The following is a 133,312-nucleotide window of genomic DNA, read 5'->3' on the forward strand; positions in this document are numbered from 1 at the left end:
TATAAAATTTTTTATATAAAATTTTAATTTTTTAAATTTAAAAATTCCTACTGACAGAATTTCCTAAATATCAAGGAACATGTCCTGAAAATTTGAGGTAGTTATCTCAAAAAACGTAGGAGAAGATATATTTTTAGTGAAATAGTCTATTTTTGCAGTTTTAGTTGGCGCCTCCCATAAGGAACCTATTGTTGCCTCCGACTTTGACCAGCTATATCTAAAAAAATATTTTGAATTTTTTAAATCTAAAAAGCATTTTGTAGCTTAGTAAAAACTATATAAAATAAGATCAAAAACCACAAAAGGGTGTTTACCCCCCCCCCCTATGCCCTTAAAAACTCACGACTGAGTACAGTTTTTGGTCACTCAGAACAGTTTTTTGACTCAAAGAGTGTTAACCCTGTATACAATAAAAATGTAATTAGTTTTTATAAACAAACAATTTAGTCTAAAAAAGAGATTTATATCTTTTTCACTATAGGATATTTCTCTACAACTTATAGACTTGAAGTTTAAAAGTAGTCTAATAAGTTTTTCACTATATTTAGTATATATTTAAGACGAAATACTTAATTAAAAATCTTAATAGATTAGTTTAATTTGTTTGATATCCACATAATGTTCATTCTACTTTGAGTAGTCATTCTGTTATTTAGTAACTCTGTTTTACTTGCTTTTTCTTTTATGCTAATAAATGTTAAAGACAAGTTTAAGTTTTAGCATATGAATTGTTGTGTTATTCAGTTATGAAAGGAACATGTCCAATAAATCATGATAATGATGCATTATTTAAATGAAAAAAGTTTTCTTGCTCTAAAGAAGAGAGAGATTTTAAATGTTTTTTAACAATGAAATCTATATTAAAACTTATTTTATTACAGTAAATATTTATTTCATCTGAAAAGTTTACAAACATTTTAAGTTTACATGATTTTTTTTGTAATAAATAGATGTAAATCTGGTGTACACAACAATTCAAATTCTGACAATTAAAATTCGGACAATTTAAGTTCCAACAATTCAAATCCTAAAAAAAAAATATGGGCCACAAATTGAAGAGTAGTAAATATTAAAAAAATAAAGTATGTTGGTCTTACTAATATCTACAAGCCAATTTTTTATTTTTGTAAAATTTAAGTATTTTTTTGATATGGGTAAAATAAATTTAAAGTATACTTATTTTTATAATATTTTTAATATCTTAAGAAATATTAATATTTTACAAAAATAAAAAAATCACTTGTAGATATTAATAAGACCAACATACTTTATTTTTTATTAATTATTTTAAATTTTTAAATATATAATACTTTTTAACTTGTGGCCCTATTTTTTTTTGAATTGTTGGAATTTGAATTGTCTGATTTTGAATTGTTATGTAACCTCAAATCTGTATAATTTTGTCTTATATTCTAAAAGGATTTTAATTTATACTTCTTATACTTGAACTTTCAATAAGACAGTCTTTATATTTACAAAGTTGTCACTATTTTTTCAGATTAAAAGTTGATACAGCATGTTTTTTAGCAAAGCACTTTTACAAGGAGGTGAGTTATGTTAAAATCAAGCAAATAAATGTTTTCCTTTTATTTAAAAATTGTTCTGTTGAATATTTATATGTAAGTTGATATGACATTTGAAAATAATATTTTAAGGGCATATGGGAGTGGAGGAGGTCCATTTTTTTTACCAAAATTAACATTAACTCTTATATATAGTAATATCTATGTTTTTGAAATAAAATCTCTTTTAAAGCAATATTCAAGTTTATTGCAATGCAGCTTGTCAAACAATACTGTAGTTATATTTATGTATTTTGCTTAAATTTAAAACTTGTTTAGACATGGATTGTGTAAATTTTGAAAATAGATTTGTTCAGAAGTGTTTTATACAATTATATTTTATTTCTATATTTAGGCATATTAAAGCTGTATTAATTATATTTAAATATAAAAATTTAAATTATATATTTATGTTTTCGTTTTCAAGTATTTTATATTAAAACTTATGTAGTTTATAGTAATTAAAACTTATTAGTATGTTGCTCTATTATTTTATTAGTATGTTGCTCTAAAACAAATAAAACCTATATATGAACTACAGCCAGTAAAACTCAGTAAAATTTTTTATTTTTTTAAATTTTAGTTTTTTGAATAGTGATCAATATAGGCAGATATTTGTTGTCCCAATTTTAGATTTGAAATCTTTTACAACTAAAGTTTTTTATTTCTTGAAATTAAAGTAGCATTTAAGCTGACTGTTTTTCTAATCATTAAAAATGCTTTAGCAATTTTTATAAAACATAAAAAAAGTAAAAAAAGCAAAAAAAAAACTTCAGTTGTATACTTCAGTTGCCTTACTGGTTTAATCCATACAAAATTAAATATCAATACAAAAGAAGGGACAATAATAGTACATTGAAGATAAATAATAATAAAACATAATAACAAACAATAATAAATAAATATTGTATCTCTTTGTATCCATTTCATCCATTTTTGTTTTAGACTTACTCTTTTATATAAATAAATCAACTCAAAACTTTTGAATTAGTCAGTTAAATTTATGTTCTCCCTGTAGTTTTAATGGCAGAGAGTTATACTATTAGTAACAGTTTGTTTTTACCAAGTATTTTTATTAGTAGTTTTTCTTATGTCTTTATAAAAATAGATATATAAAAAAGTTTTTTTGCTAATTATAAATAAAATAAGTGTTATAATAAAAAATCTAATTTTTTTATTCACAGCGGAGGTAGTCAATTTTGATCCTAAAACTTTCAACAAATATCCTGTTAGAAAAATACAACCTTTAGGAGTTCCAGGTAGTAAAGTTTTGGCGTTTGGATCAGCAATTCTTGCTTTGACTGCAGTTATTGTTAGTTGAATATTAAAAATTTTTGTTTGTAATTTTTTTAACAACAAATATATATAGTTCAATAGGCCTGCTACCAAGCGAAATCAGTTATGTGTATTGTGCATAGAAGAATAAAAATAGATTTAATAATAAATTACAATCTCAGTGATGCCATAATTGAAAACAAATAAATAATAAATAAAAATAAACACATAAATTACTTTTCATTTCTTTATGTGCCTTGGTTTCTTAAAGTATTGTTTTTCCCTTTCTTTTAGTCTTTTGTGAACAGTAGATCGCCATTTGGCGCGGTCATTTGCAAGAAACTCCCTCTTATCAGTTCCGATATTCAAGCTTTTTAGGTCGCGCTTAAAAAAAACCCATAGGTTTAGTAATTTAATATAGTTAGTATTAAGGATTTTTCAAAGCTTCTATATACAATTTTTCTTAGTTTAAATTTTTTTATCAAAATAATTTACATTTTATATGGTTGCCTTGCACTCAATACATATTTTTTTGAATTTGAAAGGTTTTTAAATATACACAGTCAATTTTATTTTAATTTAAATTAACTTGAGTAAATTCATTTATTCTATACTCAACATGTGTTCTACTATTTAAATAATTCTATAATGTTGAGTTATGTTATTTGAAAAAAAATTCCTCGAACAGCTAGATCTACTTTTATTAAAAACCTGAAATTTTTATCTTAGTGTGAAATTAAGATATATGATGGTTTAATAATCAGTTGTGACCAAATATTAAACAAAGTGTTACAAAGTTGTTATAGTAGCATATTAAATTCTAGTTAATGTCTGAATTTAAAAATTGTTAGGTTGGCTTGTAAAAATGCAAAAAAAAAAAAGCAGTTTTGAAGTATTTAAAAGTCTCAGGCTTAACTTTTCGACTTTTTGAGGGTTTTTTCAAAACTTAAGCAAAATTAGGTTAGTTTGATTATTTTTTGAAAACAGTCCCACTAGTTTTTGTTTTATTTTAAATTATTTTTTTGTTGATCGATATTTAAATATTTTGATATTTTATGGTAACTTAAATCTACTATTTAATAAATCTTAATTTAACGGTTGGTTTTATTATAATGTAGAACTTACTGCGTTGCGATTAAATCTACTTAAAAAAAAGGTACTTTTCATAGCCTTTTGTATACATAAAATGCAGTCCTGCTTTTAATAATTAAAAAAGGTGTAGAAATAATATACAAACCAAAAGCAGTGATTTTAAACATCTAAAGTGTTTTGTGCGCAGTAGATAATTTAATTTGAATTTTTACTATAAAAGTACTTGAAGGTTTAATTTCATGGCATAATAAAATTTTGTTAATAATTATGAAAATGTAATTTTTTTGAAAAATTTGTGGCTAGAAAGCTAGGATTATAGAGCATTTAGAGCAGGGTTTCCCAAACTCATTTACTAAATCGCCCCCTTTTCAGTAATTTGAAAAAAAAATCGCCCCCCACAATTTAAAAAGTAGTTTTTCTTTTGAGTACAAACTTTTGAGCTAAAAAAAGTTGTGTTCGAAATGTAACTTAGCCTGGTACTTCTTATGCACGCACTTTTGTGTTCAAAGTAGTTTACAAGGCTTGAGAAAATAATTTACAGTTATTTTCTTAGAAGCCCAGTAAAGTGTATTAAAGTACTTAATTATTAAAAAGCCTTGTGTAATCTGTAATCAATCTTGTTTAAATATGAACTGTTGTGAAACTGGTGAAACTTTAAGGCCAGTGGTGGACAACTTTTGTAGTCAGCAATTCATATTTACTAAAATATCTTTTCTAGTTTCAACTCGTTAAAAAAAGGTAAATGCGGGCTGCATGATTTAAAAAAATAACAAATAAGAAAATTAAAAAACTCGAGCAAAATTGTAATAAAATGATTTAGTATTATTGTGATCTAGAAAATACTATTGTGAACTGAAAGCGAAATGAAAGCGTATTTCAAAATGTTAAGTATCAAAAAACTAAATTTTATTTATTTTGCACAAGTAGTTTTCAATTTACTTAGCGGGTCGAAATTCAACTGGATCTGCGACTCGATCTGAGCCGTACGCCCGTACGTTACCCATCTGAAATTTTAACTGAAACCTGACATTATAATAATATCACATATAACAAATTTCGGACATTTAGAAGTTAATACTAAGTAACTTATTTAAGCCGCACAAAATACTTAAATTATTTTATAAATAGGCATATTTTAAAATAACTATACCAGAGATTAAAAAACTATAAAATAATGAACAGAACAGTTTATTTTACACATAATAAAATAAAAATTAAAAAATAATTTCTGATCTAGTTTGAGGAAGTTTGACCGACTGGTTGATTATCTTACATGAAAAGTGGTTTCATCAACAGTTTCAATTAATGCAGTAAATTTATTAATTTCAATGCTAAGAAATATTGTAAGCAAGTTAGTTGTAAAATTAAAAATTTAATTTCAAACTTTTTAAACTATTTGTTTTGTAGTACAACACCATGTAATAGTATTTGACTTGGAATAATCTTTAGGGAACTAAACCTTAATTCTAACAATTTTTTTTCTTTATTAAAATTCAAAAATAAAAAATCCAATGTTTTACAATTAATTCTGAGAACAGAAAGTAACCAATTAAAAAAAACTTTTAACTAGGTTAAATTTTTTTTTTGTAACTGTAGCAGTCTTTCTGATGGCTTATTTAGTTCTGTTTAAATTTTTTTTTTCTAGCTATTAGCCTCTAATAATTTAACAGAGGAAAACAGTGAAAAACTAAAAGCTAGTGTTGAAGTATTAAAATAAACTAAGTATGTTCTAATTGCTAATATATGTTGAATTAAGATAATACAAAAAACAGTTGTATTAATAGTTTAAAACTCCTTATATAATAATAATTTTTTTAACAATAATAAATAAACTTAGAAAATAAAATTGAGTTTAAGAAACTTTTAAATGAAAACATAGAAGTCATTTGAAATAGAGACCTCAAATTTATACTCTTTTAAAACCGAAAAATTCTTTATAGACATAAAAACTTTAATGGTTACCAGAATTTTACAATCAGATAATAGTTATATAGTGATATAAGTTATATACAGATTAAACAAGTAATAACAAAAACCTGTCTTTCAAACAAATATTTTAATCACTATGCTATAAAAACTTTTAGTGTAATGTAAAACGACGAATATGAACTACAAAGTTAACAAGGTCAAAATAAAACTATTAACAACTTTAAAACATAAACCATTTAATAAATATAGTAGACTTCCGCTTGAGTTCGCACTTTGAAAAAAATCAAAAAGTGCAAACTCAGAAAATTATTACAATTTTTTTTTTACAAAATGACAAATTTCAATATGTTATATGCAATAATGTTAAGATTAAACATGAAATCCACTTCAATATAAAACAAACTTTCATTAAAAAAAAAAGATCTATACAAGCTATTAAATATTATATATATTTTGTTTTATAAATATTTAGTTAGTAATAGACTTTACTTAAGTTAAATTTAAGAAAATATAAATTTGCACTTTTTTTTGGGTTAAAAAGACGAACTCAAGAGGAAGTCTACCATAATTAATATTTATTAGGCATTATGCAAACCTGTTGTAGAATAAATAGCTTAATAAAGTTATTATTTTAAAAAGACTACTTAAATACAATACAAACCGGGCTAAATAAGAAATATTTCAAAAGATCAAATAAAATTAAAAAACTTTCAAAAAATAATGTCTGCTACTGAAGTCTAATATTATGTGACGGATAAGGTTCATGACTGCTTGCAAGTTTTTCTAATCTGATTCTTTATCAGTAAAATAGAGCCTTAAGTCACCTCTTTTATAAATATCTAGATTAGAGCTTTTGCTCAAGATGCTGATAACTGAACTGAAAGCTTTCTCAACAACATAGCTAGAAGGAAAAGCTATAAACAACAGTCTAAATTCCTCTCAAATGATTGGATACTTTTGCCTTTGTTTTTGTTGAGTCCAAAAGCTTTCATATCGTTCTTTGGAAGAACTTACTTTAAGTTCAAGGTCAGTTTGTAAGTCGTTTACTTCAAAAGTATCTGCCTCGAAGGGATCCATATTTTTATCTATAAGATAGTTTTTTTGTGTCAAATCTAAATTTTACTACTTAATATGTTAAAATTGTTAAAAATTCCAGATTTTTTCTAAGTTATTTTTTTGCCTAAATAGTCAAATTTCAGAATTTTCCAGGTTTCTAGGTAAATTGGCAACTCTGTATAGTTTTATTTCTTAGTCTAACTTAGTGACTTTTCAAAAAAAAAAAAAAACTAGAAATATCATGAGGTGATAGTTAATAATAAATAACATAGATTTTTACAAACCATTTATGATCCCAAATAACATATATGTCAGGTTATAAAATAGTGAGAGGGATTTAAATCGTCTATGATCTATGTAATTGTTAAATAAGGAAATATTTACTTGAAAGTAGGAGTCATAAGCACTTGATTTTTTTTATCTGTTACATAAATAAAATAAACTTTTTTGTTTAAGTTTCATCTCAGGGTCAAATAATTAATAGCAAGCTAAAATTAGTAAAATAGCAAGAAAAATAGTAAAAATCTTATGACAGCCCAAAATTTTAAAATCGCCCCCTTTTCGCCCCCTTACTAGTTATCGCCCACCCTTTCGCCCCCTTACTAATTATCGCCCCCAGGGGGGCGATATCGCCCACTTTGGGAAACCCTGATTTAGAGCTTTTAACCAAATAAAAAACCGTCTACAACAGAAATTATGTTAGTTGGCGCAAGGTAATGAAGGGTTTTTGCTTAGTTCAAATTTTGATGTCTACAAAAATAGAAAATTAACTGTCAGATAGAAAACCATAAAAAACTATTATAACTGTATTTTATTGCTTTTTTCATAGTTTTAAAATTTATGCTACAGCTTTGTTTAATAAATCAAGTTAGAGATTTCTCAAGCCTTTTTCTTTTTTTTGTATAAATATTTAAGTATCTTTTCAAATTTTATCAACACATAGTAATATATACTTTGAGCATGAGCGGGGCATGTTTGATTATAAATTTGAACTGGCTGAAGATTAGAGACAATCTTTTTTGTCTTATGAAACATATGTTCCAGCATTTTAAAAATCGCCATTTCAATAAAATATTTATATATATATATATATATAAAATAAGGTTAATATTCAAACTTGAACACCTTCTACTGAACCCACTTGAAGGGCTTTTAAATAGTTTCTATAATAAAACTATATATATATATCTAATATACTTATTGTTTTTGTTAATTTTAGTTGTTTGATTATTTAGATGGTAGATTGATTTTTGTACTGAATTTTTGTAATGCACAATATTACGTTATACTGTTTTTTGTTTTTTTGTTTAACTTTTGCATCTATGTTTAGTAAAGTGCTTTTTATTTTAAATCAAACTGGCTGATAATTAAGGCGTCTAGTCTTATGAAACATTTGTACCAGTATTTTAAAAATCATACTTTTCAAATAAATTATTTAAAAGCCCTTCAAGTGGGCTCAGTAGAAGGTGTTTAAGTTTGAATAATAACCTTATTTTATATATATATATATATATATATATATATGTGTAAGATGTAACGTTATTCTTAGAGCTTTTTGAGACTCCGTAGATCTGTTCTTAAATTTATTTGAGAGCAGTGAAACGCCGTTAGTTGAAATAAAGTTTTAGCACAAGAACATCTGTGGTATATATATATATGTATATATTTATTATTGTAAACAAACTTTAGCTTACTTATGAGTATATGGTGTAAGCCATATTTTTTACAAGTTGATCTTATTTTAAAGAGTTTATTCAAGCTTCAAGATGCTTTTTATCGTTTTAAAAAGTTCAAATTATTTTTTGAGATATGACCAGTCAAAGTCGAGCCGCATAATAGGTTTCCTATTGGAAGGGAAAACTAAAAGAGCGGAAAAAGACTATTTTATTTAAAATCTATCTCCTACATTTTTTAAGCATTCTTCTTCAAACTTTCACAGTCTAATCTTTTTACAATTACAAAAATAAGTTACTTTAAAAACTTAAAAAGTTTTAAGTAAAAATATATTTTTTTTGAGAAAAAGAGACTTTTTAACAATTTTTGTTATTTTTTAAAATTCTTAAGTAACGTTTTTTTCTTTTAATATTAGGAACATTTGCTGAAAATTTGAAGAAGATTGCTTGAAAAATGAAGGAGGAGATAGACTTTTAGTGATTTTAAAAATTTCCGAGAAAATTGACCCCAAAAAATTTGCGGTTTATACGTTTGTATCAGAAACGTTTTACAAAAAATAAAATAACTCAAAAATTTAATGATATTTTTGAGTTCTATAAAAACTAGCTTGTAGTTTGTACTTAACGCTTTCACATAAAAGCCAAAGTTAATTAAAAAAAAAAAAGTGTTTTACCCCTATTGCCTTAACCTGCTCTATATTAATTTCAAAATAAAGTTATTTTAGATTATAAAAAAGCGTAGAGCAAAAACATTTAAAAAATAAAAAAATATATATTCTTTAACTACAATGAAATTAGTACTTGAACAGATTTACAAATATAAATTTTTAAATAAAAATTTGAGACAAGAATTCATTTTTCAGTTTATTTTATTTTTCTGAACTTAAAATTTTACAATCTACGCTTTTCAAAAGCTCATGTAGATAACTAAATAGATTTTTGTAAAACAGTAAACTTAAAAAAATTGTAAGATTATGCGTCATAAAAGGTAAATAAAATTAGTAATAGTAGGGGTAGTAAGTACAGCACATTTTTTAGTAATATTGTAAAATTCAAATAAGTACATATGATTCGGATGTGTTTTTGTTTAGTTAAAAAGAATCTATTTAGTTATCTACATGAACTTTTGAAAAGCGTAGATTGTGAAATTTTAAGTTCAGAAAAATAAAATAAACTGCAAAATGAATTCTTGTCTAAAATTCTTATTTAAAGTTAGTACCGAAAAGAATTTCTTTAATAAATTTTTTACCAAATTTCATTCCTTTTTTTCCGGTTAAAATCGATAATCAATAAAAATTTAAATTGTTATAAATCCAGATTGACTTAGGTTAGTTTATAACAGAAAAGTAGCATGTTCATAAGTATTACAAAGCTGCAAATCTAAAAGAAAACAACCACTGTGAATTAGTTTAAAATCTACAGTTTTTGTACTAGGATGTTATGTACCATTTAAATAAGACTTTTAAGGATGCAAGTAAAAAGTTTCAAGGTTGTAAGTATAAAATAAGTACTGAAAATTCACAATTAAACGTTTAATGTCTTATAAATACTGTACTGCGTTGTATCAGAAACTTCATCACTGATCAAAAATGATCCAATGTCCAAAAGAAAGAGTGTATTAAATAAGACTTTGAATACTTTTTTTTAAAAAGTGTTGTGTTTTAGATAGATAAAAAAACTTATAATAGTATATTACAGAAATCCCGGATATCAAGTAACGAATTTCATAAAACTCATGCTAATGTGAGGGTATCCTAATTAAATTATAACTAACAGTTGTTAATTTTTTATAAATAAGAAAATCATGAGAAATGTATTAGGTTAATCAACTTTCAAAGTATACACTTCTTCTAATTTGGTTTTGCGGTAAAATGTATCTGATTTAAAGTTTATCAAGACAAGCTTTGAAATAAAGTAAGATCATTTCATAGCTTTAAGAATAATCCAGTTTAAAAAAATATGTTTCAATAAAAACTATCTATACAGCATTTATATATATGTCATATATATACAGCATTTTTTTGATAGAACTCCAATATTTAGTGATTTCACAATAAAAGTTTTAATCAGAGATTTTGTTAAAAAAATAAGTTGATATGATGTTTTTTGTTTATTAGTAAAATCCGCAACTTGCATGATTTTGAAATATATCCATATCTTTTTTATATATTTTCTTCTGTCTTATTAAGTTTGCCAACATTAGCTAATGATATCTTTTTTTATTTGATTACTTCCTAACCTCTTATTTTATAAAATCTTAAGACTTAGTTAAATAAACACTTGCAACTTAACATAAATATATTTTATATTTTCAATTTTTTTAGTTTTTAAGCTTTTCGAATCTTATATATGAAATTTCGTCCGGGATCTCCAAATGACTGCCTACCCTTAGTCTAAAATATGTTTCTTTGAGTACAGTGCTTATTCACTTATCCGGACATGTTGGGCAAGATTTTTCTGTAAACATGTCCGGATAACTAAACATCCGGATAAGTACAAAAAATTTTTTTTTTCATATAATAATAAAAGTGCTGCATATAATGCAATGCATAATAAAAGTTTTATGGTAAAAAAATGCATAGTAATTGTGAGTAATATATAATAAAATGATAAATAATAAAAGCTAAATTTTAGTTAAATTTTTTTTTTCTAAGGTAGAAAAACACCACACTTACTAACCCTCTGCAACGATTTACGTTTTATGAGGGTCAAGCAAGTAAAATTCGTCATTTGTAATTCCACCGGCCTTAAATTAAAAAAAAAAGATTAATTTTTGTTTAAGAGAAAATATAAATTTAATTTATCTTAAAAAAAAAAAAGTAAACCTATCTCTCTAAGTGAAAAAAAAAACTTGTAAACAAAAAAAAAACATACATAAAGAAAAACGAAAAGTTTGACTAAATTTAAAGTCAATTTAACGAAAACATATCACTTCTAACAAACTAGTATTTATTCTAAGTGTTTCTAAAATAAGAAAGAATAGACGTATAGTTAAAAATTTTCTTTTAGTTATTAAATAAAATATTTACTTAAATCATGAATTTTTTTTTGTAATATTTTTGAAAAGAAGTTTTTTTTTTGAACGTGCATCAAGATTGATCAATGTCAGATTAATCTATGTGATTGTATGGTTTTAATTTAACATCAATTGCTAGTTATAAAATTAATGATATTTTAATTTATTTTTAAGTTAAGCAAATTTTTTTATAGACTACTATAGAAATTTGTATAGTTTTTGATGATCTGTTAAGTAAAATGTAAAAATTAATATAATATTTACACAGACTATGACTATCAGTCCACTACCTAATACGAAGTATGTGTGGCATTCAGTGAAAAAATTAGAAGGCATTGATCTCAACAAACGTATTGATCGTCGTGATTTTGAATGAGTTTCAGAAGAACCTTTTTATTTTCTAAATATTCTAAAAATTGAAAATTATAATTAACTATTAAGGTAAAAGACATAATTGATTAATTTGAATATTTTGTTGTTTATTATAGATAAATAAACTATGGTTAAGTAACTAATGTAAGCCGTGTTTAAAAATTTTTTTTGCATTAACATATATTATATTTAAAAAGATTAAGTGCTTAATTTCTGTTACTTTGACTTCATATTAGTTTTCAAATTAATGTATTTTTATGGTTATAGTTGTTTGTCAAACATATAAACTTTAGCCAAGGAAAATACTTATGTTTTTAAACTTTATTTTGTAAACAATCTTTTGCTTAATAAGTTCGTTAATATAAATATTAAACTCAAGTTTAAATCATATGGAATATAGTATTAGTAGATATTAACTACTTGGTAAAACTTGAAAAAAAGTGAACCGAGAATTAAAAAACTAATAATTGTTAAATTGTATACTAATGATCTCAAACTCCAAGGAAAAATGCTTGTCCGGACATGTTTACAGAAAAATCTCACCGAACATGTCCGGATAAGTAAATAAGCTCTGTACTCCCAAGATTAAAAGAATTATTAATACCAAAACCATTAGCAGATGCTTTACTTATTTTTAGCGAACGTGAAACTAATAAATTAATTTAATCTGAAAGTAATATTGATACAAAACAAAACAACTTTATAGGAAAAATTAGAGAAATAACGCACAAAAATGTTCCTAGTACAAAATAACCCAAAGCTAAATTAAAGTTGAAATCAGAACCTTGGGTTACTAATTCCATACTAAATTCCATAAAAAAACTAAAATATACAAAAATATCTGCGAAAATATTTTTATTAAACTAATTAAAGGTCAAGAATACAGAAAATATAGAAACAAAAATTTAAACAATATTGAAAAAGGCATACTATGAAAAAATGCCTATAACTTCTAATAAAAATACACCTAAAATTTTGAGAATAATAAATAACAAAACTAATAAGAAAAATTTTAAAACCAGTTCCCACACCAGCTAGATATAAAGGATTTTTTTTACTAAACCAATGGATATAGTTAACAAACTAAATATTCATTTTGCTAATATAGGGTTACAGACCTGTACAAAAAAAAGTGATGCTTTTAACTTAGCTACTAAAATCAAAAATGTAAGTAGCAATTTTTTCTGGTTAGATGCAACAGAATTAGAAATATTTAAAATTATATACAACTTGGATTCAAACAATGGTTATGATAATTTCTCATTTAAAATTAACAGTCCTGTCTTCAAAGTTATACGTAAATTGATTAATCCATATTATGAAAGTAAGTATCCGACAAGTTAAAAGCTAGCATAGGTAATTCCATTATTTAACTACATATTCAAACATAATCAAAAAAAATTACCATGTAACCATATACCAATCTTAGTAGTATTTAACTAAATTGAAATAATTAAAGAAGTAATATACATCCGTTTATACAGTTTTTAACTATAAACAACATTTTTAACAATTTGGTTTTCGAGAGAACCATTTTTCCACTATGGCTTTGTCTGAGTTTTAGAAGAGGTTCTGAACTGGTTTGATAAGGGAGAAGCAGTGTAAGTGCAGTATTACTTGGTTTAGGTAAAGCATTTGACAGTTTTGATAGAATGATTTCGCTAATCAAATTAGAACATTATTGCGTAACATGGAAAATGCAATTGTTGATTAAATTTTATTTAGCTGAAAAGGAACAGTATGTTAATTTTTGTGGGTATGGATCAACATGTGAAAAAATTGACTCAGTAGTACCACAAGGTTCATTTTAAGGACCTCTTTTTATTTCTTATATGTTACATATTAATTAATTGATTAATACATATTAATGATCCACAAAACAATACTAGCTTAGAAGTTTTGAATTTTGCAGACGATACTGTAGGACACTCGTGCAAAATCTTACTTATTTTGCTTAAAGTGTCCAAAATTCAATAATTCAAATAAATCTGTAATAAAATTAATTTTATTAAAATAAACAAGACTTTAACATTAAAAACCAAGTTTTCACATATAAAATTATTTAAATTAGTTCTAATTATATTTACGACTTTTTGATTGAACTAGAAAAACTTGTTTGTGAGTATTAAACTAAAGTAGACTCTTGATAAACTCGATGAAAGAATATAACTTTCATGTATATTAGCTCAAAAAATTGTTAAATCACACGTCAATCAAATGCGCCAAAGATCGCCATATATGGTCTCAAAAGGGGTTAGATTACACAACGAATACGCGGAAGCAAGTATAAAAACGCTTAACCAGATGACGAGTTAAGTCAGTTTTCGTCATCAAGAATCACGAGCGTTACTCTATCGCTCTCAAACTTGAACGATCGGCGCCATTTTACAAAGCTGAAGCTACAGCATCAAAAACAATTACCCAGACAGACACTAAGCTTTGACTAATCAGCCCACGCACATATTGGCACCATTCTAGTGGAGTATCCAGCATCAACTTTCGAGCACCATTTTCCTGTCAAGTAAGCCCACACGTACGGTGGCATCAACTTTAGCTACATTGCAACAGACAAGTTTTTTTTAACTTTATATTTTGTTAGAACATTTTTCGTACTTTTATTACTATTTTTCGTACTAAAGACGAGCCACTCTGACGTAAAGTACGAGAATTGAGCAATCAGCCCGTAGTAGCACAACAAGGAAGGAACCCAGGAGATGTTTCTTTTCCTTGTTTAATTGTGTTTACTATTTTGTACATAATAAATATTTACCCTAAAATGATAAACTTTTTAAGTTTAAAGTGACTCATTTAAATATAACTATTGATAAAACATGTCGCTAAAGCCCTAAGAAAGGCTTTGGCGATCAAACCACCCCGCACTCGGTCTCGGACCAAAGTAAGTTGCTCTGAGTCTACTATCAATCTTGGTTCGGAGCTGCCGAGGCAGAGGCAGTTTCGAAGAAACTGGTGACATAAATGGCCTCAGTAGCAATAATACCTTACTATGTATGACATTAAATAAAAACACATATTTACAAGTCAGTGAAAACCTTAATTTAAAATTTCATAAGTCTTAAGTTGGCTTAAAGCATAAACTTCTAGATTTCTATATATTTAACTGAAGTTTATGCTTTAAGCCAACTTAAGATTTATGAAATTTTAAATTAAGGTTTTCACTGACTTGTAAATATGTGTTTTTATTGAATGTCATACATAGTAAGGTATTATTGCTACTGAGGCCATTTATGTAAGTAATAAAAACAAATTAAACAGTACTCTTTCTTTATTACACTAAAACATGTTTCTGTGTTAGTGTAATAAAGAAAGAATACTGTTAGATTTGTTAATATCATATATTCTAGTGAACTTGTTTCGCTCGGATCTTTGTTAGAAAACGCTTAAATTTATATATTTGAATAGTTAAAACTAGAAGTATAGTATTTCATCTAGTTAAACAATTTCTTAGAAAAAAAAAAATTTGAAGTCAAAATAGGTAAAACAGTTGTAAAAATAATAAAAGTTACAAGCACTTAAGAATAAAAATAGATAATAATTTAAGTTCGGCAGAGCACATTCAAATGTTAAAGTGTAAATTATTAAAGGCAATTGGTGTTAAAAAAAAGTACTTTTTTAGTTAAAAGTCTTTATACTTCACTTTAAATCTCTTTTTATAAGCTATATAAGGTATGGTCTGTTATGCTGGGGCAGAACTAATAAAACAAAAGTTAATGAAATAAATTTACTGATAAATAAAGCACTCAAGCTCATTTACTATAAATAGTAAAACGAGAGTGATGTAATTAAAAAATAACAAAAAATACTAAATGTTGTAAATTTATTCAAATACAAGTTTGGATTTTTTATGTTCAAATTTATAAATGATTTCTTACCAGTAAATTTCAATTATTACTTTAAAAGTATAACTAAAGTACGAGAACCGTTCAGTTCTAACCCGCGCACAATTCCACCCTATCATTTTCCACCCGATCAATTCCCATCCGAATAAAGTTCCACCCGAATCACTTTTGCACGAAGAGTTATTTTGCATAGGTATCACTTTTCCACAAAATATAACTTTTTAATGACTTAACTTTGCACAAAGTGTTCTGTCTGCATGGTATAATTTTTTTACTGATGCGATATATTGCGCTAGTCGTCACTTTTGCACGGCTGACTTTTTTCAAAAATTTGATAAAACTTAAGTTGACGAAACTTATCGAAAGATGTTCATAAAAAAAACTAAAACTGTATTAAATGTAAATTTTAACTGTTTCAACATTAACTACGTATTAATGTAAACCTAAACTTGAACATAAATTAAAATTACTTAAATGTAAAATTAGAATAAAACTAAATCTAACTAAAAGCTAATTAAAAAAGTTATAAGTAGACTAAAATAGTATATCAAAAATTAATCATTATTAAATTACGGATGAATCAGGAAAAAATTACTTTTTTAAAGTTTTGTTTTTTGGTCTAATTTGTTTTCATGTCTAGTTACTGTTTTTACTTATATATTCCTTGTTGTTTTTATTTTACCGGGTACGAACATCCGCACTAAATTATACACTTTTAAAGCAACAATTTTTTTCAAAAGAGAGTCCGATAACACTATAACTTTTCAAAACAAGTTATCAGCTAACAATAAAAACAATACAACTTATTTTCAAATTGTAATTTAACCTACAAAACTTATACCATATTATAAACTTAGTTTGAGTTTTTATGATTACTACTTGCTAAAACAGTTCAAAAAAAGAATATAAATAAGTTTGGATAGTTATAGCCTATCTTTATTTTTTGACTTGATAAGTATGAATAATTAAAATTACATCGACTTTCTTGTATATCGAAAGAAAAAAAACCAAAAGACACAATAGAACAAGTACATACATTCTACAACAAATAACTTCTGAGTTGTACGATAGATTAAAGTTTTAAGACATAAACTTAATGTAATAAAGATGTATAACAGTATTTACACACGAATCTTGATACAAATTATGTAACAAAGAGTAGTATATTTTATTTATTGATTAAAAACTGCACTTACACACGATACAGGGCAAACAGTTATAAACTAAAAAACTTTAAAACATTTTTTAGACTAAACTTTATTTTTATGTTAAAATACTAACACTCACTAAAAGACCTTAACATACAAGTTTAAGCAAATGATAATTTGAACATAAAAAAAATAAAGAGCACTAAAACTACTATAATGTTAAACTAGCTAAAAATAAGTAAAACTATCTAACTGCTGTTTTACTTTACTAAGAAAAATTCAATTAATTTTTTTTTAAAGACTCTTGATATTTGTGCAATTAAACTTAAAAGAATATATTTTAGCTTCATTGTCAAAAATCCTGGTTTGTGTGTGTTTTTTTTGTGTGCTATGCATTTTATGTTGTATTTTTGACTTCAAAGAAAGTTATAGTGTTCTTTGAACAGATTTCTATTAAAAAAATTGAAAAAAATTATACAAGCAAAGATTTATGACTTTTTTAATAATTTTCTAAATACTTTACTTATAAAAATATTTTAGTTACCATTAATTTTTTTTTAAACTTTAGTTTTGAAATAAGTTTATTTTGATTTTAATATACTTTATATCAAATAAAAAAGATTTGTATAACAGAAATTAAAATGTAGCTTCAGATTTACTTGATTTTTTTAAAGTTCATTAAATTTAAATTCAGTTTAGTTTAATTTATTTTAAGTATAGTTTTATATTGATAAAGTTTTAAACTTTGCAAAAATGTCATCTGTATAAAAATAACTACTTGTTCAAAAGTGACGTCATGCAAAGGTGGATACTCGTTCAAAAGTGACGCTTCGTGCAAAAATGTAGCCCGTATGAAAACAATACCGTACAAAAAGAAAAGATCCTTGCAAAAGTGATAAGCAACTCTGGTGGTAATTAATCGAGTGGGAATTGGTTCGGGTGGGAACTGATCGGGTGGGATTTGAACCGGATGGGAATTGATCAAGTTGGAGTCGTGCGGGTGGGAATTGTGCGCGGTCGGGAAATGTTAGTAAACTTAAAAGTACATAACCATTCAACAAGGTCTTCAAAAACAATTTTTTTTACCATAAAATAATCACAAATATGGTCATAAATCACTAGCTTATCAAGGTAGTAAAAGCTTTGGACAGACCTACCTATTAATTTTAAAGACCAAGGTTATCTTGGAAATCCAAGTTAAACTGAAAGATATTCTATTAAATGATCTACTAATCAAATAAAGTTTACATAAGATGAAAGGGATAATGTTTGTTAATTTATAAGTATAATATTAGTATTTATTTTTCATCTGATAAATATTAAGTATTTATACATTTTTGATGTATATTTAAGATGAGTATTAGTGCATTAGAAAAATATTTCATTAAAAATTCTACATTTTATCTGTGTAAATAAACTTATTAATCTCTATATATACTTTTTCAAAAAAATTTAAATATATTCTTTATTGAACGACAAAAATAGAGCGCTCAAAATATTTGGTCCTAGGACCTGGTGAATAAAAAAACTTTTCGCTTATCGAGTCGTATACCACGGATACCTTTTATCGTTATGTCCAGGATAATAATATTTTAAGTCCAGGACAATAGTGTTTAAACCATAATGTGATGATAAAAATTAAAATAGGTAATAGGTTGACTTATTTTATGATTGTTATTGCTTTTTATTTTGTTTTTACAAAGAAAAATAGTTTACAATCTGAACTATTTTTTTGCTTGTTTAAGTTATCATTTTGGTTTGGTTAAACTCTTAGATCTAGATATTTATTCAAGTTTGTAAAAACTAATAGTTTTAAATAAAAAACGATACTTATTCTCTTTTTATTTAGTTTAAGCATAGTTTTTTACACAGCTTTAATTTAATTTTTTTTTTTTAATATTAAAGTTTTGTTTTTTTATTTTCTTAAAGTTTATATCTTTATTTTCTAGTTACTTAATTTTTAATATGTTAAAATAGTAGAATCAAAGTTCTAAAACATACTTTTAAACTTTAAGTTTATTTATTTTCTAAAATCACACCAAAAAAAAAAGGTTAAATTATTTGTTAAAATTATTGATAAATATTATGTTTGAAAACATTTCAGGTTAAAAATTTACCTTTTAACGTAAAGTTCAATTGTACTTTATGTTTGTTTAATGTTAGATACTATTATATATAATACTTTTGTTTTTTGAATATTTTTGTTTAGGAAAATATTTAATGTTGTAAAGTTTAATAGTCTTATTTTTGATAGAGTTTTTCATTTTAGAGTTTAAATTTTTGGCTGTTAGCTCATTATAATTTTGATTAAAGTTAAGTATACGACTCGATGACCGAGAGGTCTTTTTGTGTACCAAGGTCCTCGGACCAAAATAATTTTCAGCATTTTTTTGTTCAATAAACATATATACACATGACTTATAAACCGCTCTATTGATTTTAGTCAGAAATGTTTAAAAACATTTTAACACGTTTAAGTTTCATTTTAGTCCTTGCCTTTGATTTAAATTTTTCGGGTTTAAACTACATTTCTGAGATTTTTTTTTTGTTTTTCTATTCGTTTTTTTGTTTGTTAAATAAACATATATATTAAACCCATTAATCGCTCTTTTTGAAGATTTTAATTAGAAATATTAAAAACTATTTTAACGCGTTTAATAAGTCAAAATTTAAAAGTTTAAGTTTTTTTTTAGTCCCTTTCCTTTGACTTTTCGGGTTTAAACTAGAGACAACAATAAGCTTTGTTATTTCTAATAGTTTTAAAGTTATACATTGTAAAAGTTAAATTTATATATTTACGTTATACTTGGCTTTTTTAAAAATTTTCTATATGCATAAACTTTTATGTTCCTCCTGTTACTATTCTATTTGCTTGCCGACGAAGTTTTGAAAGTACTTTGAGATATAATAATGAGTGTAAAATAAAAGTTATGTTATTTTTATGTTATTAAGCTATGTTAGTATAATATATTTTTATAGGGAACTGGTTAAAATTGCACGAGGTGACATAATTGCACGAAGATAAATAAATAAAAAATTAAAAAGAAAAAAAAAGTTACTAACCAAGGGTAAGGGGTAACAGTGATAGTAAAAATAAAAAAATACTAATAAAAATTATTATAAAAAAAAACAAGAAAAATTAATAAACAAAAATAAATTAATTAAAAAAAAAGCTACCGACCGAGGGTTAAGCTTAAGGGGTAACAGTGATAGAAAAAAAGTAAGTTACCGACCGAGGGTAAGGGTTAAGCTTAAGGACTAACAGTGTTAATAAAAAAAAAGAAAAATACTAAAATAAAATATTAATAATAAACTAGAAAAATAAAATAAATGAAAATTCAACCCGTGCAAAAATGTTTCCGTTTAAAATTGTCTGCTTGTGCAAAAGTGTCTTCGTGCAATTTTTTGCCCTCGTGCACTTATGTCCCTTCGTGCAAATTTGACAGCTATTCATTTTTATATATAGTAAATAGTTTATTTAATGTTGAAACTTGGGTTTAATTCTCATGTTTTTCTCCATTACAAAAAATACGTGGCTTAATAAAGTTATTTTTTATTTATTTTTTAGTTTTCCTCTTGGTATTAAAATGTTCATTTTTTTCGTTTTGATTCCAAACAGTAGTTTTCACTTTATATGACAGTTATATCTAAAGATTGAAACTCCTGAAGTAGAGCAAAAGAACACTTCATGGAAGCATTAAGTAAGGGAGGTCACAAGCACGAGTTAAAAAGCACAACGCTGGTAAAGAAAAATCATATTATAATTTACGATCCACCTTTTTTGTCGGTCGAGACAAAAATCGGCATGCGTACCCTAGAAATTGCTAGCTAAAACTTTTGCCCAACGTACTTCGATACATTTCACGGGAAATTCAAAACCTACACTAGATACTCTAGCGGTTGAAATTAAAAACAAAATTGATCTTGAGTACAGTGTACTAAGGATAATAAAAAGCTTAAAATAGTTATTTTAAGGGTTTGTAAAAAGTAGGGCGATAATTTTCTGAAAAGGAGCGATTATGAAAAGGAGAACTAAAAACCCTGGTTTTAATTTTACGAACTATGCTAGATAGTTTTGCATTTGACATTCACTCTTAAATTATACAGCCACAAATAAAAAGTTAAAAACTTGCAATGGTTAGGTGTAGTTTTAAAAGTATCAATTTTTCATAGAAATATAAAGTTTACAAGCATTTATGTAGATAAGTTATAATAAAACAAATGTTTATGCACTGCTTTGGTTTATTACCTGGTTTCGTTGAGCGTTAGCTGACCTTGTCAAATAAATTCAAAACAGTAAATAACATTTAGACATTGGCAGTAATGTGAATCTGAACTCATTGATGCGTAAAAAAATAAACATTAATTATTCAAATTTTAATGAAAAATGCATAATTGGGTGAACTTAATATTGGTATTAATTAATAAAAATGAAAAAGTTTAAAATAAACTAAATGCAATATAAACGAAAACACAACAAATTCTTAACAAAATTCTTAAAAAAACTAACAGATGTTTTTAATGCTATTTATATCTAAATTATTAGGTCTTAGATTCATTCCAATAAATGAATAAAAAATTGTTCCAGTGTCTGCAAGAACTCATAACTTCTGATCTTTATTAATACAATCTGTATCTGCTTGAAGGATTATTAATGCTTCTTTCAAGCACAGCCTGCATGTTTCTATTCTGGGTCTTGATTTGTATTCTTTTTCTAGTATTGTCCAAGATATTTCAAAATTTTTATTTTCGTTCTTCAATGTGTGGATGTATTTTGATAGTTCAGTTGCTTGTTTGTATTGCATATAATTTATATCTTCTGGGTTGCTATTTATTGTTGTTCTGTGGGTTGCCACTCTTTTTTAAACTGGTTGGCGCTTAGACCAATATATGATTTAGTTGCATTGTCATTTTTTACTGTGGCCTGGTATATGACATTTTTTGCTCTACAGTTACCGCCTTTCAAAGGACATTTCTCTTTGTTTCTACAGTTACATGCTTCATCTTCATTATTCTTGTTGCAATTTGTGAGCTTCTTGTTATGATTCTTTATGATTGTCTCAACGTTTGGTAAACAGTTGTAACTTAATTTGATGTTGTTCTTGTTCAAGTATTTTTTGAATTTACTGTCTACTCCAAAGTATTTGTTTATTATTTGGAGAAATTTCTCGCCAATGTTTGTTTTTATGGATTTGCAGTATGGTGGATTAAACCATATTATTTTTCTTTTTCTAGGCCGTTTATTTCCATCATCTTCGCCTTTGAACTTTATTTTGTAATTGTAGCCACTTAACTTTATTGCGTCATTGTAATCTTTACTTATTTCATTGAATAGGTTTTCATTGCTAGAGTTTTTGGAAAGTCTTTCTTCTATCATTATTGGAATTTGCTTCAGTATTGCTGGAGGGTGGTTGGACTTTGAATTAATATATATAATTTTGCTGTTCTCTTTTCTATATGGTTGGAATGTGTGGTTGTATAGATTGAAGCTTAGGTCTAGATAGTTAATTTTACGTGAAGGATTTTCGATATCTAATTTTATTCCCATGTCTTTTGATATGCTGTGCATACATTTTATAATCTTCTCTATATCAACATTACTTTTGTTTTATTCTATGACAATTAAACCATCATCGCGGTAAAGTCCTGTTGTTAGATTTGGGAGCGCATTCTTGAGTTTATGTAGTATATAAAGACCTACTAGCTCGCATATTTCCGCTCCATGCTTTCCTCCCATAGTGATGTCGAAAAGTTTATTCTCTTCTGTGTTACTTTTTCTTTTTACCTAAACTTCTTCTCTATTATACAATACTGATTTAGATGCGTTTAAGATAATCTTTATTTCTTGTTCGCTTAAGCTAAAGCTTTACTTAGTAATTTTTCTGATATAGATGGGTAAAATTCCACAATGTCAAACTTCATGAACTTGTATTCGTATTTTCTAAGCTTTTTGTATCAGTTTAGAACTTCTTGAGAACTTCGCCATTGGAGGTATTTGGTTGATTTTCTTAAGACAGTGTTGATTCTGTCAATTATACATTTGCTAATTTGACCATGTCTGAATAGCTAGGATTTATTTATCTTGTTTTGGGATTGCTGGCGAAATCCTTTTTGTTGTCTTTTAGCGTTTTATAGCATTGTTGTTTAGGTAAGTAGTTTACTAGTTTCTTTTCAAGTTTAAGATTTGTTACTATCTCTTTGGCTTCATTGTTTATCTCATTCGTAATTGTTTTGTCACTTTTTTTGTATGATTTTCTAATTTATTTTAGTAATAGACTGTCGTATTCTAATTTAGGAACCTTGTAGTAGTTGTTTGTTTTGTCTGCTGGTACTATTAGGCTTTTGGTCTTGCCTATTTTTCTCAAGTCTTTTTTTAGTTCTTGTTGGAATTTGTCTTTACATTTTCTAAATTTAGCTTGATTAATCAGATCGAACATTTCATTTTCAAAATTTTTGAGTTCTTCAGGTTGCTTTGGTGTAAATTTTGATTTGAAACCATATGTTTCTTTGTTTTCTATCATGTCTGTGCTATCTTCATCATTGGTGCAAAACTAGAGTTTAATTCTAATTCGTCTACAGAAACTTCTAATTTTTCCATTAACTTTAATTTGTATTCTGTCTTGTTGCATAAAGGAATGTTCTTAGTCGAATAATTAAAGTTCAGCTTCTCATATGCTGCCATTGTTACTTTGAGTCAATTGAAGGTGGCTCAACTATTATTAGGGGCCTTGCTGTACTATTGAAATTGACTGCAAAAAAGATGCTCAACTTACAGTGTAAAGAGCTAAATATAATAAAACAAATGTTTATGCACTGCTTTGGTTTATTACCTGGTTTCGGTGAGCGTTAGCTGACCTTGTCAAATAAATTCAAAACAGTAAATAACATTTAGATAAGTTAGTAAAGAAACAGGGGACACGTTTAAAATTCACCCAGTCAAATTCGAGAACCGCTAACCGATCGAGGGTAAGGGGTAACAGTGAAAAATAAATAATAAACTATTTAAAAAAACTCGGGTGGATTTTGATAGTATACCAGAAACAGATAGTAAAACATTTAATAAAATAGCGTCATTGAAATGACCAAAACTTGTTTTGACTGCTTAAGAAATAATAATTAGAAATCAAGTTTGTTATGATGGTCAATAAGTAATTTTTTTGATATATACACAATATTAGCAGTTCTGTAAAATTTTCATACGTAATTTTTATTTATTCCCATATTGTTTAATACAACACAATAGGCTTAAAAAAGGGGTCAAGCGGAAATATAATTTTCGAAAACTTCTTTTTATTAAATAGAAACAGATTTTCACAGTACTTATTCTAGCGAACTTTCTTCGCTAGGATCGTTACTAAAAAAAAATTAGCTTGGAGTTTTTAAATTTTATTTATAAATAGATCTTTTTGAAAACTAATTTTGTTTGTTTTCTGCATCGAGTTTTTAAACTTAAGTAGTTTTCGCGTTTTTTACTGCTTAATAACCTTAAAATTTTTCAAGTTTCATTATAAACATTCTTTTTGCCATTTTACACAAATTGATATAGTGTTAAGCGAAAAAAATAGTTTGAGATTTAAAAAACCCTTAAAAATATTGCTTGTAAAAACCTATAAAAAAGCTTTGTGCCTAAGAATAGAGCTTTATCTAAATTTGTTTGTTGTTAAGCATTTTGTATGTTTACTGCTTTCTTATTTGTTTTTATCGATTTTTTTCAACTTTTATTTACTTTAAAAGATTCAGAACCTTTACAGTAAAACAATTTTCAGTTCTTTATTATGATAGTCGACAAAGGTTAATGTGTTTGCTATAATAACAGTTTAATGTGGTTTGTCAATAACTGATTTTGGGTTCACTTTTAGTTAGTTAGTTCATGGTTAGACTTTTAGTTGTAGCGCCGGTAAACACTTGGTTGGGGATTTGAGCTTCATGATTTTTCCACACTTAGTGGTTTTTTATTTGTATTAAAGAAAGTTTTAATTTTATTTTCAGTTAACTAAAAGTTAAATAATGAGGCAGATAAATTTAAGCACTCACTTTTTCTCAGAAAATGATTATCATTACAAAGGGTAGAGTTTGAGACTAGTGTTATTTTACCATAAAGAACAAATAAATAAAAACATTTTTTTACTAACTTAGTAGCTGATGCTACCGACTTCAGACTTGCTCACTCAATTAAAATCATCAGATAAAGTATCAAAAACATAGACTTACAACTTTCAATGTCACTTTTAAGAGTTTATTCGCTAAAAATTCAGTTTGATACCAATTTTTTCTTTAAAAGATGGTTAAAAGAACAAATAAATAAGCTACAGTAATTTATCTCTCGGTAGTTAAGAGATGCTTTAAACTACTATACACTACAAGGACAAAATATGTTTTTTTTTAAATAATTTTCAACTTTTCAAAAAAAACTATTTTAACATATATTCTACTATGGAATCATATAAATATATAGCTTCAGTATAACATTGTGTCAATTTAAGTTTGAAACGTTAATAATTATAAATAATAAAAAAAAGCTCTAAATATAAAACAAAATATTCTAAAACATTTTAAACATAATATTGACCGTAATTTTATTTTTTAACTGTACTTAAAATACTCATCTCCGGGTAATTTTAGATAAATACTAACTTTTGTTTAAAATTTTTGTTAAAAAAAAAATTTAACAATTTTAATATATAATTTACTCTAATTTCAAGAAAGAAAAGTCTTAAATATATATAATTTTGTCAATTCATTAATTTTATTCGTTAACATTCTTTATAGCAAAAAGTAGTTATTCACAAAAATAAAATAGCAAGAAATATGTTCAAGTTCCGAATTTTCCTGAGTAAGCATCAACCCTGTTGTTCACAATATTTCTATTATTATTATTTTTAACAATTTTTTTCCTAAATTTATACTAAAAATTAATCGAAATTGTAAAATACTAAATATATTTTTTTTATAAAGGATTTTTTTCAATACGAATAAGGACTAAATTTGTTTTAAAATTCTTTATACTGTTTAGGTAGCTGAAGTCCAACGCGTGCAGCAGATTTTTTAATATTTTCTTCGTTTTGTGACACATGATATTTTTCAATTAGTTCATCATACAAGCGAGTGCTATTGAGAAGACTTAAATAATTTCTAGCATCTATAGAAGCAGCAATTTCACCTCTACAGTATTTATCTGAAGTAACCTGTAAAAATTTGTTAAAAAGAAACAAACAAAAAAGTTTTACTTTATATAAAATTTTGAGCTTAGTTTAATTCAAATGCTTTGAATGTACATTAAACAAATTAAAACGCTATAAGCTAAACTAAATGGACATTACAATACAAATTGATAGTTGTTTAAAAATTTGTACAATCAAAATATCTACTTAAAATTACAGTTTAAAACATTTTTCTAACAAAACCTTTCAAAATGTACAAATTCTTGAACCAGTAACAATACAAAAATCAGCTTTTTTTAAAAACTTAACTTGCTTTAGATAATAAACAAAAACCTTCATTATTATTACGTCATAATACTTTAAAACATTTAAATTCTAAACTTCTATTAACCTTTTTTAATAAACTATAGCTTTACTGAGGAGTATATGGGATGTTATATCTCATATACGAAACAGTCGTCTAAACATATTTGGTTATTATATAATCTAATAAATACTTAACTCCAATTTAACTTGTCGAGCGCTATCGACCAGAACTAAAAAAAAAAACACTTTTAATACTTAAAATTATATACGTTTTTCTGTGCTAAATTAGTTTTTATTGTTATGAAAAATATACAAGTACTTCAATGAGTATAAGATATATAGATAAGTTTAACTATAAATGTGTGTTATTTAAGTTTTGAAAAACACATTTATTTATAACTTCTTATTGTCTAATTATGTTTTTTAGACTAAGTAGAAATGTGTTATTAAACCACAGATAAATTTCGAGTAAATGAATACTTTTAAAACTATTGATATACTTACAATTACAGACCTGTTTTTTTCGGATTTTTATTAAAAACTTCGTTAATATTTACCTATGAAATCAACTGAGATACTAACTACTAAATTAAATCATTAAAAATTTAAGTACTCTTTCCAACTAGTATTTGTCAACTTTTATAAATATCAAATGTTACTAGCCTCATTATTCTTGTATTTCTGAACTAGAAAACTATAGGCGGGTGTTCCAATTTGATGTTTGAATTCAAATTCTTTTAAAATTGACTTGAAAACATTTTTGATAGGAGATAGCCTAGTAACCATTTTTTACCTAAATAACACTATTAATGTAAAAAAAATTATAGTTGGATAACTAAGGTTACTTAGTTTGAATTAAAAAATATGTATGTACCTTAAGTTTAATTCATTTAACATATCATGCTGTTAAAAAAGATACAATAACTATACTACTTTATAATAAATGCTTGGTAATTACAAACCAATGAACATCCCAAAAAATTATAACAACTGGGTTTCTTAAAACAGATTTACGTTTTTCTTGTATGTATAAAATTAACTGTATAGTTTTAGTAGGCTACAAATGTATATTATTGTTAAAAAAATAATTTTAAACACGATAAATACCTCAGATTTCATATTTAACATAAAAGTAAAAAAAAGTACAATTTTGCAAACATGAAATTATCGCTACAAATATTATTACTTAATTGACTGAAGATTAAACTTTAACAAAATAGAATAAAATAAAAACCTTATAAATTTCTTAGCAAAATGTACAAGTTTCTAAATACTTGAATTTAAAAAAAATTTAAGTAGTTGATTTACTATTATGAAACTAATTAATGTTTTTTTTAAGTTAAGTAAAATCATTGCAAGCTAGTCTTCATTTAAAGTAACAACAATGTTGCCAAACTTGGTATTGAAATTCAAGCTTCTAGGAATAAACTTAGTCAAGTCTAAAGAATCAAAAAGAAATTTATTTTGAGTACATGAAAAGCTATCAGTATTTGATAGCTTATTTACGTCGTGGTTTTGTTTGACTTCAGATTTGATTTTTAAAGGACTTGTAAGTGACCGAGCTAAATTGGTATTTTCTTGATAAAGTTGTTGTAATTTTTTAGGTGTAAAACAATTTCTTTTACTATTTTGTCCATTTGTAAGTTTTGTTTTACTGGTAGCACTCTTGTCAATTAAAGCAAGAATACTTTTACCTTTATTTTTACGAATTTTCTTTCTATTGTCAGAGTACCGTTTTATGTCATGTAAAAACGGGTAAACTAATTCAAATTTATAGTTGTTATTATTTTTATATATGTCAAACAATTCTTGAATGGACCACCATTTGTAACTGCGGACTTCCATGTTATAAGATGCAGAAAAGTCACAATGTGGCACATTAAATGCAAAAAACAGTTTGGATTTAATATAACTATTTCTGTGATTGACAAAAAACTTATTAGGATCCAGGTAAGGAGTAATATTAATTCCACATTCTTCTTTAACTTCCCTAATTGCACAATCTATATGTTCTTCTTTTTGATTAATTTTGCCTTTAGGAAAGCTCCATCTTCCACTTTTATGAGCCTCAACAAGCAACACATTATTTAAACTGCAGTCTAGCATAATCACCCCATATGTAGGAACTTTTCTCAATTCATTTTGGTACCTGTAAAAATCAAAGGATTATAAACATTTAGTTATCAAAGTTCAGCTATGAACACATTAGATAAAACGTTGAAAAAAACTCTGGTATTCTATATTTGGTGCTTCTAATACTATTATTTATAAAATTATTTTATTTTGAAAAATTTAGCACTAACTTAAGTTCGTTTTATTGTACAATAATATAAGCTGATCAAAACAGTTTAAATGAGAAAATGTTTATACTTGAAATAATGAAAAACCATTGAGAATTAGGCGTTCTAAAACTTTCGACAAAAGCTAAATAGAATCGATAAAAAAATTACATTACGATACTGCAATATATCTATTATAAAATGTAATCTTATTATAACTTTACATTTTTTGTAGGATATATATTCCTAATATGCCAAAAACAATTAAACGATTTCGTAAAAGTGTAAACATTACAAACTTTTGTAATTAAAATGTTTACACATATTAGAGCTACCTGTAAAATGCTATGAAATTAAAATTATGTATAGGAAAATACTAAACTATCTCAAGATAATATATACAGGGTTGCCTAATGTTTTTGGCAAATTTTCTCCACGTTTTGAAAATTACACATTTTTGTATCTATTTTTAGTTTAAATTTAAGTTCAAGGTAAGAAACTCAGTTAAATAGTATAAAAACATTGAAAAGATACTGTAAAGCTAATTTAAATGTGTTTTTTAATAAATTTTATTTTGATAATGACAAAATTTTCTTATCTATATGATAGATTTTTTATGTCAAATCGAAATTTTACTATTGAACATGTTAAAAATTTCAGTTTTTTTCAAAATTTCTCAAATTCCAGGTCTTTCCAGGATTTTTATCCTTAATTGTCAAATTCCAGGTTTTTTGGCAACCCTGATATATAGGGTTGTTAAAGGTTTTTTGAAACTTTTTTCTAACTTTTCTAAATTTCATCAATGTTTTTGAATGATAAGTTTGTTTGTCCACTTTTAGTAAAAAATTAAGTTTAAGGTAAAAAAGTGTCTTTAATAGTATAAGAATATTCAAAAAATACTGTAGTGCAACTTTAAATGTGCTTAATAATAATAAAAAAGTAATAATGAGACAAAAATAAACTATAGCTTTTGATATACCATTCAAATATAATCGAAATTTGATTATTTCACATGTTTAATGAAAATTAAAATTGTTTAAAATTCAAGATTTTTCCTAGTTTTTTGGGAACCTTGACTATAAGAGGTAAAAAATTAGAAACTAAATTATTTTCCTAAATATTTATATGTAAGAAGTTTTTTACTTTTTGTTAAAAAAAATTAGAAAAAACTATTGTGTGCAAAATGATTTAAAAACTTAACTTGCGAAATCTATAAAAATAATTAACTTTAATACACTATATATTAATATAATTAAACAAAAACGTAAAACTATACCTTAATACAAAAAAAGTAAATAATAGACTTAAGTACACAGGGCTGCTATAATTCTCAACATTTAAAAACTTATTCTAACTAAAAAAATCATATTTTGTACATATAGAGATGTTTTTAAATGTGTTAAAATTTACAAATCCTATATTTACAGGGCTGCCACTTGTTTTTTCAAAATTCTTTCCAGGTTTTTCAAATTTCTTCCAGGTTTTTAGAAGTACACATTTTTGGGCTTATTATTAGTTTAAAGTAAAATTTAAGTTAAGAAACAGTATTAAACAGTATAAAAAGATTGAAAAGATACTTTAAATCTACTTAAAATGTGTTTTTAATAAAAAAATTTTTGGTGATGACAAATTTTTTTAATCTATATGATAAATTTTTTGAGTCAAACCAAAATTTTACAACTGAACATGTTTAAATTCTTAAAATTTCCAGGTTTTTTGTTCAAAATTCCAGGTTTTTCCAGGTTATTTTTACCTAAATTGTCAAATTCCAGGTTTTTTCCAGGATTCCAGGTAAAGTGGCAACCCTGTATTTAACAGTAATAATATTTTTAATATTAAAGATTCTTAAATTTTCCTAATATGTCAACCGTTATTTATGATTTTTGTCTTTACCATTTACTAAAAGTATAAAAAACCATAAGTCAAAAAAATTTAAAAAGCTTTTATTTTGATTTTTTATTTTTGCCTCAAGTACTTTCAAAACCTTTCAACCTTTCTCAGCAAGTAAAATGATAATTGTAAGAACAAAAATTTTCACGCAGTAAACTTATAAATATAGTATAATGTAGCAATGAAAATAGGTCTTTTAAAATTATATTTAGAGATTTGCTAAATACTAATTTTAATTGTGTATACATTGGTTTTTTTGTTTTTAATAGTGATGTACCGGACTCACTATCCGGGTCCGGCCGGATATTGCCATTTTTGTCTGATATCCGGATCCGGCCGGACTCTAATTAAAAATAAAAGTCCGGATCCGGTTCCGGCCGGATTCTAATTTGAAAAAAAAGTCCGGGTCCGGTTCCGGCCGGATTCTAATTTGAAAAAAAAGTCCGGATCCGGTTCCGGCCGGATCCTAACAGAGATCCGGCCGGACCCGGATCTAGTTAGTAAAAAAGAGCATATTGAAAAATATTTTTTTAAAAACAAACCCTGTGTTAATTAATAAGAGTCATTTTCGTCACTTAAAATTAAACACCTACCCCGAGTGGCTCATTTTGTACACATGACTAATTTACACTTGTTTACATTTAAACTATGAAATAAACATTTTAGAAATGCAACTCTTTACAAATGTTGTAAAATTGAAAACTTTGGAATGAATACTTGCATTATTTGTTGTTTAAAGTTGAGCTCAGAGAATATTTAGAGTTAATACGGTTGAATGTACGAGCCAATGAGAATCATATGACGAAATGTCTCAAACTAAATACTGATGCAACAAAACATCAGAACATGACAGGCAGTTTATATGTAAGCAGTTAGTTAGTTTGGTGAGCAGCTTGAAGCAACAAAATATCTTGAACTTTTTGTGAATGCTTATTGTAAGTAGTGTTTTGTTTTAAAAGTGAATATTTCAACTGGTGTTTAATTGTTTAAATATTTAAGCCAGGTTTATAGTTTAATAGCTTATTAAAAATTTTACAGTTTCTTGATTACTAAAAGTTTTATTTAATTTTTAGTTTTTTGTTTTAAGTCTTTTGATATAGATTTAAATAGCTTCCACTTTTTAAAGTGTTACCAAAGTAATTAATAATTTTGTATATGCTAGTATTTCTTGTTGTGTTTCATATAAAAGATTCATCACTCAAAACTGTCGTGTCTGATTATAGAAAGTAGTCTCAGTTAGAATTTAGTATTTGTTAGATATTAATTAAATAAGGTAGGATTTAATTATGATGGGTAGTGCAAATAAGTTAAGTGTGCCACAATCAGTCCACAACTTTACTACCAAATTGTCAACCTTTGCTAGCTGTTCTACTGATTATTAGATTAAAGTAATTTTTTCAGTTTTTAAAAACCTCATTCTAACTCAGGCTTGTTTATACTCACTCTAGCTAGTTTTATTGACTTAAACAGTGGCAACCCTGCTAGTTTGAAAATTTTTGGGAATTTTATAAAATCTTGGACTGCCTCAGGCTAGTTTAGTTTTTTATAAAAACTCAGGCTAGTTTTCTTTTTGATTTTGAATGAGTTTGAGCTGATCCAGTTTTCAATATTTTGTAATTTTCTAGTGTATTTTGTTCATGAACTTGATTTCAGATTTTTAATTGTAAATAACACCTAAATTTGTAAACCTTGTGGCTAGCTGTTCTACTTATTATTAGATTAAAGTTATTTTTTTTAGTTTTTAAAAACCTCATTGTGACTTAGGCTAGTTTATACTAATGATGTACCGTACTCACTATCCGGGTCCGGCCGGATATTGCCATTTTTGTCTGATATCCGGATCCGGCCGGACTCTAATTTGAAAAAAAAGTCCGGATCCGGTTCCGGCCGGATTCTAATTTGAAAAAAAAGTCCGGATCCGGTTCCGGCCGGATTCTAATTTGAAAAAAAAGTCCGGATCCGGTTCCGGCCGGATTCTGATTTGAAAAAAAAGTCCGGATCCGGGTCCGGCCAGACCCGAAATTGTGGGTCCGGTACATCACTAGTTTTTAATGCCTTTGGAATAAAATATAACAACGGTATTTACTCAATACTTTAAGAAACATGAGCCAAAATTCTCATTGTATTGAACCTGCATAGGCTTACCAATTTTTTAAAACATATAAATTAAATAAATCAGAAATTCAATTATAAACATTTTTGAAATACCAACTCTACTGGTTCAATCTGCAGACATAATAAACATTTCAAGAGTTTTTTAGACATCTTATCTAAACCAAAAGTATTATATTTTTAAATATGATGTAAATGAGTATTCTAAAGATAGAAAAATATTATTTAAAAGAGTTATTTATATTAAAAACCTTAAAATAGTATTAGGCACCATAATATTTTTTTTGTCGCTGCAGACGTACACAGTTTGTACCCTAACATAAGTCGTGAGTTCGTAAAAATTAGTTTGTCAAATGCTATGGAAAGGTGCACGAACTATATATAACAGGGGAGTAAGACTTTGGTCGAGCTTACTATGTTTTTTAGAAAGTGTAGCATTGCAAAATGGATCAACATTTTGTTTGCAAACGAACGAGTAATTACAGGAGATAATAATTCTGCTACAATTGTCAATATTGCAGTATACCATGTAATATTACGAGTCACAATAACCTAAAAACATGTATAGTTTTTATACGTTATATTGATGATATTATTTTCTACAAAAACAAGAACAACCACAGATAACATCAAAGATAAATTTTGTCTTAAAGTAAAAACAAGGAACTAGAGTTTATAGACGTCAAACACATTATAGATGAAAATAGAAAAATGGTTTTATGTTTAAAATTGTATAACACCTACAGCTAACAATAGGGTTTATATCAATGAAATATTTTATCACCCTCGCTCGATTGTATTTAGGAAATCGATAACATTAAGATGGCTGTGTGAGCGTGATTGTGTAACAAAATAAATACATTTCGTTGTTTTTAAAATGAGCGCCAGTGGCGCTAGAGAACTACTTATCAAAAATTTCTTTATAAAAACCTAAATGATGTATGTTTATGTGCTCCGTTAATTTTCAGCTTGGGCACAAAGAACATCACATTTAAAATTCTGCTTCTGACAGTCAATAAGAACCTTTATAACTTGTAGACTTTATTTGTTGTAATTATTTTCGCAGTATTTTTTGTTCTACTGATAGATTAGATGCTTTATCAATAAAATCTTTTCATTAGATATATTTTTATATAAAGTTTATTGCTTACTAGTTTAACCTAATTAATCAGGGATATTCGGGTAATCTATTACCGAGTTTAGTAAATAAAATTTAACGCCATTTTATAAATAATAAAGTTCCTAGTCAAAAAGAGAGAAGTGGTAAGTCTAGCTCACTACCCACTAACAGTGACAAGCGAACCCCTTTAATAGATAACAACAGTATAGTATCCGAGGCCCCTTTTACCCCGATAGGTATACCATATGCTACAGTTGGAAGATCTAAAACTTTTGAAGGTTAAGTGCATAAGTTTACGCTTTTGTAAAGATTAAGTAATTAAGATGCTGAATACAACAGGTTAGTGGGTTCAGACCACCAATTAAAAGAAGAAAGGAAAGTAACGAAAGTATAAGCGTTTGGGCGACAATCTTTTTGAACTTATTGAGACTAACATAAAAAGAAAAACAACTAAATGCAAATATAATGGTAACATACAAACGATCACAAACAATTGCAACTTAACTAACAAAGGAAGTTCATATCATAGTTAAAAAATTATTTGCAAGCGAGGCGGAAAAGGTGGAATGGTAGAAAAAATTAAACACCGAAAAAAACAACAAAACTGAAAATTATTTGAATTGTAAAATCTATAGTTTATGCGAAAGTACAGTGAATGTGATGAGTTCTACGTCGGTCAGACTATCATGTTCTTTTTGCAAAGGTGGTGCTCCCAAAAACATAAAAGGAAAATTACGATCATCGATGATGTTAAGCTAATGATAGAGCAGCACTCAAACAATTTTACAACAAAAATACACAAGATCAAAATAATATTTTAGAGAAGTATTTCTATTACTTTTGCAACAACCACAAAAGTTAACTCTGAATTAGACTTAAAAAAAAGTTAATGGATAAATAAACTACGAGCTACCAGAAATATGAAAAAATAACATAACCGCTACAAAAATAACTAATTAAACTGAATAAAAACTTTCAAAATTTTTGGTTACACTTTTAAAAATATGTTCATGCTAAGTCAAAATAAGTTAAGTCTACAACTTCTAGTTTCTAGTATTTGTTTTATTTTCTAAGTTTTTTAGTAGACATAGCAAAATATCTCAATACGTTAAAATAAATCTTAATTTTGCTTTGTTAAGTTTGTTAGTACTTTTAAAGTTTTAGATATAAAAAATAGCATTTAAAATAATAGCCTAAAATTTAACTTAAACACAGTTAAATTCAGACTAAAGTTAAGTTAAGTTTACAAGAGCTAATTTATAATTTTACCTTTTACTATGTTTATAATTTTATTGAATTAAAATTTATGTTCTTGCAGTTATTAATTTACTTGCTGAGGAAGGTTTTTAAAGTAATTCATGAAAAATAATGATTCAAAATAAAAGTTTTGTAGATTACTCTAACGTAACTTTATTGTAAAATATAGCAACTTTTATAAATAAGTGTGTATATTAGGGAAATAAAATGATTATTTTTTTATATACAATGTCTTTGTGCTTATCTATTTAGAAAATAAAAGGTGTGACTACCCTGTGATAAAAGTAACTTCACTCAAAATTCTGCTTGGAAAAGAGCGAGAAAATGTTTTTTTAAATTTAAATTGGTCTTTTTCAGACATATTTATATATCAACTTTTACCATTTTATTCATATCAAGCTTTTTAATGTTCAAGAGTAATAGATAAATATAAGTTATTAACATAAATGTAAATACTTATTTAATTTATTAAGTAGTTTAAAGCTTTTAAGTAAACAAGTATTAAGAAATCTTATTTAAATTAGAAATGTATATTTCTTTGCAGAAATAAGAGCATTTAGTTTGTTTAATTCAAGTAAATCATTAGAAACTCAAAAATATTAAAAATAAAAAGTAAATATATTATCATTATTGCAGTTAAAGCAAAATATTAACCATTTATGAATTTTACTTGCATCAGGCTCATCAGGTCTGGGAAGACTTTTATTCGGAAACTTGTCATACATCAGTTTCATAAACTCTACAAGTTTATAGTGAGGTAGTTGTGGATTTTCTTCTCTACAAACATCTAAATAAAACCAATAAGCTTGTTCCAATTCGAAACATACTCGAAATGTAGTAGATTTATGTTGCTGAGGCGCATTCAATAAAAAACGAGTAAAAAGTTCATCTAATACTTTATTCAATTTTTTGGGCATTTTGCATTTAAAATTGTTTTACTTTGTAGACTAACATAAATACTTCAAAATATTTATCAATTTAAGTTGCTGTAAAATAACAAACATCAAAGTAAGGTTTAATTTTTCTGACAATCTAATGTTCAATACAAATTCTGTAAAATAAGACTTCGCTATGTAAAAAGTATGACCATATACTGTGACTGAACATAAGAAAGACGAAATGCGGTAGCTTTAAAGTAAAAATCGATTAATTGACAATTAATTTTAAAGTTGGTACAATTTGTAAACAAAACGTAACATTGGAATTCTATAATTTAATTCTTGGAATGCTAGACTAACACTTAGTTTTGAATTAATTACTATACACCTTTTTAAAAAAAGTAGCTTTCAAAATTTTACAATAAATAATTGAAAATTATTTACACTTAACTTTATTATACACAACCAAAAATACAAATTTACTAACCGAATTAAGCAATAAAATTATTGTGATAGTAATAACGAAACTAGTTTCCACTTAATGCTTATAAAGTAAAGTTAACTATTTTATAAACGAAAATTAAGCAAGCACCGAATAAAAATTTTTTAGTTAGGTAAAAATTATACTCAAGGTTTACATTTTTATCATTAAAATTTTAGTATTTGAATAATATACTTTATATTGTTTTAATTTTTGTTTAGACAACTTTTTTCTTAAAGAATATTTAGACTAAAGTGAAACAAAAAACTGTAAAAATATTTCTCAATCATTGTATATATAAAAAACCTTAGCTAATTAAGATTTATTTTACTCCAATTATAATAACAAGCTTATTCAAATTTATTTTATTACAAAACTTAGTGCAGATTAGAAAAATTTAACTTAAGTATATTATCAAATAAGCTATAAATATGTTTTAAGTACAAAAAAAATTCAAAAAGTTGTAATCAAATCAACGTTTAAAAAATATATAAACTTATTTTTAACTAGTACTTTATATAAAAAAATCTTTTTAAACTGTTATTCAGTAATAGTTATACATAAAGTTCAAGTTCAGCTTATAAAAAGATAATTTTTAATATAAAAATACAACAAGACTTATACTTAATATAAAACACTTTAACTTTTAAAAGTTTACGCTCTGACTAATTCTACAATCTCATACCTCATTTTTAACTATAACTAGCATGTTTGAAACACAAAAATAAGTATGAGAGTCAAATTATAAAATTGAAATTCACCAGTACAAATTTTTGTTAACAGCAGAAACAATACTACCAAACCAACCAAAGCCAGGAGCATTACCTTGTGTGTTTTGTCTTGCAACTGCATGTGCTTCTTTACTAGGTGAGTCAACAGAAACATCTTCATCTAAGTAATCTGGTAATAATTGTTCAGATGTACTTACATTACTAGCATCTGATATATTCAAATTTTGCAGCCTTTCCTGTCCATCATCATTTTTTATAACTTGGAAAGCTTCCATTACTTTTGTTGCATTTATTGCATTACCTAGTACATCAACAGGGAGTTCTGTTCTTGCTCTCACCATACACCTTTTAAGCTTCATGTTAAATGTTAGAGAAATAACTCCTTTAACTCGAATTAACTCATCTACGACAAGTTGACGCCTTTCTTGATCTACTAAGCCATCAATTTGAAGTGTAATAACTTTAGCTTTTGTATTACCACTCATAAACCTTACTGATTCTTTGCTTCGTTTTTGTGAATGAGGCACAGCTCTATTTAAAACAGACTCACCAGGAGAAAATGCTTGAGTGTTATCAGTATTAAGTAGGTGCTGAACATTTATTGCAGCTGCTTTGCAATCTGGAGGATAACCCTCTTTTTGCTCAATTTTTTTCATACACTCAAGCAAACCTACAGTATTCCGCATACTTCTTCTGGTAAAGCTATTTTTAGAAGCCTCTTCAGCTAATATCAAAAGTGTTTTAACTGCTTCAGTAACAACTTCACAGCTGTGATCTTCAGGATCTACAAATATCAAAATAGAGTTTACATCATTTCTTAAAATGTAGTCTCTATGGGAAGGATTTTCAGCAAGTCTTCTAAGCTCCCTTACAATTGACAAGGATGTATTCTTGTCCATAACAACCAATTATAAATTTAATTTTCAAACAAATTGACTGTACCTTAAAAAAATTATAAGCTGAAAAGTTAAATGTACTTTTCTAATTAGCATAAGCTTTTTCTTTAATTTAAATTGTATTAAAACATAATTAAGTTGAAAAATACAACCTTTAGTAAATGCTTATAACTTCTAGCCTCATTACCATTTATATAAATATTTAAAAATTACTAGCAAGAATTTGGCTAATAAAGATCCTTACAAAACAAGTTTGTTGGATATACAATATAATTACAAACTTGACTGTGCAAACTGTTATTATTATTACATATACAGTATACAAAAATCTTATACAGTAATCTTCCTCATGAGTACACACTTTGACAACAGCCAAAAGTGCTTTCTCAATAGGATATGCAAACCTAAGTACCAGTCTGAATAGAAAACTACTTATAGAAATTAAAAAATTTATAAGAAAAAAAATTGGCTCAAAAATGTGTTCTTTACAGGAGGCTTGCTGTACATAATTGAAAAAAGTTTGAAGAGTTAAGACAAAATATTTAACAATAATAAACTAAAAATAATAATTTTGACCAACATTTACAATCAAAATTTAACTTAATCAAATAAGATTTTTGCAGCATAGTTATTTTAAAAGAATTAATATTTGCCATTTATGGGGGCAAGGGTAAAGAAGTTTTTTTTTTTACAAAAATAAACATTAGCTTCTATATTAAGTCAATTAATTATGAAATAAAAGTCAGCTTTAATAGAGCGTAAAGATTTAATTTGAGTTTGACACATAACCATTATGTATAAACTGCACTTAAGCAGTCCGCAGCCTTTCAAAGTAAAAAAAAAAATTTTTTTAATTGTTTGCAGGCCACACTATATAGAAAAAAAAATCAACTACAGAGGGAAGTTATTTACAGGGTTGCCACAGATCAAGCTGAAAAAGAAAATCCTTACTTTTCTAATCAAAACCAATTCCAAAATAAATAACCAAATACTTAAAAATCTTAATTTATTCTAAAAAATCATTTAGACCCTTAAAAAAAGATGAGTTGCATAAGCAGAGCTATTTAGAAAACAACATTAACAAAATAAGTTTTTAGTGATGATTAACTTTCTTATTACAAGCATGTTTATATTAACTTTTGTGACTTTTTTCAAAAACCCTGACTTATGTTTTTTGTTTTGTTTTTTCTGGCTTTGTGGCAACCCTGTATTTAAGTTAAGGGCATGAGAGTACAACATTTTTTTATTACAAAAATTAACATTGGCTTTTATTTCAAAGCTTATTACTGTAAGGTACTTTTTACAAATCAAAAAAAAAATCAAATAACTTCTGAGATATAACAAGTTTTGTAAAAAAAATCTGATACAACTGTATAAAATCAAAAGTCTTCAAAGTGGATTTTCTAGTAGTTTTGAAAAATTTACTAAAAATCTACCTACTCTAAATTTTTAGCAAATTGTTCATTATTATGATTTAAATTTATGTTCAACAGAAACAGTTTACTGATTTAAAAGTTTAATTATGAATTAACAAACTTGAAAAACATTTTTTTGTAAGTTTAGTACAATTGTATTATTTTATACTTTTTTAATTTATAAATAAGGTTGTTTGCTATAACTTATAAATATTTGTTTTCAGTAAACAAAGGTAAAAAATGAGTATAGAGTGCTGTTGTCTTATTTCTACATAAAAGTCTTTTCTTTTTATAATTTAGCAGAAAATTGAACTGAAGGTAAAGTAGTTTGGGCCTGGGAAAAAAAATTAAAGGTTTCAAAAACTCAGGATGACTAAGAACAGTTTTTGGTCACATAGAATAGTGTTTTTGACTAAAAGAGTGCAAATCCTGGTTAATATTAAAAACATAAATTTGTAAACATAAATATTAAAAATCCAAAAAAACTAAAAACAGTATAATTGTATCTTGAACTTGGGTTGTAAGTTGTACTTAGATTAGCTATTAAAGCTTTCTTTTATATACATACGTATTATAATAATTAAAAAAACTGACATGAAAGGTTGTACTTCATAACAGATTTTCTTTATGAATTTTAAATTAAAAATCAGAAAATTTGAACTAAGCATTCTATAATTTAGTAGTTATTAATTATTTTGTACTTTTTAAAGGCAATCCAATAGATTAAATATAATTCTTTGTTTCTTAAGTAGATGATATTCTCGCTTTGTAAACTACATTTGTATCAAAAATTTATTATCCAAGGGGCATAGATTCTTAGAGAAGCAGTTACAGGATGATAAGTTATTAAACAATTGTAATGAAAATAGTTAAACTCTATTAAGTTCAGTTTGGATTTGATGAAATATCCATCACTATAAGTTTCATTATTATTGAAGTTTATTGTCAAATGAAGGACCTAGGAATTAAAACCTAAGCCACTTTAACTCAAAGACACTAACATAAAAAGAAAAAACAAATTACAGTGTTAAAATAAACATAAAACTTATACAAGGTACAAACTAAAAAAACTCAAACTTTTATAACTAAAACATTCTAACTATTCCTAAGTTATTAATTTCCAATTATGTATTCCAAAACCATAGTTTTTTGAAATAAGCACCTCTTGTCAAAATTTTTCAGAATCTGGCTCGAAATTCTAGGAACTACCTTGAAGATATAAGTCAACCACTCTTCATCAAACAACAAATTTCAAAATAGCACCTATTTTTAACTTAAGCTAGAAATTTTCATCTTGTAGAATATTGATCTTAACAATAATTTGTTATTCATCATGTTTACAAAGGTTTACCACACAAATTTAGTTAAAAGTACTTCAAACATGTGGTAGCAACAATTTATAAATCTAGCTTACAAATAAACTGAGCATCCAATAATTTTAGAATCTTAAGCCCCAAGCACATTAACAATAGACCGGCCAAAAAATCAAAATTAAAAAGTACCTAAGATCTATAAGGGGAAGGTGTTGCTTACAAATCAAACTACCACTAAACTAGATACCACAAACTAAATTAATGGTAAAAGAGATGAACAAAACTAATTATAAATTTTACTGGTAAATATTTTAGTTAAATATTTTTTTTTAAACTTTAATCAAAAATGTTCAAGATTTTTGCAAGATACTAATTCATTTAGAAGTTTGTTCCTTGACTTTTACCAAACAATAGAAAAAAAAATTTTGCCAACCAACATTGTTGAAATGATATATGCAGTTATATTTTCTATTATTACCTCTGAGTGAGTAATTTTTTTTTTATAAGGTTTAAAAAAGTTTGTGAATTAATAGTAGTTTCATTGAAAATTAGTTTAAAAAAAGTAATAAGATCAAATTCAAGTCTTCTGTGCTCCAAAGTTTTTATATCAAGCTTTCTTAGTCTGTCTATGAAAGACGTATATGAAAAGTTCAGTTTCGATTTGATCTTAACCTTGATCCATCACTATAAGTATAACTACATCATTTGAAGTATTCAACATATTTTGATTTGTCTCCTTATGTGCTGGTGCATTATTAAAAGTGGAAAAATTTTATAAAATAAAACTTATTAAGTTTGATACCACATACAAGTATTTTAATCAAAAAGTTCACAGCTTAAACTTAAATTATCAGTGAAATTATGAAAAACTATGTTTCTTTTATATGTATATTGGGGTGCTTAAAAAAAGGCAAACTTTGAATTTTTAGAGTTTTTATATTTGGCAAATATCACAAAAACTACCTGTGCAAAATCCTAAATGACTTGAATAAACTTTCATGCTAGCAGTTTTCAATTTTCTTAAAACCACCCTAATGTAAACCTGTATGGGACCCAGAAAATGTGGCTATGTATTAAATGTGACATGTATCATTAAAAATCCTGTGCAAAATTGATTTTAGGTTATTTTTAACATTTTCTGTAAGTTCTAATGAATTTACTTTTTAAATCAAATTGTGCCTCCATGAAATTTTCTTTAAATCTTCTTAAATTGTGCTCAATGTGTTTTTGTGATAATTTCCTTAGTTTTAACAAGTTTTGGTTAAAAACTTTAAAGTTGCATTTTTGGGGTATCATACAATTTGCATCAAATAATTTTTCTAAGGTTTATTGTTTACAAAGAATGAAACATTTATTTCAAATAATTGACGATCAAGCCTTGAGGGAGAGACTGACTGTTTTTTTTGTTTATTTTTTGTATAAAATTTTTATTTATTTTTTTTCTAAATTCCTTCCAACAGAATTTTCTAAATATATCAAGGAACATTTCCTGAAAATTTGAGGTAGTTATCTCAAAAAACGTAGGAGAAGATAGATTTTTAGTAAAATAGTCTATTTTTGCCGTTTTAATTTGCGCCTCCCATAAGGAACCTATTGTTGGCTCCGACTTTGACCAACTATATCTCAAAAATTATTTTGAATTTTTTAAATCTGTAAAAAGTATCTTGTAGCTTAGTAAAAACTATATAAAATAAGATCAAAAACCAAAAAAGGGTGTTTACCCCCCTATGCCCTTAATTCAATAGAGTTTTAAGATGAACAGGAATTTTTTTTTTATAAACAGTAGATTAGTATCCTTTTTTCATCTGAGTAGGTATTTATTTTTTTTTTTTTGAGTAGGGGTTTATAAACTGGGTATAATAGTATTGGTTTAGTCTAGTTTGTAGAAAGTCGTAATATATATATTTTTTCTGTTTGTAGTTTGTTAGTGTATTAGTAAACAATTATATTTCATAGTCTACATATTATAAGTGTAAATAAAATAATTAATCTCTAAATATATTTTTGCTAGAAAACAAAGAAAGTTAAAAGTTTAAATTATGAGCTAAAATCACTGATAATATTTTAAATTAGTAATAGGTTGACATATTTTATTATTAATAGTGTTTTTAAACTTATTTATTGTTATTTATTTATTTTTCAAAAATAATAAACTTATTTACTATTTTCAGTTTTTTGTGGTTGTTTACATTATTATTTTGGTAAAGTAAAACTCATATATTTAGAAATTTATCCTAGTTTGTAAAAAAAAAGATAGTTTTAATTAAAAGGATACATCTATTTTATACTTTTTATTTAGTTTAAGCAAATTTTTTATGGATACAGCTTTATTTTATTTATTTATTTTCAATGTTATTGCTTTATTTTACCGTTACTTATTTTTTGATAAGTTAATATAAGTTGGTAGTGGAGTCCAAATTCTTAAACACACTTAAAAAAAAAAAAAACTTCAAATTTATAAATATATATTTTTTTTTCTTTTTTAAATCATATAAAATGTTAATTTATTTGCAAAATTCTGGATGAATTTAAAAACTTCAGATAGAAACATAACCTTTTAATGTAAAGTTAGATATATATTTTATGTGTATATGATGTTAGGTATATGTGTGTATAAAAATTCTTTAATTTTTTTGTATATACATTTTTTATTAGAAAAATATTTAATGTTGTAAAGTTTAATAGTCTCATTTTTCATAGAGCTTTTTGTTTTAAAGTTTAAATTTTTCTTCTTTTTCCTTTTTAGCTCATTATAGTATTGATTAAGTTTGGGTATGCAACTCATGACGAGAGGTCTTTTTGCTAACCAGGTTATTGAACCAAATTGAATTTATTTTCGTTTTTCTTCAATAAAAAACTAACTTATTACCAGTTGAAATATTAGTTACAGCAGGGGCACCCTGTATATAACATTATTTGCAGGAACTTTTTTCTATTATATGATATTTAATATATATTTACTACCAGGTCCAAATTTTTACAATGTGCTTTAAAAAAAGTAAAGACATCGGTAAAGTACTTACTTTAAGAGGTACGCAGACGCACCCGCAAAAGGTACGCACTAAAAATTTAATTTTTTTAAAACTATTTAACATTGGTTTTAGGAAACTTATTAAAGACTTATTATTTATACACGATTTCCAGCTCTTATCAGAGACGAATACAAGCTCTTTAAAGCAAAGATAGAAAACTGTAACTACTAGTGACATTTTAATTATGTTTAGCATTTTAACTATATCAAAACTTTTTCGTTAAGTAAAAACAAATATTCTATTTATAATAACTTGTACTTGATTAATACTAAAATAAAAAAAATAAAAAATTAGATTTAAAATAAGTTGAGTCAAATCAAAATTTGATTAAACTTGTACCAAAACTGTTTGAAAAAGGTTAGATTTTTTTTTAGAAGGTAAAAAAAAAATGCAACTATTTTAAAAAAATGAAATTCTAAATTTTATCAAACTTAATTTAGATAAAATAGTTTTTTAACTTTAAACTAGAGACCTTTTTGATTTTTATAAATAAATAAACAATATAAGATAGTTTTCAAACTTGATTCATTAATTTTTGTTAGGAAAAAACCTAACGTAGCGAGCGGTACAAGATTTAACGAAACAACTATATTACAAAAACTAATTAAATAACTAAACACAAGTTTAATTAACAAAAGTATTTCTTAAATTAAAACAAAATAAATTTAATTATTATATTATGTTTTTACACATTAAAGGTAGTACCAGTTTAATCACTGAATCATAAAATAAATGAAATCAATTAATAATAACAATATATAGCATAAATTCTTTAGAAATATTTTTTTTCTATTCTTTTAAATGTTAACAATGTAAATCAAAGAAAATATCAGCGAAAATTATTTTACAACGTCGAAGTTTGGATTTTTGTGAGCAGAGAGACAAACTCAAGTTAACATAAAGTTTTGATTATACTATGTCAATCTTTAGACCACGATTAAGCCCAACTAATACAGTATAAGAATAAGTTAGTTTTTAAAATATATATCTGCACTCTGCACTAAAAGCGATTAAAAAGTGTAATAGTAAACGACTATAGAAAATATCTAATTAAAATAAACAGTTGAATCTACGATTAGGTAATGATTTTAACTCGGATACTAGTTTAAATATATGTTGTAAACCAGTAAAGAATAAGCTTAAATCTATTTAAGTGTACATCTATATCAAGACTTCAGTCGGGGCACACACACTTAACTGTAATCAAAGCAGGCAATATATACACCTATTTGGGCACGACTGTATTTTATAACACTTTATTTTTCATTTGAATGTTGTTAGAAGAGTTTTGGTGCACATTTTGTTTATAATTTATTAAGTAAATATATTATTCAGATTTTTAGTTTTACTTTGTTTCTTTTTTCGTTTGTTTTATTTGTTGATGATTAATTTTTTTTCATTAGAAAGTAATATATTGTAAAAGCTGGTTGTGTCGATAACCAAAAGATTTTTTCTTACATAAGGTCTTTAGACCAAATTTTTTGAGCGTTTTATATCGCTAGATAAACAAAAGTATAAAGCATAAGCTTCAGCCAATTTTTTGAGTTTAATAATATTGAAATACAAAAACTAACAAACAATCTTAAATATACCACTCTTTGATTTATTTAGAAAAAAAATATTTTTTTTCAGAAACTTAGCCTCAATAATACTTCAACCTTTTTTGTTTAGAAACAGCTTTTACCTATGCTGTGACTCATACTTGTTTTGTAAACTAAAGATTATTTTTCAAGCGTAACTACTACATTGTATAATTGACTTGAATTTAGCAAAACATAATATTTTATCTAATGTAGTTAAAGAATGCTATTAAACACGAATTATTGCATAAATTGTTGTAAAGAAATCTATTTTGTCTTTATTTAAACATAAATAACATATAAAACTAGTTATGCTGCTTTGGTATCAACGCTTTTTATTACTTACAAAAAAATATTTCAATACTACTAACAAATTAAGTATAAAGAAATAACTAAAAATGAACAAAAAGTAAAAACTTTAATGCTTTTATCTAATTACTCTAAATCGACTACTATAAAATTTTTCTGTTTGTTCAGGAATCGCCTCCCGCATTCAACTAGCAGTTTGTCTAAAGAACGAATTATAAACAAAAACCTCTTTAGTAAAGCAAACATATTACTTTTAGTAACCTGAAAAATAAATCTTCTTTTTCTTCATACGGGAGTTGCTTTAAAATAGTTGCATTTTTATTTCTATCTGCTGATAAAAAAATTATCTTTTATTTAAAACAGTTTTAGAACAGGATAATTAAGCTTTGGTCAAATAAACATATTTTAAACTTAATTATTTTTTGTTATTGTTTAGTTTTAGTCAAATACAAGTTTTCATAATAAGAATAATTTTAATTTGTTTGACGATAAAGTTTTGATATAGTTAATATGTAAAGCGTAGTTAAAATTTTACTAGTAGTTACAGTTTTCTATCTTTGCTTTAAAGAGCTTGTATTCGTCTCTGATAATACCTGTATAAAGTTTATAATATTAGTTTTTAATAATTTATCCAAAACCAAAAAAAAATTGTACGTACCTTACGCGGGTGTGTACCTCTTTAAGTGCGTACATTACTGATGTCTTTACTTTTTTAAAAGTACATTGGAGAAATTTGGACCTGTTAGTAGATATAAATTGAATATCATAAAAAATTTAAAAAAAGTTTCTGCAAAATATGTTGATCAAATTCTTTTGTATTACCTAACTAAATTAAAAACTAAAAAATAAATGCATATTTTCAAGGGAACAGGTCTAAATTACGCAAAGACAAAATTGCTCGAATTTATAAAATTACACAAAGATACTTTTGCACGAAGACCAGTTTGCACGCGGGCACAAAATTGCACGAGTTACAATTTTGCGCGGAAGGTCAATTTTGCACGAGTGACAGTTTTGCACAGAGGGTCAGTTTTGCACAATAAAATACTAACTTAAAATAATCAAATAAAAAATATATTAAAACCTTTATATTTAAAGAAAATAATAATAATAAGTATGTATTAGCGTAATTCATTTTAATTTAATTAGGTTTAAATTAATTTTACTTAATTTTTTTATTGAATTTATTTAGTTTTTTTAATTGAAATAAAATTATTTTCTTTAAAAACTAGTAAAAATTAAAAAAGTTTTTAGTAAAAATAAAACTAGAATTTTATATTTATAAAATAAACCTTATTAAAGAATAAACATGTATTTATGTAAATTAATTTAAGTTAAGATTATACTGAACTTCAACATGAAATAAAACAGGATTAAAAAATAAATAAATTATGTTTTTACATGGGTGGGTGTTAAAATTGCACAAGGGAACAAAATTGCTTGAAAATACTTTTACACAGCAAAAAACGAGCATGCAATCTAGTAAAACAATTAGATAAATTTAGAAAGGAGAAAATCTGTCTGATGAAATTTTTGTTGTGCATTGTATAGAAAGTTCTGTTATGGCTGTGTAGTTCCGTAAATTATACTTAAAATTATTGTTGTTGTTTTATATTAAAGTTTTAAATTAGATATTTAAAGTTGAAATTTTAATATTTCTTCAAATTATCTTACATTTACTTTATGTTCTGATTTTTTAAATACACTTTCAGTACATCTAAAACAGTATTTTTTTAAAATTGGTGTTGGATCAAGCTGTATTAGTTATAATTCAATACAACCAGTTGAACTTTAAACTATAAAATATCTTAAAGAAAATTAAAACCACTAAATAAAAAAATAGAAAATAAAAGTAGTAGCTATTACAAAATTTTTGTGCTCAATGCATTTTTTTATATCATAAATATATTTGTTTTAAGAATTAAAATAAGGCAAATTGAACTCATGTTTTAATTTATTTCGATTTTTAATAGCGTGTAAATTTTTAGTAGGTACTAGATACAAAGTCTTAAAGTAAAAAAAGAATTCTTTCTACTACAAACATTTAATGTAAATTTAAGATTTAGGCTCTATAGGGTGAAAAATAATGACATTTTGAGATTGTTTGATTGAAAATCTGGCAAGGTCTGCCAATTTCTTGTGATTTGTTTTTATATCTACAAAATCTAAGGATTCTAAAAATTTAAACATAGTTATATATCATTATTTTCTATTTTTCTAAACTTTATCTTAGTTGCATCACTATTTGCATTAGCTCTTAAGTTTATCCTGCTCTGTTTTTCCTCTTTATCTAATCCAGACTTGTGAAAAAGCACTGTCAGAAGAAAAAGGAGATACAAGCTTTTGACTAAAATGAAACCAACAAAATAATACAACAGCTACAATTAGTTAGTTTTTATTTTTAACAAAAAAAAAACTATTAATATCAACAATTTTTATTTATTTATCATATTTTAATAACGGTTAGAGTCTAATTTTATAATCTAGTTTTTATTTTTATTTATATAAAATTTTCTTGATTGATTTTTTGTTTAATTATTTAGTTTATTCATTTTGACTATTCTAATTATTATTATTTCTTTTAAGTTTGTTTAAATATTTAATTCATTTACTTTGACTTTTTTTATTAAATTTTATTTTGGACTTTTATTTAATGTATTTATTATTTAACTTATTAACTTTTTTTTTTATAAATCTTATTTGTTTTTTGATTTAAAAATAATTAATTAATTGATTAGTTAATTAATTTTTTTAATTCTGACTTTTTTATTATGTTGTTTTAATCTACTTAACATTTAATTTATTACATTTTACTTGAATTTAAAAAAAATACATTTTATTTAGTTATTTATTATTTATATTATTTTTTTTTATTTGATTTGTTATTTTCTACATAATTTAATTTTAACTTGAATTTTTTTGTTTTTTTATTTTTTCTAATTATTTAGTTATCAACTTTTTTAATTCCGACATTTTTATTATTCTTAAATATTAAATAAATTTTTTTCGTGCAAAAGAGTCATCTCGTGCAATTTTTTCCCCTCGTGCAAAAATGTCTACGCGCAATTTTGATCCGTTCCTGGGCAGGATACAAAACCCGTGCAAAATTAACCCTCTGTGCAAAATTGTCTACGTGCAATTTTGTGCTCTCGTGCAAATTAGTCTTCGTGCAAAAGTATCTTCGTGCAATTTGTCCCCTCGTGCAATTTTGTACGCTCGCGTAATTTAGACAGCTACCCTATTTAAAGACCTTAAAAATGCAATAAACTATTTGATACAAAATTATATAAAAGTTTGTCACCATTCTCTTATGAGTTTAGGTTATAGACCACTCTTTAACAAACTAAAATATTTACTCTTTCTTATTAAAAAAAATTAATCAAAAATTTAAAACTTAACTACTTGTTGTATTTATGTTTAAACTAAGTCTACACCATTTAAACGATTATTATGGTTTTTAAAACTAACGGTTTTAAGTGATATATTATAAACTTTACGATCTTCTGAAATTTACCATTAAAAACACCGATATTTGCTTTTTCAAACTAAAAGCAGTTACCAAATCATTTTAACACAAAAAATTCTTTACAAAAACCGTTTAAATTATGTACACTTGTTGCTAAATGTATAGTCTAGTTCTAGTATATAATTTGTTTTTATTTTTTAAACTAAAGTATTAAAAATATTACGACCGTCTAAACTCTAAACTATGGGAACGGGTCTAAATTGCGCGAAGACAAAATTGCACGAGGTTACTAAATTGCACGTGGGGACTAAATTGCACGAGAACAAAATTGCACGAGTGTACAAAATTGCACGAAGATACTTTTGCACGAAGACTAGTTTGCACGCAGGCACAAAATTGCACGAAGGGACAAAATTGCACGAAGACTAATTTGCACGGAAGCTCAATTTTGCACGAGTTACAATTTTGCACGGAAGGTCAATTTTGCACGACAGACAGTTTTGCACCGAGGGTCAATTTTGCACAAATAGTAATAACTTAAAATAACTAAATAAAAAATATATAAAAACCTTTATATTTTATAAAAAAAAATAAAATAAGCATGTATTAGTGTAGTTAGTTTTAAGTTATTTAGGTTTATATTTGTTTTATTCATTTTTTAATTTATTTAGCTTTTTTTAAATTGAAACTAAATTATTGTGTTTAAAAACTTATAAAAAATTTAAAAAGTTTTTAATAAAAATAAAAATAGGGTTTTATTTTAATAAAAATATCCCTTATTAAAGAATCAACATGTATTGATGTAAACTTGAATTAAATTAAAATTATATAAACTTTTATATAAAATAAAACAAAATAAAAAAATAAAATAAAAAAATAATATTTACATGGGTAGGTGTTAAAATTGCACGAGCGTACAAAATTGCACGAGGGGACAAAATTGCACGAAGATACTTTTGCCTAGAAATAACGAGCATGCAAAACAGTGAATCAATTAAATAAATTAGGAAGGAGAAAATCCGTCTGATGAAATATTTATTGTGCATTGTGTAGAAAATTCTATTACGGCTGTGTACTTCCATAAATTATACTTAAAATTGTTTTTTTTTTTTAAACCTTTTAAACATAATTTATCTATCATTATTTTCTATTTGTCTAAACTTTATCTTAGTTGCATTAGTATTTGCACGCGTTTTGCTCTAATTATATCTTTCTCCTGCTCTGTTTTTTCTCTTTATCTAACCCAGACTTGCGCAAAAGCACTGGCAGAAGAAATGTTCTTCTTACTTTTTTAGAAGAAAAAGGAGATACAAGCTTTTGACTAAAATAAGACAAACAAAATAATACAACAGCTAGAATTACTTAATTTCTATTTTTAACAAAAAAAAAATTATTAGTATAAACAAAACTCTTTTTGGTAGTAATATTTTAATAACGGTTAGAAACTAATTTTATAATCTATTTTTGTTTTTATTTTTATAAATTTTTCTTTGATTGATTTTTGTTTATTATTTAATTTGTTAATTTAGAATTTTTTAATTTTTAGTATTTCTTTTAAACTTTTCTAATTATTTATTTCATTTATTTTAACTTTTTTTAATAATTTTATTAACTTTTGTTTTGGACTCTTATTTTATGTATTTATTATTAAATTTATTAATTTTTATAAATCTTATTTATTTTTTGATTTTTCAAATTTTATTTACCATTTAGTTATTTGATTTTTTAAATTCTGACTTTTTTATTATTTACTTTAATCTATTTAACATTTAATATTTATTTTTTTCTGAGAAATAACTTTTTTTAACTTAAAAATATCATTTTTTTATTTTTTTATTTACTAAACTTTTTTTTTATTAATTTTTATTTATTTATTTAATATTAATTTACTTATTTTATTTTTAATTGTTTTTTTTAATTTTTACTTAATATTTTTTACTTATTTTTTTTTTTTTTTAATATTTTAGTATTTTTCTATTATTTAGTTATATATTTTTTTATTTCTGATTTTTTTTAAAATATATTATATACATTTTTTCGTGCAAAAGAGTTTTCTCGTGCAATTTTGTACCCTCGTGCAAAAATGTCTACGCGCAATTTTGACCCGTCTCTGGGTAGGAAACAAAACTCGTGCAAAATTGACCCTCCGTGCTAAATTGTCACTCGTGCAAAAATGACCCTTCGTGCATAAGTGTCTGCGTGCATCATTGTCTGCTCGTGCAAAAATGTACCCTCGTGCAAAAGTGTCTTCGTGCAAAAGTGAACCTTCGTGCAATTTTGTCTACGTGCAATTTTATCTTCGTGCAATTTTGTGCTCTCGTGCAAATCAGTCTTCGTGCAAGAGTATCTTCGTGCAATTTTGTGTTTTCGTGCAATTTTGTCCCCTCGTGCAATTTTGTACGCTCGCGCAATTTAGACAGCTACCCCTAAACTATACCTCTAAAATACATCTACAAATCCTTTTTTAAATTATAAACCATTACTAAAACTATTATAAACCAAAAATTTCTTTACAAGTATCGTTTAAATGTCGTACACATTTAGTTTAACAAACAGTCTAGTTCTAGTATATAAATTATTATTTTTTCATTAATGTATAAAAATTTCGCGTTCGTCTGAACTTATTATTGAAAAACACCTACTTTTTCCGTAAAAACATCTGCATTCGCTTTTCCAAAGTAAGCAATTACCAAAATAATTATAAGCCATGACCAAAAGCATTTTAACACAAAAAATTTATTTACCAAAACCGTTCAAACTTTGCACACATGTAGTGAAATGTATAGGCTAGTATATAATTCACTTTTATTGTTTAAATTAATGTATAAAATTTTTATGATTGTCTGAATTTTGTTTTTTAAAACTACAAGCTATGTTTAGATCTGAACTTTATGTTAAAAACTAATTTTATCTATAAACCTAATGGTGTGTCTAATGATGCTTTTGCTTTCACCGTTAGTACGGCTACTCGACCAGTACGCCACGTTGAGGCCAGTATCTTGTACTGGGTTAACATTTTTTATAGTGGTTTATCACTTATGTTTATTACCGTCCTATATTCCAATATTTTTGCTTAAATTCATAATTTACCTCCATTATCTCTACTTGGAGCAAGGAAGATGAAAATATCGACTGCATTTTTAGCAGCCACGTCATTCGATATTTGCTGACTTAGTAATATTATATTGGTCTGAACCACACAAGAAACAAAATTTTGATAATTTGTTCTTTATGTCATACGGTCCTCAATATCTTAATATATCTTCAGCCATCAATAACTTGATTCTATTGTAATATTAAACTCTAGTGAATTTATTGTTTATAGTAAAGTAGTCTTAAGCATACTTAAATTACGTTTAAAGATGAATCTTCATCATTTCAAAGACTTAAACACTTATTTTGTTTTAATCTGATTTGATGTCTTTTGGAACTACAAATATTATTTATTTTGTTTTCTGATTTTGTTTTTTGTGTTATTTCGTCGTCTTTGTTGCCAACTAATATCCATCCATTTTTAGTTTATTCACAATAAAAAACTTTAAACTGTTTTTATCGTCCTTAAAAACTGAAACAACCCTTTTGGCTATAGTTATCTTTGCGTTAACTTTGATGAGTCATTTACCGTTTCGTATACTCCTTCGTATTTTGTCACTTTCTGTAAAATAAACGTCTTTTGACAGCTTTACTATTAAAAACGTATTTATAACTTTATCATGTAGCAATTTTCCAGGTTCTAATCTTTTAAACTGCTTGTGACATATATAAATACTTTCTATTATCTTCGACTACGCTAATAAGAACTTTAGTTTCTTTAAGCAGATACAATCTTCTTAAATTTTTCTTTGTTAGATTAGGGCTTGTTTTGTTCCAATCTATGATTTATATTAGTTGCTTTTTTTCTACTATTGCACCAATCTGAGCTTTGTATGTGTGTTGGTAAAACCCTTTTGTTAGGTTTTTCCCTCTTTTTTATTTTTTGAACTAGTATCCCATTTATCATCTACGTTGAACTCGTTTTTTTTTTCGGTATCTTTGTCAATTCAGTTATATTAATATCTTGGTTGGAAATATAATTTTCTTGGTCTTTGTCACAAATTGTTCTTATTTTTCTCAAATAACCATGTTAGCTCTACCTTGTATACTATTTAAGACATCACACTTAAAATAAAAACATTAAAAATTAGGTTAAAATAGTCAATCAAATAAAACTTTTGTATACTTTCAAATATATATCAACATTAAAAAAGACAAGCACGTCTAAACGAAAATTTGTTTAAGCATTTTTTTATACGACATTCATTTTAAATAAAGAAGAATATATAAGTTTTTTCATTACAGAATTTAAACACAAAACCAAATTATTAACCATTATTCTTTTAGTATATTCAAATAAGAATTTAATAAAATAATGATATATATTAACCTGCCAACTAGGTACGTATTTTTGAACAAAAGCGTGTACCCAACCGGCAGTGCGTACCTTTGAAATTTTGGTTTTCTCTATTGTATATATTAATCCTAAAGCAAACAGGTTAAAAGCCATAAAGGTTTACAAATGGCTATTAAGATTTAACAATCGACCGACGGAGAGTTATTACTTATATTACGCGAAGCTGGTTATTATCTGACTCCTAGCGCGTTATAAATATATCGGTGATGTTATTTAAATGCTTAGAATTGACTTAGTTAAGTTATTTAGCTAAGTCGACTTATTGAAATGTGAGTTAAGCTTAGACTATAATTTAATTCTTAGCCTAATTGAACAGTTAGATTGTTAGAATGCTTAAACTAATTGTATATAAGAAATCGAGCTCTAGAAATAAAAGCTGTATCATGATGAATATAATCTGCGATAAACACATTAACAAAACATAGCAAACTATACAAATAACTACTTCAATTCAGAGGTTCATACAACAAACAGTCGCCTTCGTACAAGGAGTACGAGGCGAACACAACCTTTTAAGCACGATATGATAATATTACAAAGATAAAACTAGACTGGCCCAAAAACTCGCGTTTTACTTAACTTAAGCATTTTTAATTTTGAGAGAAAAGGAAGAAAAGAACAGTGCTAGCTGTTACAAAGGCATAATCCCCAAAAATAAAATAAATCATCATAAAAACAAAACATATTTGGTGAAAGATATTAGATACCTTGAGTATTTATTTAATTTATTTATATGTGGTATTTACTTATGTATGTAATTTGTTTTTAGCCCAAAAAGTTTTTGTTATCTATTTCAATTTACTTGTACCTTTAAAATTTACATAGTACATATAAATACGTAATGATTAACTTTAAATACATAAACATTTATGAAAACGTTGATCATACTTTTATTTTGATTATTCATAAAAGCTAGTTTGCAATTACAAAATTTATAAAATAAAAAACAACAAAAAGTATCTGCAAAACCTAAACGACAAGGTACTTTAACATACATGTTTTCAAATGCATCTAGTTTCAAATAAATCTCAATTTAAATAAATGTTTTTTCATTTCGTTTATATTGCTTTTTTGTACGCTTTTTACATTTATGTTGCAATCATGGGGTGTGTTAATGTCAATTGCACTGTTAGTTAATTTTGTTTATTAAAGTTTTGTTTTAGATTTTTATATGCTTTTTACATTTATGTTTCAATCATTAGGTGTGTAAATGTCAATTGCATTGTTCATTATTTTCGTTAATCAAAATTTTGCATGACTTTCTCAGTTTTTTATTCCTATGTAATAAATATGGGATATGCATATTTAAATTGCGCTGTTCGTTACTTCCGTTAAATACCTTTGCTTTCAATATTGTATGTGATACATAGTTTGTTAGTTCAATTATTATGGGCTATGCAAATTGTTGGTTCCTTAAAAACTTCTGCATTTCTAATTAATACAGTATAATTTATCTTTAAATATAGTACTTTTGTATCACTACTTTAAGGTATGTTTTTTTAAACTTCTCATATAAAATAGCAATTTGAACACAGCGTTTTATAGCTAAAAAGTGCGTACCATACCGGCAGTACATACCTAGGAAGTGTGTACTTATATGGCACGTTACTGTAAAAATTGTTTTTTTTTTTGAATTGGGGTTTATTGGGTTTGTGCTAAAGCCCAAAGAAAAATGAGTAACTTTGGCTTTTTTATTTACATAAACATAACTTGAAATTTAATTACAACTTTATACTATCATTTACAAAGTTCTCCTTTGAATATGCTTAACTGCCTAGTGCTCTTGTTTTTTATATAAACTTAAAATTTTTGAGTTTTTAGCTTTTTTGATTTTTTTGTTTTGAATATGAATCATTTTCATAAAATCAAAATAGTTTTCTTGATTCGTCAAATAAATTTTATTTTAAGAAAATATAAATCTACTGAGCAACTAAATTTTTTTCTTTTCCATATAAAAACAAACGCCAATTTAATATATTAAAAAAATTTGTTACTAAAACTGAGAAAACACAAAAGGGTCGACAAATGTTTTTGAGTTTTAGTATTAATTTAAAAATATTTAGATTAGCTTTTTTACTTAGCTTAGAAAATATTTTTACCAAGAAGAAGACCATAGTTAAAGACCAAAACTGAAAAAACTAACACTTGTCAATATCTAAAAAAATATTAGGTTATATAAAACAAGAACACTGAGCAGTTAAGTTTATTCAATAAAAAGTGGTTCAATGAAAACAGTAAAAAATTGTAGTTATTTTTCGACTTATCTTACTTTTTATAAAAATTCCTTTTCTATGGGATCCAGCATAAGCTAAAGAAACCCTAGCTCAAAAAATAACAATATTTTTTTAAACCTTTTCATTGAGCTTATAAATTTTGTAAAAAATTATTTAAAGAACAAGAAAGTTGTTAAAAGTTGAAGTCGTTAAGTCATTTTATTTTAATTTTCCCACTGTTTAAAAATGGTTGTCATCTTTTTTATAACATACATAAAACTTGTTTCAATATCTTTAATATGATATAAAAAAGGTACAACTTTTTGAAAACACTTAAAAATTTTGTTTTTATTTTACCTTAAGCTAAACTGTAAAAACTAGGACATAGAAAGTTTTTAGTATCAATAAATCGTTTAATTGATTTTAGTACTATTCTGCTAGATAATAAATATCTTTAAAGAAAGATAATAAAATAAATAAACCTATTGCGCTATTAAAGATGTAACATTTTTTCTTTAGTAAAAGTCAATTTACGTTAAAACAAAAATATCATTTATTAAAACCTTATTGTGCTTTAGTACTTAAGATATTATTTTTGTTAACAGCAAAACAGTTTTATTAATTTGTTTGTAAAACTAAAAAGTGGTTTCTTTTTCGTGTTAAATACTATAGGCAAAAAGTTTTAAGTAAAACATTAAACTATATCTCGTTTATAAATTTACTATAAATGTTAAACTAAGAAAATAACAGAATGTTATTAGTCTTATGAATTTTTTGTTAAAATACAAACTGTAATTTGATTTCCTGAAGGGATTTTGTTGTGTTCAAAAACTATTTGGAAGTTTAGATTACTATATTTTTCATTTTATTTAACTCATATACTTAAAACTTTTGGAATTGTATCTTTAATTCTTTGTCAAAAGTTAAATGAAATTTAAAACAGTTTTGAAGATTTTAAAAATTACAACGAAATTAAGAAGTTATTATAAAAGGTTTCAAAAGCTTGTTTAAATTAAATTGAAAACGAAAGTAATGTAGTGTCAGTAGAGTTACTTTTTACTTCTGTTTTTAGCTTAGGTTTTTATTTTTTAGTTAGCATTGATTTTAAACTTTAAAGCTCACCTCGAGCGTACTTCTTAAGAACTTTGAAATTAATATCAACGTTTTAGTTTTGACACGATATACATTAATGCAAGTGATCGAAATTTATCGTTAAAATTAAGTGATCGTTTGTGTTTTCCTTTGTGATCAGTAATTCTTAGAAACATATGATGCGATGTTTTTCCTATGTAGGAGATGCCTTAGTCTACAGTGCAGGTATACTTCTATATGATTTTACTAAAAATAATTGTAAACATTTGCTTTTAAAGCTAAAATATTTAGAAACTTTTTTGGTTACATATTTTTGTTCTCAATTTAGTTTGAAAAGCTTGCTTATATATATATTATAGTAAAAAAATGCCGCTCAATATATTTGGTCTTAGGAACTGGTGCACAAAGAACCTTTCGCTTATCAAGTCGCACACAACGGACACCTTTTAATTTCTTGTCCAGGACACCTTGCCTAATTACGTCAAAGTTAAATTTTTACATTAAAAAAAAAAGGTTTTGTGTATTATCAACTTTTGATATAAAATGAAGATAAGGTTCGAAATGCTCCAAGAATATAAACTTATAAAAATAAATATATACTGATCTAAAGTTGCAAATTGAATAAAAATTGTAAATATTCAAAATATGTTATATTCGTGTTATAAAAAGGCTTAATGGGTTGAATAGTACAAAAAATCTATAAGAGTACGAAAATTGCAAAAGTTATCTATGAAAAAATCAGTGATTTTTTTAAAACTATAGATAAATTATTTTTTTAATAAATTTTTTTACGAATTTATAAATGGTAAGAATGATGTAGTTTTAATCAATTTTATAAAGTTGATTTCATAATATTTTTTCTAGGTTGTTAGCTAATCGAACTAGATTTTAAATATTTTAGATGAAAAAATTAGAATAAAAATGATGTCCTTTTTAGTTATAATAATAATTATGCACTTTTAACGAAGATAAAGGTGTGTACATTACGTAAATTACATACTTTATATATCATACAGCTTAAACATAAATTTTCTCTTTTTAGATTACGTAAGAGCTTAATTTTAAAGTTAAAATACAAAAAAAAAATCTGTGCACAGTCAAGTTTTTTTATTATGTAAAGCTTTCAATGTATGCTTATTTATAATAACGTTATTTTATAACAGTTTTAAAAGTATTTTCTATTTAAAGTTCGATTAATAAAATTCTTATTGCTACTGCTATTAAAAAAAAATTTGACGTATTTATGGAAGAATTATAGCAATTAAAAATATTTAAATAAGTTACCTAAAGTAAGAACAAAATTATAATCTAAATCTTGGTTTCTCAAAGTGATTTTATAATATAAGGGGGCCACAAAATACAAAGGGCACCCTTAATTTGAAACTTATACTAGATATTCTTGAGTTAATTATGAAGAACAAAAAAAAAAGGTCTTAGGCGTATTTAAAGCAGTCTTTTGAGAAATCTTAATAAAGGGGATCATAGCTTTTTTAATTTCTTTACAGAGGGCGTTAAAAAAAAAACTTGATCTAAATAGTATTTTTTCTCAGAATACGAGACTATTTAATGAAATAAACACTTCATAACTACATTTTCTTTATTTTGCTGTTCATTTTTTTTATCAGAAATTTATTGACAACTTGGAAACCAAGATTCTTATGATGTTACTTTCTAAAATTAAGTCAAAAAAACACGAAAAGTAAACTTAATATTTTATGTTTACTATGCTGTAAAATGTATGTGTATGTTATTATGTATGTGTTGCAGCTATTTATTTTTATTTTGAACTAACAAGTAATTTTAACAATATAAATAAGAACTCAAGTTAAAAAATCAGTTTATTACTTGTAATTCATTATTAACTAGTAAACCTTTTAATGATAGAAAAGTTTTAGATTATTATCATCTTAAACATTTATTTACCTATGTTTTGTAACTACATAGAGAAAAGAATTTCATAAGAGTGTATAACATTTACTAAGTCTTAAAAAATAATATTTTATTATAGATTTAAAACTTATAATTTTTTTTGTAAAAACAGAGGCTGCAAGTTTAGTTATAGTAAACCATAGACTGCTTGTTCTTTAAATTCATAAGTTTATTATGCACCAAAAATTCAAATAATTACAAAATTAATATTCAATGCAAACAGAAAACTATATATTTTGAACTTAATACAACAATAAGTTTGTTTATAAAAATAAATCGTGCACAAGTTTTATATATTCACAAAAACTAAATAAAAACTGAAAATTTCTGTGCAAAAAGAACATTAGATACATATATTTTTTAGTTTAAAACAATAAACTATTTTAATGAAAGCAAAGTAGCTTTTTTATTTATTAAAAACATAGCTAATAAAATTATAAAACACTTTTTGTTCGTAGTAAACTTTTAATTTTATATTGTACAAACTTATAGTTTCTTTATTTTTTAATATATACACTACCAAAATTTTAAAGAGAATTTAATTTCTCTGAATAAAAACAATTTTTTGTTTAAAAAGCTTTAGAAAAAACATTAGTGAATACTTCTAAAAAAGACAGTCATTAAAAATTAAACACAAAAAACAAATAGACTTGTTATCAAATCTAAAACCATAAAAATGAAGAAAATAAATAAATAGAACAAATTAGTTTTCATTGTCTGATTTTTGTTCTCTCGCTATCAAATCTTTTTGTGTCTTAGCGTTTTCAAATTCTAGCTGTAGCAAAAAGTATTGAAAGGGTTTTTCAAAAATTTTGCAATCAGTATAAAATAACAAAAAAAAAACACTTTTATCTAAGTATCAAGTTTATTGTGACGACAGTTTTTAAAAGTTTTCGGATAAAAGAATTTTTATATTACAACACAATTCAAAACTAACTTACTAAAAAAAGAGAAACTTAATCAGTTCGATAACATATTTAATCTAGTATGAAATATACATAAATCTATACATAATTTATTAGGAAAATGCGATTTTAAGTGAAAAAGCCCTTCAAGTGGGCTCTGTAGAAAGTGTTTAAGTTTAAATAATCACCTTATTTTCTATATATATACAAATATATATTTATTACATAGAAAACAATAGGTTTATACGACCGTTTCGTATATGAGATATATAACCTCATATAGTCATCAGTAAAGCTAAATTTTATTTATAATGTTAAACATTGATTGTTTTAAGGACAAGGTTCTTTGCAGCAATCGCAGAGTTTATTTTTGTGGTGCTTTTATTGTTTATATTGTTTTTAATTTATATTTTATTATAAATTTTAATTAATATTTTATTGTTGTGTGTTATTATTTTGCTTCTAAAATCACTTGTACAACTGTATGATATTTTAATTGTGTTGCAGTTGAATATTTTATTATATGGATGGTTTTCATCAAATGATGTGGTAATTAGATTTAAAAATTGTTTGCCTATTTTAGAACTTACATTTAGACTTAAGGGTGGGTTGAAAAATATTATATCTCTTTTTCTTTGTCTTATATTTCTTTTTGATAAAGTGTTCTTATCGTTTTTGAGGTATCTTTGTAGTTGGCCGAAATTAATGCTTTTTGGTAGTTCAGTGCTTCCTCACGTATCCGGACATGTTAGGTAAGTATTTTTTTTATAAGGTCAGGTAATCCTTTGGCCGGATAAGAACAAAATAGTTTTATTAACAATCTACCCCATTAATATCATGTAATGCATATCATAAAACGAACACTTGGTTATCTGTTAGTTTAATTTATTTAACTTTCGTCAACAAACAAACAAATTAACTGAAATTTAAGAGAATATACTGACTTCAAACCAAATTAATACTAATTATGAGCAAGAAAAGTTTGAAACATGTAAATAAGTGTCTGTTTATTTTAAATAATTTTGAATTCCACTTTAAAAATTTAGGTAAGCTATTTAGACAACTACTTAAAAATTTTAATTAACTAAACATAAGTTTACAAGCTTGATGTATTTCTATCATTAATGTGTTTTGTTTACAAATACAGACATTATTAAGTAATTTAATTTATTTAAACTCAAAAGTAAAACTACACACAATAACAGTTCTTTAAATTTATTAAAATGATGGAAAAAAGCTAACCTTGCTTTGATGAATGGCTTTAGCAGTATCAAATGTGCAGCAAATTTCATTAGCTGATTCAAAATTTTCTAAAACATAACAAGTCATTTTTCCATCATTTGTAGATCTGACAATTATACCAAATAACCTTTGATTTTCAGCATGGGTTTGTACTTTGTGTATATCGCTAGTCATAAATACATTGAGCACCGACTGTGGTAAATGTAAATTTAACTTTAGTGAAAAGGTAATATGTTATAGAATTAAAAAGTACTCTGCTTTAATAAAATAAAACTTTACACCAATGATTACAATAAAAAGTAGAGTTTTGTTCTATCTATTTGGGTTCTGAAAGAACTATTTTTTTATCCTTGACAAGCCTTCAAGAATATTATTTTTGTACAGTATTTAAAGAGCTGTTGGACAAACTTTTGCAGTTGAATCGAGCAAACAGACATCCGACGATGATATTTGAAGTACAACATCTGTAGTTGTCATCACTTTGTGTATAGCTCGTCCCGCCATTACTTGCCATATAGTGTCATCAATCAGTTGATATCTCGATCTTCCGTCACCTCGATCATTTGCTATTAGTTCTCCATTCACCTATAAAAAAAAGAAACAAGTTACAATTATAAGAAGAAGTTTTAACTTATAAAAAATAGATAAAACTTATATAAAACTTAAAAGTCCTTAAATTACTAAGTTATTTAAAATTATTTTTGTTAAATAGTGCTTATTGATGTACGTGTAAGCATTACGCTAGCTCTCCGAGAGAAGAGTTTTTTTTTCGCGTGTAGCAAATTGCATAAAACCGAACGCCGCGAGAGGGGCGTATTCATTCATTGATTCATTAGGTCCACTTGTTTTGGTTTTCGTTTGTTAAGCTGACTTTTGTAGTCTTCTCAATTTCAAGCTAGTTTTTACGCTACAAGGTAGAGTTAATGATTGTGTTATGTTTAGCTAGATAGCTAGTTCGTTATATTGTGTTAGTTGCTACACCTTTTCTGCTTAGTTGTTTCGACAGCTGTTTCTTGAGCTTCTCGCCAAGAAACTAAAGCAAAAGTATATCCAGTCTTTGACTGTTGATCAGCTTTCGTTGTTCACCGAACTGTTTCTGTAGTGTTGTATTCAAGAGCCGCTAAGAAACGAAGGCAAGCGTATTTTCAATACAGCTTTTCGTTTTCGTTGTTCGGTTTTTCTAACAAGTTTTTAACGAAAGTCAAGTACTAATACATCTAGCAAAAAGTGCCGAGAAACAAACCATCGAGCTTAGACCTGCACGTGTGTGAGTGTTTCTTTTTTTGTATCGTTTTGTATTTTAATTGTATATAAAATTTTGAGTGCTAAATAGTTGTTTTATTAACGATAGAACGTAGTCCCGTAAATATTAGATTATTAATACTAGTATATTGTAACTTAACCCTTATAGGAAGGTGTTTTACGATTAGTTTAACTAAGCTACTTATTTACCTTTAGTCATAATTAATACTACATTTCAAATAATTAGTAAAGTTAGTAAGAACTAAATTAACAAACTACGTTTCACCTTACTTCAAGAATACATTTAAATCAGCTACGGTTTAGTTTACACCGTAACCGAGATCTTAACCTCGGTATATTACGGTTTATTACATTTAAAATCAACTACGGTTTAGATGACACCGTAACCGAGATCTTAACCTCGGTATATTACGGTTTATTGCATTTAAAATCAATAACGGTTTACTTGACACCGTAACCGATATTTTAACCTCGGTAAGCGATGAGTACTACCAGTAAGAAACCTAAAACCCTTTCAGCCACTAGCCTCACTAAGCTGGTTACGAAGCATGCTAAGCGCGCACATTCGGCTGATAAGGCAGCAAGCTCTAGTAGACGCACCTAACAAAGTAATCCGGAGCTCAATACAGCTCAATACAATGTGTTATCAGACCCCACTGTAACAGCGGAGGGTTGTATACTTTCAAATAACTAAAAAAAATCTTACAATTAATTAAATCATACTTATAAATACATGCTAATAAAATGAAAATAACAAAAAAATACAAATTATAACGTGTTAAGAAGAAAAAGAAACAGTATAATATTTTTTTTGCTTACATAAAATACATTTTCAAAAAAAAAAAAGCTTTAAATTTAAACTAATAAGTTCTTCAACAGAATTTGACAATGTAATTAAGAGGTTAATTAAATAACGAAGTTAGTTAAATAGCTATTATTCAATAAAGAAATTTGTAAGGAAATTTTGGATTTAGTTAAACCAGTAAAGTCTATTAATCCACATCTTTACGAACTGCCAAAAATTCATAGGAAAAATATTTCATCTAATACCTATTCTATTAATGGTTAACTCAGTACAACGCAAATTTGCACATTTTTGGAACTGTAGTCTTAAACCAGTGTCAAAGTACTATTCTTTTATATTAAAAAGATTCCTTCATATTTGTTGACAAAATTTAATATATGGAATCAGTAAATACATTTATTGAGTCGTTTGACGTCAATAGTCTTCTTACCTGTGTACCTTTATAAGAGCTTATTGAGATTTGTTTACATACATTGTATAAAATAAAAAAGTGTGCGAAAATAGGTAAACTAAAACAAAATATTGAAGCTCTCAACTTGTGGCGTTTAATTCAGGTTTAACTTTAAATTTATTTCCTACAAGAAAAAAATTGCTATGGATCTCCCTTGGTGCCAACATTTGCAAACATCTTTATAGTTTACATTAAATCCAGAATAATTTATACTTTTAACAGTATGTTAATTTACTTCAGAGATGTTAATGACTGTTTTGAGTCGGTCAAAAGCGAGTAAATTATTGATGAGTTTAAAAATATTTCAGATAGTGCTCATACCTTGATTTTTGAGCTGTACGGGTTAAAGGGGAAAATAATATATTTCTAGCGTCTGTGTCTATAAAGAAAAGTTTTCACAAATAGTTATTTTAATTTTCAATTTAGCTGTTGTTTAATGAGAAAAGTAAATTTGATTAAAACTTTAGATTTATCTGTAGTGACTTTAAAACTACAGTTTATATACAAACCTCTGGAACTTTATAAAAAAAAAGTATAACAAAACTAAAACCAATTGATATGCAGCGAATTCAAGAGTTATCTTTACAAAACAACTAATAACACTAGGTGGAAAAAAAACCCGATACCCTACTTTAAAAAGAGTATGGTAAATTACTAATTTAGCTGCTTTTGTAAAGCAAGCTATATCGAGTTGACAACAAGACATCTAAGAAATAGGATAAAAGAACATTTCTAAAAAAGCTAATATTTTTTATTTATTTAAGAGGTAAAGAAATTACACCTGTTTAAGTTTTCAATGTTTCAGAACGTTCGTTGCAGTAAATAACATTTGGCAAATAATCAAATACGTGGAAACAAATTTAGTTTTAACATATTTAAAATAATTTATTTTTACAGTTTATTATTAACAAAACAACGTTTCACTCCTATTTTGGCATATAGGAGATCATCAGTTGTTATAAACAAATCTTATTCAAATAGAATAAGAAATAGATTTTATTTGAATAAGATTTGTTTATAACAACTGCTGATCTCCTATATGCCAATATAGGAGTTAAACATTGTTTTGTTAATAATAAACTGTAAAAATAAGTATTAGATAAACATCTCCTTAAAGTTATTTTAATCGAGAACTTTGAATAGTTTGATTTAAAAAAAATTACAACATTATATTTACAATAACTAAAAATATTAATGAAGTTTTCGATGTAATTAAGTTGGGAGCTATGTATATTTTATTAAGGATATTTTTTATGTAAGGATTGTAATTATACTTCTTCTTAACTTCTTAATACTTTATATCGAATAAATATTGTTGTTTTAATTTTATTTATTTTAACTATAGATTAATAAATAGTTAGAACATTTAACTATTTTTTATTAGTTGCTAGTTACTAATTGCTTTTATTTATTTTATTACTCGTTTGAAAACTTATGATTACTTCGTTACTATAGAAGTTAGAAAATTTTAATCCATGTTAGTTATATATTCCACTGATGAGAACAGCTCGAAATTGAAATATATCTTGTTTATTGAACTAGTGTACTTTTTTATTTTACAATTATAGGTCAGAAGTGTTGACTGTATATTTTATAAAAACAATTATTAATAATAAATTTACTTTACAATATAAAATAATCAAAAAAACTCTTAAATATTAAAGAATAATTCTTATGCTAACTTCTTTGCAACCAAGAAAATGACATTGGTATTTTGAAGTAATACTTTCATCATTATTTTTTATACAATCATCATAGGTTTCACCCTGTTAAAACCATAATTTTAAGAAACAGCTTAAAAAAGCATTCTTAAAATATAATTTATATATATTTTTAAAGCAGTTTAATAAAGTTAGTTTAGATACAAAAAAATTGTAAACAAAATTGAATACTTACTTAAATAAATAAAAAAAACTAAGTAAAAAAAGTTTTAACTCATCTAAATACTTTAAATCTAAAATAATTTTAAGAATTACTTTATTAGTTGTCGGTAGTAAATCTCCAATTTTCGAAAGATTGAATATTATATTAGTCGATTCAGGACCAATAAAATTTTTAAGCTTCTCTACGCTTTTCTCTTGCTTTTGTTGTACTATTGTAGTACTCGGTGATACGAGATTACTAGCAGCCTGCTTTATTTTGTTTAACACCGAAGACGATGTACTTTGTAAAGATTCTGGCTTCGTTACTGCTTCAAAATTTGAATAATATTTTTTAAATGTTGCTCTAAATGTAGATAACTTTATGATTTGCGTAAAAATAAGTACCCATAGATTTTAATTTTCAATTTTATGCCATGATTAGTCATTTAATAATTGATTCTGTTGTTATGACCCTAAGAAGAGACGATAAAAACTTAGCTAGTTGTTTAAAAATCAAGTGCACGTTAAATAATTGTAGATATTAAAAGAGCCTATTTAAACTGAGATGAGAATTATAGTCTTTTTAAATAACATATTTTAGAACTGTAAACTACGCTCTGTGAATAAAACGCTACAGTTTTTATTAAATTTCCTTTGACACTGCGGCTGTATTTAAATGAATCAAGTATAAATGTAGTTACTTATGGTCTTAAAATTTGTAGTTGAAATGTTTTCTTCCGTAGCTAGTTTCAAATGTTCTTTTTGTAACATATTATATGCAGTTGATATATTTGTCAGCGTTGCAATCCATTCTTGTAGCTGATGTTTGCTTTCTGCTTGAAGTACCACTTGCTTGCTTCCAGACGTGACCTAAATTAAAAATAAAGTTTGCAGTTCAGCAAACAGTTTTAGTAGTAACAAAAACTAGTAATAAGTGTCAGGGTTCGTATGCAAAACTTTGCAGTTTTAGACTGATATTACTCGATTTAGACAGACATTTTCCCTAACCTTTGTTGTTCAACGCCCAGTTTAGTTTCTATCCAGATAATATGCCGGTAACCTATTTTTCGTTGTTGGTCAGTTTATTTATATCTTAAGAAATCTAAACTACTCGAATTCTTTTTGACTCTTTTTCATTTTTTACGGCTGTATTCACTATTTGAGAACTCTGAGATACATTCTAGCATCAACTTTGGATCAGCCAACGGCGTGTGTTTTAATACAACAGTTTTAATGACGTCATAATGCGACACTTTAGTTTTTTCCCCAGTTTCATCCATAACCCTTTTTTGTATCGCTTTGTAACGGGCTTTTGCTCGCTGTCTTAACTTGTTTAATTCTTTCATTTCAACGAGATTGTCTAATTTTTGTTTTCGGACAAGTACTACTTTCTTGTACTCATTGATTATTATGCTATAACTTGCTGATCTCTTTGTAAGTGAGTTACAGTGAAGGTTGAGTTTTTTTTTGTCGTGACGTCTGAGTTTGTTAAAACATCAACCACAGGTTGATTGAGGAAACAGTAAACTGTCTATTTGCATTTTTATATAGACAGTTCAAGTGAAGAAAATAACATTTAATTTTAATTCAATAACTTACATGGAAATGAAAACTATTAGCATGTTTGAAAATATTTGTCAGAAAAAATCACAGTTTTAGTTGTTTTGTATTAAGTGTTTCTAAGCTAAAAAATACGTCGCGCAACAGAGGTTTTTGCTTGGCTGGCTGGATCCCGCATTGCCTATATAGTCGTTTTTTCGAATTACACATAACAATTTAAAAACTTTAGATTGATCAAAAAATTAACTTTTGGTAAAATTACTCTTTTGTTTCATTAAAACTTTTACATACATGTTAAGTAATTTTGTTACTTTATATTTGAAAAATTTCAAGTATATATCTCGTGTAACTACGATGAAACATACATAAGTAAAACCTAACGTTATCTACCAGGGTTTCCCAAACTTTTTTTTCAAATGACCCCCTTTAAACTTTAAGAAAAATTAAAAAAGCTATGACCCCCTTCAACAAGATTTCTCAAAAAAAAAAAAGCGATAAAAAAACGCCTAAGACCTTTTTTTTTATTTGGTCCGTTTTGATAAACCCTGTTCTATACTAATATGGCACTTTTGCAAAATCTTGGTAAAATTTATGATAATTTTTTTTGTCGGGCTGTAACGAGCGTACTTCTTATCAAATTATTTTTTATTGACACAAGCCCCGAGATATGGCCTTGGAAAAGACATTCTGAAGATTTTTAGTAGCTTGAGTAAATAATTTTATCTGTAGACGTGTTCGTAATACCCTAAATGTTATGCGTTTTTTATAAAAAAAAGTTAGTTTATGCAAATTTTAATTTGTAATGCAAAAAAAAGAGACTATCATTGCTTATCCTTAACTGATATCTATGTTATAAATAATAATGAAATGTAAAGAAAAAAAAAAACTTTCAATTTCACCAATTTTGTCTAAAAAAGGTGTGGAAAATATACGGCCTGTGGGTATGATCCGGTTCGCGATTAAATTTTAAAAGATAAAAATGTTTCTAAATAAAAAAGAACAAATATACGGTGATTTTAATTGAATTAAAAGAAAACTTTGGTGCTAATTTTATAGTTATATACAACAATTTGGTACGCAGACAATTTAATAACTGGGTAAAGTATATTCTTACAAAAGTAAAACGGCCCGCGAATCCGGCTTGTTACATGCAAAAAACTAGCACATCCTGTTTATCAATTAGATAGTTATTGTTACAATAATTGTCAGATCAGGTAACTTTTTTTACACAGTTTGTGTAATTATTATTTTCTAATTAAAGTATTTGTTAATACCAAAAAAAAAAATCTTTTATATTAACCGGATCCGGATCTTAGCCAAAAGGCCGAATTCGGTAGATCACCAATAAAAACACTTGTAGTTTCAAGGTAAGTTTATAACATTAATAATTATAAAGCATTAAAATAATTGTATATTTAATTTCCAAATATCCAATAATACCCTATGTTTTATTGACAACACTATAACAATAAAATTACTTGGAAAAGATGTCTTCTATCATCTTGTTCAAACACATTTACTTGACTACTTTCAAGATCAACTAACAACTGTCCACCTAAATCCGCTTTTGATTGTTTCATGAGATTGCTACCTTGGGTGAAAAAGTAATTACGATTCCATTGTGTTAGAATTGTTCCCCTTCTGATAAAGAATAAATATTGTTTTATTTAAGATTGTAAAACTAATATCATAACGAAACTTGGTTAAAAACTTGACCATTATACAAAAAGAAAATATTTCTAAAACTGTAAAAAGTGAGAAAAAATAGTTTTACCAAAGCTTAAATTGTAAAAATATACTTTTTAATCCAGGTAATTTAGCTGAAGAAAACTGTTAAACTATTATTTTTTGTTGGTAAAAAAAAGAAACTGTTATTTTAAAGTTTTAACCTTTGCAACGACACTTATGCACCATATAAAAAATAAAACTTTCAAGATACGGATGTCAATGTAAAACCAAATAACCGCCATTATGTTTACAATCAGATCCCAAAAATCATCAACATAATATTGACAGCTTTATTTAATGTTGAAACTTCTTTTGATAGAGCAAAATAACTTTATGTAAGGATATCAAAAGAACAGAGTTAAAGTTCAATGCTGGTAAAAAAAATAATAACAAAAAGAAAACCTCCTATACATTACGCCACCATATTGTTTATTGGCAACAGAAGATTTAGCCTAACGTACACGTAACATAAATTGTAAAGTGTTAAAATAATTGTACTCGTGCATGCCAAGCATGACAAGTCAGATAATATCGAAAACCGGAAAATTTTAAAGGATAAATTATAAAAATAGAAATTGTGCAACTGAAAAAAAATTGTAAAATAAATTTACAGTCAAAGGTAATTGCTTGCTAAGAAACGTCATCTATAGAGTGAAAGTGATGACAGCGGAGAACATTAAGTAATCTGTTGATCATCGGTTTATAGTTTTTAAATAGACACACGAGGAATATTTTTTAAAACATTAATGAATAGAAACTTAAAACCACTCTTTCGAAACATGATTGGGATTCTAATGATAATGAAGACTTTAATATTACCTTGGAATTTTTAGCATAGACAAAAAAAAAAAAGAAGCATAAAACAAGGCTGTACTCTTTGAAACATGAAAAATAGGAGATTGCGAAATTGAATCTAAGTCTAACGTTAGATAAAAGAAAATATATTTACGGTTTTTGTAAACGTTTTTCTAAATATCAATTAAATTTATTTTAAAAAATTTAGGACATCCTAGTATATCTTAAATAATTGTGCTTTTAATAAATTTGAATATTAATCTATTGACCTAATATTGCACACAACCTTTAAGTTTATAGTGTTTTTTTTTATAGTCGCAATATGCGAATTATGTACGGCAAATTTATAGAATATAATTAAGGCACACAACCAAAAAATTTTAAATCAAAACTCAGGAATTAGAAGTCAATGTGGCTGCGCTGGTAGCTGTAAATATAATTTGAAAGGGGGAAACTGCCGTTCAGAGAACATCATCTACAGGCGTTGAGACAAGGTTCTATGTCGGCTTGTGCTCGACTCAGTTTAGATTCAGGTATGCCAATCATAAAAAAATCTTTTAAAGGTGGCATATAAGAAAATGACACTGAGCTTTCAAAGTATGTTTGTGGCTTAAAGCGCAGCTGCATTGACTTTGAAATATCCCGGAAAGTTATTAAAAGAGCACAGCCTATAGCTGACGGCAATAGCCCAATATGTAGGCTGTGTCTCAAAGAAGCAACAGCCGTTGTATATGCACTGAAAGACAAGAGATGCCTAAATAAAAGAAGCGAGTTTGTATCGTCTTGTAGAGATACAAAAAAATCGCTTTTAAGATTTACTAAGTTTTATCTTAATTTTATTTTTATCTCTTTCAATTATTTGTCCAAATATACAGTTACTCACTAAAGTTTTATGTTTTTTGCCAGTTTATTGTCGATTGGTAGACTAATTTTTGCACAAGCCGTTTTGCATGATTTTTGTTAGTTTTAAAAATACGTCATAATCTATTTATGCTTAATTTTTTAATTTTCATTTGTGTGTTTTGTTTTGTGCTTTATTTTGAACTTGTTTTGAAGTTGATGAGTGCATAGGCACGAAACTCGAGTTCTTTAAGTTTTACTTCTTGAAATAAACCATTTAATTAAAAAAGCCCTTAAAGGGCTCCATGTGAAAGATTTAATTTATTAAGTTAATCAATTAATTTTTATATATATGTGTATATATATATCATAGATTTGATTTGATTATCAAGTTAAATAACTTAATTCTATCATTGCTCCTATTCATAGTTGAGCACAGTAAACTTTTATAAATTCTAATTTGATCAAAAAAGATGTCAAACTTTACGAAGTTTGAAATTAACTATTCGACAAAAAATATCCCAAATGCAAGTGAATCAGAATACAAGGAAGCCCTCATATAAAAAACGCAACATCTTGTTAGGCGTATGAGGTGGAAGGCGAAGTTTTTCGAAGAAGAATATGTGTCAATAGAAGATCTTGACAACTACGGATTCAAAAACCACACGTACACCAAAGCCGATAGAACATCTGCAGGTTTTTGAAGAAGATCTAATCAGAATTGTGCAAAACGTGGAATTCAGAAGAACAAGATGCCAATTCCAAACGGAACTATTAAAAGTTGCGCGGGACATAGGTAAGTGTTAAAATTTGATTGTGCTTTCAGACAATACTGCAAACTTTTATGAAATTTCAGTGAGTGAATATAGAAAATTATTAATTAATAACATTACTAAAGACTATAAAAAATGTAATAAAACAACTTTAAATGAAATAAACTTAGAAGCTAAAAATTTTACAAAAAAAATTAAAAATACACGACAGAATAAAAAAACTAACAATAAAAATTGCATATATAACGGTTAAAGACCACAAAGAGAATTTTTCAACACACCCTAAATGTAGAGTGATTAACCCCACTAAGTCTGATGTAGGACGTATATGTAAGGTCAAAATCGACCACATTAACAAAGCTGTGCGTCTGAAATCCAAACTTATGCAGTGGACCAACACAGACCAAGTCTTAAGTTGGTTCATTGGATTGGAAGAACAGAAGTACAGCTTTTTTAAGTTCGATGTGGTCAATTATTATCCTTCTATTAGCGAAGAGTTGGTGATTAAATCACTGAACTTTGCTAATAATTACATTAGCGTACCTGCTGAGGACTAAAGCCTGATAAAAAATGCCTGCAAATCAGTACTCTGCGAACAAAGAGCTCTGTTGCGTAAAAAGGAAGTAAATACCACCTACTCACTTTTTGACGTAGCGCAGGGATCTTACATGGGCGCAGAGCTATGCGAACTTGTTGGACTTTTCTTGTTAGACGGGTTAAAAGATATCTTTGATTTGAATAGAGGTGGGTTATACAGAGACAATGGTTTAGCTGTATTGCCCAACTCTTCTGGCTATAAAGTTGAGAAGCTAAAAAAACAAACTCATGCCTTCTTCAGATCTATTGGGTTAAGAGTCACTGTTGAATCGCCACTAGTGATAAAACAAATTCCTAACATAATAAATCAACGCAAAAACAAACAATCTAGTAAAGAAGAAAATTTTCTAAAGATAAAAGATGAATATGAAACAATAATGAAAAAATGCGGATACGATAATAAACTTAAGTTTGAAAATCCTGAGCAACAACCTATAAGTAATTTAAAACAAAAAAGAAAAAGAAATGTAATCTGGTACAACCGTCTTTTTAGCAATTCAGTAAAAACTAATATTGGAAGTAGATTTATAAGTCTAGTCAAAAAACACTTCAATAAACAAAATCCGCTAACAAAAATTTTCAACAAACATAATATGAGAATAAGTTATTCGTGTGCGGCAAATTTAGAGAATATCATTAAGGCACACAACCAAAAAATTTTAAATCAATACTCAGGAATTAGAAGTCAATGTGGCTGCGCTGGTAGCTGTAAATATAATTTGAAAGGGGGAAACTGCCGTTCAGAGAACATTGTTTACAAGTTAACTTTGGCGTTGAGACGATGTTCTATGTCAGCTTGTGCTCGACTCAGTTTAGATTCAGGTATGCCAATCATAAAAAATCTTTTAAAGGCGGCATATATGAAAATGACACTGAGCTTTCGAAGTATGTTTGTGGCTTTTAGCGCAGCGGCATTGACTTTGAAATATCCTGGGAAGTTATAAAAAGAGCGCAGCCTATAGCTGACGGCAATAGCCCAATAGCAAAGTGCCTCAAAGAATCAACAGCCGTTGTATATGCACTGAAAGACAAGAGATGCCTAAATAAAAGAAGCGAGTTTGTATCGTCTTGTAGACATACAAAAGAATCGCTTTTAAAGTTTCAGAAGTTTTAGTTTCATCTTAAAATAATTTAAATTTCAATTTTTTTATCCTTATTTTATCTTTTTCTCTTTCAATTATTTGTCGTAATATATAGTTACTCACTGAAGTTTTATGAATTTTTGCCAGTGTATTGTCGATTGGTAAATTAATTTTTCACAAGCCGTTTTGCATGATTTTTGATAGTTTTAAAATTACGTCTTAATCTACTTATGCTAAATTTTTTAACTTTCATTTGTGTGTTTTGTGCTTTATTTTGAACTTGTTTTGAAGCTGATGAGTGCATAAGCACGAAACTCGAGTCCTTTAAGTTTTACATCTTGAAATAAACCTTTTTAGTAATAAAGCCCTTAAGGTGGGCTCAGTGTGAAAGATTTGATTTATCAAGTTAATTATCTTAATTCTAACTATATACATACATATATATACACCTCTGACCTATTTAACGTTAGCAGGGATCCTACAATGGAGCCGAAGTGTGCGACATTACTTTTCATGCTAAGCGAAATAAAAAAACTAATATATTCAATGAAGAAGAATTCGGAATATATAGAGACGATGGCCTTGCGGTCATTCAATCTAAATCGCCGAGAACCACAGAAAATACCACAAAAAACTTACACAAAATTTTTAACAAATGGGGATTTAAAATACCAGTGGATGCAGGCCTAATCAAAACAGATTTTTTAGATATCGAACTAAACTTACCCAACAAAACATACATCCCATTCAGACAACCAAATTCGGACATCCTTTACGTAAACAACAAATCAAACCACCCTAATCAAATATTAAAACAATTACCTATAACTATTAACGAACGACTAAACAATTTATCAAGTAACGAAGAATCATTTAACCGTATAAAACATAGTTATCAATCAGCACTAAAATCCGCCAACTACAAATTCAACCTAACGTACCAAAAAGCAAATGAAAAAACAACTAAAAAGCAAAGAAAAAGAAAAATTATTTATTTCAACCCACTTTTTCCCTAACTGTAGCAACTAGAATAGGCAAAGAATTCTTAAACCTGGTAAATAAACACTTTGACACAAACCACCAATATCACAAAATCTTTGACAGGAACACACTCAAAATTTCTTATAGCTGTATGAAAAATTTTAAAACAAAAATTCTTAAACACAATAACAAAATATTAAACAACCTAAACTTCAAACAACAAGAAAAAACCTGCAACTGCAGGAAAGAAAAATGTCCGTTAAACAATAATTGCCTATCAAAAAATATAATCTACCAAGCAACTATAAAAACAGATGATATAACAAAATTTTTAGAGGTTCCACTAGTACAACATTTAAAAACAGATATAGCAACCATAAAGCAAGCTTTACCAACAAATTAAAAAGACACAATACCGAACTATCGAACTATATTTGGGAATTAAAAGACGCAAAAAAAAGACTATAATTTAAAATGGGAAATACTCTGCAGAACCAAAACAAAACCGAAAAACAATAAAACTTGCCATTTATGTTGCTTGGAAAAGTACGAGATTGAAAAAATTAAAATAGATTTATCATTAAATAAAAGAAAAGAAAGGCAGCAACCCTCCCTACATAATCAAAACATGTATTTTAAAAGAATTAAAACCACTAAATAATAACAAAAAAATAACAACAAAATGAATCCAAAAACAAGAAAAAACAAAGCAAAAATAAGTTAACTTGTACATAAGTTGTTTTTAAAATAGGCTAACTAAAATTATTCAGTTTTAGTTGAAACGTCACAATGTGTTTTTTTGTGTGATTCTATGAAAATCTTACTTTGTTCTTTATTTTGTTCTGAGGAGATGCAAAAAGCATCGAAACTAAGTAAACGATTTGAAAATAAGTTGTTTTTTATAATATAAATATATATGCATATATATATATATTAATAAAACACAACGTTTTACAAATACAATTGTTTCACTATTCTGTTGAACAGAACAGATCTTCAGTTTGTTTATTGTGATAATATTTTAAAACATAAGTCAAAGTGTACATGAAATTAAGCAAAAACTTTAAGGATTATTACGTCACTAAGTAAATCATTAAAAAATATAAGACACACTAAGATTGCATATATATTCAAAACTGTTTTAAATAAAAGCTTGGAAAATGTTTACAATTACTAAAAAGTTCATTTCGTTTATTTAAAGCTAGATTTGAGTTTAATTTTGAGATCTCGTGTTTTTCCATATTGCAGAGAGTGCAGAAATGTTTTAAATTGTGTTTGTTCGTGCTAAAAATTCCCAGTTAATGCTAAAATCTTTATTTCTATCCTTAAAATCCCAGATATATTTCGAAAGCGTAGTTTTTAGTCTGTATTTACTGTTGTTAAAAGTACATTTATGATGTGTGTACCTATAAGATATGTACCTTATAGATAAAATAAGGTTATTATTTAAACTTGAACACCTTCTACTGAGCCCACTTGAAGGGCTTTTAAATAATCTATTAGAAAAATAAGATTTTAAAAATACTGGTACATATGTTTCATAAGACTAGACGCCTTAATCACCAGCCAGTTAAGTTTAAAATAAAAAGCACTTTTTAAAAGTAGATGCAAAAGTTATACAAAAAAACAAAAAACAGTATGAAATGTTAGATGGTAGATTGATTTTTGTACTGAATTTTTGTAACGCAGAATATTACGTCATAGTGTTTTTTGTTTTTTTGTATAACTTTTGCATCTATGTTTAGCAAAGTGCTTTTTATTTTAAGTTTAACTGGCTGATGATTAAGGCGTCTAGTCTTATGAAAGATATGAACCAGTATTTTTTTAAATAAATTATATATATATTTATATATAAAATAAGGTTATTATTTAAACTTGAACACCTTCTACTGATATATAATATATCATATTTATCTAATTATACAAAAACTATAATTTATACAGCTGTTTCATACATGAAATATAAAATTTCATCTACTCCTCAGTAAGCTACAGTTTATTACAATAGTAAACAGAAATTAGGATTAAAATTTTTTTTATAATAATTGTGACGTAGTAAATTTCTGTTTACAATTAAAATAAACTGTAGCTTACTGAGTAGTACATGAAATTTAATACTTCATGTATGAAACAGCTGTATAAATTATAGTTTTTATATAATTAGATAAATATTTAGCTCAAATTTAATTTGTCGAGCACTATCGACCAGAACTTTTATAAAACCTTTAATATAATATATCATATATAATAACTATATATTCATTATATATAAATATACTTTATATCATATATAGATAAAATTGGTATAAAAATAGTTTAAAATAATTAAAAATGAGCACAATTTTTACTGATAGCTAGTATTTTTTTTATTTTAATTGATCTAACTAGATTAGAAGTCATTAATGGTATTTAGTTGTTTAAAAAACCGAATTGTCACACACAAACTGCTAAGGATAATTTTAAGGCTATTTAAAGTTTGGAAAACTTAGACAAAGTAAAACTTTTTGAAAACCTTATGCTGACTCATGTTTGTTTGAATTTTTTTTTAAATTCAGACTAGTTTGATATTTTTTCTGAATCTTAGGCTTTTTTTTAAACTAACTATTGGTTAAGTTAAAATTGATGTTCTATTTATTTAGGCTTTATTAATTTGTTATTTAGTTTTTGGACAAAATAAATATTTTTTTAAATTTAAATTACCTTAAAGAATTATAAACTGATTTTTTGGTCATTAAGGCTTGCTTTTTTACTTGAAAGAGTGACAAATTCTAAATTAAATTACTATGTTTAGTTGAAACTTAAAATATAGTAGTTATTTGTAACAAAATTCATAATAAGTCTTAGAATATAACTAATTTAATCATACTTTAATTTTCAGTTTTTATTTTGTTGAACATAAAGAAGTGACAATCAGTTACAACCCTGAACTTCGTGAAGTGCAAAAAGTCTGTGTATGAAAGGAACAATGTTAGGATCAATTATACGGAGGGAGAGCAATAAAATATCCATAACTTTTAATTTAGCTGTTTTTAATTCGTATTTTTGTTGTCGTTTTTCTGTTTGTTCAACATCATTTGTAAATACAGATAATACTCACAAAGTAGAAGACATAGAGTTAGTTTAAATATGTAGTTTATATTTAATAAAATATTTAAAGAAGACTGAACTGGAAATTTTGTAGTGACTGCGGAGATGTGTTTAATTAATAAGTATGTAAGACAAAGTCATATAAATTAAATATTATTGAGAAAATAAAGTAAACCAAATAGAAAAGGTCAACTAAAAAGAGGATGAAATAATAAATTTCAGCTTCAGTTGTTGAAAAGTTAGCATGTAAATTTAAACTGAGTTATGACTTTTAAGGAGAAATGCACTAACAAAAGTGTTTATGTAGTCCCACCACTAGCGGCGCTTATCAAAATTAGATCTAGGGGTGCACCGATTTTATTTTTTACAGCTTGGTGTTCACATAATTTGATTAGCTTTACGACCACTGGTCTAGACCAGGGTTTCACAAAGTGGCCAAGTGAGCCCCTTGGGATCCATGATAGAAACTTAGGGGGTCATGAGGAGCAAAGGGGCCATAAGCTGTAAAAGGGCCACAGAAGGGCCTTGCGGTCATAATTTAAAACTTACGCCAAATATTTTTGAGTTGATGATGATGAAGGTCTTAGTAGGTGTTTGTAATGGTAGTTTTGAAACTTACACCGGATATTCAGGACTTGATGATGAAGAACAAAAAAAATAGGTCTCAGGTGTTTTTTGAGTAATCTTGTTGGAGGGGGCCATAGCTTTTTTAATTTCTGTTTAGGGGTTCTTTTGAAGAAAAGTTTGGGAAACCCTGGTCTAGACTCTAAAGCGAAGTGAGGTTTTAGCATAAACCTGCCCTGAACAAAATAAAAAATTATGTCATATTATTAATAGGTTTTAAACTAATGTTAAATTCAAAAGTAGAACCAGACTAATTGTTTAACGTTAGTATGGGATCTTTTAATAAAGCATAAATATGCAATTTAATAGGGTATTATTACTAAATTAATATTTTTACAGATAATGAATTTGAAATATATAGAGATAACAGGCTAAGGATAATAAGAAGCAAATAATCCAGATCGGACGAATATACTGCTAAATACCTAATCGCATTATTTAAACAACACGGCTTTAAAATTACAATAGAATCTAGATTATTCCAAAACGATTTTTTAGATGTAACATAACATTCATTACTTTTATAGAGGGATTTAAGGTGGTTTAGGGCGTAAAGGCCTATAAGGTAACAGATCTCAGCGTCAAAAATTGATCCCATTGGTACATCAAATAATGTGTTGCCGTCTTTTTTAATCCATGTTTTGTTGTTAAATGTTAGAATTGTTTTACATGTGTATTTGATTAAAATTATATCTTCAACTTCTACATTAGTGTATGCTCTTGCAAAGCTTATGGCTTTCATCAAGTGCTCTTCTTTTATACTGGGGTAAAAACTAACTATGTCAAAATTAACAAAGCATTTAGTATTTTTATTTTTGATATTATTAAACCATGATATAACATCGTGAGAATTCTTCCATTGTATTAGAGAAGACTTGTATCTTATTTCATTTACTGTTTTTTCTAAAATGGTTTTACTAATTCTACCGAGTTCGTTTTTTTCCGGGGTTGAGGATTCTGTATTCGATATTAAAAGAAAAGTTTTTCTTGTGATCTTTTATAGTAATGAATGCATCTGCAGCTGAAAATTTAGGTATTTTTTGTTTTTGTATTTTCTCTCACATATAATTTTTTCAGATTCTAGGTTTATTTTGTTGGTTAAGTCTTCATTAGAAATTTTGTATGTTTTGGTTAAGTTGTCGGTTATTAGTTTGTTATAAAGGCTTGTCTGATATAAATTTCTTGTTTTGTCGGCGAAAAGTATTACTTTGCTTTTGATTATTAATTTGTTTAGGTCTTGTTTTAGCTTTTTCTGAAAATTTGACTTATACGAGGTGAATTTGATGTTTTTAATGACATCGAATAGATCATTTTCAAACGCTTTTAGATCATCACACGATGGTGCTGATCTGTTGATCTGATTTATTGTTGTTAATAGACTATTTTTGTTGAAAATTGTACTTAGGTTAAACAATAATAAAACTTTGAAACTATATTTTGATGAAGTATATATCTTCGTATACCTTAAAAACATAAGATTTTCATATAAATATTTAGTAACTTATTTTTTTTTTGTTTACATTATAAGATAAAAGTTAGACAAATACTTAAATATACTTTTAAAAAAAACTAAACAGTTAGATTTATGCAAACTTTAAGTTTAAGGCAATGTTGTATAGAAATCAAAGCTTTATAAACACTATATTTATTTAAAAAATAAGGTAAAACTCACGATCGTTGAAATAAGTATCCGCTTATTTGATTTTTGTTTTTGTTTGCAGGAATTTCAGGGAAATTAAGCGATGTTGGAGGGTCTGGTATGTAAGCTCTAGTTGAGGCAGCATCTAAACTATCAATGCATTTTAATGATTCTTTCCTCATTATTTTATCATTTTCTTTTATCCTTAATTTTTTTTTTATTTGAGGTATTCTAAAAGTCTTTTTTTTTAATTTCCTATACATTTTTTATTTTTTATTTTCGAAGTAAAACAGTTTAAATATTTAAGTTTGAAATATTTTACACTTTTTAACTTGATTATTTTTTAATAAAAACTTTCGATTGTGACTATATTTATTTTTATTATTGTATTTATTTTACATTTTACGCAGATTTGCACTTAGGTAACTTAGCAATTTAGGTAAAACAAAATTTAATTTAATTGACTTAAGTTTTCAATTAGGTAGGGTCCATTTTCCAGTTAGTAACATAAGAAGAAACTACCTAAGGAAGATAGTTTCTTCATTTAGAAATTGTCTAAACAAAATGTAAATATAAAGCTGTAAAATATACATGCATATGAAAATTTATTATGATTTTAAAAGTTACTTATTCAAATAAAGGCTGAAATCTTGAACAGTTTGCAACCAGCCTTTTCTGTGGTCTTCACTTAGTACTGTGCAGCTTACCTATAAGAAAATTAGCAAAATAAAAAAATAATAAACGCTAAAAAAGTACTGGGATCTAATTTTTTGGGTACTGGGATCTAATGTTTAATTTCACCTAATAAATCAATATAAACCTTTGATACGTTAAATTTTTTCTTTCAATACAAGTTAAAATCTTTTGAATGAAACAATATTACTTGAAAAATAAGTAAAAGAAAGTTAAAAAAAAAAAGTAAACAAAAAAAATTAGTGTAAACAATTTGAAAACTAACGTCGAGTAGTTAAACTAAAACAAAGTAAGCTGCTTAAATCACGGTTGCCAAAGAATTTTTGAAATTTTTTCTAGGTTTTCTAAATTTATTCCCGGTTTTAGAAAGTAAAAGTTTTCAAGTACATTTTTAGTACAAAATTTAAATTCAAGTAAAAATTGTCTAAATTTATTAAAAATGTTTAAAAGATACTATAATGCTACTTTAAATGTATTTTATTGTAAATTAAATTCTAAACAATACAAAACAAGTAATTATATGATAGATTTTTTGTATCTAATTTAATATACTTTGTTGTTCTATATGTAAACTAAAAAAAAAAAACTTTTTTAGTGATTTTTGTTCAAAATTCCAGTTTCTTTTGCAACCTTGATAAATTATTAAACTTAGTTCACAAAAAATATAATTAAATAATTGATAAAGTTGAGATGTTTTGAAACCTGAGATTTTATTAGAGATATGACTGGTTTTAGAATTCCAATATCTTTCTTATTTTGTAATGAGTTGAGACAGGAACAGTACATCATCGATGTCTATAAACATTAACTCGAAGTATGTTTTTAGTAATTAGATTAATAAAAAAAAAGTTTAGTTTACTAAAATCAGCAAAATATTTTTTTTTGTTCACTTTGAAAAATGCATTAATGGAAGTAACCATAACAATTCTGATTTTTAAGATGAACATATTAAAACAGTATTAAAATTAAGCAGTAAATAAATAAATGCTAAGTATAGAATTATGCATGTTTGAAGAACAAAATAATAAACTAAACTAACGTTATGAAAAGTTTTTCTAGTAGCATAAAGCTGGTCTGATGCTTCTTTCCAATTCTGTTTAAAAACAAATATATAGGTAATAAATAATACTTAATATATATTTCAAAGTTATCTTTTAACTTTTTCATTTATCTTTTTTTTAGAGATTCTAGCGTGTCTAGCAGCAGCATCTTCATGTAGATTGTCACTGGAATGAAAGTTTGCCTTCAATCTATAAAACTCTTCAAAATCCTCGTCTCCAAATCTGTTAAACAAAAATATTTGAATATTTTAAAAAGAATTTGGCGTGATTAACTTATGAAAGTATGGTTAAAATAAAGAATTTAAAGGCATAGGGGGTCCGACATTTTTTTTATACTAAAAACAAAATTGGATCTTATAAAAAAGCTCGAAGTACGAACTACAAGCCAGTTTTTATAGAATTAAAATTTTTTTTTTACTTATGAAATATAGTAATTTTTATAAAAAATTTCCGATACAAAAATATGGACCACAAACTTTTTGGGGTCAGTTTTCTCAGAAATTTTAAAAATCACTAAAAATTTATCTTCTCCTTCATTTTTTGAGCTAGAGACCTCAAACTTTTAGGAAACGTTCCTTTTATAGTTTAAAAGACTTTGAATGTTAGAATTTTAAAAATTGTAAAAAAAAAAAATCTGAGATAAAAATAACAATAAAAAAAGGTGTTTTTTTTTTCTATAAAATTTTAATTTTTCAAAAATAAAAAAAAATACTGCATTTAATCTGTTTTAAATTTAACAATACACTTTCTGTGAAAATTTGATGAAGATTGAGGAGATAGAATTTTAGTGAAATGGTCTTTTTTTGCATTTTTAGTTTGCGCCTTTAATTAGGAACCTATTGAGGTCACCAACTTTGATCGCTCATATCTCAAAAATTACTTTGAATTTTTTCAAGCGGTTAAAAATTTCTGATAGCTCAGATAAAACATTAAAAAATTACATCAACTTGTAAAAATCAAGGTGTACCCCCTATGCCCTTAATACATAATTAAAGTATCAGGGTTCGTAGTAAAGTTAAAAAAATTTAAACAGAAATTTCTTTATATAGACTGACATTTTCCCTAAACTTTATTGGTAAGCACCCAGTTTAGCTCATAACCAGATAAAACGACGTAGCTTATTAGATAAGTTGTAACTACGTAGCCTACTGATAATTAAATTTTTTAATATTTTTTCTAATTTTAATTTAAAAATTTTAAAATTCTAATTTTAGAAATTAATTATTAGCCCTTAAAAATTATCAAAAATAAACAGTTTTGCAACTTAAAATGTTATGTAACTGCTAAAAATATGTTTAACATTTTATTTTCAGAGTGCTAGCTAGGTTCTTCTAAATTTTTATAAATAGCCTTAACTCATCAACACTAATACATTTATTTTATAATACTCCCTCTCAAAAATGAAATAGTCACCTCTTGGCAAATATTTTTTGGACACGTCAACTGAAAAGTACATTTACTGTAAGGAAGTTAATAATATATACTCAAAACAAAATAAAAGACTCTTAAAGTTCTTTTTGAAATTCAGATATTACCTACAAAACAAAGTGACTTATTAATTATTATTAACTTTTTTTTTTAATTCTGAAGTTTTAAAGCATTGAACTCACAAAAACTGACATTTTGCCAATTTTTTTAAAACTTGATTTAGCCTTAAAAGTATGAGCCCTGAACTACGCGCTTTAGATTTTTCAGAAGTTTTATTTTCAGATTTAACTGTTTTAAGTCTTTGATTTTTTTTTAACAATCTACTTTTTACTTCGAAACTTATATAATAATTGTTTTATATAAATTGTTTAAACTTATAATAATTATATTTGTGTTTTTAATTTTATCAATCTTAATGCTCAGAAATATACCTAGTTAAGCATTTACCAAGCATATCTTGAAAGTGTATACAATGAAACATTACTGACTATCAACTGTACAATAAGACAAGCAAGACACACTATTCAATAAACTAGATATACTTTAAAAAATTCTCATTAGTAGAATACAAAGAAAACAAGCAATAAGATTTTTTAAACTTATATAGTAACAAAGTAATCAAAAAAGTGTTAAACGACAAAAAAAGTTAGCAACAATTATTGTCATTATCTTAATGTGTAGTTTTACTTTAGATTAATTATTTATAAAGAAAGTTTAATTAGTTTTAATTATAGCTAATGATGTACCGGACTCACTATCTGGGTCCGGATCCGGCCGGATATTGCCATTTTTGTCCGATATCCGGATCTGGCCGGATCTTGACATGAAAAAAAAAATCCGGATCTGGGTCCGGCCGGATCTTGATTTAAAAAAAAGGTTCGTATCCGGTTCCGGCCGGATCCTAACAGAGATCCGGATCTAGTTAGTAAAAAAGAGCATACAGAAAAGTATTTTCTCAAAAACAAACCCTGTGTAAATTAAAAAGAGTCATTTTCGTTAGAAAATACGTTCGAAAATTAAACACCTACATTGTAGGCTCATATTGTACACGTGACTAAATTACATTTGTTTACATTTAAACTATGAAAAAAACATTTCAGAAATGCAACTCTTTACCTATATTGTAAAATTATAAACTTTACTACCAAATTGTCAACCTTATGGCTAGCTGTTCTACTGATTATTAGATTAAAGTAATTTTAGACTCAGGTTAGTTTATACTCTCTCTAGCTAGTTTTTTGTTTGACTTAAACAGTGGCAACCGTGCTAGTTTGAAAATTTTTAAAAATCTAAGGCTGCCTCAGGCTAGTTTAGTTTTTTATAAAAACTCAGGCTAGTTTCAAGATTTTTTGAAAAACTCGGGCTAGTTTTCTTTTAGATTTTGAATGAGTTTGAGATGATCCAGTTTTCAATACTTTGTGATTTTCTAGTTAGTTTTGTTCAGGAACATGATTTTAGTTGATTTTAGATTGGTAAGGCTATAGGGGGTCCACCTTGATTTTTAAAGGCCAATTTTATTTGATAGATTTTAATCTTAGCTACAAGATACTTTTTACAGCTTAACAAAATTCAAAGTAGTTTTCCAGATACAAGGGGTCAAAGCCAGCCAGGTCAATAGCTTCCTTATAGAAGGTGCAAACTAAAAAGGCGAAAAAAACCATTTCTTTAAAAATCTTTCTCCTCCTACAGTTTTTAAGCAATCTTATTAAAATTTTCAGTTTACTCTTTACTAAATCTTAAATCATTTGAGTGTAGTAAAATTTTTTATTTTGAGAAAAAGTCCCCTTTTTTCAAAAAAAAAGTTTTTTTTTTGTATTTTAGACCTTAAATTTGTAAATTTCAATTACTTGAAATTCCAACACTCTAAGCTTTTAAACTGTGTAGGAAATATGATTTTGAAAATTTGAGGTACCTAGCTTAATAAACCTAAGAGGAAATAGATTTTTAGTAAAATGGATATTTCCGCGTTTTTAGCTTGCACCTTCCATTAGGTCCCTATGGAACTCTCCGGCTTTGACCGCTTATATCTCAAAAACTACTTTGAATTTTGTAAAGCTATAAAAAGCATCTGTAAGCTAAGATAGTATTCTACTAAATAAGATCAACTTGTAAAAAAAAGTGTTTAACCCCCATATAGCCTTAATTGTAATCATTATTTAAAATTTTCAACCTTGTGGCTAGCTGTTCTACTGATTATTAGCTTAAAGTAATTATTTTTTGGTTTTCCAAAACCTTATTCTGACTCAGGAAAGTTTATAATCACTCAAGTTAGTTTTTTTGAATCAAAGAGTGGCAACCCTGATATTAGCTAAAATTAGGTGATATTCTGGTTGCCAAAAATCATGAAAAGTTTATAAAGTTTAACAAAAAAGCTATTTTAGTGTTTTTTATTGTTCTTTCAATTTGAAGTTTTTTTACTGTTCTTTCAATTTAATTTTTTTTTGTTCTTTAAATTTTAATAAAATTTTAAATGTAAATATTGTTCGGAAAATTAGCAAACATACCAGCTACTATTTTTACTACTAATCTTAACTAGACCTTAATAACATATCATAAACTTTCTTATTATTTAATTATTTTAGCAGCACATTAATATTTTTTAGTCTAAATTTTTTTTAAACTATAATTTTTCAAAATTCAAAAGTATATAGTTAGATATAACACATAAAAGATAAACTTCACACATTTATACTTAGTTAGTAGTTAGTTATATAAAATTGCATTATCGTAGATAGTAGTTTTTTTACTACTTACATTACAAATAACTTAGAGTATTAAGAATCCGGTTCCGGATCCGGCCAGATTTTAATTTGAAAAAAATATCCGGGTCCGGTTCCGGCCGGATCTTAATTTGAAAAAAAAAATCCGGAACCGGTTCCGGACGGATTCTAATTTGAAAAAAAAAAGTCCGGGTCCGGTACATCACTAATTATAGCTAATTTTTTAGTCATTTATTACTCTTTTTTTTACTTAAATAAAAAACTTGATTGAGTTGAAACAAGTAAAGTAAATTAGGTGATCTACTGGATCAAGGATTTGGCTGGATCTTGGTTAAAAAAATCAGATCCGATAGATCACTTAATTTACATTACTCGTTTCAGCTCATTCAAGTATCTATATCTAAGTTATTATTTAATTGCTCAAAAATTCTAGAGTTTAAATATGTTTGCAGCTATTTAGCGCCTTATTAGTTACTAAAAAACAACATAGTTTTGTTGTATCCAACAGTTTAAAAATTCGAAAATTTATATAAATTTCTAACAACTTATTAAACGAAACAAATGTTCAGTTGATACCTTGTACCCGATAAGCTGTTTTTATCAGTGAAACTTTGTCGTACCAAATAAACTCAATTAAGCATTAATATTGTTGTCATTGCTCAGTTATTCATCTTTGAATGCTTTAAATGTGTCCAGTTAGAAACTAAGTCTAATAACTTCTTTATTATAATATCTTTCTGCACCAACACTTTCTGTGTATTCTGAAAGATTATTCTCTGAAGCTGTCAACTTGTACAAGCGAAAGCGTAATCATTGCTTCCAAAGATCGGAGTAAAGTTTTTATTTTTCAACCATAAATTGAAAAAAATAGAATAGCTTTATTGTAGTTTAACAGTGTAAATATTTTTTGCAATAGTAGTTCATTTTATATTTTAAAATATTTATTAAATTTAACGTTATAGTTATTTTTCGTTTTTTTGTAATGATTAAGTCTTAATTTCAAGTTCAATGTAAAACCTTTTTCTTACTATTAAAAAAAATGTAAAATTTTCTTCTTTAAGACTTTACTATCGTTGATTGTATATTTCTGTTTTATGATGAGTCCATATTACTTTCAGTTCTACTTTATTTTATAACTTTATAAGGTTTATAAATTTTTTTGTTCGCTTTCAAAACAAGGTATTCTAACAAAACCATTTGATTTATCTATTAAAATATGAAAAATATTGTTTAATTTTCTTTTGCTCAAACAGTAAGTAATATTGTAAGCTTGTATTGTATTTACATTACAAACAGAAAAAGTCTTTAGAATTATGTATACAACGGTTAAATTTAGATTTTGCTTTTTTAAAAAGCTGCAAAATTACTAGTGAACTAAGTCAGTTGTAAATATTTAGTCCTTATCTGTTTTTTTTTTGTGTTTAATGATTTTTTAAACTTAAAACTTTATTTAAATTTATGATAAAATATTTCAATTGAGACTTTAAGTGAATTAGCTTTTTGCTTGTTTAATAGACCTTGTTGTCCGTCTTGCAAATAGATTTCGGGGAGTTGTATAAACATTGGGCGAACTGTAATATATATTAAGTGTATATAACATGTAATTGTTAACTTTATTTTTATTTAGACTATAATCACCCTAGTTTTTGTTAAAAAACTGTTATCTAGAAATGTATTTAAGCATTAACTTTTTCAAGTTTTCAAATTTGTTTCTTAAACGTTTATCAGTCTACTTTTTATTTTAAAACTACAATATAAAGTTTTTAAGTATACATCATTAAGCTTTGCGTTTTAAATATTTAGCAGTTTTACTCTAAAAATCAACTAATTTAAGTTTTTAAATTTGTTTAACACGATTATTTGACTACTTTTTACATTTAAAAGTGCGTTTAAGTGATAGAAATATAAAAAAAAAAAGATAAACACATTTTTTTATATATATAGTATGAAACAATTAAGTAATAAACAAATTGCAAACTGTAATATTTTAAATTAGTAACAACCAAACTATTTCTGTGATAGATTAAAAATAAACACTTACTGTAAATTAGGACCTTGTAAGCTTTCAATTAGCTCATTATATGTGATTCGATTGATCATGGATATCTACAAAATAATGTTATATGTCACTTAGTTAGTCTAATAAAGTAATTGATAAAAACATTTATTTTGATACTACTCCAAAATATTAATTATCATTTAGAACTTAAGAAAATAATGAATTTATCAACAATTTTATATTTAGGATTGTAATCAAGTTCTTAATCAAACATTAAATATAATTATTGTATAACTTTTGAAGATAGTCCAAAAAGTAAAAGTATATCTTTAAAATTCTTTATTTTATTAAATGTTTTGTGAAAGAAACACATATGTTATATAAGAAATGTTAAACATTAGCTTAATGGTAGTATAATGCTATAACTAATGTGGTAACTGTTTATAACAAAACGAAGTTTTTTCTTAGACTTTTTGCTTTGAAATAATTAAGCTAGTATAAGCCAACGGGTGCACGACTATTCAAGTTCTTTAAAAAAAAGTGAACGGGTCACAACTAAAAAAGTAATGTATATTTTTGAAATGTACAAAATACATACGTAGGTCCTATAAATATCTACAAGCCCTTTTTTTTCTTTTTACAAAACATTATATATTTTTTGAGATATGGCTTAAATAAAGTAAACAATATAGTTATTTTTAGTAATTCTAAAATATCTACAAAATATTTAAGGTTTTACAAAAAAGAAAAAGTGGCTTGTAGATTTTTATAAGATCTATATACGTATTTTTTATTTTTGTCAAACATACATTACTTTTTGAGATAAAGAATTTTTTTAATTTTTAAAGAATTTGAACTGTCGGAATTTGAGTTGTCCGAATTTGAATTGTAATGTAAACTAAGCCAACAATTCAATCAAACTAAATGGCTCTGGTTTTTTTTCAAAATCCTCTTTTCATTAACTGAAAACATTTTGCAATTAATAAGTATGATTTCAGTAAGCCAATTTTATAGCTAGAAAAATATTATAAAAGTTGCACAAATACTTGGACAGTAGGTTGGATGTTTTTGGAACAACGAAAATGGTATAAAATAGCAGTTGTCTAATTAACAGTTGACTTATTTAGAGTAAGCCTTGTTTACTTTTTGCGCATATAAGTGTATATAATTTGTTTTGTTATACATTTTTTTTTATCCAGACTTTAACCGGTCAAAACTAAAACAAAACTAAAACTAACACAAAAAAAACTTATGTTAGTGTTAATTTTTTTTTTAAGTTTAAAATTACTAAAACTTTTTTTTTGTAAACTACAGGAAAAAAACATTAATCCACCTGTAATTATTGGGGCGCACAATAATTTAAATTAGGACAATTCAAGTAAATAAATAAAAAACACAAAGGACCTAAACTAAAAATGTAATACAGTTCTATTTTAAATAAAAAAAATTGTATATAGGTATTGTTAACAGGGTTGCTACTCTTTGGGTCAAAAAATCTTCTCTGAGTGACTATAACTTCCCTGAGTTACCCTTAAATTTCCCTGAGTTTTTTGAAATCCTAAAAAAAATTATTGTTTTTAAAAAATTACAATGTTAATTCTAAGAATATTGAAGAACTAGCCGCAAGGCTTAAAAAATTTCTAAATAAGCACTTTAAAATGAATAAAACTAACTGTTTTGAACAAAATTTTGAAACTGGACTAACTAAATCTCATTCTCAATCTAGACAAAAAAAACTTCTGATATTTTTTTTTTTATCTTAAAATTATCCTGAATTTTTTAGAAAAAATCAAAACTGCCTTGAGTTTAAGAAAAAGAATCAAAATTCCCTGAGTTTCCCTGAGATTTTCGTTAACTTGAAAATTCCCTGAGTTTCCCTAAATTCCCTGAGTGTGTGGCAACCCTATGTTAATATCTACATGCCATTTTTTATTGTTGAAACATTTTAAGTAATTTTTGAGATATAGCTAAAATAATCTTAAAAATATAGTTATTTCAATAAATTTTAAACATTTTAAGAAATATTTAAAATTTGTAAAAGAGAAAAACAGCCTGTAGATGTTAATAAGACCTACAAACGTACTTTTAAATTCTTTCAAAAATACATTAAATTTTGAGATATGGTATCTTAAGTATTTTTTTTTTAACAATTTGAGCTGTCGGAATTTGAATTGTCATGTAACCAACTATTGAAAAGATAAAGAAAATTTAAAAAGATTTACAGAAATTCCTGTCATTTTTATATTAAAAATTGACCTACTTTTTATTCAGTGTGACCTGAGTTCCAATTTTAACATAATTAACCATAAACCTAAATCAATTAATATATCCAGTGCTTAGGTTATATTAACATAAAACAAAAATATTACAAGTTCTGGAAATAACTAAGTTTTACCACTGAGCAGATTTTTAAACTGCGATTCTATAAAATGAAAAAAATATACAAAACTTGATGTAAATACAATGCAATTCATTTTATATTTTTTATCAAAATATTTAGATTATCTTAGTGATGAAACTAAGTAGCTGCTAGTACTTCTAGCAAATACTTTTGTATAGTATAATCTTCACCTTGAATTGATATCTATACCAAATCTAGTAAGAATCAAAGAAAACATTGGTTAAAGTCTACAATGCCTAAGCCTAGATTTACGTATGCAGTGAGACAATTTCATTCTTATTGTAACTCGTTACATAGTCGCTCCCGAAAAAACTAGCAGCCGTCATTCTACAAACGGTTTTTGATGCTTTAATATCAAGCTATCGTTTGCTGGTATCGTTAGTGCCGTTAGCTTTGTCCTTTTGCCGTGCAACGTTAAATAAATTGTCCACTAGGCAAGACAACTTGTGCGCTCGATTTGGTTACGATCAAAGAAATCAGCAACAAAAAATAAATTTGTTTTAATCAAATATTTAATTGATATTAACATTTTAACACAGTTTCCTTAATGGATCAAAAACGCTTTATAATAAACTTCTGTGTATGTTGTAACTATTTTGTTCATAAATGAGCGTTGTTTTTCTGTTTATACGTACTGGTATAACAAAATAGCTTTTTTGTTATGTTTTTAACTTGGTTGGTAGTATAGTTGAAAATGTTTATACCAAGAAGTTACTTGAAGAATAATATAAAAACAAATACATAAAAAAAAAGACTCTATTTTGTCACTGCTTAAAAAATTATTATATTTTGTAGAGAAAGTTATTATATTTTGCTTTTGCAGTATTGTTTTTCCTATTTATAAACTATCTATTATTCACTTTAAAAGTTTGTTATCAACAAAACAATGTTTCACTTCTATATTGGCATATATGAGATCATCAATTGTTATGAACAAATCTGATAAAAAAATTTAAACAAAATAAATAGAAGTTATGTAAAAATATTAAAAAAACTAAATAAAAAAACAAAGTATTGAACTTATGGTTAAACTTGTGGTTTAACAACAAAAAATAAAACTTAATGATACTAAACTTAAGTAAAAATTCAATACTTATGTTACATTTTTAGAATTTTATAGGTAATATAGACTAAAAAAAATATTAATAAGTTAAAATAGTAATAAACAGGACTCTCATTGAAACCAGTTGCAAAAAAAAAAAAAAATAAACACAATGTTTGCAAATTGATAAGGTTTTACATAGACTCTTGAAAACTAAAGCTCATCATTAAGTTATATTGTTGTTTAAATTAATGTACAAATTGAAGTAATATGTTTTTGCTATAATTTTAGTATATTTTATTAAATTGTCTTATTGGATAAGGTTTATGTGGTCAAAAGTTTTAATTTAGCATCGTATTTTATTGAAAAAAATTTTCTAGAGGCGAAAAAAACTCCCATCAGTTACAAATAATTTGACTTACTAATTAACGGGTGCTAGTTTGAAACAGAAATAGAAACCAAACTTGATAGCAGAAATATGTGAGAAAAAAGAGCATTTTATTTTAGACAGTAGTAAAAATAATATTATAAATGTTTTAAGTTACTAAAGTAATGGTTAAGGGCATAGGGGGGGGATAAACACCCTTTTTTGGTTTTTGATTTTTTTTATATAGTTTTTACTAAGCTACAAGATGCTTTTTACAGATTTTAAAAATTCAAAATAATTTTTGAGATATAGTTGGTCAAAGTCGGAGGCAACAATAGGATCTTTATGGGAGGCGCAAACTAAAACCGCAAATAACTAGAAATCACTAAAAGTCTATCTTCTCATATGTTTTTTGAGATAACTACCTCAAATTTTCAGGAAATGTTCCTTGACATATTTAAAAAACTCTGTTAGAACAGAATTTAAAAAAATTGTAAATTTTATATAAAAAATTAACAAAAAAACATTTTTTTTTGTTTTAATTTTTTTTTTTTTAATTCTGTTCCAAAAGAACTTTTTAAATATGTCAAGGAACATTTCCTAAAAATTTGAGGTAGTTATCTCAAAAAACGTATGAGAAGATAGATTTTTAGTGAAATATTCTATTTATGCCGTTTTAGTTTGCGCCTCCCATAAGGAACCTGTTGTTGCCTCCGACTTTGACCGGCTATATCTCAAAAATTATTTGAATTTTTTAAATCTGTAAAAAGCATTTTTTAGCTAAGTAAAAACTATATAAAATAAAATCAAAAACCAAAAAAGGGTGTTTACCCCCCATGCCCTTAAAGTTGTTTATGAATGCGTCTTTAAAGTTTTGTAAAAGGATATAAGTTCAACTGGTATAATAACAAATATGTCTGGACAAAAGAAAAAAATCTTTGATTTCTATATAAACCAGACAACGTTTTGAAAGCAGTGCAATTTAGAACAGTAAGGTGGTGCGTTGTGAACTTAGAAATTTAAGGTTTTATTTAATTTAATAATTTAAAACTTTTGACAATGTATGCAGTTCATCATCTTAAAGTTTAAGGGCTTAGGGGGGTAAACATTTTTGTTGTAAATTTGTATAATTTTTTTTTTCATAATTTAGCTATTACTTAATTTTTACTTCTTCGAAAGATTCAAAGTAACTTTAGAGATATAAGCGATCAAAGTTAGAGAGTGCAATAGGTTTTTAATGGGAAGCGCATACTAAAAAGGCAAATATAGACTACTTCACTTAAAACTTATCTGCTTCTTCCTTTTTCGAGCAAATTTAGAAAAACAAACTTCAAGTAATGTTAAAAAATTTAAATAATATATTAAAAAAAATATATATAGAAAACACACACAAAATAAAATCATTTTTTTTTAGTTTCTGTTTATTTATTACTATTTGAATATTTTAAAACTTTGTTTCTTAAAAGTTTTTTGAAATATTAACTAAAATACTTCCTAAAAATTTGAAGTAAATTGCTTCAAAAATGAACACAAATATATTTTTAGTGAAATTTTCGAAATTCCGAGAAATTTGGCCTTGAAATTATTTGATTCCCAACGGTTGTATCGGATTTTTTACTAAACTGATTATCTCACAAGTTAATTGTTTTTTTTTTCTTAAAAAATTATTTAATTCTTAAGCAATCAAATAGGAGTTAATGTTATTTTTAGTAAAAAAAATTGGACCCCTCATATGCCCTTAGGTTTGTGTTTAAAAGTTATTGAACTGTTTACTTGTGTTCATTTATATTTCTTTTAGTTTTGGTATAGTTTCCGATAGTGATTATTTAAGATTTTTATATTTAGCTATGTAAAAATAAATGTTTCTTTCGCATTTTATATTAATTTAAGATGATTTTAATCCTCTTTCTATCCCCTCTTACTTGTAAGCAACCTCTCGAATCACGACATTTATTAGTAATATAAGCAAAATACTATTATAAGAAATGTTGTTAATATAAGAAAAAGTCTAAAAAATAACTTTTAACTTAAAGCAGAACCAAAAACTAATAAATTTAAGTACCTCATCAACCTTAACTGCGACTTCATTTGTAGTTTTGCACAAACCTCCAACATCCAAGTTTAAACTAGAGCTCTAAAATTTTATTTATTAATAAATTTGATTTAGTATGAGCAGCAAAAAAAAATTTACTACTTAATTTTGTTCTTTTTTAAAATAAACAACAAACAACAACAAGTTTTTTTGAAAAATATACGTTAAAACATTTGCTGCTTTACAAGATCTTGCTACTTTAAATAAAACTATACTTATCTTATAAATTAAATTATAAAACCTTTTCATACAAAAATCAGTTAAAATGTTACTGATTTGAAACAAGCCGACAAAAGTATTGTTGTTTGTATTTATCAAGTTTAAGTTTATACACTTTTAAAACATATTTAATGTAACCATAAAGATATAACTATAATTTCAATAAGTAAAAACTCACGGACAAATTTTAAATATTATTAGAAAAAATAATTTAAACTTATACATTAATAAAAGTGTTTAATGCTATAACAAAAAATTAAAGTGTCACTAGCACTCACCGGTTATAGTCATTTGTAATTAATAATTAACAACTTTTTTATAACCAAAGTTTTAAGAACTTTAAATAAATAATAGTAACTCAATTAAAACACACTGACCAAATTTAAAATATCATTAAAAGAAACATCTAAATCAGAATAAAATTACAAAGGCTGTATATTTATTTAAGTTTAAATGTTTAATAATAAATTTGCTAAAAACTTACTAGATTTGAAAACTGCCTTAGTTTTGTTGAAAGATGTCCTGTAGCAATAGAAAGCTGATTCTGAATAGTTATAAAACTTCTTTATTTTTCAGTAGTATTATACATAACCTATTTTTAGACCTTATATTTATTATTATTATTTATATAAAACTTAGCAGATTTTGATTGACTTATACAGCGGTTTATCGTGAATATGTCTGTTTAATGACTCATAATGAGGACAAAACTAGCTCGCTGATTGTTACATGGACTGTTGTTGATAGTCATGTGGTGAAGTCCAGTGCTTATTGAATGATGGCAAAAAGACGTTTCAGCTTTGCTGAAGATATCCGAGATAACAATTTTTTAATTAATTAAACAAGCATAAACATTAATATCACATTTAAACTGACAATGTGTTAGACCTTGAGTTGTAAAATATTAAATTGCTTCTACTTTTTTGACTATACCCAAAAACGAATTCGTAAGTGTTAATATACTTAAAGACTATTTGTTTAAATAAAACAGCAGTTCATCCTGACTATGTCCGTCTGATAAATCATAATGCAAACCAAACTAGGTCGCAGAATGCCACATGGACTGTTGTTGATGGTCGTGTGGTTCAGTCTAGTGCTTATTGACTAATAGCAAAAAATATCTCAGCTTTGCTGAAGTTATCAGAGATAATATCTAGTTAACTAAGCGAACAAGTATAAACTATAACTTTACATTGTATCTGACAAAGTTTAGTTGTAAAATATTAAATTGTGTTCATTAAATACTTAGCACCAACAAATAATTATAAAATATCAACTGGTGGTAACTTTAAAAAAATCTATTGGCATATAGCTACAGAAATGATAATAAAATCGGAACAGCATATTTATAAAAATATGGCAATTGATAAATTAAAATATACATTAGTAGCTGAAATTGAGGCCATCATTTAAAATTGGAGAAATAAAAAACATTTGAAAATTTTACAAGATGTAGGTTCAAAAATAGAGATTGCACTTGCAAAAACGTAACACAATATGAATAAAAGAATAGAATGGAATAGAACTTTAAAGGATAAAGCTCGTATCTTTCTGTCTCACGAACAAAACATAAACTTCTAGGAATACCGTCATTAAAATTTGAAAAGTATTTAAAGCAAAATATTTGTAAGGAAGTGGTGGATCATCTTAAAAATAAAGCTATGTAAACATCATAAGCAGTATGGGTTTTGAAACTATAAGATGCTATACAGGGCACAACACAAGTACTTGTGACAAAGTACAAGTTTTAAAGAAAGCTAAAAATTATCAAGGAGGATAGTAAGGAAGTACAAAACTTCAGAAAAAAAGGTATTAGAACCTAAAAAGTATGAAAACGAACTCATCAACATTAGGATTGCCTAAAGTTTAAAAATAAATTCTTCCAGACTTTTGAAAGAACAAGTTTTTTGGTCAATTTTTAGTGTAAAACCAAATTTAATATATAAAACTGTCTTAAGTCATTTTCATATATGCCGCCTTTAAAAGATTTTTTATGATTGGCATACCTGAATCTAAACTGAGTCGAGCACAAGCTGACATAGAACCTCGTCTCAACGCCAGAGTTAACTGTGGCTTTGTAAAAAATGTTCTCTGAGCAGCATCTAGAAATGTAATCTGGTACAACCCTCCTTTTTAGCAATTAAGTAAAAACTAATATTGGAAGAAAATTTATAAATCTAGTCAAAAAACATAATATGCAAATAAGTTATTCGTGTACGGAAAATTTAGATAATATCAATAAGGCACAAAACCAAAAAATTATAAATCAAAACTCAGGAATTAGAAGAAAATGTGGCTGCGCTGGTAGCTGTAAACATAATTTGAAAGGGTGCAATTGCCCTTCAGAGAACATCGTTTACAAGGCCACAATTAACTCTGGCGTTGAGACAAGGTTCTATGTCAGCTTGTGCTCGACTCAGCTTAGATTCAGGTATGCCAATCATAAAAAATCTTTTAAAGGCGGCATATATGAAAATGACACTGAGCTTTCGAAGTATGCTTGTGGCTTTTAGCGCAGCGGCATTGACTTTGAAATCTCCTGGGAAGTTATTAAAAGAGCACAGCCTATAGCTGACGGCAATAGCCCAATATGTAGGCTGTGCCTCAAAGAAGCAACAGCCGTTGTGTATGCACTGAAAGACAAGAGATGCCTAAATAAAAGAAGCAAGTTTGTATCGTCTTGTAGACATACAAAAAAATCGCTTTTAAAGTTTAAGAAGTTTTAGTTTCATCTTAAAATAATTTAAATTTCAATTTTTTTATCCTTATTTTATCTTTATCTCTTTCAATTATTTGTCCTAATATATAGTTACTCACTGAAGTTTTATGAATTTTTGCCAGTGTATTGTCGATTGGTAAATTAATTTTTGCACAAGCCGTTTTGCATGATTTTTGATAGTTTTAAAATTACGTCTTAATCTACTTATGCTAAATTTTTTAACTTTCATTTGTGTGTTTTGTTTTGTGCTTTATTTTGAACTTGTTTTGAAGCTGATGAGTGCATAAGCACGAAACTCGAGTCCTTTAAGTTTTACATCTTGAAAATTGAAATACACCTTCATATATACTTATATATACTGAATAACTTTTCACCTTCTTTGTTTCCTATCTATATGAAGCTGAGAAGTTTGTTTTCACATTGTAATTCATTATTCTACTAAAGATATTACTAATTTTATTATAATATTTAAACTGTAAGATACAATAACCAAAGTGATTTCTTTTAACTAACTAGGCTAAAGAGCAGTAAAGACATAGTAGAGTTTTGTAAGCTATAAAATTATAACTTGAGTATAAAAAGTCTAGTGACCTACTAAATACACAAATTTTAGATCCGGCCAGATATAAATTTAAATATTTTTTTCAAATTAAGATACGGCCGGATCCAGGTAATTCTTTTTAACTAAGATGCAGTCGGATCAGATAGTGTTTCCAAAATAGGATCTAGCTGGATCCTAATCCAAAAAGGCATTATCAATCGGGATCAGAACCCAAATACTTGGATCTGGTATTTTCTTATACTTATCACTTAAAATGCAAGCTAACTACACAAACGTACTAAGGGAAGTTTTGTATATGTCATTTTTTTTAAATAATAGCACCAAACTGAAGCGTACAACTATTAAAAATAATCAATCCAACATTTACAACCTGGTTTCATCCTCATTTGACTTAATCAGGCTGACATATTTATAATTAAACTGTGCTTCATTTAAACCAAACGGGCTAAAGTACTTTTGCACTGAAGCGTAAGTTTGTAGGTAAGTTGGAAAATTTGTCTCAACTAAATCATTACAACTCTGCGTAATTTTTGACATAGACTGTTTTAAATGTAAGATTAAGTATAAAGTCAACTTTTTTTCTTGTGGCTATAACCTTAAAGTTATATAAAATATTAAAAAAAATATTTATTGTTTGCATGTTACTACTAAAATAAAATTAATCAATAAAAAATTTTTTTTTTAATTTACAACTAGGTAACTTTTTACCAAGCAGTATCCGTGATACATTGTGGATGAATGTAAGATAGGTAGTCTGCTTTTTTAGACAAGAATCGAATAATCTTTTTATTTGATTAATAAATTCTTGAAATTTTCACACAATACATAAAAACATATTTTAGTATTGTAATTTAGAAGCATATGTAGAAGTAAAAATACCTGAATTGAGGCAATTTTATTGTAGATATCCTTCAGTGACTTTATAAATTCAAGTATTAAAATTGAATCATGTTCATAAACACCAATCAACGCTCGTGTCTAAAATTTAAAACAAATAAGAAAATTTAAAATTTAATTTTTTTGTTTTTGTAAAAGTATTATTTACCTGAGGGCTATCTTCTAGACAGTCTTCATAACAAAGAGTACTATTCCCCATATCTTATTTATATTTAAACTAAATTACTGAATGAATTAAGTATATTTGACTAAAACTATGTTATTAATTAGTAGATTTAAAAGAAAGAAATTAAAATATAGATATCAAAGAAAGCAAACCTTGTTGAAAGATCAAAACAACTGTTGTTGTACACAAATAATTTGTTAGACTGATGGTGTTTTACTACTTATGAAGTATTAAACAGGGTCCCACTAAAATTGCAAAAAAAAAATATAGGGAAATCTATAAAATATACCAAATTTATGGGGAAATTATCAAAAGTAAACAAAGAGTTTTAACGTTACGAACATATTTTTAAGGTACATGGAGTAAAATATGACATTAACTGTTTATAAGCACAGTCTTAAAAGAAATTTACAAAAGTTTGAGGGTTTTTGAGCTCTAACTTTAGTTAAATAAGCAAACTTTAGATAAACTGTATTTAATATTAGGGGTAGGGAGTACTTGAGTGATATTTGCTGGACTTATGAGTACATATGATTTGGATGTGTTTTTACTTCATTAAGAAAAATGTAAAGAACAAAAAAAAACTTTGAAAAAAAAAATGTGCCGCCAAAAAAACTAATTTCAACCCCAAAAACATTATGATTTTCGATTTTTTGACTTAAAAAGTAATAAAATCACTTATACATGTCCTAGACTTATAACTTATATCTTAAATGAAAGCTTATCTTATTGACATATTAACTGCTTTTGGTTTATTATGACGTCATAACCACCCTAAATATGCTGAGATTTTCATACAGCTTATGAAATACTTTAAGAAGGTCTTTTTGAGAGCTAATCTTAAAAGGTAGTGTCACCTTGTGAGTTAATTAAGAAAGTGCCTTAAGTTCAGTTACTAGAAATTCTGAGTCAAGCAGTAGTTTGACAACTTCCACATGCTGGTTGCTTAGATGTGTTTCATTTATAAGCATGCAAATAAACGGAAGGCTGCGCAAAATAGATGCTGCAGAATACCAAAGTTTAGTAAACCTGCTTTTGTGATAAAATTTTGTGATAAATTTTTCACTAAAAATACGTCTTCTACTAAGTTTTTAATCAACCTTATCCAGATTTTAAAAGTTTTTACATTGTTAACATTTAGACAATTCACTAGATATAAATTTTGATTTGAAATAACAAAATTAAAGTTTTTATTATTTTTAATTACTCTTTTTGTAGTTCTTTAATCTTTTTTTTTTTTCAAGATTATAAAATTTCCAACTTGTCACTTCTTTTTAATCATGAGACTTAATGAGATTTCCAGATCAAAAAAAAAGTATATAGATTCTTATTGCATTTATAAATTTCCAAGAAAATTAAAGATGGAAAAATTGTAGTCCATGCACTTATATATGAAACTATTTAGAAAAAAGACTATATCTCAAAAACAAAATAAAACTTTATACAGGGTTGCCACTCGTTTTTTCAAATTTTTTTCCAGGTTTTTAAAAGTACACATTTTTGGGTTTATTTTTAGTTTAAAGTTAAATTTAAGGTAAGAAACTGTGTTAAATAGTATAAAAAAAGGATTGAAAAGATACTGTACAGCTACTTAAAATGTGTTTTTTAAGTAAAAAGATTTTTGGTTATGAGAAATTTTACTACTGAACATGTTAAAATTCTTAAAAATTCCAGGTTTTTCCAGGTTTTTTGTTCAAAATTCCAGGTTTTTCCAGGTTTTTTTCCTATATTGTCAAATTCCAGGTTTTTCCAGGTTTCCAGGTAAAGTGGCAACCCTGTTTATAACAGGGTTGCCACTCTTTGAGCCAAAAAATCTTCCCTGAGTGACCAAAAATTTTCCTGAGTAACCTTAAATTTCCCTGAGTTTCCCTGAGTATTTTTCAAATCTTAAAAAAAAAAATTTCTCTTCTAACACAAATTATTAATACCTCATTCTCAATTTTCTTCTTTAATAATAAAAGGAAGGTTGTTTGTGTATGCTTCTGCATTAAATTTATGAAAAAAACTGTTTTCAAAAACTCAATCTTAAAAGGTTTAAACCAATTAAAAATTAAAAACTAAATTTTTGCACAACTTTGTGTAAACTTGTTAGTTAACTTTCTACATAAAAGAATAAAGTTTAATTTGTTTGACATTTTAATTGACAAAATTTAATTATACTATAATAATAATTTCACATGAAGAACTCACTTAAATGCATACATAATAACTTCATTATGACTTGTATGTCTTTCCTAGCAACTGTTCTGAATGCAGTAAATAAAACTTAAAATTAAAATAGAACTTGAATTTCGGTCAATAAGGCTTTTTTTAAATTATCTGCAGTACAGTGACCTAAAAATGCTGAAGTAAAATATTGACAGTGTACTTTTTTTTTTCTTCATGCATCTCACCACCAAATCTAGTTGAGTTTTTTGCAAGACTTTATTGAAACACTCATCAAATGAAATGGAATAAAAAGACGAGCACAAAACTGTTTTTTTTAAGACATCTTTAAAAAAAGGGGCTACACCAAAGTGTGTTATATATGAATATTTGGTTCTATTCATGCAGAACTTTTTTGCAATTTCACTATCAGGAAACATGGTAGTGAATAAAGTGTTATTATTATCGCAAGAGTTTCCTGACCAGTTTTCTTTGGTACACTTGAGAGCCCAATAAATTTCAGCAGCTGTTGAAGAAGTTGCAGCTGATATACTAGTAGAACTATTAGGGCCACCAAAATAAGAAGTAATTGCATTATTTTTACTCTTAGAGGCTTTCAATTTAAGATGTTTTTTCGACATACTGTGCGATTTCAATGCCCTTATACCCATGTTGGATAAGGCCATTGGTGTATCATCACCACGACACTTACATTTAAACTTCTCTTTGTCTACATCCTCAAGTAACCAATCTTTGAAGTCTTCATGGTTAAGCAAACTTTTTTTAAACAAGGTTTTAAACTGTACTTTACTCATAATACTTAAAAAAGCTTTTAAATTAAATCTGCAAAATAGTTGTAAAGTATATTAATACATTCACACTAAAAAATTAATTACCATTACTGCTACTACTTTTGAAATTATTATTTATAAACAAAAATTTAACCTCTATTTTTTTAACAAAAGTAATACAACACTAATCTGTATTCATTTTAATTTTTTTAACTGAAAACAAGTAGTTGTAAACAAATAAGAAATAACTTTATTATTTAAAAAATAAGAACTAATAGTACAACATAGTGTTTTTTAAACTACATAAGTAACTAAAAATAAAAAGTTTATTAGAACTTTTCAATGAATAGTTAACAACAACTTTTATTTCTCTTAACTGTTTGATTTTACTTAAGTAAATATAAATTTAAAACTTTAAAAACTACAATGTTAATACTAAGAATATTGAAGAACTAGCCTCAAGGCTAAAAAAATTCTAAATAACCACTTAAATAATAAAAATTACTACTTTTGAACAAAATATTGAAACTGGATTAACTAAACCTCATTCTAGATCTAGAAAAAAAATTCCCTGAGATTTTCAAAAACTTCCCTGAAATTTAAAGAAAAAATCAAAACTTCCCTGAGTTTCCCTGAGTTAAAAGAAAAATGCCAAAATTCCCTGAGTTTCCCTGAGATTCCCTGAGATTTTCTACAGTTTGAAAATTCCCTGAGTTCCCTGAGTGTGTGGCAACCCTGTTATAACCTAGAAAAACTGACTATAGCATTCGCTTTTAGCTTTTCTTTGGTAGATCTAATACTACTTTTTGTAAAAAGTTCCTTACATATATTTCTGTAAATAAATTTACTTATTAAAATATAATATATACTAGTACTTTGTAACTTTTCTGAAAAATAACTAATAAATAACAGTAGTCAATTCAAATATAATTATTGTAACAAACATTTATGTAATGTAAAAATTATTGTAATAAATATTTATTAATAAAAATGTATTTTAGGTTAAAATTTGCAGATTCGGTATAAAAAAAAGTATAAATTGTTCAAAAATTAGCAAAAAATTTCGAAAATAGTTGGTTCATCTATTTAAATAGTATTTTGATTCTTTCAAACGTATTTATTACTAGTATTAAACTTTAACTATTGTATGTTTAATAACACTACCTATAACAAAACAATTAAATGCACCTATATAACGAAAAACAGTAAACTAGTAATAATGGTGCTATAAATATGCTTAAATTGTCTGTAACTTTTTTAGCTGAGTTTTATTTTTTAGTTAGTATTACGATTAAACTGATTTTTTTTATATATACAGAATTAGATTTGAGTCAAACAAAATTAACTTTAACTTATTTATACAATACTTACCTTCGTTTGAGTAAAAAGCTACAGTATAAATTTTTATTAATACAATATGAACTGCATTCGTAGATTTAAAATAATTGATAAGTTTCAATTTCTATTATTAGTCACTTTGCTCCTTTAAATTTTGAAGAATGTTATTTTACAATTTTTAGTACAACTTAAAGCAGGTGAGATAGTTTGTTTTGAAAGTATTTAGTTAGTTTTTTTGGTACTTTTGTTTACAACTTTTTTTGTATATCTGCTGCTGTTAGTTAAAACTTTTAATTGATTATAAAGCTTTTGATATTATCAGAAATAAATTGTAAAAATAAGTTCAAAATATACAATATTTATTTTGGTAAAAACTATTTTATGTGCACTTTTTTATGTATCTTTTTTATGCAAACTAGTTTTATTACTTTATCAAGAATAAATGGTGGCAATCTTGATTATAAAAGTATTTTTCTAGAAAAAGATCACCTAATTTTTTTTTTTGAATAAGAACTTATTAAAAGAAATACAAAAATTAAAATTAGCACAGCTTTAAGTTTAAATTATGATAAAATAAATTTAAATTTAAAAATTTCGAAAGTAATTTCAATTTCGAAAAACCTAATATGTTTTAGAATAATATAATAAAGTTCAACCTTCAGTATATTTAAGGTTACCAACAATCATTGTTTTTATAAAAAACCAACCTTTAGGTATTGAAAATACATATCATATTTAATGTTTAAACTTCTGAATTTTATTCTTTTACTGAATAAATTTAATTATTAAGATATTTTTGATCACGCCAATTCGATCATCAGACCACAAGTTTCGGTAGACTGAGACCGGTTTCGTCCTTATTGGGACTCATCAGTCAGTCACAACCGAAAAACTTGTAGTCGTCAATCTACAAACGGTTTATCATGCTTTCACATGAATCAACCACTTGCTAGCAATGATCAGTGACGTCAGCATTGTCATTTGCCGTGCAACGTTTAAAACATTGTCCACTAAGCAAGACATCTGGCACGCTCGTTTTAGTACGATCAACAAAAAACATCGGCGAAAGTCAGCAGAGCAGAAGCCTGGACTTTCGTTTGCCGTGAGACAAGCTCAAGTTTAACAATAGGGTTGATCACGCCAATTCGATCATCAGACCACAAGTTTTGGTAGACTGAGACCCGTTTCGTCCTTATTGGGACTCATCAGTCTAGCTTGTCTCACGGCAAACAAAAGTCCAGGCTTCTGCTCTGCTGACTTTCGCCGATGTTTTTTGTTTAAGATATTTTTGTTTATAAACTTAATCCAATTTTAAGCTGAAAAGTTTTGATTATATATATGCTTAAAAGCAATCGCCCACTAACTTGAATTAACCCTCTCTTTTACCCATTTACTACTTATTGACTGTTGACTTGGTGCAGTTATTAAAAAAGGGTTGATTTTGACCTGATTGGAAAATCCAGCTGAAAATGAATGAGATGATAGATTTACAAGTTAATGCAGAGACTAAATTTTGTGGCTATAAGACTTAAAAAATGACTTGGCCATAACTGTTTTATATATTTAGCCTTAAGTTTTAGTAAATAACTTAAAAATAGTCTAAAATGTTCTCATATTTTTTTTAACCTCAACAATTTATAAGTTTGTAAGGCTTCTGATTATATGTTGTTTGGATGTTTTGATTTTTCTAGCAATTGTGTGAGTTAGTTGTTTGTTTTAAGTTAATAAAAAAGTACTGTAAACTATAAAATATTTTTTAATTGTCTTTATATTAATTAGTATTTTTTATAATTTATATTTATCTTTTGTTTTGTGTTACATTTCATATCAATGTTTTAGTGAACTGTTTTATAAGATTTACATAATATGTTTTAAAGACAATGGTTTAGTGTTTTGAGCAAATTATTAATTAGTTATATTTTGTGACAACAGATTGGTGCAAGTTCACTATTTTCAGGTAGTTATAACATAGTTAGATTGTGCACTTTTTTGTTACAGTATTGTAAACTTTGCATGTTGAAGATTTAACTTTGCAAAATGACAAGCCGTTTTTTAAGAAAAAGGCAAGATAAAAAAAAAATACAATGATAATTATGTTGATTTTAGAACATTGAGGATTGCCTAATGTTTTTAACAAATTTTGTTCAGGTTTTCAAAATTTTGTTCAGCTTTTTAAAATTACATGTTTTAGGGTCTATTTTAAGTTTATAATTAAGTTTAAGGTAAAAAACTATGTTAAAAAGTAAAGAAAAACATTAAGCAAATATCTTAAAGCTTCTTTAAATGTGTATTTTAATAAAAAAATGTTTTAAAGAAAACTAAAAAATATTATCTATACAATAGATTTTTTGTTTCAAATCAAAATTTTACTAATTAACGTGTAAAATTTGTTCAAAATTCCAGGTTTTTCAAAGTTTTTAGTGGTTTTGGTTCAAAATTTTAGGTTTTTTTAAACTCCAGAATTTTATAGTTTTTTTCAGCTTAAACTGTCAAATTCTAGGATCTCAGGTTTTTTGGCAACCCTGAAAAATTAACCTTAATAATTATAATAACCTTAAAAATGAACCTTGTCCTGGACAAGACGTTAAAAGACATCCGTGGTTTACAACTCAATAAGGTTTTTTTCATGCACTAGGTCCTAAGACCAATTATTTTTAGTTTCTTTTTTTATTGTTTAACAAACAATATATGTTTAACTAAATGTGCAGGTGAAATTAACATAACATAACTTGCTTGCTTTACTTTTGAAAAACTTTTATTGATGAAAAGGGAAAAGTTAGTAATAATGATTTCTCACTAAAAACAGAAATTAAAGTTTCTGCTTATATTGTTGTTTTATTTCTATAATGAGTACGTTGGGTGTATTCAAGGGTAGCTTCAAAAACCTGCAGTTAGCTTGAATATATCAACACAAGTTTTACTTATTATATATACTTTTCTTTATCCTTACCAAAACATATAACAAATATATCAAAATAAAAAAGTTTTAATAATCAAAAATAAAAATTACATTAATATATAAATTGTTTTAACATATGCAAACTAATTGCAGGTTTACCAATGCACATAACATGTTCATTGTTAACAGGTTTGTTTTTACTTAGGGTGTTTTTTAATATTTACTAAACTATTCTAAACACTGATTATTAAACTACTTTACAAGAAGTTTTATGTGAGGAACTGCCTGTCAGCTTCAAATCTTATGCGCTTCTGATTAGCTAATAATTTAATTATATTATTATAAGTCTGAATTATTAAAACTTTTGTTTGATTATTTTTTGAAATATTTAAGCAAGGTTGATTATGGATAAGGGTAAAGATTAAAAATGTTGGGTATATGTAATTGGTTAAGGATAGGGATTTAGATGTTTTTAATATACTACTGTAGTATTACTTTACCACATTTGCATAATGTTATGAATGTAAAATCTTCCAAAACTTACAACTGCAGCCGACCCAAACAATGCAGATATAAACTTTAGTCACTAATCAACCGCATATATCTTTCAAGCTATTTTTCGCTAAGATTCGGATTGTTTTAATTAAGTAGAGTGAGTTGACCTTTTTATTAAGAAAAAAAAATATTGGAAAACCATTAAACTTAGTCTATACAGAAAGTACTTTGAAACGACAAAATTAAACGGTTAAACATATATAAATTCACAGTGTTATTAATTTTAAAATTAGTAAATGACATATAATTCAAGTTTAAAGTATTTTGAAATAATTTTACATTGCTATAAAAGTTTCTTAAGTTTAAGGAAAACCAAAGTTTAAATTTTATACCTAAACTTTTCATTGACATGTGTTAAGCTTGATTGAATAAAAGATAGCACGTTGAATGGTCTATTAATATAATTTTTTAGACTTTTTATGACAAACAAAACTTGTTTTTTTTTTTTTTGTAATGTTACACATTCTAACATATTCTGCTATTTTAATTAACACTTTTTTGATATACTATAACATAGGGGTGGGCAACGTTTTTCAATCAACGGGCCGGATCCGGAAATATTTAGTCTTTTGCGGGCCGGAGCATTTTGAATTAGATATTTACTGGATCCAGTGTCCGGATCCAGTCGAATAATGACTTTTTAGATCTGAATCCAACTGCATATTAATTTTAAGTCGAGATCCGGATCCGGTCGAAATTTAATTTATCAATAAGTTAAATATAAGAATCTAGTAATATTGATACAGTGAATTCACATTTTTTGAATCCTTAAAATTCACAAACTTTTCTCAAAAGTGACAACTTAAGATATATATTAATAAATGTCAGGTGTAAAAACAATGTCTATAAGTATAATTGACATTTAATTGACACTATTTAGTTGACACTACGTATGTAAAATATCGTACTTAAAAAAACACTTTGTTTTGGGTAATTTGACAAAACGATATTCCAACTAAGTTAGAACAACACAAAACATTAGGACAAAATGGTATATTTATTACTACACATTAATTTACAAAGTCATTTTAAAGCATGTTTTTAAAGTTAAATTCTTACAGTTTTGATTTGTAAAAATATGATGCATAGTTGTATTAAAATTTTGTTATATTGACCCTTAGAGGGCCTGTTATTTTGCTTGTGGGCCGGTCATTTTCATTTGCCGGCCGGATCCCATTAATGTTAAAAAAACGGTCGGGGGCCGGTCATTTTCACTCTGCAGGCCGATTTACTTTTGTAAATAAAAGAAACTTTACAAAGTAGGTTGTATCTACATATAAAGCTTAAGGCTCAACTAATAAAGTTAAAAAAACAATAAACTAAAAATTTCCAATTTGAGTTTAAAAAATAAAGAAGGTTTCATGCACTAAACAATGTTCGTAAACAAAAAGCTTTACAAAATATAAAACCAGTTATTTAAATTAAAAGTTATTAATTAGTACTTCAAAAAAAAGATTTCATGGTTAGTACAAAAATGCAATTATGGTAACCATTAATTCATCATTTATATGTACAACTTTTTTATTTATATTATTAAACACTTGTAATAATAACACGTTTTCCATGTAAAAAGTTAATTCAAGCAATATTTTCAAGTTTTAACTAATTACCTATTAAAAACAAATTAAATACTCACAAAACTATTTTATTAAAATAAAAATACGAGTAACTTTAATAAAAAATCAATGAAATACTAGTCAAAAAAATAATCAAGTTAAATAAACTAAGAAAAAAACAACTAAAACTGAAATGGACTATTCAAAAATAGTAAGTGTACTTCTGGATCTTTTATCATGACATAAATGATAATTAAATTTGGTTTTATTTCTTAATAATAGTTTCTTTAATTTTTGCTTTAAAAAACTTTAATTACGTCAAATCAGTTATAAATGTTATCATAATTTTGAAAAAAAAACTGCTTTTGTTATCGCAGGAAAATACTGTTGTACTATTTGTTGGTTTTGTATATGTAATATTCAATTCTGAGAAAAAGCAGTCGCTTCGTTTCTCCAATATACTGTATATTTGGATCTGAAGGTCATGAAGCCTATAAACGAGGCTGCTCCAGGGGCGTGTTTTGACTGGTTTCCTGTTTCCTGTGAACCCCTTAAAAAAAAGAAAAGAAAAAAGAAAAAAAAATCTTAGAATAACACTAAAAACGTTGTTTATTGACTTTGTTTTGGTTATTTGATAAACTTTGAATAATAAATGTTGAATTTATAACACTGAAAGATTAAAAAGTTTCCTTAACAAAAGATGCTCTATTTTGCCCAGCTGAATTAGATTATAAATAAAATTTTAATCGTGACGTCATAATAGGTAAAAGTTTTAAAGTATCATTTTCTTTCTAGGAAACCTTTTACAAGATGCTTTAGTTCCAACTATAAAATGTAACTTAGTGTAAATAACTTTTCATACAGTATTGTTTTTGAACTAGTGAGTACAATTTTACTTATAAAATGTCCAATATAATCACTAAAGATTTATTTTGGTTAGTTTATTGTATATAATAATGTTGTGTGAAGCTTTTGAGTTATGCTGTTATATGATAATGTTGTGTTTATACTTAAGCCTTTATATTATTTGTTTATATGTCAACCAACTGGGTTTAAACCTTGAAAAAATCAATTCAGAGAGATTTCAAAATCATCTTTAGACAACTACACCACAGGGCAATTTACTCTTTTATCAATTAATAGTATTTCAATATTTTTTATTTAAGTTGTTTTATTTTTGTATATCTGTTGGCTACAAAGTTAGTTCTTGATTTTTTAAAATTTTTAACTCCGAAAGATTTCAAAATCACTATAAGAATTCCTGAACCATCGGGCAAACATTTATTTATAATTTAAAGATATTTCAATTTAGTTGTAAAAGTCTAAACATTTTTTGATAATTACCTACGATGATGTCGCACTAATATCAAGCTGAAATTTTAATATGTTTAATATCCTTTTGAACCATAAATATAAGCTTAAAATCATTATTTTAAACCTTGTATGATTGATCTAAAATTATACTTCGTTTTAAACAAGCTATATAAATACATATTTAAAATTAAAATAATTTGTTATTAACTAAAATTCTTAATTGATTTTATTTTACAGTATAGTAATGTATATAAGTTAATGTATCATTTACTTTATTTTAAAAATAAAAGCAATTAAATATTTAAATTTTATTGGTTTATGATAAATAAATTTTATGTATTTCTAAGCCTATAATTATGGTAAAAAACAACATTGAATTAAATATAGTTTCAGCTTGATATTAGTGCGACATCATCCTAGGTAATTACTCATTTATTTAGTGAAATTCAAATTTTTATAGAATAAATTACTTCAAAAAGTGATTTTATTATAAATATATTTTTTTCCGGCTCTTTTAATTTTAATTTATCTATACTTAATACAATATAATAAATAAAAAATATAATATTTTTCCATAACTACTTATATGTTTTTTTTATTTCTAAGCAGAAAAAAGCATTTTAAACACAGATTTTTTCGGCTAATTACTGCGTACTTAACTGGCAGTCACAAACATAAAACATTTTACAATTATTCTTAATATTAAACTATCAGGCAAAGTAGATGTTTTAATTAAAGCCTGCATAAAAATGTAATCCTTTTTGACTAGTCTATTTTTATTCGTTTAGTATTTTTATACTTTAGTTTTTAGTTTTAAAACAAATCCTGCCTGTGTTCAACGCAAAACTCAACACTTTTTTATTTTTCTTGCATATAGAAACAGAAAAAAGCTTTTTTATTGCAGATTTTAATTAATACTTGTAATTTGTCTCGTTTTTTCAAGGTTCAAATATTTAAAACATGTATAACATTTTAAGTGTCTAAGTATAAAATAACAATGTAAAATGTACTTTTACATTTTAAACTGCTTTAAAAGAAATTAATTGTAATAGTATGAACATAACATAACCCTTTCTTTGAAAATCAATCACTATAGCATGTTGAATTTTGATTACTACTACCGTATATTTTTTGAATTTAGTTAAGTTATTTTTGTTTTGATTTTCTATTATTACTTGTTATATATTATTCCTAGTCAAAATCGTCTTAAATATGGGAGCCGATCATTTCTAACCCGCTATCATTTCTAACCCGATCACTTCTAACCCGATCATTTATAACCCGATCATTTCTAACCAGTGGCGTAGCGTGGTATTTTGGTCAGGGGGTGCGCAAATTTTTTTCTCAAAAAACCCTCTAAATTAAAACTTTTGTAATTAGCTATAAAATTTTTTTTTATAAGTAATATAATTGAAATAAATTTATTAAGTAAAATAAGTTCGTTAACTGTTTTAAAAAGTATTTATATAAAACAATTAAATAAAAGTATAAATTTCATTAGAATTACTGATACTTGCAAAAATGTAAACTTACTAAATAAAAATTGTTTTTATTACTTATAGTAAACTTAATATCTTTGAAAATTAATATATTCAATAAAACGAAAGTATCTGTTTTATTTTCGAAAAAAAAAATCAATCTCTTTAATATACAATACAACAGTGATAACAACACCTCATTGCACATAATTTTAATAAAGTTACACAGAAGTTAAAATAGACCAACTTTATAACTGTTATTACAGTTTATTACAACTTTGTAAAATAGTTAAAAGTATACTTTTAAAATTTAATTCATTTGATTGTATTTGTTTAAAATAAAAATCACAAACAAAGTTTATTTCTCATAGGCCGACACGCTTATCTTGTATGTTTACAAAAATAAAGTTCAGAAAACTAGCAGTAGTCTTAACAATGTAGCATAAAAAAAAAATTGTAAAATTGTTTAATTTTTCTTTAAGCGGGACGTATTTTTGTAAACTTTTTGTTGAAAAATAATCTGCCATAAGGTTATACTACAGCGGTGCGCTATATTAATTGCGTACTTTTTGAGTCTAAATTCTTATGAAGTTAATGAAGTTATAGAATTTTTCCTTATGGAGTTTTTCATCAACATCGGTGCGCATTTGCAATTACGCACCGAATCAGTATATTGAGTAATAACATGTACTTTCCTAACTTGTCACTAATTGGTAATTCAAAATTTCTTTCAACTTTTTGAATACTAGATAAACATAGTTAAAAAAAGGCAAATTAAGCAGAAAAAATAAACTATAAAAGATAAAGATATTACATTCTTTTTTTTTTACATTTTTCTTTTTTTTGGTGGCACGCATGCGCCAGTGTCCCTCCCCACGCTACGCCCCTGTTTCTAACCCGATTATTTTTAATCCGATCACTTCTAACCCGATCACTTCTGACCCGATCACTTCTAACCCGATCACTTATAACCCGATCACTTCTTACCCGATCATTTCTAACAAGATCACTTCTAACCCGATAATTTCTAACCCAGTTTAGCCTGATCATATCTAACCCGATCACTTCTAACCTGATCACTTCTAGCCTGATCGTTTCTAGCCCGATCGTTTCTAACCTATTTTACTTGTTTATTTTTGTTTATTTTTTTCAGGATTTTACGCAAAAACAAACAAATCTTAACAAAGTGATTAAAATAATTAAAAAAAATTCAATTTTTAATTTCTTTAAAGTAATGATTTAATGTGTTACGTAAAAAAGTATTTTTTATGATATTTTATTTTAGTATTAAATTAACATAATATTAATTTACTTTTTTTACCTCATTTTTCGAGTTGTATAAACTAATCTAATAACTTATATCTATAATTTATATATAATGATCTGTAAACAATCTAATGTTTTTGTGTTTTTGGAAATCTGTGAAATAATAACTTTTAAAAGATATCAAAAAAAGTATTAAAGAACTTTTTACTATTAATCGTGTAAAACTATTCTTGCAATTTGAAATTTTTTTAAATTTTACATTTTTATGAAAAATTTAACTTTATTTTGCTCTATATAAACATATTTTAAAAAATATATAAAAGTATTAAAATAATAAGTTTTCGACACTTAACTTTTATACTTAAGCTTATTATGTAAGATTTCTTATTTATCTTTAGATATAATTTACCATTGGCTCAAAGAAAGAAAATCTAATTTAAGTTCTAGTAAATGACAGGTTCTATTAATAAAAAAAATTAACGTTTACCTTTGCTTTTTACATTGTATTAAACAGTATACACTTTCGTTTTAAGAACTTAGAACTAAATGATGATAATTTTAAATCAAATTGCCATACTAATTACGATTACTAAATTTTATTAACTATATTATTCTAAGTTTCATATATACTCATACTAATACTCTTAAAAAATTGTTTTTCGTATAAATTTGCCCTAAATTTGACTGCAACTTGCCAATCTGGTCTCCATACTTAAAATTCATACTAACCATATACAATCTTTTCAAGAAAAAGTAAAGAATAGTCTTTAATCGCTGCAATGCTCATTATATTTTTACATTGACGACTATCAAAATTTGATATTTAATCTTTAGAATACAGAAGACTTATACTTTTCCTAATGCTTTTAAAACTAAAAACTACACTTAGTTTATAATCAATTGTTGAATCCTGTTAAAATAATTACTTACCACGAAAAAAAATCGAAAAATGCATGCAGTCATAAGTATTTTCAGTTTAAATGTGGAGTTAGCTTTTAAACAAAACTAATCTTTGCATAAAGTTGAACAAATTTGATTAAAGCTTACTCGATTGAAATTAGATACCTTATATTAAAAACTATCAGTAATTTAACAAATTTTAAACTTATGAACCATTGATTTAATATGTAGGATTTTTTACATTCTATAGTTTGATTTAATTAGAATTGCTTTTTTTTTTTTCAATGTTTCCGAAAAATGTTTTTTTGACCTATGTTATTAATGTGATTGGACTTAAAGTTTTAAACTTAGTGGTTAGTCAATGCATTTAATTTTTTGATTTTATTTTTTTAATTGTTTGTACTTTAGTTCTAGGAATGTTTATTTTAATTTTTCGATTATGCTTTGGCAAAGCTACAAAAAAAATGATAAAAAAACAATGAAATACCAAACGGTTGCACAAATGTGCATAACCTAACTCTAAAAGTTAGGATGTGTATATCTGGTAGATATATAAACAAGAAGAAGTTTTATTCATAAATTTTTGTAGTTCGTTCAATTCTGACATTGTAGTATATTCTAAATGAATTTTATAAAAGTAATCCTGAACCTTTATCTTTCGCACGGAGGTTGTGGTTGGTCTGATGGACCAGGTTGGCTACGGCGCGAAGAGTGTGGGTCAACACCCCTTTTATTGATTCCTCTGTCAATGTTTCGCTGGCTACAGCGAGTTTCGGGGTTGTTGACCTTGTCTAAGGTATGATGTATGTTCTCTTTAGAGAACATACTATCCTTTTTGGTGGGCTTGGCTCTATTACTCATTATGCTATACCCACTATATACTATATAATAGTTAGGTATGGCCCACTAGTTATTTAATTAAATTTAGATATTTTAGATATTTAGATATTTTAGATATTTAGATATTTTAGATATTTAGATTAATCAAATTTGGTTTGTAAATTTCAGAGATTATTAAGAGCACCAAAAAGCAGCTTGCTTCTTAACTAATTATCCACAACAAAGCTTATTTATTCAATTTTATATAACCAATTTACAGATAATTTCAATATAATGATCTATTAACACCAAAGTTTAGTTATTTAAATTTATGCAAAATCAAAAGTACAATTAACTACAATTTTATTTTATCAACAGCAGAGTTTATTCAAATTTATGCAAACCACAGTAAAATTAACTTCAATTTAACTAATTTAGAAATTTCAATTTAAGAGACGGAACTAGAAAATAATAGATTAATGACAATACTCACAATTTAGCACCAGGAAGTTCAGCTTGAGCTTTTTCAAATCTAATCATTTAAAACTAAAGGCGGCAAAGTTAACAAATTAATAAAAAACCCCTAATTAGAGAAAACTCTTTTGCTAAATTTAATTTTTAGCCAGAGGCGTTACATTTTCCCCTCTTATTAAACATTTTTAGAATTTTAACTTAGGTTTTTTAGATAAATATTAGTTTTAAGGTGTTAAACGTTTGTTAAACTGAAAAAAACTTTAAATATAGTCCAGGTGAAAACCATTATACACTAAAGCACTCAACTTAGAGATATATAAGCATGCAACATAAGTTTATAACTTTCTTTTTGTAATTTACATGTAATAAACAGAAATAATATTTTAAGAGATACTTATGATCATCAACTTTATGTGCTAAAACGTACTTGCATATAACAACATTTTTGAGCTAATTCAAAATCTGGATTTAAACACTCTACTAGCTATTTTTAAAGTAAAATTAAAACTATAAGTATTTAAATGTAGTAAATGCTTAAGACACTTTTTAAGTGTGGTAAAAATGCTTTTTTTAACAAAATAAAAAAGAAATTCTAAAGAAATTGTAAAGAAAAGACTTTTTTAAAATATAAATTTACAAGTTCCTAATTACAATCATGAGTCAAAAGCTTGTTTAAAAGTCAGTGTTTACCGTTCATGATGATGATTCCTTACTCTTACACTGGAGGTTGAGGCTCGGCCTCTTCTTACTCGCCTTCTCCTCCTCTTCTCTGGTTGCTCCAGCTGCGGCCGCTCTTCTTGTAGCGGTTCTCCCGGAACTCTGGCGGGAAGTTTGGCTCCACTGACGTCCTTCTCCGCGAATTAATCGCTGGCGACCTGGCGTTGTTCACCATCGTCATCAACGCCAACGGATTTGAGGGTCTGCTTGACATCATCAGCAGACGGGTTGGCATTGCCCCCCATGGCATTCGAAGGTGTGCTGCCATGTATGCATTTCCATAAGAATCGACATCGTCACTACAATTCTGCTGTACGTAGTGGCAGTCTGTTCCTATTAGAATGGTTCATTCTGAGGTCTCTGGGGTGTGGCAGTTCGACTTACCCCACCAAACTAAATGAGTGAAAGTTACTGAGCCATGATTTTTACAATTTGCTTGGCAAGCTTTCCCAGTGCTAAACAGGAGACAACCAAAACTCAATCCAATATAGAAAATTTTAGATTGTTATATACAATATCACACAGTACCTATTTTAGCTAAGATAATTACAAAAAAAACATGTCTATAAGATACCAATTTTTAATGGTTGTACAAATAAATATAAAATCAAAAACCCCATTAATTTTCAAATTAAAAAGTTAAGTCATTTAACAGTAATATAAAAAATGCAAGCAGCTTCTAGGTGTTGTACGAAATAATCAGTGAAAATCAACTGTTGCTTATTTGAATAAGCCCTTAAGTAGTATTCATCTAAAAAGTACCAAATATCTTTCTATGCTTGTACAAAAAAACACCAGGTCTCCTGGCTTTGACCATGGCAGGCTTGTAATTATCCAATATTATCTCGAGCTCGTAGTTGTGTTTTGGCTTTGCGTGGTAGGTTGGCTTCCTGGTAATTTCAGGGAAGTCCATTAATAGTCTTTTGCATTTTTCTTCTAACGGAGTCGTATTCTTACCACCCAGATTGATGTGGTTGACTGAAGCGACTATAGGGGTGGGCAACTCAGCAGGTGCGAACAGTCTAGCTGATTCGTTTGACCCCATCTTGCATAGTTGAGAGGTAGATGGCAGGATCGCTAGTTCGTTCTTTCTTAACAGGTCCATGCCAATAATGCCAAAGTGGCGTGATTCTTGAATAACCCAGAACGAGTGGTTGATTGGATCTAAATTCCCCAATTGAAGTTCGACATCCGCGCTACCAATAGGGTGGGTTGTTTTGTTACCAAACCCTTGGATGGTTCTACTTTGTTTAGGAAAATATTTGTCTATACCGTTAGTCAATTCCTTCGGCAGGATTGAAACTTCGGATCCGCTGTCAACCAAAAAAATGACATTTGTGTTTGAATCCGCTACAAATAGTAGGCCCTGAGGGAGGTTCTTCAGTTTGGGTGCAGGGAATTTATTCAGTTGAAAAGTCCATTTTTCTACACTTTTGTCTTTATTGTGATTGGTAGTGTCGAGAGATTTTTGTTGTGGTTCTGGCTGCGGTTGCGCTGACCGTTGGGACTGCCCGTTGTGGAGCTGGCTAAGGTAGCTCGGATCGTTGGCGTTTGTCGTGGAGGTGCTGGCTAAGGTGGCGCTGACCGTTGACGCTGGCCCTGGTGATGCTGGCTGTGTTTGCGCTGACCGTTGGGACTGCCCGTTGTGGTGCTGGCTAAGGTAGCTCGGATCGTTGGCGCTTGTCGTGGAGGTGCTGGCTAAGGTGGCGCTGACCGTTGACGCTGGCCCTAGTGATGCTGGCTGTGTTTGCGCTGACCGTTGGGACTGCCCGTTGTGGTGCTGGCTAAGGTAGCTCGGATCGTTGGCGCTTGTCGTGGAGGTGCTGGCTAAGGTGGCGCTGACCGTTGACGCTGGCCCTGGTGATGCAGGCTGTGTTTGCGCAGACCGTTGGGACTGCCCGTTGTGGTGCTGGCTAAGGTAGCTCGGATCGTTGACGCTGGTCGTGGAGGTGCTGGCTTTGGTGGCGCTGACCGTTGACGCTGGCCCTGTTGATGCTGGCTGCGGTTGCTCAGAACTTTGGTTCTCATCAGGTGTTTCTGCTGCACTACGTGAGGCTGTTTGCTTTATATGAAAAGTCATCTTTGGTTTGTTTGAAGGTGTGGACACTTCATTTCCTGGATGACTTATAGTGCAGTTTGAGGCATTTCTGGTTGATCTCGGTTGAGATGGGGGTTGCTGTCGAGGGGCGGTTTTATTTACAAACTGGACAGCTTGGGTGTGAGATAGTGTAGCCCCAATCACTCTCCCTCTCACTGCGGAGAGTTTGGGAGCTCGTTTTTTGCATGAGGCGGAGATATCACCTGGCTCCTTGGTAGGTCTTGAGCCTTTGAGGTGTGTGAAACCTGGTGGGGAACCTGGATTTGAGGATCCATGTATGTATTCTGTCTAACCTGAGTTGAGATGCCGTGATTTGTCCTTGTGGATGGATTTAGACTTCTCAACTCATGTAATTCTTCTTGTAATTTTCGAAATTCCTCTAGAAGTTTAGCCCGTACAATTTGTTCCTTCAAATCTTTGATCCCCTGCACTAACTCCTCGGCACCCAGTTCTTGAGGTGGCACTTGAATAGGGGGTCTCCTGTTGTTTTGGAGGGAATCGTCCATGTTTAAGTTGTTAGGTTGGAGTGGCAAGGGTGAGGTTCTTGCTGGAGGAATGGAGCTGTTGCTAGGTGGTCCTGTCACCCTTGGTGGAGGCCCATAGTTGCTAGGTGTAGAATTTTGTTGGGGTGGGTAGCTTTGTCTTGGCAGACCACTTGGATTAGGCTGGTCTCTAGGTTGTTGATAACTGCCCATTTCTGCCTGGGGTTGTTCCTCCATCACGTCCGGGTCACCATATCTTTCACGCGTTGCTTGTGGTTGGTCTGATGGACCAGGTTGGCTACGGCGCGAAGAGTGTGGGAGGTTGTTGATTTTGTCTAAAGTGTGATGTATGTTCTCTTTAGAGAACATACTATCCTTTTTGGTGTGCTTGGATCTATTACTCATTATGATATACCAAGAGTTAGGTATGGCCCACTAGTTATTTAATTAAATTTAGATATTTTAGATATTTAGATATTTTAGATATTTTAGATATTTTAGATATTTAGATATTTTAGATATTTAGATTAATCAAATTTGGTTTGTAAATTTCAGAGATTATTAAGAGCACCAAAAAGCAGCTTGCTTCTTAACTAATTATCCACAACAAAGCTTATTTATTCAATTTTATATAACCAATTTACAGATAATTTCAATATAATGATCTATTAACACCAAAGTTTAGTTATTTAAATTTATGCAAAATCAAAAGTACAATTAACTACAATTTTATTTTATCAACAGCAGAGTTTATTCAAATTTATGCAAACCACAGTAAAATTAACTTCAATTTAACTAATTTAGAAATTTCAATTTAAGAGACGGAACTAGAAAATAATAGATTAATGACAATACTCACAATTTAGCACCAGGAAGTTCAGCTTGAGCTTTTTCAAATCTAATCATTTAAAACTAAAGGCGGCAAAGTTAACAAATTAATAAAAAACCCCTAATTAGAGAAAACTCTTTTGCTAAATTTAATTTTTAGCCAGAGGCGTTACACCTTTTTTAATGTATAAGTGCGTAATTCAGACTTTTTTGCTGATTTCTGAACTAAAATCATAGAAAAAATTTACTAAATTGTCTCAATATGTATTGCTGAATTTTGCAGAGAAAGTTGTTTGTTGATTTTGAAAAGAAATTGAAAGTTAACTCTAAAATGAAAGATTGTGCAGCTGTGTTTTGTTTTATTGGAACTCACAGATCGTTGAAAGAGTTGATATTTAAGTTGCTTAAAATAAAATTAAAACCAAGTTTGTTTAAATATTTCTACTTCAAATCATAAATAAGTTAATTAGTCTTATACTAAGTGTTGATTTTTTTGCTGTTAATGTATAAAAACTAGATAAAACTGTAGTTTTTGATTATAAGATATATAAATTTTTGTCTCTTCGTTATGTGCTATTTAGTTTAAGCGGCCCAGATTTTTATGTGTGGGTCTAGTGTAGGAAAAAAAAAACTTCCAATAGCAATAAACATCAAAAACTAAATTTAATTAAAGCTATCTAAAGATTAAGTTTTACTTTAAACAGAATACACTAAATTTCGATAAAAAACAACTTTATTGAGATTATTTTGTTTCTAAAACAAATCCTTACTTTAATACAGTAATGCATAAACATATTAATACAGATCGGAATAATAATAGTCGGGTTAGAAACGATCGAGTTAGAAATGATCGGGTTAGATATGATATGGTTAAATCGGGTTAGAAGTGATCGGGTTAGAAATGATGGGGTTACAAGTGATCGGATTAGAAGTGATCGGGTTAGAAATTATCGGTTAGAAGTGATCGGGTAAGAATAATCGAGTTATAAGTGATCGGGTTAGAAGTGATCGAGTTAAAAGTGATCGGGTTAGAAATAATCGGGTTAGAAATGATCGGGTTAGAAGTGATCGGGTTAGAAATGATTGGGTTAGAAATGATCGGGTTAGAAAAGATCGGGTTAGAAATGATTGGGTTAGAAGTGATCGGGTTAGAAAAGATAGCGAGTTAGAAATGATAGTTAACCCTTAAATATGTACTTAATTCTACTTTTTTAATATGATTATTAATATATAATACTCTATTAAAAACAGATATAGCAACCATAAGGCAAGCTTTACTAAGAAATTAAATAGACACAATACCGAATTATGGAACTTTATATGAGAGTTAAAAGATGCAAACAAAGACTTTAATTTAAAATGGGAAATACACGGCAGAACTAAAACAAAACCGAAAAACAACAAAACATGCCATTTATGTTGCCTAGAAAAGTACGAAATCGAAAAAATTAAAAAAGATTTATCATAAAATAAAAGAAAGGCAGCAACCCTGTCTCCACAATCAAAACATGTATTTTAAAAGAATAAAAACCACTAATCAATAACAAAAATAGCAATAAAACAAAAAATAAGTTGTACATAAGTTGTTTTTAAAACAAGCCAACTAAAATCATTCAATTTTATTTGAAACGTCATAATCTGATTTTTTGTGTGATTGTTTAAAAATTTCGCTATGTACTTTATGGGAACGGGTCACTTTTGCACGAGCGTCACTTTTGCACGAAGGGACACTTTTGCACGAGGGGACACTTTTGCACGGCGACTCTTTTGCACGAGCGTCACTTTAGCGCGAGGGGACACTTTTGCACGAGGAGACACTTTTGCACGGCGTCACTTTTGCACGAGGATACACTTTGCACGGCGACATTTTTACACGTCAAAATTTTTTCACGACGTTATATTTGCATGGCGACATTTTTGCATAGCGTCACTTTCGCACAGCGTTATATTTTCACGGATATACTTATGAACTGCGAATATTTTAAACAATCAGTCAATTTTGAACGGAACTTTATTTTTGCACAATTCTAATTTTTATTTTCTCAAATAAAAATTTTAATAAATTATAATTTGTTTTTAAGTTAAATAGTATTCGCTTTTAAACGCAAGGTGTTTTGAATGAATAAAACGTGGTAGTTTTTTAATTAAATTTTAATTTAAAGTTTTTATAAATTTATTCTTTCAATAATTTATTTTACAAACTAAGTTTTAGTCAAAGACCTCGTCAGTGATTAAATAAAGTTCTTAAGTAAAAGTTTTAATTTTAAGTTTTAGGTAGAACAATATAATAACGTACCACAATTCATAAATTCATATTTATAATCTTAGTTTAAATAAATTAGATGAATACACATTTTCTAATTTTAAATGAAAACAATTTTGAATACTTTAAGTAAAAATAATCTGAATCTCGTTAATTTTAAAACAGAAAGATAGACTTAGTTTAGTAAGGCTTTAAAACACGAGTCTGAGTATTATTTTATACTTATATTCTCTTGATGTTAAAATTAGCATTGTATAATAAGTTAAACAATTATTTCAAACTTATTTTAATTTTTAGTAGTTATTAAACTAAAAAAAATATTTAGTTAAATTATGAAGTGTAAAAGTATTTCAGATTTTACTTGATGTTTATTTTTTAGTTTTTTTTCTAATTTAGCGTGAGAATAAATAGAACAATAAAATAGAGCATTTTTCATGATTTAAACTTGGATTATTCTATTACTATAATGTTGCATGATCATGATAAGTCAATGAGAGAGTAACATTTGGAAGTTTGAACTTATGTTCAAAAAAAATATACCATACTGTTCTTCAACCAGTGAAATATTTCAATAAAGAGGTATCTTTCGCACGCTGCTTGTGGTTGGTCTGATGGACCAGGTTGGCTACGGCGCGAAGAGTGTGGGTCAACACCCCTTTTATTGATTCCTCTGTCAATGTTTCGCTGGCTACAGCGAGTTTCGGGGTTGTTGACCTTGTCTAAGGTATGATGTATGTTCTCTTTAGAGAACATACTATCCTTTTTGGTGGGCTTGGCTCTATTACTCATTATGCTATACCCACTATATACTATATAATAGTTAGGTATGGCCCACTAGTTATTTAATTAAATTTAGATATTTTAGATATTTAGATATTTAGATATTTAGATATTTAGATTAATCAAATTTGGTTTGTAAATTTCAGAGATTATTAAGAGCACCAAAAAGCAGCTTGCTTCTTAACTAATTATCCACAACAAAGCTTATTTATTCAATTTTATATAACCAATTTACAGATAATTTCAATATAATAATCTATTAACACCAAAGTTTAGTTATTTAAATTTATGCAAAATCAAAAGTACAATTAACTACAATTTTATTTTATCAACAGCAGAGTTTATTCAAATTTATGCAAACCACAGTAAAATTAACTTCAATTTAACTAATTTAGAAATTTCAATTTAAGAGACAGAACTAGAAAATAATAGATTAATGACAATACTCACAATTTAGCACCAGGAAGTTCAGCTTGAGCTTTTTCAAATCTTCATTCCAAACTAAGGCGGCAAAGTTAACAAATTAATAAAAAACCCCTAATTAGAGAAAACTCTTTTGCTGAATTTAATTTAAAGCCAGAGGCGTTACATTTTCCCCTCTTATTAAACATTTTTAAAATTTTAACTTGGGGTTTTTAGATAAACAATAGTTTTAAGGTGTTAAACGTTTGTTAAACTGAAAAAAAACTTTAAATATAGTCAAGGTTAAAACCATTATCACTAGAGCACTCAACTTAGAGATATATAAGCATGCAACATAAGTTTATAACTTTCTTTTTGTAATTTACATGTAATAATCAAAAATAATATTTTAAGAGATACTTATGATAATCAACTTTATGTGCTAAAAGGTACTTGCATATAACAACATTTATGAGCTAATTCAAAATCTGGATTTAAACACTCTACTAGCTATTTTTAAAGTAAAATTAAAACTATAAGTATTTAAATGTAGTAAATGCTTAAGACACTTTTTAAGTGTGGTAAAAATGCTTTTTTTAACAAAATGAAAATGAAATTCTAAAGAAATTGTAAAGAAAAGACTTTTTTTGAATATAAATTTACAAATTCCTAATTACAATCATGAGTCAAAAGTTTGTTTAAAAGTCAATGTTTACCGTTCATGATGATGGTTCCTTACTCTTACACTGGAGGTTGAGGCTCGGCCTCTTCTTACTCGCCTTCTCCTCCTCTTCTCTGGTTGCTCCAGCTGCGGCCGCTCTTCTTGTAGCGGTTCTCCCGGAACTCTGGCGGGAAGTTTGGCTCCACTGACGTCCTTCTCCGCGAATTAATCGCTGGCGACCTGGCGTTGTTCACCATCGTCATCAACGCCAACGGATTTGAGGGTCTGCTTGACATCATCAGCAGACGGGTTGGCATTGCCTCCCATGGCATTCGAAGGTGTGCTGCCATGTATGCATTTCCAGACGAATCGACATCGTCACTACAATTCTGCTGTACGTAGTGGCAGCTTGTTCTTATTAGAATGGTTCATTCTGAGGTCTCTGGGGTGTGGCAGTTCGACTTACCCCACCAAACTAGATGAGTGAAAGTTATTGAGCCATGATTTTTACAATTTGCTTGGCAAGCTTTCCCAGTGCTAAACAGGAGACAACCAAAACTCAATGCAATATAGAAAATTTTAGATTTTTATATAAAATATCACACAGTACCTATTTTAGCTAAGATAATTACAAAAAAAAATACATGTCTATAAGATACCAATTTTTAATGGTTGTACAAATAAATATAAAATCAAAAACCCCATTAATTTTAAAATTAAAAAAAATCTTAAAGTTAAGTCATTTAACAGTAATATAAACAATGCAAGCAGCTTCTAGGTGTTGTACAAAATAATCAGTGAAAATCAACTGTTGCTTATTTGAATAAGCCCTTAAGTAGTATTCATCTAAAAAGTACCAAATATCTTTCTATGCTTGTACAAAAAAACACCAGGTCTCCTGGCTTTGACCATGGCAGGCTTGTAATTATCCAATATTATCTCGAGCTCGTAGTTGTGTTTTGGCTTTGCGTGGTAGGTTGGCTTCCTGGTAATTTCAGTGAAGTCCATTAATAGTCTTTTGCATTTTTCTTCTAACGGAGTCGTATTCTTACCACCCAGATTGATGTGGTTGACTGAAGCGACTATAGGGGTGGGCAACTCAGCAGGTGCGAACAGTCTAGCTGATTCGTTTGACCCCATCTTGCATAGTTGAGAGGTAGATGGCAGGGTCGCTAGTTCGTTCTTTCTTAACAGGTCCATGCCAATAATACCAAAGTGGCGTGATTCTTGAATAACCCAGAACGAGTGGTTGATGGGTTCTAAATTCCCCAATTGAAGTTCGACATCCGCGCTACCAATAGGGTGGGTTGTTTTGTTACCAAACCCTTGGATGGTTCTACTTTGTTTAGGAAAATATTTGTCTATACCGTTAGTCAATTCCTTCGGCAGGATTGAAATTTCGGATCCGCTGTCAACCAAAAAGATAACATTTGTGTTTGAATCCGCTAAAAATAGTAGATTCTGAGGGAGGTTCTTCGGTTTGGGTGCAGGGAATTTATTCAGTTGAAAAGTCCATTTTTCTACACTTTTATCTTTATTGTGATTGGTAGTGTCGAGAGATTTTTGTTGTGGTTCTGGCTGCGGTTGCGCTGACCGTTGGGACTGCCCGTTGTGGTGCTGGCTAAGGTAGCTCGGATCGTTGGCGCTTGTCGTGGAGGTGCTGGCTAAGGTGGCGCTGACCGTTGACGCTGGTCCTAGTGATGCTGGCTGTGTTTGCGCTGACCGTTGGGACTGCCCGTTGTGGTGCTGGCTAAGGTGGCGCTGACCGTTGACGCTGGCCCTGGTGATGCTGGCTGTGTTTGCGCTGACCGTTGGGACTGCCCGTTGTGGTGCTGGCTAAGGTAGCTCGGATCGTTGGCGCTTGTCGTGGAGGTGCTGGCTAAGGTGGCGCTGACCGTTGACGCTGGCCCTGGTGATGCTGGCTGTGTTTGCGCTGACCGTTGGGACTGCCCGTTGTGGTGCTGGCTAAGGTAGCTCGGATCGTTGGCGCTTGTCGTGGAGGTGCTGGCTTCGGCGGCGCTGACCGTTGACGCTGGCCCTGGTGATGCTGGCTGTGTTCGCGCTGACCGTTGGGACTGCCCGTTGTGGTGCTGGCTAAGGTAGCTCGGATCGTTGGCGCTTGTCGTGGAGGTGCTGGCTTCGGCGGCGCTGACCGTTGACGCTGGCCCTGGTGATGCTGGCTGTGGTTGCTCAGAACTTTGGTTCTCATCAGGTGTTTCTGCTGCACTACGTGAGGCTGTTTGCTTTATATGAAAAGTCATCTTCGGTTTGTTTGAAGGTGTGGACACTTCATTTCCTGGATGACTTATAGTGCAGTTTGAGGCATTTCTGGTTGGTCTCGGTTGAGATGGGGGTTGCTGTCGAGGGGCGGTTTTATTTACAAACTGGACAGCTGTGGTGTGAGATAGTGTAGCCCCAATCACTCTCCCTCTCACTGCGGAGAGTTTGGGAGCTCGTTTTTTGCATGAGGCGGAGATATCACCTGGCTCCTTGGTAGGTCTTGAGCCTTTGAGGTGTGTGAAACCTGGTGGGGAACCTGGATTTGAGGATCCATGTATGTATTCTGTCTAACCTGAGTTGAGATGTCGTGATTTGTCCTTGTGGATGGATTTAGACTTCTCAATTCATGTAATTCTTCTTGTAATTTTCGAAATTCCTCTAGAAGTTTAGCCCGTCGATTTTGTTCCTTCAAATCTTTGATCCCCTGTACTAACTCCTCGGCACCCAGTTCTTGAGGTGGCACTTGAATAGGGGGTCTCCTGTTGTTTTGGAGGGAATAGTCCATGTTTAAGTGGTTAGGTTGGAGGTGTTGTTGGAGTGTCAAGGGTGATGTTCTTGCTGGAGGAATGGAGCTGTTGCTAGGTGGTCCTGTCACCCTTGGTGGAGGCCCATAGTTGCTAGGTGTAGAATTTTGTTGGGGTGGGTAGCTTTGTCTTGGCAGACCACTTGGATTAGGCTGGTCTCTAGGTTGTTGATAACTGCCCATTTCTGCCTGGGGTTGTTCCTCCTCCACGTCATGGTCACCATATCTTTCGCACGGAGGTTGTGGTTGGTCTGATGGACCAGGTTGGCTACGGCGCGAAGAGTGTGGGTCAACACCCCTTTTATTGATTCCTCTGTCAATGTTTCGCTGGCTACAGCGAGTTTCGGGGTTGTTGACCTTGTCTAAGGTATGATGTATGTTCTCTTTAGAGAACATACTATCCTTTTTGGTGGGCTTGGCTCTATTACTCATTATGCTATACCCACTATATACTATATAATAGTTAGGTATGGCCCACTAGTTATTTAATTAAATTTAGATATTTTAGATATTTAGATATTTAGATATTTAGATATTTAGATTAATCAAATTTGGTTTGTAAATTTCAGAGATTATTAAGAGCACCAAAAAGCAGCTTGCTTCTTAACTAATTATCCACAACAAAGCTTATTTATTCAATTTTATATAACCAATTTACAGATAATTTCAATATAATGATCTATTAACACCAAAGTTTAGTTATTTAAATTTATGCAAAATCAAAAGTACAATTAACTACAATTTTATTTTATCAACAGCAGAGTTTATTCAAATTTATGCAAACCACAGTAAAATTAACTTCAATTTAACTAATTTAGAAATTTCAATTTAAGAGACAGAACTAGAAAATAATAGATTAATGACAATACTCACAATTTAGCACCAGGAAGTTCAGCTTGAGCTTTTTCAAATCTTCATTCCAAACTAAGGCGGCAAAGTTAACAAATTAATAAAAAACCCCTAATTAGAGAAAACTCTTTTGCTGAATTTAATTTAAAGCCAGAGGCGTTACAGAGGCTTGGCAGATTTTTTTTTTATCGGTCAGTTGAAATATTGAACAACTACCAAATGAATTAGTTTTTTGTAAAAATTTTAAAGAATTTCGATTAATGTTAAAAAAAGTTATGTCTGAGTTATATTTTTGTTAGTAAAATTATTAAGTAATTTTTATCAACCGTTGATTTAATTTTAAGCTTTTGCTTAGTATATAGTTCAATTTTATTAGCAGCATCTTTACTCTATTAATAATGAGTCATTTTTCAATGTATTTTATGATTATTCATCTAGTCAGTCTATTGTTAATGTCCTTGGAGCGTTAGGTTTTTATTTTTGTTGTTAGTCAATGCATTTAAATTTTTGATGTTGATCGTTCTACATCAAAGCGTAAATAAGTATAATTTTGTCGTTAAAATTTTGCTTTTTAGTTAACCTACAAATTTTATATCAAATTATTTTTTATCTTTTTTTTTAATAAATAAGCCATTTGTTTTAAATTTATTTTTTCTTTATGTGTCTTTCAGTTTAAGTGGTCTTGGTTTTGATGCCTAGGTCCATCACATGGACAATAAATTTGTAACTGTATAGTAAAATATATAAAAAGGCATAGCTGTTAATTAATGTATAAAAGTTTCAAAATAAACTAGAACAACTTACTTACACTTAAAGTAATTTTTTATCCTAGTTTCTAAATAAATTAATTTTTGTCCTTTGTATGAATCTTTTATAAATAATTTTATTTAGTCTTTTCGTTAGTTTGTTTCTAACATTAACTTTTACTTTTTAAGATTATAAATCTTTAATCTTTCGCCTTCAATATAAGTATGTTAAAAAAGTCTTCAGTTTCTTTTTATGTTACAGATTTTGTACTAGCTAAAAAAAGTTTTACCAAAATGCGAAATTGAAAAAGTCATCGTGCAAAAATGTCGCTGTGCAAAAAGTTCATCATAAAAATGTGACGTTGTGCAAAAGTATCGTTATGCTACAATGCTGCCGTAAAATATTGTCATCGTAAAAAATGTCGCCGTGCAAAAGTATCTCCTCGTGCAAAAATGACGCCGTGCAAAAGTGTCCCTCGTGCTGAAGTGAGCCTACATGCAAAAGAGTCGCCGTGCAAAAGTGTCTCCTCGTGCAAAAGTGTCCCCTCGCGCTAAAGTGACGCTCGTGCAAAAGTGTCCCCTCGTGCAAAAGTGTCCCTTCGTGCAAAAGTGACGCTCGTGCAAAAGTGACACCCACCCGTACTTTATTTCGTTCTGAAGATACGTGTTAAACGTTGAAACTTAGTAAACGATACAAAAATTAGTTGTTTTTTGTATTATAAATCTATGTGAATATAATTAATTTATTAATACCTTTAGTTTTTATTTGTTTTTATTAGGGGTGTGTTTACACTAGTTTTCCTGGAACTTGTACAACACCAGAAAAAAAGAAGAAGAAAGAAGAAATAAATTTCAGTTTATTTTTTTAAGTTTAAATAGAAACCTTAAATATGTTTATAGATTTAGTTAGATTTTTTGCTAAAGTATTAAACAAAAATTTTATACTTATAAAATTCAAACAGCAGCTGGGTTCTTTATTTGCTGATGCTATCTAAGCAATAAGTTGAAACAGACTTAAAAATAATCAATTGTGATGTCTTAGTTATTTAAAAATCTTTGAGAGCTTATTTTTAAACGGGTCTCATGATTAAGTTGCATAATTTGTTTAAATTAAAATGCTAGTATAAGTAAATAAATGATAGTTATGCACTGTTTTTGAACAAGAAAGAGTATAATTTTCATTAAGCTCAATAACTTTTTTTTAAACATAACTACGCTTATTTGTTCGTAGAAAATAATTTAATGTGAGAAAAGTTGATTAGTTTTATTTATAAAGAAATTTTAATTTTGGTTATGTATAAGTAGGTTCGCAAACAGCTTTTATTATTTGTATATTGAACGACCAAAAAACACTCAAAAAGTTTGGTCTAAAAACCCGGTTTACGAAAAAACTTGTTGGGTAAAAATTATATTTTCATAATAGTATTTAGTGTTGTTGTTAGTTTTTAAATGTTTTAATTTATATAGTTCAATTAAGACTAACTGATTAACATGCAATTTCAACTACTCAACCACGACATCAATCAAGTGACATCTTAACATTTTCTTGAAATTGCATTTAATTTATTATACTTTACTTTAGTTTATCTTTTCAAGTTACTTTAATAATAATATTGATTAAACCAAAAAGTTTTTCTTGGTAATTTTTTTAAATTTTATAGCCAAACTAATCATTCAAAACTAATTCATTTAAAACTCAATAGTTTTTGATTTCTAGTTTTATCTAAAGTTTATTATCTACTATTTGTAGTTTCAAGAGTTTTTTATTTTTTCTTAAAAACTTATTACTTTAATTTTTAAAGTTTTAACAAATATTAAATATTTACTAAAACTTTATACAAATTAAACAAACATTATTTAATTTAAAATGTTTTAGTGTTTTTTTTTTAACTTATGATTTCCTTCTTTCTAGATTCAAATTTAGCCAAAAGTTATTGTCTACTAACAATATTCTCTAAATGGCTCAAATGTTTTTTTATAGAGTTTTTTATTCTAAAACTAATGAGCTAATTGAGCAAGACACTCTTTGTGAAACAATTTTTGAGGAAAAACCTAATTAGATTACTAATAAATAATATTAATAACTTATTATTATTTTCATGAACATTTATACTATAAATATAACAATCAAGTTATTTAACATTTGAGTAAAAACTTACATTATTTTTAAAAGTGTTGTATAAATTAACAAACAAATAAGTTTTGCTATCCCACTTAAAATACCTAGAGACGCTCCTGGTTTACATTTATAACTTGTACATATAAATCTTTTACTCTAGGTTTAGATCTTCTAATCTTTAAAATACTTATACTTTACAGAACTCCGTAGGTTTAGCTTCTTAAAAAGACATAGAAAAACATCGTTGTTTTTAAATGTTTTAGTGCTGTAATTTGCTTTAAATTAAACACTTTTAAAGTTCTTAACTTAAGTACCTTTATGAAAACGAATGACATTTTATTATTACATGTACTACAAACAAAATTGTGTTTCACTTATAGAATTCTTATTGATATAAATTTAATAGATTCTATTTTAATAATAGCTATTTTAACAGCTGATGATCTCTTATAATTTGATATAAGAGTGAAACACTGTTTTGTGTGTAATAATCTATTAGAACAAAATGTATTAAATAATTAAGAACCATTTAAAAACGTTATTAAAATAGTCAGTTTAAATTTTTAAATTCAGAAAAAAAAATTCAAAAATAAATAAAATGTTCTACTTTTTATAAAACTGCTCAAAAACTATTTCTTTTGTTTTAGTTTAAACTGGTCTTAATAATTTACATCTATATTAAAGGTAACAGATTCTGTTAAGATAATCGTTTAATATTAATTTGATGAGTTTTGAAATGCCTAATTTTTTTATTTTTTGTTTTATCAATATAATAGCACTCATAAAGTGTTGTTATAGTTTACAAAAATAAAGATTGTAGTTGTCTGCGGCGCAACTACGCATGTTGAATTCGAGTCAAAAGTGCAAATTGTTTGCAGCTTCAAGCTTTAATAATATGTTTAAAAGGCATAGTTGTAGTTAAAGTGTTAATAAACTTTATAAATAGAACAACTTAACATATTATGACTAAAATAATTTTAATTTTTTATTAATTTTTAGTAAATATTCTTTTTCGAAAGCATTTAAAAAAATAAACCATCAACATAGAGAGTTGACTATGTTTAATACTTTTAATTTGAACAAATCAATGCGTAATAAAACACTTCAAATCGTAAAAAAAAGTTTTACTAATAAAATTTAACCAGAAAGTAAATCCTAAATATATAAACTTATTATATAAATATGCAACGTTTTTAAATATTAAAATATTATAAACCTACTAAAACAATTTTAAGACATTAAAAATTAAATGCTGAATCTAGTTTTGACGTAAAGATAAATAGTAGTACTTATACGTCATGCGTTTTAATGATGATGCGTAATTATGTAACATGTATATTTACTTAAAAGTTATGTATTAGTTGAAATATATCTAGTTTTTATTAAACTCATAATAGCTATTAATTATTATTAATATTTTCCCTGCTCATTACTTTATATTTCATTATGTTTGTCTTTTAGTGTATACTATTCGTTACAAAAATGCTTAATAAACTTTATTTGAACATTTTTAATTATAAGTTATTAGAATTTCCAGATATAGAATAAGTATAGAAACGACTATATAAAAACTAATAAACAGTTGTTCACTACAGTTACTAAAAATAGTAATAAGTTTAGAATTATTAATCACTTTGATTAAGCTATTTAATTGTACTGCAGCTAGTACTAAGCTTAAGATTAAATTTGGTTTGTAAATCAACAAAATTTTTACATCAAAGTAAAAATAAGTTATTGATACAACCTAAAGTTTGATGAAACTAATTTTGTTTTGATTGACCATAACACTGTGTAGCAGGGGCGTCGCTTGGGGTTTAGCATTGAAGCAGATGCTTCACCTAAATAAAAAAAGATTTTGTTATAGTATTAAAAAGCTCGCAAACTAAAAATTAAATTTAATTATTATTTTAAGTTACTTATATTTAATAAAGATTTGTTATAATTGTAGTGTATTATTTATTATATTAGCTTTAAAAAGTCCGAAATTAAAGGTTTTTTTTATAACTTGTAAATTTTCCGCACTCCTTAAAACAGTACCATGCGTCGCCACTGCTAAGTAGTAAATATTTTAACCAATATTGAATGTATACTAACTAAAAAGTATTATAGTCAAAAAAATTTCCAATTTAAATTCTAAAAAACCAATATTTGTATCAATAAAAATGTCACAAAATGAATATTTCTGAATCTTATGCTACAAGTAGTTAGTTTATTAGTAAATTAAATCAACTTAAAATTTTTGTGGGCATAAAACTATCAATAATCTAACAACTCGATTTCAAACTGTCTGATAGATATTTAAAAAAAAACTAATACAAAAAAGATTAATAAATACTCAAAAAGTAAATTAAAAGAAGAGAAAACACAAGTCAAAATAATTTTTTTTATTGTTTTTTTAGCTAAAAGTATAAAAGAAATTTATTATAAAGAAAGAAATCTTAAATTGTAGTGTGGTCCAGAGGCGTGTCTAGACATTTTTTAAAGAGGGTTCATAATTTTTTTGTTCTTAATTTTCCGCTTAAGTACGCATTTCTTAGGTATGCACTGCCAGTTAAGTACGCATTGTGCGTACTACGCAATATTTAGCCGAAAAAATCTGTGTTTAAAGTGCTTTTTTCTGCTTAGAAATAAAAAAAACATATAGGTAGTAATAAAAAAACATTATATTTTTTTATTTATTATACCGGAAACCATATTATAAAATAATTAAAACTAGAATAAATTTTTATAAATATAATTTTAATTTAAATCTTAGTATAGATGAAGTTGTTAGAAATTTTTTTTTTAATTTTAAATTCCTGACATTTATAAATCTAATTATAATAAAAAAAAATTTTCATGTAATTTAATCTAAAGAATTTAAAATTTCACTAAAAAAAATGTTTTGACCTATACAAAAAAATTAAAATATCTTTAAACTATAATTATATGTTTGCCTGATGGTGCAGGGATTCCAATAGTGGTTTTGAAATCTCTTTGAGTTGAAAATTTCAAAAAATCAAGAATCAACTTAGTGGCCAACAAATTTATAAAAATGAAATAACTTAAAGAAAAGTATTAAAATACCATTAAATGACAAAAGAGTAAATTGCCAAGTTTGTAGTGGTCTAAAAATGATTTTGAAAATTCACTGAATTGGACATATAAAGGTTTAAAAGCTTTACACAATATTATTATATACAATCAACTAAGTAAAATTAAATCTAATCTATAAAATGTGAAATTTCACTAAAAAAATGTTTTGACTTGTACAATTAAATTAAAATATATTTATATTATAATTAAATGTTTTCCTGATGGTGCAGGGATTTTAATGATGGTTTTGAAATCTCTCTGAGTTGAAAATTTCAAAAAATCAAGAATCAACTTAGTGGCCAACAGATATACAAAAATAAAATAACTTAAATAAAAATATTAAAATAGTTAAATGGTAAAAGAATAAATTTCCAAGTGGTGTAGTGATCTAAAGATGATTTTGAAAACTCTCTGAATTGAACTTTTCAAGGTTTGAAAGCTTCATACAACATAGTTATAAACAATCAACTAAGTAAAATAAAACTTTAATGATTATATTTGAAGTTTTTAAGTAAGATTGTACTTACTAATTGAAAAACAGTACTTAATCAAAAGTTATTTACACTAAGTTACATTTTATAATGGGAGCTAAGAGCGTCTTAGTAAAACGGTTCCCAAAAAAAAAAATTCTACTATAAAACTTTAACCTATTATTACGTCATAATTAAAATTTTATTTGAAATCTATTTCAGCTGGGCAAAAACGAGAATTTTTTGTCACGGAAACTTATAATCTTTTAGTGTTATAAATTCAACATTCATTGTTCAAAGTTTATCAAATAACCAAAACAAAGTCAATAAACAACGTTTTTAGTGATATTCTAAGAATCTTTTTTCATTTCTTTTTTTTCAGGGGGTTCACAGGAAACAGGAAACCAGTCAAAACAGGCCCCTGGTGTGGTCTAGAGTGACGAACAGAAATACCATAATGTAAAGTAATCAAATAACACAAGATCGATTTGAAAACTAATACAATTTGTATTTACATTAATAAACCATCAAAAGAGACAAAAGTTATTGGAATCATTAAAGTGAGGTTAATTACTTAATGTTTTTAACCGTTTAAAACTTTCTCATAATTAATATACTTTATTTTTTTGATTGTTTTCTAACTTTAACATTTTTGATAATAACAATAATGCAACAACCGTAAAAATTTGTTTCAAACCTTAGTGAAAGATTTACATAAAAACTAAAATTGAACTCTATAGATATTAACTTAGCTGTTTCTAAAATGTCAATCAAGGTTATACACGAAAATTTGTGTACATTTTAACCATAACATCTAAATTGTTATAAGTTAAAAATCTATTAAGAGCATTTCCACTCAAAATTTTAATGTTAAACAACTATATAAGATCAGGTTTTGTTAAAAAAGTTAAACTTTGAGTTTTATATTTCACTAATCACCTAAAGTATTGTTGAGGTTTAAAAGTTTTATTTTAGCTATTTATTAGGAAGTTTAAGTGTTTGTAATTACCATTAGGCCGTCTATAAAATTTTATTAACTTATAAACTGGTTTACTTATTACATTAAACGTATACTTTTAGTTAGTCGTATTTAAGAAAATAACTAAATTAAGAACGATATACTTCTAAATTCTATATAACAAACTGTAAAAAAACTTATAAAAAAGTGAAGTTTATTTTCAATTAAATAAAACATTTTGATTTTTTTTCCAATCAATGTTTAATTTTAATAGTTTAACAGCCTAATTTTAATTTCAAATAATAGAATATTAAAATAACTTCACATAGCCTTATAAAAACATATAACTTTGTATATATTGTTTTTGTTTTTATAATTTTGTTAGTTTAAAAATTAAATCAATACATAGTTATAATACTTTTTTTCTATGAAAAGTAAAGTTTAACTAATTTGATTGTTAAAATTTATAAAAACAAAATGTTTAAGAATTAAGAATAAATCAATAAAAACTTAATAAGAAAGTATTAATAACAAGACGAAATTATTCAAGTGATAGAAACTTAAAAAGTTCAGCATACTTAAGTTCGTCTAAAAACATGAATTTTTAGATAAGAAAACATGAATTTTCAATATAAAAACTACTTGTTTCCTGTTATAGAGTATAAACAACTTTCAAAGTCGAACTAAGATTTAAGTTATTTTTCTAGCTATAAAAACTAAGGATACAGGGAATTTTATAAGAAAAGTTTAGTAAAAAATTATAATCTCAAAGCCCTTTTAATAAGTATGTTAATGGTTATGCAGATGAGATTTAATTCAAAACTAAAAAGTAGTTTATTGGTTTACCAAATATCAAACGTTACATTGTTTGTAGTAGATTGTTTATATAAAAATTTTTAGTTTTGTTTAAATAAAATAACTAAATGACTAATCTAAAACAATGTTTTTTTTTAAATTTTTTGTTGTCAAAGTACTTTAATATGGAAATGTAGAATGTTTTGAAAACTAAAACAGTTTAAGTTTCTTTAAATGTTAC

At 26.9% G+C, this 133,312-nt stretch overlaps 3 protein-coding genes and 1 long non-coding RNA gene across 10 annotated transcripts; 1 reads left to right on the forward strand and 3 right to left on the reverse strand.

The window, feature by feature from the left end:
• Positions 1-1,438: 1,438 nt before the first annotated feature.
• On the forward strand, positions 1,439-12,123 carry LOC145829828 (uncharacterized). Its single transcript, XR_014369585.1, has 3 exons — positions 1,439-1,547; positions 2,747-2,874; positions 11,872-12,123. It is a non-coding gene; the product is annotated as an uncharacterized LOC145829828 (long non-coding RNA).
• A 15,134-nt stretch (positions 12,124-27,257) lies between these two features.
• Positions 27,258-36,087, reverse strand: LOC145830111 (m7GpppN-mRNA hydrolase-like). Its single transcript, XM_082938002.1, has 2 exons — positions 35,760-36,087; positions 27,258-28,596 (listed from the first exon to the last, which is right to left on the reverse strand). The coding sequence occupies exons 1-2, from the start codon at positions 36,020-36,022 to the stop codon at positions 27,807-27,809; spliced, it is 1,053 nt and encodes a 350-aa protein (XP_082794128.1). The 5' UTR covers positions 36,023-36,087; the 3' UTR covers positions 27,258-27,806.
• Positions 36,088-36,094: 7 nt separating this feature from the next.
• Positions 36,095-38,150, reverse strand: LOC145830112 (armadillo repeat-containing protein 1-like). Its single transcript, XM_082938003.1, has one exon. It carries the CDS (start codon positions 38,092-38,094, stop codon positions 37,222-37,224), a length of 873 nt encoding a protein of 290 aa, XP_082794129.1. The 5' UTR covers positions 38,095-38,150; the 3' UTR covers positions 36,095-37,221.
• Positions 38,151-59,223: 21,073 nt separating this feature from the next.
• On the reverse strand, positions 59,224-97,578 carry LOC145850026 (DCC-interacting protein 13-alpha-like). Of its 7 annotated transcripts, none has more exons than XM_082955167.1 (17): positions 97,473-97,578; positions 97,307-97,405; positions 93,631-93,690; positions 92,907-92,969; positions 87,068-87,132; positions 80,977-81,100; positions 80,857-80,910; positions 80,520-80,612; positions 79,752-79,831; positions 79,158-79,328; positions 68,457-68,619; positions 66,120-66,288; positions 65,533-65,747; positions 65,239-65,322; positions 61,446-61,622; positions 61,038-61,229; positions 59,224-59,665 (listed from the first exon to the last, which is right to left on the reverse strand). In XM_082955167.1, the coding sequence occupies exons 1-17, from the start codon at positions 97,521-97,523 to the stop codon at positions 59,594-59,596; spliced, it is 1,932 nt and encodes a 643-aa protein (XP_082811293.1). In that variant the 5' UTR covers positions 97,524-97,578; the 3' UTR covers positions 59,224-59,593. The 7 variants fall into 7 exon arrangements, with proteins under 7 accessions (XP_082811293.1, XP_082811296.1, XP_082811292.1 ...); XM_082955170.1 differs by having other exon boundaries at positions 79,158-79,274; positions 92,898-92,969; XM_082955166.1 differs by having other exon boundaries at positions 65,533-65,744; positions 92,898-92,969.
• Positions 97,579-133,312: the final 35,734 nt, after the last annotated feature.

Source organism: Thalia democratica, chromosome 2 (assembly GCF_965202585.1).
Source record: "Thalia democratica chromosome 2, ktThaDemo2.hap1.1, whole genome shotgun sequence".
NCBI lineage: Eukaryota > Metazoa > Chordata > Thaliacea > Salpida > Salpidae > Thalia > Thalia democratica.

Coding starts and splice junctions, on each gene's coding strand:
- LOC145830111 (XM_082938002.1), bottom strand. CDS start 36,022: ATGCCCAAAAAATTGAATAAAGTATTAGATGAACTTTTTACTCGTTTT. Junction 28,597..35,759: donor GCAAGTAAAATTCATAAATG/GTTAATATTTTG, acceptor TGATTTTTACAG/GTACCAAAATGAATTGAGAA.
- LOC145830112 (XM_082938003.1), bottom strand. CDS start 38,094: ATGGACAAGAATACATCCTTGTCAATTGTAAGGGAGCTTAGAAGACTT.
- LOC145850026 (XM_082955164.1), bottom strand. CDS start 97,523: ATGGGGAATAGTACTCTTTGTTATGAAGACTGTCTAGAAGATAGCCCT. Junction 65,748..66,119: donor TACAAATTTTAAGACCATAA/GTAACTACATTT, acceptor CAAATTTTGAAG/CAGTAACGAAGCCAGAATCT. Junction 65,323..65,532: donor TACTACCGACAACTAATAAA/GTAATTCTTAAA, acceptor TGGTTTTAACAG/GGTGAAACCTATGATGATTG.